Genomic DNA, 131,177 nt, shown 5'->3' with positions numbered 1-131,177 from the left:
GTTCTAATACTTCTTTTTTTTTTTTCTCTTTCCTTAGAACAGATGATTCTAGGCCCTATCCTTTCCTATTCTGTGTATTCTGTTTTTTCAATTACCATATTCAATTATTTAAGTCTCTTAACTATTTTGTTTTCATTTTCCATTTTATTAACTCAGACAAAATATCTAGAGATATCACCTAAAACCTACTTTTTAGATGACAAGTTTCCCTTTTCAATCTTTAACAAAAACGTAACAGTGACAATTTTACCTTTTTGTAACTTGTTGACATGATGATTTACTGGGTATTTCTTCCTACCTTTCCCTTCTCATTATTCTTGTTTTGTTTTTTTTGTTCCAGAAATTGTTTAATTCCTCCCATTCTTTCCACTTTTTAATTTTTATCATCATTTTTATTTATTACATTAACAACATTTTTTTATAATTTAAAAATTATAATATTTTATAATTTAAAAATTATGCTATTAATTTTAGTTAAACCCTTTAATTGACCTTTTTCACAATTTGACAGCTATAGTGGTCATAGTTAATATTCTCATTCTATGTACTTGCTCTGATCGTTGCAGTGAATATATCTGCTATGGAATAACACGCTATTTCATATTATTAAATGTTTTCCTAGATTGTGTATCTTAAGAATGATCACCCGAAGTAAACCAATTTAGATTCTCTTTCCTGTCCCTACTGACAATTGCGTAATGTAAAACAGTAAGACCAGTCATGTGTTCTTACCTAAAGACTTGAAGTTAAGTTCCTGAGAGTAAAGTTTATATTTTGGTAAATATCTAAGCAGTAAAAACCTGGAACTCTTGACATTTTCTCTTCCTCTAAAACATATAGGAAAAAAAAGGTAAAAAGAGAGAATTATTATGCATTGAAATAAATGAAATGATAAGACAAAGAATCAGAAAAATAAAACCATAATGCTAGGTTCGTTGTATTGTTTCCTTATTTATTTATTAACCACATATTGATTGAAATTCTACTCTGTTCCAGACAACTTTGAAAACTCAGATAATTACTTGCCCTTCACTTCATGGATTTCTTATTCTAATTACAGGAAACAGACAAAAAATTGTCAAATAAGTCAGATCCAGTGGCACATGCCTGAAATCCCAGAAGCTTGGGAGGCTGAGGCAGGAGGAAAGCCAGGTAGCCCCAGTCTCAAAAGTAAAAAAAAAAAAAAAAAAAAAAAACATAAAAAAGGGATGGGAATGCCGCCAATGATTAAGCATCCTTGGTTGAATCACCAATACTAAAAAAAAAAAGTCAAATATTGAAAGAAAATAAATGTAGCTAGAGTGTAATAAGTGTAAGTGTAATGAGAAAATTAAACAGAGCACAAAGATTATTTAGGTAAGCTAGGAGCATGTAAATGTAGCTACTTAGCATTCACAGGTCCTGGGTTTGAACTCCAACACTTACAAAAAAATTAAAAAGTTGATATAACTTGGGAGAACAATTTCACAAGAGAGATTAACAGATAGTCTTCCAAGGTCACTTTGAAATTGAAAACTAAAAACATAAACAATCAGAAGTAATCAGCTGTTCTGTGAAAGCAAAGGAAGAACAATTTTTAAGAATCCAGGCAACTTGGAATATGTACAATGGAGTAGAAAATAACTTAGAGAACTCAGATAATACATTTTTATATATTAAGATTTTAAGTCTATTTTACACTATTGAGAAATTTTATGATAGGTGAAAAATGTGATAAGATTTAAGTTTTAAGAATATTATTCAGACTGTTATGAAGATAATGAATTGTAGTGATTTGAAAACACAAACGATGGAGCCGAATTGAAATTCAAAGACACAAAGTAGAGCGATGCTATTTTCAAGATGCTGACTGAGCCAAGAAGGAGAAGCAGGAGACAGAGGTTAGTACATTAACATGGTACTCTCAAAATAAATCTTACAAGGAATTATGTAGGAGATATATAAGGGAAAGACAGAGGTATGTCAGGTATGCCTTGAATATAAAAGAACAGAGTAATCAAAGTGATGCTTCCCATATTGTATGTAGTACTTGTTCATAAAATATTAACAATCATTTAAACATGTTAATATTTATGTCTAGAGCACACTGGAACAGTTAATTTCACAAGCGTTTGAGAAACTTCAGTCTAAATCATGACAGTATATATATATATATATTTTTTTTTTCTATCTTAAAATTTTTATTGAAATAGTAAACAGAAATCTTAACAAGTTTCTTGTTTAATCTTCCTCATTTTCCACTGAAGACCAACCTTCTCACAAGTGCCACTGCTCAAATGGAAGTCTTTTTGTTTTCTTTTTGTCTAATGAAACAAAGTCATTTTTTAATACGGTTGTACTAAAATTTTAGAAGATTTATTTTTCTGTAAGATATAAGATTTATGTAAATATGTTCGATTATTGCATTGTTACTGTGCTATGATTCTATGTTTAATTTCTTGTGTGTTATCAGATTTAACTGTTAATTTTTTTCTGACAAAATTTGTTGTCTGTAGTTATGCCTCAAGGAGGGGCATGATTTTGACTTTGAGTAATTATGCATCTACTTTCTTTATGAGACATGATGCCAGTTTTAATTTGGAAATATGTATAAATGTATCCTACTTGACATCCTGTATTTCTGAAAACAGTTACAAATATAAAAACTAAATATTAGGGTTAGTACTGTATATTTTTTAAAATTTTATGGAATTCACGGTATCTTCCAAAATCAAAGTGAAGTGGCTTATTTTGAGCCATGGTTTGAATGTCTTTATGATCCTTATGGAAAAATAAAATGAATATTTTTTACTCACCTCTTATGAGAATCTGCTTCAAGTTTGAGTTTCTGGACTACAGCAATGAGAATCCATGTGTTCTATGTACCCTGGACCATACCTCTGAGGCACAGGTGGCGCTGGGATCCACATATTTCCTATTACATCTTCAGGGAATATGCCACCTAGGATTGGTTCCTTAACAGGGCTCTCCTCCAGGAATTCTCTATATACTTATTCCGGATTCTTTGTAGCAGTCTGAACCATAGGCTGTCAATTCCATAATATCTAGGGGATACAGTGATTAAAGTGTGTTTGTCAAATCTCATCTGCAGATAGAGATTCATTATTGCAAAAATAGAATATATAGGAGCAGGAACTGCTCCTAATCAATCAAATTACAACAATCTATATCTGTAGGAGGCTTTTTATTATGCCACCATCTCTGTTGGGCTTTTATCCCTTATACTTCAACAATATAATTGACAACATACTTATTTCCTGGAAATTTATCAGTGTATGTTAAAAGAAGGACTTCCATTTCCCAAAGTGTTCTTCATTTAATAAAATTATTTCTTTAATCTTTCCTTTACATTTGCATTTCAGGTGATAAAATAGAGTAGACAAATCCTAGAGAAGAGTCAACCACAGTATTTTAAAGCAAAGTTGTCTGTTTGAAAATGATTATAAATTTCCTAATGTAGAAATGGAGTTTTTAAAATAATGCATATTTTAAATATGTGTATTTCATGCATGTACTGTCTAATGGAAATATTTAGAAACTGGTGCCCAGTGGAGAAATTTTCTTCTTTGGGGGTTAACCCCCCTTTGAGCATATATACGTACACATACACAGAGACACACACACTCACATGCACATACTACACAGGATTGTCCTGTAGACTTTACTTAGAAGTGGTGAACTCGGTAGACTGTTAGCACCCCTACTAGAGAAACCTCTAGTGAAACCAGGCACTTGATCTTTTTGTAAATGCATGCCCACTGCACAATAATGCATACTTTATAAGAACATAAGGAACAAGCACATCCACAGTAAAGGCTTGAGGTGCTTACAAGATGGTGCTAGTTGGGAATGGGTACAAAAATAAAGATAGAATAGATCCTGCCTGCCTCACACCACCGTGGCCCTTTGTCCTGGAGTTCCAGGGAGGAGCCACTCTGTGCCTGCATGAAAAGCCACGTGCTTGGGTTCCTTATTCACCAAAGCATGGCTCCAAAACCCAACCTCAAGGAACATAGAGGCCTGAGGCTATCATGACCACGAAACTGATAGAGCACAGCTTCTATCAAAGGACAACAATAAGGACCTGGTACGATAACACCAAGGTCCCTGTGTGCCTGGTTTCACTAGAGGTTTCTCTAGTAGGGGTGCTAACAGTCTACCGAGTTCACTGCTGACATAACAGTGAGTCTTGCATGGGGTTGCCTATCTCTTGTTTCTCCTACTAACAGCCAACTTCTTATGATTACCCTCTCACTAGACATATAGTCTAACACCTCCATATTATCACATCTTACCTCATAAACATCTCAGCCAACCCCACAGACACCCCTTCCAATATCAGAAACTGTAAATCATTATGCAAACCTATTGACTATATGGTAGAAGATAACCAAACTCATCATTTCTGATTATAGGGACAAAACAGTAAATGTAAAAATAGAAGCACACTGATATATGGCTGCACGTTGGGTACATTGAGTGCTGTAATATTGATCTCTTCCTTAAAAATGAGGTATTGATAACATGTAGGGACACCATAAGACAACAGAGCAGAATCTATAATACTTCAGATCTACATTGCAAAACAGGAAGACACACAGACGTCATGGAAAATCGAGGGAGGAAAGTGCCTCAACAATCCAAGATATTATAATAATAGAATCCATATGTAGTGCAGTAGGTGAAATGTCAGAGGAGGAGTTCAGAATATACCTAACTAAAATGATTTGGGAATTAAAGAACGACCTAAGTGAGCAGATACAGGCAAAAATCGATCACTCCAACAAAGAGATAAGGGAACAAATACAGATGACCATCAATCATACCAATAAAGAGATAAGGGAGCAAATACAGGTTGCAAGAGATTACTTCAAGAAAGAGACAGAGATACTGAAAAGGAAAAAAAAACACAACAGAAATCCTCAAAATGAAAGAAACAATAAGTCAATTAAAAAAACTCAATAGATAGCATCACCAACACACTAGAGATCACTTAAAAGACAGGACCTCACACAATGAAGACAAAATATACAATCTTGAAAATTAAGTTGACCTCACCATGAAGATGGTAAGAAACCATGAACAGTCCAAGAATTATGGGATACCACCAAAAGAACAAACTTAAGATTTATTGGGATAGAGGAAGTTTCAGAGATTCAAACCAAAGAAATGTACAGTCTCTTCAATGAAATAATATCAGAGAATTTCCCAAGCATGAAGAATGAATTGGAAAATCAAATAAAAGAGGCATATAGGACACCAAATGTACACAATTACAGCAGATGTACACCAAGACACATTATAAAGAAAATTCCTAGCATACAGAATATGGGGAGAATTTTGAAAACCACAAAAAAAGAAAAATCAGATTACCTACAAGGGAAGACCAATTTCGGATCTCAGAAGATTTTTCAACCCAGACTCGCAAAGTCAGGAAATCCTGAAACAACATATACCAAGCTTCTAAAATATAATGGATGCCAACTGAGAATCTTATATCCAGCAAAATTAAGCTTCAAACTTGGTGATGAAACAAAAGCCTTCCATAATAAACAAAAGCTAAAATAATTTACCCCAAGAAAGCCTGCACTAAAGAACATTCTTAGCAAACTATTCCACAAGGAGGAAATAAAAACACAATAATGAAAATCTGCAAATGGAAAAACTACAATAAAGGAAAAGCCAACCAAAGGAGAAACCAAGTCAAGCTAAATATCTGCAATAGACAAAAATGACAGGTAATACAAATCATGTCTCAATAATAACCCTAAATGTTAATAACCTGAACTCTCCAATCAAAAGAGATAGGCTGGTAGATTGGATTAAAAAAAAAAAGGACCCAACAATATGCTGCCTTCAAGAGAACCATCTCTTAGTAAAAGATGTCCACAAACTGAAGGTGAAAGGTTGAGATAAAATATGCCATTCACAAAGTCTACACAAATAAGAAGGGATTTCTATCCTCATATCAAATAAAGAAGACTTCAAGCCAAAGTAAATCAAAAGGGATTAGGATGAACATTTCATAGTGCTTAAGGAAATCATACATCAAAAAGACATAACAGTTATAAATATATATATATATATATATATATATACATATATATATATATATATCCCCCAAAATGAATAATTCTGGAATTCTGGGTGACTTTAACACACCTCTTTCACTACTGGTCCTCCAAACAAAAGCTAAATAAAGAATCTATAAAACTCAATAATTCAATCAATAACTTAGACTTAGCTGACATATATAGAGTATATTATCTATCAACGAACAAATACACTTTCTTCTCAGCAGCACATGGATCCTTCTTTACAATAGACCATATATTATGCCAAAAAGCAAATCTTAATAAATATTAAAAGTAGAGATACTACTCTGCATTCTATCAGACCACAATTCAATGAAATTAGAATTCAATGATGAAATAAAAAATAAAACTACTCCAACACCTGGAGACTAACTAATATGCTATTGAGTGAACAATGGTTTGCAAAAGATATCTCAAGGAGGACATTAAGAAATTCTCAGAGGTAAATAAGAACACCAGTACTACATATTAAAATCTCTGGGACACTATGAAGGCAGTTCTAAGAGGAAAGTTCATTGCATGGAGTTCATTTCTTAAAAGAAGAAAAAGTCAACAAATAAATGACCTACCATTACATCAAAGCCCTAGGAAAAGAAGAACAAATCAACCCCCAAAGCAATAGGAGACAGGAAATAATTAAAATCAGAGCTGATATCAATAAAATTGAAACAAAAGAAACAATTTTTTAAAAAAATAACAAAACAAAAAATTGGTTCTTTGAATAAATAAATAAAATTGATAAATCATTAGCCATGCAAATGAAGAGAAGGAGAAAACCCAAGTTACTAACATCTGTGATGAAAAAGGAAATATTATGACAAACACTACAGAAATACAGAAGATAATTAAAAATTATTTTGAAAATTTTTACTCCAAAAAATAGAAAATATCAAAGGCATCAACAATTTTCTTGAGATATATGATATACCCAAACTAAATCAGGATGATATACACAATTTAAACAGATCCGTTTCAAGCAAGGAGATAGAGGAAGACATCAGAAGCCTAACAACCAAGAAAAGCCCAGGACCTTATGGATATACAACTGAGTTTCACAAGACCTTTAAAGGAGTAATAACACCAATACTTCTCAAACTATTTCATGAAATTGAAAAAGAGGGAACACTTCAAAACACATTCTATAAGACCAATATCACCCTGATTCCAAAACCAGACAAAGACATATCAAAGAAAGAAAACTTCAGACCAATATCTCTAATGAATTTAGATGCAAAAATTCTCAATAACATTCTGGCAAATCAAATACAAAAACATACAAAAGATTGTGCACTATGATCAAGTAGGGTTCATCTCAGTGATGCAAGGTTGGTTGAATATACAAAAATCAATAAATATAATTCATCATATCAATACACTCAAAGATAAAAATCACAAGATCATCTCAATAGATGCTGAGAAAGCATTTGATAAAATGCAGCATTGCTTCATGTTCAAAATGCTAGAAAAACTAGATATTACAGGAACATAACTTAACATTGAAAAGGCTATCTATGCTATGCCCCAGGCCAACATCATTCTAAATGGAGAAAAACTGAATGCATTCCCTCTAAAAACTGGAACAAGACAGGATGCCCTCTTTCACCACTTCTATTCAACATAATTCTTGAGTCTCTAGCGAGGGCAATCATACACACACACACACACACACACACACACACAAAGAAAAAAAAAAAGGATACAAACGAGAAAAGAAGAATTCAAATTGCACAATTTGCAGTTGGTATGACTCTGTACCTTTAAGACCCAATACATTCCACCAGTAAGCTCCTAGAACTAATAAATAAATTTAGCAAAGTATCTGGATATAAAATCAACACTGAAAATCAAAAACATTTCTGTACATCAGTGACAAATCTACCTAAAATATAACTAGGAAAACCATCCCATTTACAATAGCCTTAAAAAGAAAACAACAACAGCAAAACCCTTGGGAATAAATTTAACAAAAGAGGTGAAAGACTACAACACATTAAAGAAACAAATTAAAGAATATCTTATAAGATAGAAAGATCTGCCTTGTTCTTGGATAGGCAGAATTAATCAGTGAAGTGAATAGGGAGCCTATAGAATGGGGGAAATCTTTACCACAAACACATTAGATAGAACACTAATCTCTAGGATATATAAAGCACTCAAAAACCTTAACACCAAAAAATAAAATAAAATAAGATAAAATAAAATAAAATAACTCAATCAATAAATGGGAAAAGGAACTGAGCAGACACTTCTCAGAAGAAGATATACAATCAAGAAACATATGAAAAAGTGTTCCACATCTCTAACAATTATAGAAATGCAAATCAAAACTACTCCAAGATTTAATTTCACTGGAGTCAGAATGGCAGCTATCAAGAATATAAACAATAATTAGTGTTGGTGAGGATGTGGGGAAAAAGGCACACTCATACATTGCTGGTGGGACTGAAAATAGGTGCAGCCAATCTGGAAAGCAGTATGGCAATTCCATGGAAAAATTGGAATAGAACCACGATTTGACCCAGCTATCCCACTCCTTGGCTTATACCCAAAGGACTTACAAACAGCATACTAGAGGGACACAGCCATATCAATGTTTATAGCAGCACAGTTCACAATAGCTAAATTGAGGAAACCACCCAGATACCCTTCAGTAGATGAGTGGATATAGGGAAACTTTTGTATATATATATACACACAATGGAAGATTACTCAGCATTAAAAGAGAATAAAATCATGGCATTTCAGGTAAATGGATAAAATTGGAGAATAGAAATCTAACTGAAGCAAGCTAATCCCAAACAAAGGCCAAATGTTTTCTTTGATATGAAAATTCTTACTCATAATGGCAATGGGGCAGGTGGAGCATGGGAGGAATGTAGGGACTTTACATAGGGCAAAGGGGAAGGAGGGGAAGGGAGGAGGCAAGGGGGGTATGAATGATGCTGGAATGGGTTGGACATCATTACCCTAAGTCCATGGATGAAAACATGGATGGTGTGAAAATACTTTGTGTACAATCAGTGACTTGAAAAATTGTGCTCTATATGTGTAATATGAAATGAATTGCATTCTGCCATCATGCATAACAAATTAGAATAAATAAATTATTAAAGAAAATGAAATAAAGATACAAGGTTTATTGATATTTGAGAGTTGATGTAATAAAATACCATGCAACTACAAACAATGTAAATTTATTTTCTTACAGTTAGGAGCCTCAAAGTCTAAGATCTAGATGTCTCTGGGTTTGGTTTCTCATCTGCCACTCCTTGGCCTGCAGATGGCCACCGCCTCAGCTGTGCCCTGGAGTGGCTGTTCCTTGTGTGTGTTTGTGTCTGGTGCATCTCCCTCTCTGCCCTCAGCTCCTTTTATTATAAAGGAACCACATGTATTGGATTAGGGCTCAGGTTAAGGATTTCTCTTTAACTCAATTGCCTCTTGAAAAATTAACTTTCAAATATTGTCCCCTTCTCAGTACTGGTATTTAGGGTTTTCTACTAATTTATGCAAATTTGGGGCAGACTATATTCTTCCCATTATCAAAGGGATTAATAAATAATTTAAAATAGAAGGGGGCTTTGCTAGCACAATGATGATACTCTAAGATGGAATGAAAAACATAAGTCTTTCAAATCTCTCATCTCAGGTGAAAAAAAAAAAAAAAGTAAAGACAGACATCTTCATGAGTAAACCTGCTCATGTAAACCTGTTCTGAAGTGTATTACAGTTATTAAAATAGAGAAAAAAATCTTCATAATATCATTATTCAATACATCCAAACACTGGAAACTAAATATATACTTTGGAAATTTATTTAGTAAAATATAGTCATGCATAGTGAATATTCTTTTAAAAGAATCATGTTTTACTACATGATCTCATTTTTATGTGAAATCTGAAAACAAATTAAACTCATAAAGTGTGGATTGGCAGTATCAAGGTGCAGGGGTGGAGGTATTTTGAATATTTTGAACAAAGAGAAAAAAATCTTCATTTATGGGGGACAATTAAATCTGTAGAGCTAATGTCCAGCATGGTGGATGTACATATAATGTCAAGTACATATAATGTAAACATAATGTCAAGTATTGGGCTGTACTCAGCCCAATACTTGACATTAAGCTAATAGCAGATACTAAATTTTCTTGCCATACTACCTGAAAAAGTTTGCTATATGAAGTGACACATATGCAGAAAAGACTGATCATCATAAACATGGCTTACACTTTACATATATACTATTTTTTATATATTTATCTTTTAGTTTTAGGTGGACTCAATAACTTTATTTTTATGTGTTCTGAGGATCAAACCCAATGGCTCATACCTGCTAGGCGAAGGCTCTTCCACTGAGCCATAAACCGAGCCCAATAATAACTAAAACATCTGAAAAAATAAATAAAAGTGTCATATTCTATTGCTTTCTGTTAACATACTAATTATATGGGTAATATTTGAAAAATGTTATTTTTGTTCTAAATCAGAGTATTTTATCATTTTAGATGTTTCCTGAAGTCATCTTGTCATACATTTAACCATATCTCAAATCAAAATTGCTTATGTTTTTCTTCAGAGATTAGTTGGCTTGTTCTAGAACATTATCTAAAAGGAAAAACCAGAAAAGTTTGTGTGATTAATGCTATTGAAGCTTAGGCAGTTGCTGCCTATATGGGAGTTCATTTTCTTCTGTCACTGAGTAGTATGTTATTTATCCACATGCAATAGTTTAATTTTTATTTGTCGATGAGCAGTTAATTTTTTTCTTTTAAATTACTTTATACACAACATGATATATATATATATATATATATATATATATATATATATACATATTTCTAAACATATTGTCATTCTCTGTGGGTAAAAATCAATGAGTATAATCCCTGGAATAAATCAGTTGCATATTTAACTTTACATAATATTGTCTACCTGTTTGCCAAGGAAAGTATTAATGCATGCCAATCAGCAAAGTAAGATAACTTCAGGAATCAGAGGTAGTAACTGATAATAAGTAATAGCTTAAAACCGGGTCCTTGGATAACAGGGGATTTTTAATTTCACTTCAAAAATGTGTCCGGGAAAGACTTTCTCACTGTTATTGTTATTTCATTTCCCACATCACAAAGGATGTTGGGGACTCTTTGTCATGAGCTTAATGATAATTAATGTTTATAGTTAGATTTAAGTTTTTTCCTATTTTTGTTATATTATCTCTTTTTATTCTTGAATTATAGGTGATAAATATATTTGTAGCTAAATATATATGAATGTTTGTATGTATATACACAAGCATATCTTAATGTCATTGAAATACATGAAATTCTAAAGACATATGTGTGAATATCTATACATAATACATATACATACTATATTTATATGTTTTGTAAACATATTAAGATGGAAATATAATATAAAATAAAATATAAGTCAGTGTGGGACTAAGAAAGATAATTCAATTAACTCACAATCACACCCTACATCAAACAATTCTCCTGTTATTTTTTCTCTAAACCAGAGGAAGAAAGACTTTGTAAAAAGATAGACTGAATATGTTAACTTTAATACAACTCTGAATATATATTAATTATAACATTCTTATGTCTCAGAGTCTAATTTTCTTAAAGCATTACAGTGTTTTTGTTGTAATTATTCTGACTAAATATTTAGTAATAATATTTAAAAACTCATTGTCAAAACACGATTATGAGTAAAGAGAATATAGGCATAAAATCTTACCATATGTTTTCCAGGTTAATTCTTTGATGTTTGCCAAAATTTATTCTTATAGTCCTATACAGGAATGTTTGTGAAGCTTTTTAAATATGTCTTTATGGTCAGTAACTTATGATTCTGATTTGATAATTCTCAAATATAGCCTGGTTGTCCACCACTTATTTAAGGTTATATACAACAGATTTTGGTATATGCTTACAGATCAAGGAGTTTCCAAACATAAAGCAAAATCATTGATGAATTTATTTTTTTTCCTCTAATGATGTGAGGAATGTAGATGAAGATAACCCATTAAAGTCTAGTAACACCACAGTAAAAGATGTTAATTTCACAAAATATTAAAGAATATATTCAGAACAAAGAAAAAGAAAAACCTTTAATGAATGTATCAAGCATATAAATCAAATTTGCATGAAATTATATTGTATGTTGGGGTTTACTTTTAAAATTGTATATAACATTACTTGGAAGCATTAAATGCTACCTATTAGTAGAATTCAGTTATTCATTCCAAATATATTAAGAAAGAGACAGGGAGTTTTATATAGAAATATGAGTTCAATTTTGATAACTTATATAAAAATTACATTATTTATCTGTAATTAAAGTTTGTCAAGGTGCAGTGATCTATTATATCAATTATGCTCAGAAAAACAACAAAAGCCAAGAACAAAAATGATCAGCTTTATTCCTCTTTTCCATGTGCCTTTACTCATTTTAAATTTGTTCAAGTTTTTGGAACATATATCTGCCTGGCCTCTGCAGAACTTTCATTTATTTATTTTTTTCACAATGGTGACCAGCTCACTTGCAGGCAGAGTTATGGAATAGTATCTGTGTTTCTATGTTACCTTCACAACTTAGTAACCTACAGTTTATTTTTTAATTTAATAACCTTTGCATCCTAGATCCTAGACCCTCTTATTTTTCCTAGAAATACCTTTAAATTGTCAGCTCAATTACATAACTAAGATTACTAAGGTCATCCTATCTTTCTCTTTATTTACCTACAAGTTCATTAACTTCATTGTTTTAAGGGACCAGAATGGATTTGTCATGAATCTCCTGAAGGCAGCCTTCACATCCTTGTTCCTCAGGCTGTAGATCATGGGGTTCAGCATGGGGATCACCAGGGTGTAAAACACAGATGCCATTTTATCAGTGTCCAGGGAATGGCTGGTTCGAGGCTGCAAATACATGAACAGCAGAGTCCCATAGAAAACTGTGACTGCCATCATATGTGAAGCACAGGTGGAAAAGGCTTTTTTCCTTCCCTCTGATGAACGCATCCTTAGAATAGACAAAACAATGTTGAAATAAGATACTAGAACTATTGTTATAGAAAAAAACAAAGTTGTTGCTGCAGATACAAAGATTATTGTTTCTGGAATATAAATATCAGAGCAGGACAGTGCTAACAGAGGGACACTGTCACAGTAAAAATGATTGATGACATTGGAAGCACAGTAAGACTCAGAGAATACCAAAGATGAAACAACAGTAGCTGTGGAAGAGCTATACAGGTAGGTGAGTGAAACCAGCAGTTTGCAAGTCCAGCGAGATACCACCACCATGTAGAGCAGGGGATTGCAAATGGCCACATAGCGGTCATAGCCCATCACTGCCAGCATGAACACCTCAGCTATGATAAAAACAAGGAATGCTCCCAGTTGGGTGGCACATTCATAGTATGAAGTGGTTTTCTTACTTACTAAGAAGTTGACCAGCATTTTAGGGGCAATGACAGTAGAGTTTCCTAGGTTGATGACAGCCAGATGTCGGAGGAAAAAGTACATGGGGGTTTGAAGTTGAGAGTCAACAGTGGTGAGGGTGATGATGCCCAGGTTCTCTAACATGGTCAGCCCATAGGTGAGCAGGAAGACAAGAAAGAGAGGAATCTGCAGCTCTGGAAGATCTGAGACGCCTGTGAGAATGAACTCAGTCACCTGGGTGAGATTTCCAGGAGCCATAAGTGCAGTGGAATTCATCTGTTTGTAGAATAATAATAATAATAATAAATAGTTAAAAGGTTAAGAATTTCTTATAAACTTATTATATATAATGACAATTCTTTGGGTGAGATTTTATTAAATTATGTTTTAGTCTTGCTCATTGATTAAAAATTTGTAACCATGTGGCAAGTTAAAGTATGGTAAATTATAAGGTAGTCCAGGATCATGAACATTTTGAGGGTTTACTTCTTTGACCCCTGAAGCAATTAATATTGTCCTTTGCTTGCAAACACTGGAAGCCATAATTCATATCATGCCTTTTTTATTGAGTAGGAGAGAGCCATCAGGAATTATAACAATAAAATAAATCAATGATTCTTTGTAATCTCTTGATATAATACTTCTTTTTTTTCTTTCCCTAGAACATATGATTCTAGGCCCTATCCTTTCCCATTCTGTGTATTCTGTTTTTCAATTACCATATTCAATTATTTAAGTCTGTTAACTATTTTGTTTTCATTTTCCATTTTATTAACTCAGACAAAATATCTAGAGATATGACCCAAAACCTGCTTTTTAGATGACTAGTTTCCTTTTTCAATCTTTAACAAAAACATAACAGTGACAATTTTACCATTTTTGTAGCATGTTGACATGATATTTCTTCCTACATTTTCATCCTCATTATTCTTGTTTTCTTGTTCCAGAAGATGTATAATTCCTCCCATTCTTTCCACTGTTTTAGTTTTATCATCATTTTTTTTATTTATTACATTTACAACATTTTTTTTATAATTTTAAAAAATATATGCTCTTAATTTTAGTTAAACCCTTTAATTGATCTTTTTCACAATTTGACAGCTATGGTGGTCATAGTAAATATTATCATGCTATGTACTTGCTCTGATAGTTACAGTGAATATTATCTGCCATGGAATAACATGCTATTTCATATTATTAAATGTTTTTCTAGATTATTTATCTTAAGAATGATCACCCAAAGTAAACCAATTAGAGTCCCTTTCCAGTCCCTACTGACAAATGAATAATGTAAAATAGTAAGACCAGTCATGTGTTCTTACCTAAAGACTTGAAATTAAGTTCCTGAGAGTAAAGATTATATTTTGATAAATGTCTAAGCAGTAAAAACCTGGAACTCTTGACATTTTCTCTCCCTCTAAAACATATAGAAAAAAAGGTAAAAAGAGAGAATTATTATTCATAGAAATAAATGAAATGATAAGACACAGAGAATCAGAAAAATAAAACCATAATGCTAGGTTCTTTGTATTATTTTCTTATTTATTTATTAACCACATATTGATTGAAATTCTACTCTGTTCCAGACAACTTTGAAAACTCAGATAATTACTTGCCCTTCAACTCATGGATTTGTCATTCCAATTACAGGGAACAGATAAAAAATTGTCAAATAAGGCAGATCCAGTGGCGCATGCCTGAAATCCCAGAAGCTTGGGAGGCTGAGGCAGGAGGATCAGAGGTTTAAAGCCATCCTCAGCAATTTATTATGAGTGTAAAAAAGCCAGGGATCCTGTCTCAAAAGCATAAAAAAAATTTAAAAAGGGATGGGAATGTGGCCAATGATTAAGCACCCTTGGTTGAATCACTAATACTAAAAAAAAAAAAAAAAAAGTCAAATATTGAAAGAAAATAAATGTAGATAGAGTGTAGTAAGTTAGTAAGTGTAATGAGAAAATTAAACAGAGCATGAATATGATTTAGGTAAGCTTGGAGCATGTGAATGTAGCTTATAAATAGAGTATGTATCTAGCATTCACAGGTCCTGGGTTTGAACTTCAGCACTGACAAAAAAATAAAAAAGTTAATATAACTTGGGAGAACAATTTCATAAGAGAGATTAACAGATAGTCTTCCAAGGTCACTTTGAAATTTAAAACTAAAGACATAAACAATCAGAAGTAATCAGCTGTTCTGTAAAAGCAAAGGAAGAACAATTTTGAGGAATCCAGGCAATTTGGAATATGTACAATGGAGTAGAAAATAACTTAGAGAACTCAGATAATACATTTTTATATATTAGGATTTTAGGTCTATTTTACACTATTGAGAAATTTTATGATAGGTGAAAAATGTGATAAGATTTAAGTTTTAAGAATATTACTCAGATTGTTATGAAGATAATGAATTGTAGTGATTTGAAAACACAAATGATAGAGCCAAATTGAAATTCAAAGAAACAAAGCAGAGCGATGCTATTTTCAAGATGCTGACTGAGCCAAGAAGGAGAAGCAAGAGACAGAGGTTAGTAGATTAGAAAAATTAGAAACAGAAACAAGGTACTCTCAATATAAATCTTACAAGGAATTATGTAGGAGATGTATAAGGGAAAGATAGAGGTATGTCAGGTATGTCTTGAATATAAAAGAACGGAGTAATCAAAGTGATGCTTCCCAGATAGTATGTCCTAGTTGTTCATAAAATATTAACCATCATTTAGACATGTTAATATTTATGTCTAGAGTACACTGGAACAGTTAATTTCACAAGCGTTTGAGAAAGTTCAGTCTAAATCATGACAATATATATGTATATATATATATATATATATATATATACATATATATATATATGTATATATATATATATATTTCTATCTTAAAGTTTTTATTGAAATAGTGACCAAAAATCTTAACAAGTTTCTTGTTTAATCTTCCTCATTTTCCACTGAAGACCAACCTTCTCACAAGCGCCACTGCTCAAATGGAAGTCTTTTTGTTTTCTTTTTGTCTAATGAACAAAAGTCATTTTTCATACGATTGTACTAAAATTTTAGAAGATTTTTCTGTAAGATATAAGATTTATGTAAATATGTTTCATTATTGCATTGTTACTGTACAATGCTTCTATGTTTATTTTTTTGTGTGTGTTATCAGATTTAACTGATAACTTTTTCTGACAAAATTTGTTGTCTATAGTTATGCCCTCAAGGAGGGGCATGATTTTGACTTTGAGTAGTTATGCATCTACTTTCTTTATGAGACATGATGCCAGTTTTAATTTGGAAATATGTATAAATGTATCCTACTTGACATCCTGTATTTCTGAAAACAGTTACAAATATAAAAACTAAATATTAGGGTAAGTACTGTATATTTTTTAAAATTTTATGGAATTCACGGTATCTTCCAAAATCAAAGTAAAGTGGCTTATTTTGAGCCATGGTTTGAATGTCTTTATGATCCTTATGGAAAAATAAAATGAATATTTTTTACTCACCTCTTATGAGAATCTGCTTCAAGTTTGAGTTTCTGGACTACAGCAATGAGAATCCATGTGTTCTATGTACCCTGGACCATACCTCTGAGGCACAGGTGGCTCTGGGATTCACATATTTCCTGTTACATCTTCAGGGAATATGCCACCTAGGACTGGTTCCTTAACAGGGCTCCCTCCAGGAATTCTCTATACACTTCTTCTATAGTCTTTGTTTTATTTTTTTTTCTTTTTTAGTGTTGATGGACCTTTATTTTATTCATTTATTTATATGTGGTGCTGAAAATTGAACCCAGTGCCTCACACATGTGAGGTAAGTGCTCTACCACTAAGCCACAACCCCAGTCCATTCTATATTCTTTGTAGCAGTCTGAACCTTAGACTGTCAATTCCATGATATCTAGGGGACCTAGTGTTTAAGGTGTTTGTCAAATCAGCTGATCTCCAGGCACATATTTATTGCAAAAGAAGAAGAAGAAGAAGAAGAAGAAGAAGAAGAGGAGGAGGAGGAGGAGGAGGAGGAGGAGGAGGAGGAGGAGGAGGAGGAGGAGGAGGAGGAGAAAGAAGAAGAAGAAGGAGGAGGAGGAGGAGGAGGAGGAGGAGGAGGAGGAGGAGGAGGAAACAAACAAACATATAAGAGCTAAAACCTAATTGTCACTGAAATTAGAACAGTGTACATCTGTAAAGGTTTGTTTATTATGCCACCTTTGCTGTTGGGATTTTTATTCCTTATACTTCAACAATAGAATAAAATTGCAAATACTTCCTGGAAAATTATAACGTGGACAATGGAAGAAGGATACTCCCTCTAAAATTTAGTACTCATTTACTAAAATTCTTTTGATCTTTCCTTTATACTTGCTGTTCAGGAGATAAAAGAAGAGTAGACAAATACTGGAGAGGATTCAAACAGTATTTGAGCAAAGGAATCTTTTGAAAATGACTAAAATTTTCCAAATGTACAAATGGATTTTTAAAACACTGAATATTTTATATATGTGCAATTCCTGAATATAATATTTACAAAAATATTTAGAAAACGATTGGGGAAATTGCTAAGATTTCTTTGGATATAAATACACACACACATATGCATACACTACACAAGATTGTCCCCTGTAGACTTAAGTTTAAACTTACAAGTGGACATATAGAGCATGATGACCTTTTGGTAAACACTTGCCTATTGCACAAAAATGCATATTTTGTAAGAACATAAGGATCAAGTATATCCACAGTAAATACTCAAGTGTGGTTACCTGATGGTGGTGGTGGGGATTAAGTAAAGAAATAAGGATACATGTTTTATTAATTTTGGAGAGCTGCCATAATAAAATACCACTCAATATTCAGGGATGTTAACCACTGAGCCATATCCCCAAACATTTTTTTTTTTATATTTTATTAGAGACAGGGTCTTGCTAAATAGCTTAGGGGATTGCTAAATTGAGCCTGGTTTTCAGCTCACAATCTTCCTCCCCCAGCCTCCCAGGCTGCTGGGATTAGAGGCATGTACCACCCAGCCCAGTAGGTCTGATTTGTCATCTGCCACTCCTTTGGCCTGCAGACAGCCACCTCATCAGCTGTGTCCTGGTGTGGCTGTTCCTGGTCTGTTTGTGTCAGATGCCTCTCCCCGTCTCTTCCCTCATCTCCTGTTCTCATGAAGGAACCAGTTGGATTGGATTTGGATGCAGCTTAAGGATCTCATTTTAATTCAGTCACCTCTTGAAAGACCCATTTCTAAATACCATTTTCTTCTCAATAATAGGAGTTAGGGTTATAATATATGGATTTGGAGGCAGAAAAAATTCTGCCTATAACCAGAGGAATTTAAAATGAATTAAAATATCAGTGGGCTTTGCTGGCTCAATCATGATACTGTGAGATGAAATGAGAAATGTAACAAACCAAAAAATGTCCAGGAACAAAGAACCTGTGAAGATGGATATCTTCTTCACTGGGCAGAAAACCTGCTTTGAATTACAGGTTATTTTAAATACAGGAATAGAAATTTTCATTAGATCCTAATTTAATGTATTAAACACTGCAAACTGAATATATACTTTGGAAATTTATGTAGTAAAATATAGATACACTTATAGCTTATATACTTTTAAAAGCATCATATTTTACTATATGGTCATAGTTTTATGTGGAGTATAAAAATTTAAACTCATAGAATCAGAGAGTGCAATGGTGGTTTCAAAAACCTAGAGATAGGGATAATTCAGAGATTTTGACTATGGGAAGAAAGTTTCAGTCATGGAGAATGAATAATTTCTGTTGAGCTCATGTCCACCAGGGTGACTGTAGGTAACATTACTGAACTGTATAGCTGAAATTATGCTAACAGTAGACATTAAATGTTCTCACCATACCCAACAAAAATTCCTGAGTTGATGGATATGCAAATTAGATAGACTATCTTAAATACTATATTTTATACTTCACATATGAAATAGTTCAATTTAATAGTTATAACTCAAGGAAAATTAAAGGTCATATTTTGTTGATTTCTGTTAAAACAATAATAATTTACATACATGAATTACATTTGAAAAAATGTTATTTCCATTCATAATTCAGAGTATATATATGCATTGGGGAAAATGTTTTCTTTGTGGGCTAAGATTATTTTCTTTGGATATAAATACACACACATGTGCACGCACTATCACCCTAAAATGTTTCATTATGGCTTTGTGATACATTCCCCAGTTACATATTCCAGCCCAAAATTGCTTATTTTTATCTTCAGTGATCAGTTCGCCTGTTCTAGAACATCACATAAAATGAACAACAAGGAAAGTTTGTTTCTAGTTAATGCTTTTGAACTCATCCTTGCTGCTGCCTGTATGGGGGTTTATTTAATTATGATGTGGAGTAACATGCCATTTACCCATATGCCATAATTTATGTTTTTATTTGTTAATCACCAGTTAAAATATTTTTCTTTTGAATGATTTTGAATAAAACTATCAGTAACATGAGTGTATGTGTATTTTTCTGCATACATTGTGTTTCCTGTAAGTAAAAATCCTTAAGGTGAAATTAGCTGTATATTTAATTCTATTTAAAACTGTCTACATGTTTGCCAAAAAACAGTATAATTGTGCATTCCAATCAGCAATGTGAGATAACTACTGGAACCAGAGACAGCAACTGATACTTAGTATCAGCTTGAAATTGGGTCCCTGGATAATGGGGTATTTTAAATTTCATAAAAAATGTGGCTGGAAAAGTTTGTTATTGTTATTGTAATTTTATTTCCCCAATAATGTAGAGAGGATGCTGAGGATGATTTATCATGAGATTAGTGGTCATTAATATTTATTCTTTGAAGCATATTTAACATTTATTCCTATTGTTGCTAGATTATCTTATTGATCTTGAATTATAGGTGATAAATATACATTGTTAAATGTGTATGTTTGTTTATTTAAGATGTTCATGTATTCATATACACATATGTTATGTATCACTGAATTACATAAAAATTCTTAATAGATGATCAATTGAATATATATATACACACTTTCATTTCATCTCTATTCCTTCCTATCTATGCATTTATCTAACTTTAAAAAATGTTCTGTCTCTTTGAGTACTGTGAAGGTTTACTGTCAGTCTTGAAATTGGTATTGTGACTTTAATGTCTACATAAAATCAACATTTTTCTGAAAAATTCTTCTAGTTCTAGATACACGGCTGTTCTAGAGATCCAAATATGTTTAGTTAATTTTTAAAATGATAGTTATTTCCTCTATTAAAAATACCCAGTATGTTCTCACATGTAAATAATATTTTACAAATATATTATTACATTAGTTTAAGTAGTGCTGGGAAATAATTATTATTTTTATTTTGACTTGAAAATTCAATTAAAAAGAGGTTATCAGTATATAATAGGCTTGATTAAATTCAACATAAGTAATTTGTTCTATTTTACTACATATAATTCTCTGGCCATCCAGCTTGCTTCTTAAATAAAAAAATTACCATTCTAGGACCATTTTAATAACAAAGTAATTAGTAGGGTAGAAAAAATTTTGTTCCTTCACTTGTGAAAATATTAATCCACATGGCAAAAGAGATAACTGGAAAATAATTCAGTGGGACCCGATTTGACAATATTAATCAAGAATAAGTACAAAATTGTTAGATACATATTTCACAATATTCCAACAAGCTAAAGTTTTATATATATATATATATATATATATATATATATATATATATATATAAAACATTGCATATATATTTGTGAACATTTATATTAAGATGGGAATATAATAAAAAACAAAAGGGATTCCATTAACTCACAATCTTAAAATAATAATATAACTTGTACCTATTGTATATTATACATATAAATATATATATAAACATATATATTTTATATATAAACAAATATATAAATAAAAATCACATATATATATATATATATATATATATATATATAAATTTATACAATAAGGAATGGGAAGAAATTTTTATAAAACTAAATATGTCATCCTTAAGGCAACTCTGAATGTGTTCTCATTATAACTTTTATATGTCTTTGATTCTAATTTGTCTTGTAGTATTACATGTGTTTCTTGCAACATAATTATTATGACTAAAGATTTGCTACCTATAATTAAAAACAAACTCTTCAATACCAAAACCTCTAATGACTAAAGTGAATACACACATAGAATGTTAATATTCCAGTTAATTTCTTTGATGTTTTACAAAATTTCTTCTTATGGTCTTATATAGAAATGTTCTCAAAGCTTTTTAAATATGCCTTTATGGCCCATAACTTATAATTCTGATTTGATAATTCTTAAATATACCCTGGTCATCCCACACACATTAAGGTTGTATAATACAGGTTTAGGTGCATGTTTACTGATCAAGATGTAACAGAACGTATAACAAAATTTTATTATTTATGTTCATTTTTTGGTACCAGAGATTAAATTGAGGGGCACTTAAGCACAGAGCCATACCCTCAGTCCATTTTACTTTTATTTTGAGACAGGGTTTTCTCCAAGTTGCTGAGGCTGTCTTTGAACTTGTAATCCTCCTGCCTCACTCTCCAGAGTCACAGGGATCACAGGTCTGAGCCACCACACCCAGCCTCAGAAAAATCTTTAGGAACACATTTATTTCCTCTAGTGACATGGACTGTGTACATGAACATAACTAAATAAATGTCCTGTGACATCAGAGTAGAAGATGTTTATATCATGAATTAAAGAAGATGGAGGCTTAGGGTTAAAAAAAAGGAGAACTGTTACAGAATCTACTAAGCTTATTAATCAAATTAGCATGAAACTGTAGGATGGGATTTACATTTAAAAACACACATAAATAACATTAGTTGGAAGCACAATTTGAATCTTAGCATATAGTACTAAAGGCTGCTTCATTCAAGCAATATTAAAAAATAGACAAGGAGTTTTAATTTAAAAAACATATATCTCTCTGGAACCCTGTAAAAATTTCTTTCATATTGACCCTAATACTCATAAGCAAAACTACTGAGTAACAGGTATGTTTTGTGTAACCTTCACAACTCAATGAACTTCAATTTATTTTTTTCATTTAATGCTCCTTACATCTGGATTTTTTTTTTTTTTTATTTCCAGGGGGTACCTTAAAGTTTGTAACTCAGTCACATAAGTTTTTCTTTTTATAACTTAATGGCAGGTAACCTTAGTCATATATTTACTTGCCTACAACTATCAAAACTACATAGCTTTGAGGGAACAGCAGGGATTTGTCATGAATCTCCTTAAGGCAGCCTTCACGTCCTTGTTCCTCAGGCTGTAGATCATGGGGTTCAGCATGGGGATCACCAGGGTGTAAAACACAGATGCCATTTTATCAGTATCCAGGGAATGGCTGGTTCGAGGCTGCAAATACATGAACAGCAGAGTCCCATAGAAAACTGTGACTGCCATCATATGTGAAGCACAGGTGGAAAAGGCTTTTTTCCTTCCCTCTGATGAACGCATCCTTAGAATAGACAAAACAATGTTGAAATAAGAAATTAGAACTACAGTCATAGAGAAGAACAAGTTTGTAGCTGCAGAGATAAAGACTACAGTTTCTGGAATGTAAGTATCAGAGCAGGACAGGGCTAACAGAGGGACATTGTCACAGTAAAAATGATTGATGACATTGGAAGAACAATAAGACACAGAGAATACACAAGATGAAACCATAATAGCTGTACAAAAGCCATAGAGATAGGTGAGGGACACCAGCAGAAGGCTGATCCTCTGAGATACCACCACCGTGTAAAGCAGGGGGTTGCAAATGGCCACATAGCGGTCATAGGCCATCACTGCCAGCATGAAGATCTCAGCTACAATGAAAACGAGGAATGCTCCCAGTTGGGTGGCACATTCATAGTATGAAGTGGTTTTCTTACTTACTAAGAAGTTGACCAGCATTTTAGGGGCAATGACAGTAGAGTTTCCTAGGTTGATGACAGCCAGATGTCGGAGGAAAAAGTACATGGGGGTTTGAAGTTGAGAGTCAACAGTGGTGAGGGTGATGATGCCCAGGTTCTCCATCACGGTCAGCCCATAGATAACCAGGAAAACCAGGAAAAGAGGAATTTGAAGTTCTGCCACTTCTGAGACTCCTATGAGAACAAACTCAATAACCTGTGTGATATTTTCAGGATCCATGTAGGAGTTGGAAATGTGTCTGTTTGGGGTAGAAAACAAGTGGTTACAACCTTAAATATTATTTCCTGAGTACTATTAAATGTGGGAGCAAGCCTTCCTTCAATCGTGCATTAACATTGTTTAGTTATTACTATTCAAGCTCTAGGTCTAGGAATGAAACCTGCAATGTTATGGAGTGAGGAAAAATATAATGAGGAAAAGATATGGCCTGGCATCCTGTGACATTTTGAGGTTTTATCTCTTCACAATTTTATTGAATTAAGAAGATGTTCTTAGCTTGCAAACTTTGAAGCCTTGATTCTTAACCATGTGCTATGATGTGTGATATAGTCTTAATGAATTGTTTTATTATCAATAATCCAATGTTTCTCTGAAAGTACTTGATTTGAGTCCTTGTGGTTTTCCTCAAGCATAGATGATTCTAGACACTCTTGTGCTCCAGTTTGTGTATTCTGTCCTTTTATATAACTTGAGCTAGATGTATGTTTGACTTGCATATTTTACCATCCCTGCCTCTTAGACAAATGTACATGAAGTTACATCTTTAGGAACAGATTTTAGATTGCAAATTTTAAATTTTAAATATTATATCAGTAGACACTGGATCATTCTTATAACTCCTTGACATTATTCTTTACTAAATACTGCTTCAACCTTTCATTCTTATTACTGTTTTTCATTTTGTTCTACATACTTATGTAGTTCCTCACATTTTCCTTCCACTTTTTATTTTTTATTGATCTATTCTTTTTTTTTTATGTGCTGGAAATTGAACCCATTGCCATGTTCATGTTAGACAAGCATCACTAGGTTACAACCCAATCATCTGTATTTTTATTTTTCATCATAACTTTAATTATTATTTTTATTATTTGGATAATAAGATAAAATATACCAAATCTTAAGTTTAGTAATTTTAATTAACTGGTTTCATATTTTAATATTGTTATTTTTGTTATGACAGTAATAGTAAATATCTTCATTTTGTATAGTTTCTTTAGTAATTATAATATATATTATTATTGCTATGCTACTTTAATATGGTGAAACATTTCCCTATAATCACTTCCTATTTTATTTCATTTTTTTAGTGTGACAAGATTTGAACTCAGGCACTTGACAACCGAGCTACATCCCAGTCCTATTTTGTATTTTATTTAGAGACAGGTTCTCACTGAGTTGTTTAGCGCTTTGTTTTTGCTAAGGCTGGCTTTGAACTCCCCATCTTCCTACCTCAGCCTCTTCAGCCACTGGGATTACAGGTGTATACCACCACACACAGCTGATAATTCAGTGTTTTAATATTGTTAAATGTACAGTCTATTTTGAAAATAATCACTTGCACTTAATTAGTTGTATTAAAAACTTTTGGGGACACAATTGTTAGTGCCTGACCCAAGAAAGTCGTATCTATTTATTCATGTCTATTTGTTTTTGATATCATATTGTTCTTTTTCTTTTCTTTTTTTTTTTTTTTAACCCAGAAGTGTTTTACCACTGAACTACATCACCAGACTGAGATGGAGTCTTGCTTAGTAGCTTGGGCTTAGCTAAATTGCTGAGGCTAGTTTTGAACTTGGATCTCCCTGCCTCAGGCTCCTGAGTCACTGGGATTACAGACCTGCACTAGTGTAACCAGCTTTTATCTATTTCAAAGTTCCTCATCTAAACCTATGGGTTATGTTTCAGAGAGTGAAGATTATTTCATCATACATGTCTGTAAATTCCCAGAACTGTTGTCATTTTCTCTTTCTAAAAATAAAGGAATAGAAAAATTTACTCAGTTATGAAAAAAATTAATACAATTACAATGTACAATGAAGTAATGAAATAAGACCAATAGAAGGCCTGCCATAATTTATTATTTATGTGATATGTTTGCATCTGACAACATACATCATTCCTTTTCTTGGACTCTTTGGCTTATATTTATATTTATTAATTAATCAGATATTTATTGAATTTTATTCTGTGCCAGTAAATGTTCAAGCTTCACATAAATCACCCATTTGTCATCTCATAGACCTGCAATTCCGATTCCACGGAACAGACAAATTCTGCCAGGAAAACATAAACAAGATAATTGCAGTGTGTATTAAATGTAATGAGCGTATTAAGTATAATGAGTTAATTCAACAAGAAGGTGCATTAACATAACCTGGGAGAATTATTTCATATGGGATATCAGGGAAATCTTTTTCTGAGATAACCATAACCTAAAAGACAGATGGAACCAACTATTTAATGAGTCATAGTGAGAACATTCCATGACTCCAGGCAACAGTGAATATGTAGCAAAGGCTACTCTGGAGTGGAAAATAAAACTTAGGGTTTTTCTGTGTGTAAAGTGGAGCATAATGGAAGAGACCATGACTAGGACAAGAGAAGAAGAGAATTAGTAGAATCAGATAATATGGCTCACCATTGCTTTTCTTTAAACCACAGAGAAATTTCAAGATAGGTGAATGATACGATTAGCTTTGAGTTTTAAAAATATAAAATATTAAATAAAAATTTAAAAAATACACTTGCTGTTGTGAGGGTGATGGATTATGGGAACTGGAAAAGACTAGTGGTGGAGCATGAATGAAAATTTTAAAAAAGAAAAAAACTACAAAACTACAGGGTATGAATGGAATTCCTAAAGTGGAGCCAAAAGTGGAGAAGCTTGGCATTGAGAAAAGTTGCTAAATTTGCTGCACCTAGAAACAAGATGTTCCCCTCAACATAATTCGTATGATGAATTATATGAGAGATTCAAAGAACAGACCATTGTGAGGTTGTTTTTAGCAATTGGGCAAGTGTGCAGGGCATTTTTAAATATTATAGAATGCAGTTTTAGAGTGAGTGATCAAAGTGACATTTCCAAGATATTATACCTTGTGTGTTTATGGAGCATCCATTAAACATTTAGCAAACAAATGGCAGAATCTAGAGCATACTGATGCTCAAATGAACCAAGGGCAAACCAGTACATGTGTATTTTCTTCCTGGTTTTATTTCCCATTTGAATGTGTCATAGAGGTTTTGTCTAATCAAATGAGGAATCTAGATTTCCATAGCTAAAGTCCTCCATGTGCTTTGACACAAATGCCTCTCCTCAAGTGGAACTCCATAATTTTTAACATCTAATTTAAGCCCTCTTTCTGATCTGTCGTGAACTAAACTGTTTACAGATTTATTTTACTGCAAGAAATCTGCTTTATCCAAATACTTTGCCTTATGGCATTGATTATGAAGTATGCAGCTCTCTGTATTTGCCTCTATGTGATCAGATTTAATTGAAAATTTCCCAAAGAAAATTATTGATTTAAGTTTATAGTCTCAAGAAGGGACCTAATTTTGCATTTGGAAAGTCACACATTTTCTTTATAATTTTATAATTTCAATGTTATAAGCATAAAATTTTTATTTTAGATAATATAGCAACAATGAAATTATGATATATACATTCTCAATGAGAAAAAAATGAATTATTTTTCTAGTTACACAATTTATTAAATATGAGACATTACAATAGCTCTAATTTGGAAAAAATGGATTGTATTTGACACTCTGTTATTAAAAACCGTTAAGTATTATTAACAAACCGTGAAAGTATTGTATTACTTGATTACATGAAATGCATAGTATTTTCCAAAATCAAAGTGGAGTGGCACATTGTAAGACACAGTTTGGATGTTTTTAAGGCCCTTATGCAAAAATCAGGTAAACTATTTTCTACCCACCTGTAGTGGACAATCTTTTAGGGTTCCAGTGTGAGTCTCTACATGACTGCAGCAGTGAGTTTGTGTAGTTCTATATACCTTGGCCCTAACTGAGGCACAGGTGGCTCTAGGACCTACACATCACTAGTTAAATCCTTGGAGAAGAGGCCACCTAGGATTGGCTCCTAAACAAGGTCGGCCTCTAGGAATTTACCCAGATGCCCCTTGGGTTTTCTCTGTGGCAGTATGAGCCTCTATTATTGAACTGTGTTCGAGTTCATGTCAGCTGAGTCTCAAGGTAAATGAAGTGAGTCTCAGAGCACTTCATTTCCAGGCAGAGATCCATGATGGAAACTTTTGGAAGAACTAGGAATGAACGGTCTAGCATCCCTTATAGAACAAACTATATGTACAAGGAAAATGCCCATCCTGCTCACCCTCTGTTGGCATTTTATCCTCTTTCTACTTCAATAATAGAATCAACATATTTATCATTTAAAAAGGATATGGCCTCCAAAACAATCCTCATGTAATAAAATCATTCTTTTACTCTTTATGTTTCATTTCAGTTGAGAAGAGTAGACAACTGCTAGAGAAAAATCAAAGTACCTAAAAGCAAAAGCCCTGTGTCATATTGGAAGATGACTGTAAATTTCTTGATGCATACCTACATTTGTAAACACCAGATATTTTATATATGCATATTTGTACATATATTATCTAATACAAATACTTTGGGTAAATTATCTGCATGGGAAATTAAGCTCACTTATACAAAAATGTTGTCCTTTACAAGCTTTAATTTAATCCTGGAAGTGACAATATGTGGCACGATGACATGTATATAAAATATAAATATATACACACTGCACAGTAATGTATGTCTGTAAGAACAGAAGAAAAAGCAGTCACATTAAATAGCCTGATGTGGTTATTTGATAGTGCTGACTGTGATTACATAAGAAAATAAAAATGAAAGATGTATTAATTTTTGTGGAATGCCAATACAAAATGCCAGACAAGGGTAGCTTAGATAGAAAAAATTCTCATGGTTTTGGAGCCTGGAAGTCTAGGATCAAGGTGTCCACCTTCTTTGGTTTACACATGACCATCATATTACTGTGTCCTCACCTGGTTTTCCCTGGTCTATGTGTGTATTGGGTGTTTCTCCCTCTCTCTATCCTAATCTTCTCTTTTTATAAAGACTAGTTTAAATGGGTTAGGAACCAGTTAAATGAGCATATTTTGGCTTGGTTACCTCTTCAAAGCAATCACATTTTGAGGTGCTAGGAATTAAGATTTAAACATATAAATTTGGGGTTGTACACAATTTGACATATTTTTATGTCCTGAAATACTCAAAATATTAAGCTGAAAAATAAAAGAAACTTGGCTGACTCTATCATGATAATATCCATGAACTGAGAAACATAATTATTCTAAACCTTTCAACATACTTATTCTAAACATTAGGTTCTAAACAGTTGAAAAAAATAATCTTTGTTTGACCACGCTGCTTCTGGAAATTGATTTTATAAATAAAATACAAGCTATAAAAACAATTATTCACATTATCATTATTTAATAGAGTGAAATACCAGAAACTACATACACAGTTGAAACTTGTGAAATCAATTATAGGTATATTAGTATGCTATTATATATTCTTTTAAAATTTTGTTTATATAGATTACATAAAAATGGTAGGAAAGTTTCTGAGAGGACAATGGAAAATAATATTAAAAGAGTGATATTTTACTACCCAATCAAATTTTAGGTGGAATCTAAAAAGATAAACTCATAGAATCAGGGAGTGGAATGGTGGACAGAAGGTGCTGGTTGGGGAATATGTAGATATGTTGGTCAAATGATTCAAAGCTTCAATTATGAAGGATAAGTAAGTTTGAGGAGCTAATGTCCACCATGGTGATTATAGTTAACAATACTTAAATAATTCTTATACACTATATAGTGTTTTTACCACATACACATATAAAAGGTAACTAGGATTGGTGATGGAAATGTAAATTAGTTTAATCAAAGCAAACATTTCACATAATATAGGTACATCAGAACATCATATACTCCTTATATATAGCCAAATTTTATTTAGGAGATGTAAATAAAATATCCTAGAAAAATAAATAATAGGGTCACATCACTTTTGTCTTCATTGGAAACAATAGCAGATTATTTAAAACAATGCCCTGTGTATATGGATAACATCTGAAACATGTTATTTCTGCTCCTAAGTATGAGGGTGTTTCTATCACCTTAAGAAGTTTCCCAGTGTCTCTTTATAGGAAATCCCACTATTCCATATCTCAGGCCACAATTGCTATAATTTTTACATGATAGATTAGTCTGCCTGTTCTAGGACATAACATTTAAAAAAATGTTTTGTGTAGCTGATGCCATTGGAATTCAACCACATTACTACATGTATATATGTAGTTCATTTCATACAATTGCTGGGAAGTATTCTGTTTTAAAAATGACATTACAATTTGCCAGACATAGTAGTATAAACCTGTAATCCTGGTTACTCAGGAGTCTGAGGTAGAAGGATCACAAATTCGAGACAGCCTCAGAAACTTAGTAAGACCCTAGTTTAAGACTAAAAAAAAAAAAAAAAAAAGGGGACTGGAGATATAGCTCAATAGTAAAGCACCTCTGGATTTAATCTTGATACCAAAAATAAAATAAAATAAATTGACCTATCATCTATGTGTCCATCTACACACAACAATATATCGTTTTGGTGTGGGGGGATGAGTAACAGGAATTGAACTCAGGGGCACTAAACCACTGAGCCACATCTACAGTCTTCAATATACCCTTTTATTTGTGGATAAACAATGGGATAGTTTCACTTTTGTCTATTTGAATAAGAACTATCAGTAACATATACATACATACATTTTTCTGGATATAGTTTCATTCCTTGTAAACAAAAATCCAGGAAACGAATTTCTAAAACCTATGGTAGTTAGTTATTTAGCTGTATTTGAAATTGTCACCTATTTCCCCAAATAAAGTACTATTTTACAGGCCTTTCAGGAGTATATGATAATATTAGAAATGAAAAACTGTAACTGATAGTTGCAATTCTCTTTATGCTTGGTAATGTATTGGTAAATGGTTTCTTGTTACTATTATAATTTTATTTATCTGGTGACTAAGGGTGTTGAGCCTCTTTATCATATACTTATTGATCAATACTATTTATCCATAACTGTATTTCACATATTCTCTACTATTTTATTTAGATGACCTTTTGTTCCTGACTTAGAGATCTGTATTTATATCTAGGTCTATTTCTATGTGTTCACATATATGAAATCATTGAATTAATTTAGCTTCTTATAATCAGCTTTCACTCCTAGACAAGTGTTATCAGGGGGACTTGAATATACATATGTGCCTGTGTTTTCTTGGAATATCTACCACTTTCCATCAATTAATTTATCAATTTTTACAAATGTTGCATCCTCTTGTATACTGTGCCTGGCAGACTGTCTTCAAATGTGTATTATTAGCTTTCCAACTTTTTTTTTTTAATTTTCACAATTGCTTTGGCTATTCTGGATCTTTGCTCTGCCACATAGAAGTCAAAAGCCATATATGAGGGATCTTGATTATATGTGGTGGGAATAGGACAAAAAGGCCTGAATCCTCAGAGAATAGTCAGCTTTGGCAGTGGTTACTACATTTAGTAGTAAAATTTGATGCCTAATTTAAAGTAAACTTGCTAGAAATGCACCTTAGTTTCAACCCCATGGTATTACATTAAGAGATAAACATTTGGATGCTTGGATAAAATGGTACAAAATTCTATTTTCTTTGTTTAGCCGTCTCTCTTCGGTATTTTAAAGCCAGAAGGCTTCCTGCCTCCTGCACAAAGTCTGAAGTCTCTATCAGGATGTGTATGTGTTGCTTCCTGAATAAAGAAGGTATGAGAAAAGAATCAAAGATGTGCATTACAGAAATCATACAGGAAATCAGTCTTGAGGGTTTTTCCAAAAACAAAGAAAGAAAGCATTCTGTTAGCAGAATCCACCTTATTAACTCTATAAGCTCCATGAGAGACAAAAGACATTAAGGAATGAAAATACTATTAGCCTTTTAGTGTACTACTTTCAGTCTGCGAATTAAGTTATATTTTAAACCTATTAATGTAAGTCCCCTAGATGATTAGATAATTCTCTTTGAGAATTATTTTGCGGCTTTCAATCCTAGACTAGTGTTATCAGGGGGACTTGAAAAACTAGTTTGCTAGAGCTTGAGAAGCTGCCCTAAAGGATCTAGAGTTATTGAATAATTTTTTCTTGACTCCTAAAAAAAATCTTCAAAGATCTCCAATCTATCCTGAGATATAATGTATTAATTTGGTGGAAAACTTCATTTTGAATTGGCATGCTGTATTTTATATTCAGCCTCGATTCTGAAAAAAGAAATCCGTGCTATGTTATAATGACCTATTTAATTATTTTCTTGCCTCCTGACTAGCTGACACATTACTTATTCTGAAAATGCATGTATCTTTAACACCCAGTAACTGACATAAAATATCTATTACCAATTATTTCACCTTATTTTCACTAGTTAAGACAGTTTTACTTCTGCAGGCTTAAATTCAGCTGAAAATTTTGGTTCTGCTGCCATGAGGTAGAGACCACATTAGTGCACATTGGAACTTTAATAAAGTATGCTTTAAACAGGCAAGGTGTAGAACTAGTTTTAATGCAAATATTAAAATCTAGTTCTTTGTACATAAAGTTATTGTAAATGTGTATGATTTTCCTTATTTACAAATAATATAGATTGCAATGTGATCTTGAGCATCATTTGGTACTTATTATCTGACTGCAATATTTATTCTATTGATGTGCAGAAGAGTGCAATTTAGTATAAGAAAGAATGTTTTATCCAGAAAAAGATAAAAATTTAAATTGGTAAGTATTTATACTTTTTGATCTGATACAGCATTAAAAAAAGTCTGTTGCACACAATTTGCAAGTAAAAATTAAGATGTTAAGTGGGGATTTTGAATCGAATTAAAGTTCTCTTTAAAGCATCTTTCACGTCTTTGTTCCTCAGACTGTAGATCAGTGGATTCAGCATGGGGATCACCAGGGTGTAAAACACGGAGGCCATTTTATCAATATTAAAAGCATGGCTGGATTTGGGTTGCAGGTAAATGAACAATAATGTCCCATAGAACACAACCACCACTGTCAGATGGGAACTGCAGGTAGAGAAGGCTTTGTATCTCCCCTCGTTTGAGTTCATTCTGAGAATGGCCACTAGAATAAACGTGTAGGATATGAGAACAATCAGGAGGGAGGAGAGCAAGTTACAGCCTGAGAAGATCAAAATGATCAGTTCCAGTTCATGTGTGTCAGAACAGAGCATGGAAAGCAGAGGCAAACAATCACAGTAAAAATATCTGATGACGTTAGAGCCACAGAAGGACAAGGTGAATAACTTAACGGTGAGAAGCAGGGACACAAATGTGCTGTAGAGGTAGGGAGTAAGCACCAGCCCCCAACGCACTTTCTCTTTCATGATGACCACATAGAGAAGAGGTTTGCAGATGGCTACACAGCGATCATAGGCCATTGCTGAGAGGATAAACAGTTCAGTGATGATGAAAATCTCAAAGACTGCCAGCTGGGTGGCACACCCAATGTAGGAAATGGAATTTTTATGCACCATGAAGTTCACTAACATCTTTGGGCCAATGACAGTGGAATAACCAAGATCAGTGATTGACAGATGTCTAAGGAAAAAGTACATGGGGGTGTGCAACTTGGAATCCAAATGGGTCAGGATGACCATGCCCAGATTTCCTACTACTGTGACCAAGTATATGACCAGAAAGATTCCAAATAGTGGTGCTTGCAGGACAGGGTTGTCAGTGATCCCCAAGAGAATAAATTCCATAACCTGCATCACTGTGGTATGATTGCTTTTCTCCATATGGTTCATCCGGGTGACCTGTGTAAGCCAAAGAAGTCAATATAAGTTATATTTGAAATTCTGTCTTCTGTGAGAACTTACAGCATGCTGTATAATATGGTGGGAAGGTAATTCTCTTCATATCTAATACCCAGTAGGGAGTTCTGCTGCCTTGAGATGGAGACCACATTAGTTCACATTGGAACTTTGGTAACATAAGTTTTAAACAGGCAAGATACATAGAACTAGTTTTAATGCAGATATTAAAATCTAGGTCTTTGGACACAAAGTTATTGTATATATGTTGAAATTGTTATTTTACTCTTTTTAATTTTTTGTCATATAATTTTTAAAGCAAAAATCTGTACATAAACCATGGCCTTTACCTTAGAGTCAATCCTTACATTGTTCATAGAAATAAGAAGAAAAGGAATCTACATACCATTGCTAATCAACAAGACAGTAATTAGGAAACCTCTGATCATTAAGTATATGTTCCAATACATCTCAGCTTCTTTACCAACATAAAATCTAATGCCATGAGTTGTTTACTTTAGATTTTTGTTAATACCTTGTGTCTGCTACTTCTGTCCTTTTTGACAGGTGAAAAACTACTCTTAATGGTGTCCCAATGATGCATCCCTCTGATGAAAGAACAGGACCTGACCACACTCTGATTATTCATAAGCCTGAAATAGAGAATCATGGAAAGGAGTCCAACAAAGAGCAGAAAGCTGAAGAAAGCAGAATATCAAGAACCAAAAGAACACATTCTGTGCCCACAGTTTTCTAAGCACTGTTGTATACATATTGTCTCACATGATATCCACAAACTCTAGGAAGTAGATAGTAATTACCTGCTCTTTCAAAGGCAAGGAAATTAAGGCTTGGGGTGTCAAAACAAGTTGCAAAATTAACTCAGATGGTAATTGGTTAAGTCAGGGTTTGAATAAAATCTCTCTGCCTTATGAATATATTCTTACAAATGCTATTACATGCCACCTTACATTAAAGGTGCTCTAATTATTCAGGAAATAAAAAATGGGGCAGAAGAAACACCAAGTAATGAATACAATGGAGATCTTTGTTAAAATAGACAACAAAAGCAGTGAGTTAATGTGAAATGATTGTGGCACCAATAATTAATACAGAGTATTAGGGATTAGATAACATCTTCATCCCACTTATTCATGTTTTTATGCCAAAAAAGTATATTCCAAAAGGAAAAAAATATATACTTTTGTTGAATGTAGGGTCTTCTGGGATCTTTGGTGATAGTCCAGTTTGAGCTGGGTGCCCTTAGTATGTCAAAGTCCAGTGTTTCTACTTACCTTCCTGGAAATCTGCTTTGGCTTCTGACTGTTTTAATCCTAACATAATGGATTTATATTATCTTTTTTCACTCTTGAGACTCATTGTGCTGAAGATTTCAACTAATTCAAATACAAACTAATTGAACATAATTAACTTACCTAAGGGAAAGTGCCTTGCATATCTGTTAATTATTCTCAGTATATTCCATTAGGAAGAGTTAAAACTATTTCATATTTCAGAGTAACAGAATAAACAAATTGTACAATAGCTATAAACTCTGGAAATTGCAAATGTACCTTTGTCACCATTTCATATTTCAGAGTAACAGAATAAACAAATTGTACAATAGCTATAAACTCTGGAAATTGCAAATGTACCTTTGTCACCATCTCAATTATGTAATATCATGTAATTATTGACATACTTCTCTTCCACAATGCATTAAGTACATGGGAGAACAATATTTTTATAATAAATTCATTTATCAGAAATAAAATTTTTATATAAACAATTATAAATTAATATAAAACAATGCCAATAGCATAATTTTCTACAAATATATTAGTGGTAAATCATTTATTCATGTTTATGCTTTAATTTCTGGCTGTTTTTAAAAATATTAAAGATTGTAAATATTTTTCAAAAAATTGAGTTTGTACACTTTTACACTTTGATTTCCTTCTTTCTTTTTTCTCTTTCTTTTTTTTCTGGTACAAGAGATTGAACTTCGGCACTCAACAACTGAACCACATCTCCAGTCCTATATTGTATTTTATTTAGAGACAGGGTCTCACTGAATTGCTAAGCCTCTCACTGTTGCTAAGGCTGGCTTTGAACTCATAATCTTCCTGTCTCAGCCTCTATAGGTACTGGGATTATAGGCTTGCTGATTTATTTTCATTTCTGTTTACTGTCTTGTAGTTATTTCAGCCTGTTTTATCTATGGAAGTATATTTTTCTTTAAAACAATTTTGGAAAATATTCTGGCAAACATGTCTTCATTTTTTTTTAATTCTTCTGTTCAGTATAGTGTTATCTTTTAACTTGAATCCATAAGTGCATACATGCTTGTTAACTTTCATTGTTTTACATATAATAAAGATTATTTTCAAGTTTTTTATTCAGTATTTTGTTTTCTCTCTGGCTTCAGTTTAAGTAGTCTATGATGTGTTTTATTTAAGTTCAGGTATTTTTGCCTTCCTTCCTTCCCTTTTAGTCCTGGAAATTAAGCCCAGGGGTGCTTTAACACTGAGCTACACATCCAGTCTTTTTATTGTATTTTTTAATTTTTATTTTCATTCAGGGCTTCCCTGAGTCTCTGAGGCTGGCCTTGAACTTTGCTTCAGTCCCCTGAGTTACTGGGATTACAGGTTTGTACCACCATTCCCACCAAGTCATCTTTTCTTTTTCAGTGTATAATCTATAAGTTTTTTTAGTAAATATCTGTTCTCATTCAGCATTTCATCTCTACAAATTCACTTTGTTTATTAGTTTTTGTTTACAATGTTAATGTTTTTGTTTATTCATTCAGTGTATTGAACTTGTTTATATATTTTTTAAAATTGTTTTCTTAATAATTCTACCTGAATGTGTTTTATTTAACTCCTGAATAATGTCACATATACCTGATTCCTCATCTTTCTCATTTGTGATTGGATGTTTGATATTGTGAATTTTAACAGCGCTTGTTTTGTTGATGTTTTCCTGAAAAGACGTTAAACTTTTCAATGAAAACAAATTGGCTTGATTTGAGACTTGTTTCCAGCTCTTGATAGGACCACTGAGACCTGCCCTGGATGCCCAGGTGTTCAACAAGGACTTTATTCTCTGGTTGTTTGGAATTCAGGTGCCTTCCTGTTCTGTGATTTCTGAGAATTGTTCAGTTTATAATCTTATCTTATTCTCTTAAGAACTTGTAGATATTCAAAGTAAACACCTATATTAGAGCTCATTTACAACTGAACGGGATCTTCTAACAGAGAAAAGGAATAATGTCACACACACATACAAAAAGACACAAAAGGCCAGTTTCCAGAAGGGTATCCTCCATTATCTGTAATTTCTCTAAATATCAGTATATTGAATTTTACAATTCAAAGGCAGGGATTGATAAAAGGGTTTAAATAGTGGTACAAAATAAATGCTCTCTTTTCATTTTGGTGTCCTTCCAGAAAATACAATGAAAAGAAGATTGAGAACTTAACATTATAAAGAAAAACAGAAAGATACAAGCATATCCTTTCCTGATATCAAGTTTAATAATTGTTATCATGGGGAGAATTGTGAGCAGCTTTCATGGGTAACAGTGTGGAGCAGAAGTGTCTGTAGGTCAGGCAGACAAGAGAAAAGCTCACGGATGATGAGCATAATGATGAGAGCCGTCTGGGTGTCACAATAGTAGAAGAAAATATACCATTGAATTGGGGTAAATAAATAGTGCCCTTGACCTAGCAGGGGATATTTCAAATGGGATTCTAATTAAATCATCCTGTGGTACAGTTGAGTGTTGCAAAACAAAAATTTTTAATATAGGCAATTGCTTCTTTTTAGATTAAATAAAAAATAACAATCTATAAAACCCAATGGTCAGTTATCAAGTTAGGTCAACAAGTGGATTAAAAGTACAAACTTGAGCACACCTGGGTACTCTAAGAATATATCTTAAATGATATGTTCATGAGTGACAAGAAAACTAGATGATTGAAAAAAAAAAATAAGAGCCAGTCAGAATTCACGGACTGCTGAGTTCTAGTAAAGAGACTCATATGAGGCAGTAGAGGCACAGTGACCAATGAGTGGGATACCAATACCTGTAAGAGTTATTATTTCTGTCTGTTAATCAAACATCAAATCCTAATATACTATATAAATGATCAGTATTGAAGACAATTGCAAAATACAACAAGGGACACTATGACAGCTGAAACAGAATGAAAGAGACTATTTACACACAAACAAGACATGTAAGAGACAGGCACTGCAAGTTTTATTCCAAAGGTGATTAAAACACATTTCCTTCTGTAACTCTCTCAGCATTCCCACTTCCTGCACTTCCTATATTTGAACTATATCTTCGTAGCTTATCTTCTGTTCTATAAAATTGACTAATTATGAGTATGCTTAATTTGTCCTTCTCAAAGAAAGAATATATCTTCAATGGTTCTTCATTAATCTATGTGTAGGAATGAAAAGAAACTGACATGTATAATACAATGTATAAACGCATATTAAACCCAAGTTTTGCTTTTTATTTCTTCTCAGTGTATACAGAGCCAAGATGCATGCCCATAACCCTATTCATAGGAATCATCTTGTATGAAGCCTTAAAGAAAAAATATTGCACAGTTTATTCCAGGTCCTCTGTAGAGCATATTTTACATCTTTGTTTCTCAAGCTGTAGATCAAAGGATTCAACATGGGGATAACCAGAGTGTAAAATATGGAAGCCACTTTATCAGTGTCAAAGGAGTGAGTGGACTTGGGCTGGACATACATAAATATCAAAGTCCCATAGAACACTATGACCACTGTCAGGTGGGATCCACAGGTGGAGAAAGCCTTGCGCCTGCCCTCAGCAGACTTCATCCTGAGAATGGCTATGAGAATGAGCAGGTAGGACACAAGGACAATCAGAAGAGAGGAAATCAAATCAAAAGCTGCTAAGATTAAAATTATCAATTCAATTTCATGGGTGTTTGAGCAAAGCAAAGATAGCAAAGGGAGGCTGTCACAGTAGAAATGACTGATGACATTGTAGCCACAGAAAGGTAAAATAAAAATCTTTATGGTGACTAGAAGAGATACAAATGTGCAGTAGAGATATGGGATTGCCACCAGTATATAACATATCCTCTGTGACATAATGACAGTGTAGAGGAGAGGGTTACAGATGGCCACATAGCGATCATAAGACATTGCAGACAGAATAAAAAGTTCACTGACAATAAACAGAAGAAAGAAAGCTAGCTGTGTGGCACAAAAGTAATAGGAGATCGTATTTTGATCCACAAGAAATTTTACTAGCATTTTAGGGCCCACAGCTGTAGAATAACCAAGATCTGTAATAGCCAGGTGCCTCAGGAAAAAGTACATGGGTGTTTGCAGGCTGTGGTCCACCTTGGTGAGGATGATCATGCCCAAGTTGCCCAACACTGAGACCAGGTAGATGATGAGGAACAACCCAAATAATGGAGCCTGCAGCTCAGGGCGCGATGTAATGCCCATCAGAATGAACTCATGCACCACTGAGAGGTTGCGTTTCTCCATCCAGATTCACCAGAAAATCTTTTCTGCAATAGAGACATTATCACGGTTAAAAGCTATCATGTTATATGGCTGGGAGATTCTTTTTTAGTACAAAGTTACTACAAACAAAGTATATCCAGACGTTACAACTTATATAATATTTGGAAAGCAACCTATTTCTCACAAAAAAATATTGATATGTAGACTTAGAGGTAGAAACAGGTAAAAGTAAACTGCTCACTTACCAAATAGTATTTTCCACTGTCTAAATATATTTTGTTTGTCACCACCTGCAGATGAGCTGCTCTTACCAACTAGCAATTATAGGTCATTTAAGTCATTAAACATCATACTATATCCAATGTGCCTTCTTAATTAAATCCAGCACAGATTATCAATAGTACTAGGGTCAAGATATCCTGAGAAGATACACAAGTTATTAGAGGGCAGATAAATTGTTAGATATACGGATATAAAACTATGGATATGTACAGCCAAAATTTGTAAGTTAAAACTCTGAGTATCCAAAACATGGATAATTACTGTAATCCTCCTTAGAGTTTTCCATATAATTGTAACCACCTTGTCATTTTTATAAATTGCATCGAATTATAAATTGCAAATTTATAACATAAATAAAATTAGATTATCCCAGGAGTATCAACATTCTTTTCTAACTACAAATTCAAAAATTTGTAAGACTACAGACTTCAAAAAAAGTCCTTCCAAAACTGTTTTCTCTAGAGGTTGTTAACTCTAAACAACTTCAACACAGTGGACAGATATTGAATACTTGTTTGAATAGAAACACTGGAACGTATCATAGTAGTAATTGCACACAAGTGGAAAAATATCAGGAAATGTACTTATGAAGATATAATCTACACTGTATCTTTTTTTTTTTTTTTTGGAGGGGGCCTGGTGGTTACTGGGGATTGGACTCAGGGACACTTGAGCCACATCTCCAGCCCTATTTTGTATTATATTTAGAGACAGGTTCTCACTGAGTTGCTTTGCCCCTCACATTTGCTGAGGCTGACTTTCAACTTGTAATCCTCCTGCCTCAGCCTCTGAGGTACTTAGATTATCTATAGTGTATCTTAATGTATAGTATATTATAAGGGTCTCTTTAGAATATGTTACGTAGAATTATTCTCGTATCAAAACCTAACATGTCCTTGTCAAGTTTTGTTGAGAGGGATGAGTGAAGACTAAATGCTTTACAGAATTGTCTCAAAGTGTCAGGTACACAGTGTTGCTTTGTTTCATTTTATAAAATTGTGACAGTGTCTTAACCCACATATACATGTGAAGTATGTATAAATGCTTCTGGATGCACCGGAGAGGAGTGGGTCATCTGGGATGTAATTTATACAACTTCCCACAGTATTCTCCCCACCCTCTCACCTGTTTCATGATGAAATTGAGCAAACAAGGTGATTTTTTATTGCTTATTTTACATTTTCATAACTATTCTTATAACATTTAATATAAATTATTTTGACATACATTTACTTGAAATATTGATCTTTCTCAAATGAACATTTCATTGTAATTTAGAAATAAAAACATGTATGCAAAATTTGAAAGTATTTTATCAGGCAAAGTCCTAGGGCAATAGAAGGAAGTCTCCATTGATTTTATATTAAGGAACTTCATGAAAATTCCTTAATTATATTGATTAAAGATTTAAATAAAAATTTGTATACCACTATGTAGTACAATACTAATGGAACAAAATAAAATACTCCATAGTTTAGACACAAATAAGATGTGATTTGATGTCCTTTTATATATTTAATATATAAAAGCTTCTTTAAATTATATTCTACTACATAATGGAGATAAACATGTATATAATTAAATAGATATATATTGAAATACCCTACAAATTGAATATATATGTATATAGCTTATAATTTATAATATACATATATAATTCATAATTTATAATTCATATATATATATATATATATATATATGTATAATGAGTTGGAATGCATGTTAATGAAAGAGAGTTAATGATTTCACAATTATTAACTGCATCTTTAAAAAGAGAAAGATGATCCTATTTACAAAGAAAATTGTATGAAAGATCTTTGAGCTACAACCAAAATAAAATATATAATTTTTACATTATTTATAAAGGTGATTACCAGAATTTACATGTAAATCATTTAAAATATTGCTCAAAAATTCTGCTCTCTTGTTTTCCCACACTTCCCCAATGGGTACATTTTTCTTACATCATAAATATGGAACTACATATCAATAGGTGGTGCTACTAGAAGATATCTTCAGTTAAATACAATAGGAAGAAATACAAATCTTGCGTTTTGGCCATTTGCTTTGGTTTTCTTTGCAGTTACTAACACCAAAAATCACACTTGTAGTTATCTGTTTTCTCGTTAGTTCAGAAAATACAAATGAGCTTCCACTCAGCAGCTTTGGGTTTTCTGGCTCGAACCAGATTGTGTTTTCATTCTTTAATGTTGAGGTTGAGTAAGCAACTTTAGTTTTTGAAAACTATGTCCTCTTTTTAAAACAATCATACTCTCCTCTTCACACATTTCAACAGACTGCCAAGCACAATCTGGACATTCTATTTTACCATAAATCTGTCTTCTCCATATTCTCTTAAGTTTCAAATAATGATTTCACCTTCTACTGTGAGATAGAAACTTCTGTTTTTTTACATCAGCAAATGAAAAAATGTGTCTATATTTTTATAGAAATAATTATTGAGTATTTCAGTTACTTTATTATGGCTTTTAAAATATTTTTATCTTCCTGTGCCTTATTTGCTCTTAGTTTTGACCTCAATTGGAGATAAAATTATTTATACAAAACAAGTATTTTGCACATAATGTCATGATGTTTAGTATGAAGATGCATACCTATGAAAGTATGTAAAATAGCTGGGCATGATGGCACACACCTGTAATCCCAGTGGTTGGGAAGCTGAGACTGGAGTACCAAAATTTTGAGGGTAGCCTCAGCATCTCAGCGAGGCCCTACGCAACGTAGTACAACTCTTCAAAATAGAAAACAAAAAGGGATGGAAAATTAGCTCAGTGGTAAAGCACCCCTGTGTTAAATCTCCAATTTAAAAAAAAATGCAAAATATTTTAAAAATAAATGAAGTGAAATAGAGAGGATTCCTATTTCTCTTTGGATATGAGAGGTTAAAAGCACAGCACTAAGTCAGAATAGCATCATTTTTTCCATGGAACTTTGCAAATTTCACTGATATATTGTGACTACCTGTATCATAGACCTACACATGAAACTTTCTTTCTTTCTTTCTTTTTTTTTTACCTGTAATGAATTCTCTGTCTTGACTGCCCCATGTGTTTCTTACATGGAATAGTGAGGACAATTTATAGATTTTTTTTTTTTCAAATTTTGAGAGTCCCCTTAGGAGATGCAAAATGTTTTGTTAATTATCCCTTAAGTATTGAAGAGCATAACAAAATGCTTAGAGGCTGTGGCGTAGTCAAGTGTGGTTTGTATTCACTAGTAAATTAGTATTCCAGAGAGACAGTCAGTAGCCTCTGCTTAGAAAGGGATGCACTCAGTGGAAACTGGCTCAAACAACTGTGTCCTTTTAAAACTTCATCACCAGGTAGTCATATAGGAAATCATATTTCCTAATAATATAAATATTGCAATATTTCCACGATTAATTACTTGAGTTGTCATACTGACTTTTTAATGAATATATGTGGATTTGTATAATTATGAAAGATCTTAATTAACTGAGGGATTATAAAAAATTCTTATGTTTTTGACAAAGAAAAATAGAAACATGAGGAACCTACATGCAACAGTGGAATGAAGACTGGAGAATCCATGTGTCTATAAAAACTACAAAAACATGGAGAAGTATACTTTAAAAATCAATTTTTATAAAACTCAGTGTTCAATGAAAGCTTAGCAATAATCCATCACATATAAAATAAAAAATAAAATAAAATAAACGGCTGAACCTTGTTAAAAATTTAAATATGGGGTGGTAACATAAACTACTCTCATTCACCATCTTCAATATATATAATATATAATTATACAAAGTGTCAAAAAACAGAAATCTGGTACAGTAGCTGTGAAAATCAGAAAATGTGCAACCATTAGGGTGTGCAGATCAGCTCTGGAGCTCCTTAAGAAGTCTTCTCCCATTTCTAAATAATTTGTTGACTTCCTGGGGAAGTCTTTACATGGGTCATTGCCTTCCTTGGAGTTGATTCTATGAAAATATCTTTATCCTTGGGCATTTGTTGGCAAAAAAGAATAATTGGCAATTAATTGGATTAAGAAATGTTGGGGCACACAAGGCCTTGACAAAAACTTAAGAGGAAAAATTGTGAATGTGATTTTTTTTTCCATTCTGTAGGGACTCTTTTTACATTCTGGATTGTTTACTTTGCTTTGAGAAAGATTTTTAGTTTTATACCATCGTACTTATTGGTTCTTGATCTTAATTCTTCCACTTAAGGAATCTTGTTGAAGAAGTGGGTTCCTAAAGTTGTTATGATAGAGATTTGGGCCTACATTTTCTTCTAGTGGATACAGGGTCTCTGGTCCAATGCCTAGGTCTTTGATCCATTTTGAGTTGAGTTTTGTCTGGGTTGAGAAATAGGGATTAAAATGTACTTAACAAGCATCTATAGAATATTATATTCATTAACAATTAAACTCACTTTCTTCTCAGCAGCACATGGAGTATTCTCTAAAATAGACCATATTTTAAGATACAAAGGAGCTTCTTAGCATACAAAAAAAATTCTCAATAGTTTGTTATCTTTTATATCTTTGTAAAATGGAATTAGAAGTCAATTAAGGTCTAAACATAAACTATTTTAACACAGAGATTGAACATTGTTTTTTAAGTGAGGAAAGAATCATAGAAGAAATCATGGAGAGGACTGGAGGTATGGAATACTTGCCTCTAATTTATGAAGCCCTGGGTTCTGCCCTCATTACCACCATCAGAAAGCAATAAATCAGAGAAAAACAAAGAAAAAAAAATCTTAGAAAAAATGAAAGCGAAATTTCAGGAAGAGTATGAAGGCATTTCTAAAAAAAAATCATTTCTAGCATTTAACTACATAAGCAATGAGACCAAGTAATTAACCTAATGCTGCATTTTAAGACCCCCATAAAGCAAGAACAAACAAATTTCAGAACTGATAGAACTCATGGAATAATTAGTGTCAAAAGCTAAATTAAGGAAATTGAGAACAAAATAATGCAAAAAAATCATTGCAACAAAAGATTGGTTCTTTGAAAAGATAAATAAGACAGATAAATTCTTAACCAAACTAAGCAAAAGAAAAAGAGAAAGGACCCAATAAACAAAATTATTGAATATAAAGGAGATAATAGAGACATGAATTAAATTAATAAGAGAACTATGAACTATTATGAGAACTTATATTCTAATAAATCAGAAAATCTAGAAGGTATTAACAAATTTCTAGATAAATATGACCTATATATGACCTACCCAAATTGAATCAATAAAATACAGAAAACTTAAGCAGACTGAGAGCAAGTAATGAGATTGAAGTATCAAATAAAAATCTTCCAACAACAACAACAGCAAATATTACACCTGGCACAGTGGTTAATGCACCTGTAATTCCAGTGGCTCTGGAGGCTGAGACAGGAGGATCATGAGTTCAAAGTCCGCCTCAGCAAAAGTCAGGTTCTAAGTAACACAGGGAGACCCTGTTTCTGAAGAAAATAGAAAATAGGACTGGGGATGTGACTCAGTGGTCCAGTGCCCGTGAGTTCAATCCCTGGTACCCAAAACAACAATAACAACAAAAATCACAGGAACAGATGGATTCTCGGTTAAATTCTGATGCCAATTCTCTTTAGTTATTCCATGAAATGTAAAAGGAGGGTGGGTATATGTACACACAATGAAGTTTTTTGCTTTTAAATCTTTATTTATTTATATGTGGTGCTGAGAATTGAACCCAGTGCCTCGCATGGGAGAGACAAGTGCTCTACCACTGAGCCACAGCCCCAGCCCCACACAATGAAGTTTTACTCAGCCATAATGAAGAATGAAACTATGTTAATTTCTCATAAATATAAGAAATTGAAGAATACCTTATTAAGTAAAATAAGCCAGATTGACAAAGACAAGGGTATAATCTTTTTTTTGTGTGTGTTATTTGCAGTAGCTAGAGAGATTAGAGATTTTGAAAAAGTGAATCTAATAAAAATAGAAGGGAGAACAATAGAGTAGGAAGAGTATCAAGGGGTAGTGAGGAGGGAATGGAAAGGGAAGAATTGAGGAATGAAATTGAACAAATTGTGCTATGAGCATATATGAGTATATCACAATGCATTACAATTTTATATATTGCACAATTTAAAACTAAATTAATAGAAGAAAGACCATTAGGTAGAGGATGAGGGTCAGGGGAAGGTAGGAGGGGTGGAATTGAAATGGAATATATTATGTTATATGCATTTATGAATATGTTGAAATAAACCCCACAATTAAGTAAAATATAATGCCCTAATAAAAAATAAAGAAAAAAAGTAAAAGATTACATAAAACTGAAGAAATTTCATATGTAGTCATACTATAACATGTAGTCATACTATTCCACAGTTCAGTAGAAAACCTAACTAAAAAATAGTTTGGCAGGAGCCGACATAAAGAAATACTTACTGGATAGAATTCTTAAAATATTCCAAGAAACTAAAATTGCACATCTTTGTGCCAACATTATATAAAAATAAAAATACAACCCCAAATAAAAATAAGAATAATAAGGAAACTTTGAGGATAAACCAACTATAAGGTTTCTGTGTCTCCTAGTCTAACCATATTTTGTAGGATTGTATTTCTTTTCATTACAGCATAACTACCATACCTGAAGATAGTGATTCTACATTGTAAGAATCACAACCTGTTTATAGGTACAGATGATATACATACTGGATGTTCACTTAATTGTCCATATGTATCTTCCAGTTGAGTTTTTTAATCGGCTTAAGATATACCCTAGTGTCCCTACACAAACTTGTATAATGAAACTTAGAGCAATAAAAAAGTAAAACTTTTACCTTGCATGAAAGAGTATTCAGTGATCCATCTCTGTGTGTTTTATTCACAAATTGTGTAGATTATATGACTCGGAATCATATAATTCAATTATATTCAGGTTGACTGTCTTAAATTCACAGGTGGAATACACTTGTTCATTTAAATAACATTAAGAAAGAGATAGGGAGTTTTATTTTATTTTATTAGTTTAGTTGTAGATGAACACAATCACTTTATTTTTATTTATTTATCTTTATGTGGTGCTGAGGATCAAATCCAGGGCCTCAAGGCAAACAATCTACCTCTGAGCTACAACCCCAGCCTGGGAGTTTTATTTTAAATAAAACTGTTGGTTCAACTTTGGTAACTTAGTTGTAAAAATGGTTTTAATTCTGAATAATTACAGATCTTCAAGAATGAGTGATACACACTATTTAACCATGTTGTCTGTAATAGGAACAACAAAAGAAAGGCCAAAGAAGAAGAATGATTAATTTATTTCTCTTATCAATGTTTTGATTTTCTGTTCAAATACATGTAATATTTTTTTCTGACTCTGAGAAATATTTCTTCCAAACTTACTGCCTGTTCATTTCCGGGCAAAATTATTGAGTAACAACTTTGTTTCTGTTATTACCTAAACCTTCTGTTTGTTTACACAAAGAGTCCCTAAATTACATTGACCTAAATGAATAGCAGGGATTTGTCATGAATCTCCTTAAGGCAGCCTTCACTTCCTTGTTCCTCAGGCTGTAGATCATGGGGTTCAGCATGGGGATCACCAGGGTGTAAAACACAGATGCCATTTTATCAGTATCTAATGAGTAATTAGTTTGAGGCTGCAAATACATGAACAGCAGGGTCCCATAGAAAACTGTGACTGCCATCATATGTGAAGCACAGGTGGAAAAGGCTTTTTTCCTTCCCTCTGAAGAACGCATCCTTAGAATAGACCAAACAATGTTGAAATAAGATACTAGAACTACTGTCATAGAAAAAACAATATTTGAAGCTGCAGATATAAAGACTACTGTTTCTGGAATGTAAGTATCAGAGCAAGACAATGTTAACAGAGGCATAGTATCACAATAAAAATGATTGATGACATTGGAAGAGCAATAATACACAGAAAACACACAAGGTGTCACCACAATAGCTGTACAAAAGCCATAGAAGTAGGTGAGGGACACCAGCAGAAGGCAGAACCGCAGAGATACCACCACCATGTAGAGCAGGGGATTGCAAATGGCCACATAGCGGTCATAGGCCATCACCGCCAGCATGAACACCTCAGCTACGATGAAAACCAGGAATCCTCCCAGTTGGGTGGCACATTCAAAGTATAAAGAGGTTTTCTCACTTCGTAAAAAATTTACCAGCATTTTAGGAGCAATGATGGTCAAGTTGCTAAAATTTATAATAGCCAGATGTCGGAGGAAAAAGTACATGGGGGTTTGAAGTATAGAATCAACACTGGTGAGGGTGATGAAGCCCAGGTTCCCCATGACTGTCAGCCCATAGATGAGCAGGAAGACCAGGAAGAGAGGAATCTGCAGCTCTGGAAGATCTGAGACTCCTATGAGAATGAACTCAGTCAACTGGGTGAGATTTCCAGGAGCCATGAAGGTATTAGAAATACATCTGTATGGGGAAGAACAAAACTAGCTATGAATTTAATGAATCATTTTACAGAACTGCCATTAGAGAGCAAGGACAAATCCTTGGGTGAATAGCAGAGTCTAATAGAAAAATTTCTTGAATCATGTACTATCCTAGCTCAGTTATTAAACTAAAAGTTTGTCAAATAAGTATACTTCCCATTTGCTTGGGGGAGAGAAAAGACATGTATGATACATTAAATGATGGTCCAACATTATGCAAGAGTTTGAAGATTGACTCCTTTGCAATCTTGAATTCTGAATATGTTCCTACCTTACAAAACTTTCAATTAACATGGTATATATTTTTCAATAAAAGGCTTGAGTAAGTGTTATGTTCTCAAGTAAACCAAGGTTTCTTTGTGATGTTTCATCTGCGATGTCTTTCCTTTTATCAAGATTATTTTGGGTACTGACCCCCTTATTTTATTTATGCTATCTTTTTCTTACAGGTATAGTATCTATATGAACTTTAAAATTTTACCACCTATGTCTCCTAGCTGTTTTTTTCTTTTGTTCCATTTTGTTAACTCAGATAAAAATACATGGAAGTGCATTATCAGATCTATTTTCAATTTTCTGAGACTCTTAGTGGCTTTTAATAAATAAAATAGTGTAGTTTTCATCCTTTTTTTCTGGTAAATCGTTGACATGGTTTACTAGATAATTCTAATTTTTAATTCCATCATTTTCTTTCCTTTTTCTTCTTGTCTGTATGTATTCTTCAAATTCTTTCCATGCATTTATTTACTTATTTATTTATTTATTTATTTTTAAAGAGAGTGGGAGAGAATTTTAGTATTTATTTATTTTTTTTAGTTTTCGGCGGACACAACATCTTTGTATGTGGTGCTGAGGATCGAACCCGGGCCACACGCATGCCAGGCAAGCGAGCTATGGCTTGAGCCACATCCCCAGCCCAACATTTATTTTAGTCATCATTTTTATTTATAAAAATTAATAATATTATTTATAAAATCCAAAAAATACATGGGGTCTTTAGTTGATTTTTTATTTATATTTTTCATGTTGTTGATATTTTTATTATCATAATAAAGGTCCTTATTTTATAAAGGGGTAATTACATCCGATGGATTTACCCTAGAATCACTTTCTATTTTAATATTACTAAATATTTTCCTAGAATTGTTTATTTTAATGATGGTCACCTACTCCTAATAAAAATAATGGAAATCTCTTTAGAGTCACAATTGATAATTTTAGTGGTGGCACTTATAGCAATAAGTCCTATAGTGGTCCCTTATCCAAAAACTTGAACTTAAGTATATAGCATCATAAATATCACAGCAGTAAAAACCCAGAGCTATTGACATTTTCCCTCCTTCTAAAAAGAATATAATAAGTTGAACAAGAGAAAAATATTCTTAAATAAAAAAATAATGAAATGTCAATGTAAGAAAAATCAGAGAAGTAAGACCAAGATAATTCCTAACACTATTGATTAGCTAATGTCAGTTTTTTTTCTGATGCCAACTATCCTTCATTCCCTTGGTTTATTTGAACTATCTTTCTATATATGAACAATATACTTATTTAATTTAGTCTTTGCCAGACAATGTTCAAACTTCAGGACATATGTCCCTCCCCTCATGAACCTCCTTTTTCAAAAACATGAACAATTACTTGAAATTTGGATTTTTCCAAATTTCAAGTAATATATTGCAATATTGTAATAGTAATAGAAATTAGATTTTGAATGCCCTCATTAAAAAAAAAATGATAGGCATGTTAGATGACCAGAGTGAATGAGTTTAATTATTGCACTCATTTCACAACATGTGTGTCTCAAATATCATGTTGCTTGCCCTAAATATATACAGTTATATTTGCCAATAATTTTAGTATACTTTATATACAGTAAAATGCTTAGTGTTTATGCAAAACTTTTGAAAAATGAGGTTTGTGTTATCTTTGCTCTCAGTGAAGAATATATCCATGACCATAAAGTATTCTCCACTTGCTGTTTAAGTGACAGTATAATATACCCCAGGCCAAAAGTGCTAAGATTTACATAACGAGAGATTTGTTATATAACCAGAGATTTATTGTAGAACTTCCTATAAATGGAATAATGTAATATGTTTATGTCTGGTTGATGTTATTAAAATTCATCAATTTTAATGTGTGGTATTGGTGTTTCATTGAAATGTATTGCTGAATAGTATTTATTCTGTTATATAAATGAACTGAAATTTTTCTTTTTATCTGCTGGCACAGTTGAATATTTCCATTTTATATGAATTAATCTATCAATAACTATACTTATTTTGATAAACATGTTTTTGTTCATTTGGGGTAAGTATCTAGGAGATAATTATTGGAACCTCTGGTAGTAATGTATTGAAGTATATTTCAAAATCTAAATTGTTTTCTAAAGTTGAGTACCACTGAACGTACCAATTGTCAATAGTAATTTCAGAAACTGAAATGAGAGTGCATAATTGATATAATCTTGTTTCTTTCTAAATGGTAATGAAGTATTTTAATTGTGCCTCAAGTGGTTGGGGAGTAACAGATAATTGTTATTCTAGTTTCATTTTCCTAATAACTAAAATGTTTGGACTTTTAATGTATTTTTATACTAATGATATTAATGTCAATGTCCATCCTGTGAGGTATATTTTCAGATATCTTCCCCATTTTGCTATTGACTTACAAGGAATGTCTACATATATCCTTGATCATATTTAATTACTTGGACTTCCTTTTTAATTAAATCAGGTTTATTTTTAACTGACCCATAAAAACGTAAAAGCACGAATATTTATGGGGTGCCAAGTAATGCTTCAATGCGTGTAATCACTATTTAATGTTAAATCAGGTTAAACATATCTATTTTCTCAAACATTTATCATTACTTTTGGTGAAGAATTATTTGTACCTCTTGGTGGATAATCATTTGAACATGCATATAAAACTTAATTTTTGACCAGTATTCTGTTTATTCAATCTTTCATCTATCTGTAGAAAATAATGCATTTTCTTGACTACATGAGGACCTTGCTTGTGTACCTGAGGCTACTTCTAGGCCAGTTCTCTATGGCAACAGTCACTTTTGGCTGCAGCCATTGATTATTTTGAGATTCAAATTTTAGTCCTATTAAAATTGAGTCTTGTTAAAAGCTATTCCCTGGTCTGAAATCTGTTTTATTCCATTAAGGAACAAGCTCTGGGATGCTATGTATAAAGAAGTAAAGAAGATAATCCCCTTTTAGCCATCTTTCTCTATCTGTCTGAAATTTCTGTTTCAAGCAGATATTGTGAAGTAGTTGAGAAAATTATTTCAAGAAAGAATTTGTCTTATTGTCTGAGTATGTCTTCCTGAGTCAGGGGATGAGAATTGAAGACATTCATTACAGAGGCCTATGTGGAATATCAGCCTCAAGGAATTTTAGAAATATTGGAGATTACATTATGTAGTCCATTCATTATGGTCATTCATTACTGTCACTTCTGCATTAATACAAATATATAACAATTTCCTACCTAAAAGCCCTTTGATAATCCAATCCATTAATATATATGGAACACAAATACAAAAAGCTAAAGTTTTTAACTCTGGGAAGAAATTTGAGACTATACAAATTGTAAAAGCTATGTTGGTTGACAGTGTTATTTCTCAATTACTAATGATTATAATTATTAAGAGAATATTTGTTTTGTGGCTCTTTGGGGGAGTTCTAGTGATCTGTGAGACCTGGAATATTATAAACATTCTGTGAAAAAGAATGCTTTATCATGGCTTTACCACGAGGCCATGGCTGCTGTTACATACCTAGTATTACAATCTTGCACTTTTATCATTATACTGTAGAAATGATATGTCAGTATACTTTCTTGAAAAAATATTTTAAAAAATGCTGCTTGTAAACAAGTCTAAATGAAGAGCACTTTTACAAGATCAAATGGTCAAGTGTGTGCAGTGTAATATAAAATAAAATTTACCCTTGATAATAAGAATAACATCAATCATAACATGGTATATGTGTTTGATAAGATTATATAATGGAATTTTGTATTACTGCTGTTTAGTTCAATTTATCTTTTAAATAATGCAAACTATAGTACAGGGAAAAGAGAAATAAATAAAATGAGAGCATTTTTATGTAGGTTGGCAGCATGGGTCAGAGATAATGACAACTTGAGTCATTTTTTGATTCAATTCCATGCAAATTTCACTTTGAATATTACAGTAGATTGAAACAAGCATGATTTGGAAAATGCATATACTTTAATTTTAAAAAATGCCTACTCAAACAACAAAGGGAATATTGAGATGTAAAAAAGCCATTTATTTGTTGAATGAGAACATACAATGTGAATGATACTGTTTGTTAGCACAGAGTCTGTGAACCTGTATAAACAATCTTATAAAATTAGACAAAATAGGCATGGAAGCAAATAAAATTAACCCTTTCGTGTATCAATTTATTTTAATGTGCATTGTCAGAGCCACAGATTTTTCAAAATAAGGATGCCATTCCAGTAGATGATGAGAAAATCTAACCTGAGGTTGCTAATTTTAAATCAGCTTTTTTTTAATCATGCAGGAGACTATCATAAGGCAAATTTTGGTATAGTGTGAAGATCTCTGTAGAGGGTAAATAATTATGTGCAGTTTTGAATGAGCACCTAATCAAGAATCTTCCAAAATGGCCACTGTATCATTGATATATAAAATATTAACTTAATTTTAATGACAACCTGTTCTGAGATAGCTCCCTACGTGCAGGGCACCCTGAATAGCTAGGAATGAGGGATGGAACTGAAGGAATGCTAAGTAAAGAATATAGACATAGGTCATTGTTAAGTAGAGGATTAAATCAGTGAGTTAATGTGAAGTCAAGGTGGTGCTAGTAGTGGACAACAGTGTTGGGATTCCATAGCATGTTTGTCCTGTGCATTAATGGTTCTGATGGTAGAAAAGTGTAGTCCAAAGACAAATACTTTTGCAGAGTAGAGGGTCATTGAGGATCTTTTAAGCTGTGTCAGTAAAAATGTCAAAGACCACTTACCTTCCTGAGGGTCTGCTTTGGCTTTCCAGTTTTAATCCTGACAAGCTGCTCCAGAATGGATTTAAATGATGTTTTTCACCCATGAGACTCATTTTTTTAAATGTTAATCTAATTCAAACATAAACTAATTATACCTCATTATCTGAGGCAGAGTGTCTTGCACTTGTGTTAATTATTCTCAGAATATTCCATTAGGAAGAAGAAAAAACATGTCATGCCTCATTCTAATTGAATAAAAGTTTGTGTTCTCACTAAATCCTGTAAATCATAAGCATGCCTTTGTCAGAATTTCATTGTCACAATGTCATGTGTATATTAGGTACATAACACACACAAGAGCATAATTCACAAGTGAATAAAACAATGACTTTCTAGAAAAGATGGGGTAGTATTTCGTCATGCAACACCCACAGACAAATAATATTTTTGCTGAATACAGAATATTGCCAGATATATAAATATAGGCTGGCATAAGGCAACGCATTATGACTTGTATTATTTCTTCCAAAAAATTAGTAGTAAATAATTTCTTAATATGTTCATATGAATCTTATATCTTGATTGTTTTTAAACATTGCTCTTCATCACTTGTTTTCAGAAATTTGATTGTGATGCACATTGGTGTCATTTGTTTCTGTTTAGCCTTCTTGGAACTATTTTAGCCATTTACATCTCTGGTATTATTATTTAAAGATACTTTGGTAAGGAAATCCCAACCAACATTTCTTCCCATGTTTTTTTTCCTTGCCCTATCTATACTCTTTTTTCACTTGAACCTACAATTATACATCATTAGGTAACTTATGCCTGTTCTAAAAAAAGACCACTGAGATTATTTTCATGGTTCAGTTCAGAATTTTGTTTTCTTTCTGTCTTCATTTTAGGTAGCTTAATGACTCATTTAAGTTGATATCTTTTGCTTTTTCAGGATATAATCACTTGTTTATAATATTGTGATTTTTGGTTTTTGAAGTTCAGTTTTGGAAGCTTTAGTCTTTTCCTCATGATACTAATGCTTTTGTTAAGATATAAAGCACCTTGAATTACACAGTGATTGTCTGAATGAACTTGCTGCTGCTTCTATCATCACTGTCATTTCAAGTTCTATTTTAATTGTCTCCTGGGTAGAGTCACATCTTGTATCATCCTTATAAATCTGGTATTTCTTATTAGATGCTGAATATTTTAAATTTTATGCTAATTTTGTTTTTTTTGTTTACTTAAAGGTGTTTTCTATATAGTATCATGAATTTTTGAAGTGATAAAAACAAATATATTCATATCTGTTAAATGTAGTGTCAATTGGCATTACCTTTATCAAAGTTTGTACAAACAGCATTGCATGTTAAATATTAAATACAAAATTTGCATTTATTCTTAAAGACCCTGTGAAAAGCATTTTTTACCTCTTTGTTCCTAATGCTGTATATTAAAGGGTTAAGCATTGGAATCACTAAAGTGTAAAATACAGAGGCCAATTTATCAGTTTCAAAGGAATGGGTGGATTTGGGCTGCACATACATAAAAAGTAGAGACCCATAGAACACCACCACCACTGTCAGATGAGAACCACAAGTGGAGAAAGCTTTTTTCCTGCCTTCTGCAGAATGCATTTGACAAATAGCTAGCAGAATCAGTAGGTAGGATACTAAAATCACCATGAGGGATGAGAACAAATTAAATGCTGAAAATAATATGATCAATAATTCTATATCCCGTGCATTTGAGCAGAGCATAAGTAACAAAGGCACATCATCACAGTAGAAATGACTGATGACATTAGAGCCACAGAAGGTCAGTATGAAAATCTTATTAGTGATCATCAGAGCCTGAAAGATGCTGTAGAGGTATGGAATGCCCACCAGCACATGACAAAGTCTTTGAGACATGATGACATTGTAGAGAAGAGGGTTACAGATGGCCACATAGCGGTCATAGGCCATGGTGGACAAGATGAAAAGTTCACTGATAATGAAAGTAATAAAGAAAGCCATCTGGGTGGCACATGCATAGAAGGAAATGGTATTTTGATCAACAAAAAAATTCACCATCATCTTGGGATAAATGACAGTGGAATTGCCAAGGTCAATGAAAGCCAGATGTCTGATAAAAAAATACATAGGTGTATGCAGATGGGAGTCCAGCTTGGTCAGAATGATCATGCCTAGGTTGCCCACCACTGTGAGTGTGTAGATGAGGAGGAAGACCCCAAAGAGGGGAAGCTGCAGTTCAGGCCGCCTGGAGACTCCCGTCAGAATAAATTCGGTCAGCAGTGTTGCATTCTGTTGGCCCATTTAGTTCAGATCTCTTTTCCTGGAAGAAACAAAGATATTGTTATCCACATTATTTAGAATCATCCAAACAAATTACAACATTTGTAGACAGAACAGAAAAAAATATGTATATATAGTGTATATTAATTATTCTGAAAGTTAAGTGAAAGATGAAACTTTGCAAAGTAGGGATTCTTGTGATCCCTGTTTTGGCATAAAGTCTTAATTGAGTCAGCAACATTTGAAATATAATTATTGGTTATAAAACCATGTAGGCATTAATATAGAAACATTAGTCTTCATATCCTCTATACAATGGAGTCAAATTTTTATTAATATACTTCCATTTTTATCAGACAATATTTGTGGCATTTTGGTACTTTTAAAGATAGAGGTTAAGAAACATGAAACAAATGAAATTTAAATATTGGGCACCTCATTTGTACTTGAAGGCGTTCTATAGTCTTTTCTCAGTGAACTCACAGAGATGTATTTTTGTCTGACTTGCAAAGGCAAGATATGTCAGCCCCAATCAATCAAACTCACTCTCTCTTTCCATTCTGACTTCCACTCTATCACACTTTAACAAATAATATGTTAACAAATAACATGTTGCAGTTGGACCACAGACAGTTATGGGGTCCAACTAACAGGGAATTGAAAATTGAATAAGGATAATACTGTACATTGTAATTTGTGGGCATATATAAATGATTAAAAATTTATGACATTAAGCAATGATCTTATCTGATGTACAAATGGTTATTAAAGCATTCCTTTGTGAATATCCTTATAATATAATTAATAAAGTTAATTTTTTCATATTTATATGGTTGTTGAGAAATGGTATATTCATACTAAAACTCTAAGATTCTTTTTCCTTTCAAAATAAATATTCAAATGTTTCTCAAGTATTGTGTAATTTTACTTTCTTTTTGAAGAACATAAATCCTTAATTGAGTAGTATAGGTTTCAAGACACACAATATACAGATATATTCCTTAGCTTAGCTCAATATACATGGGTTTTGATTATTTAGTTTTATATGATTTATTTCATTTTGCATAATATTATAAGATAAGAGGTTCTATTAGGAATTTAAGATATATACATATATCAGCATTTATTATACTGTATAGTAGTAACAGCTAAATCATTTATAGAATTTTAAATGTAATATTTAGAGAGCATAACTCTCTACTTTTAGATATTTTAGTAATAACAAAATAAATATGAACAGTCAGTAAAAGAATATAGAAGTGCTCTAATTAAAGATGATAAGCATATTCTAGACTAATATCTTAAAATTCTCTTCCTATCACATTCAGAGTCTCCTCAATGAATATGTAGAACTCTGTAACTATGATTTTTGATTTGAGAAGAAATTGGATATCAGCATACACAGGTAAAATGCAAAAGAGAACGAGTACTTAGAAGAGTACAAGTTTTAGCCTGCAAAACTGTCAGGTAGAAACTTCTGGAAACTACCCAATGGCCCAGGACTGTAGTCTGGAGAAGCTGCCATCCAGAACCACCTGGTGGCATTTTAGTAGCTCTAGAACCGGCTCATGTTGGTGCTGGGCTGGAGGGTGACCCTGGGGATTGTGGAGTCATTTCCATCCGTTCTTCCTGAATGAACTTTCTGCTCTTTCTGCATTGAGTATCCTCTAGTTTCAGGACCTTTCCTCACTCATAAGTACGAACAATAAGCTTGTTGCCTTTTGAAAATGTTATTTGGAGTTTACAGGGTAACAGAGACTACTATTTTAGGTGTTTATGATGCAATAGAATATACACTGGATTGAACAAAGAAATTCAGAATTCCAATAACAAAGTTAGGAATTTGAAGCTTCAAATAATCTTTTTTTTTTTTTGCTGCTTTAAAAAATATATATATATCCATATTCAGTGCCAATTATTACATTACTCTCAAAATATCTGGATTCCTTTGCTTTACCCAGGCTTCTTCCTGCAAGAACATCTAAAATCTCCTCTGAATATCATGATATATGTTTATTATCTCTATATCAGGCTAACCATTAGAATGCAAAATGTAGGCAGAGGACTGACTGATTTTCCAATCTTTATTCATGTTCATAGTAAGAATTATTAGGGATTCAGGAGTTTCTCCATAACTTCATAACTCTTACAAATCATTCTATTACTTTTCATCTACACAAATGTTTGGAATTTTCAGTATGGGAAGAAAAAAATAGCAGGCTCTGAAGTAAGAAAACTTGTGCAAACAATAATTCAAATAGATGACTATATCCTCTGCACATTCACACTCAGGATAACATTAAATAAAACTTAATTGCATTTGATAAAATATTCCTATAGAAAAGTTCATCTTAAAATGTTCTTTTGTAAAATATGTGTTTTTATGTATTTACATTAAAATGATTTTTTATTTATTGAATATTGTATAGCAGATACAGTAAATGTTATTTTTCATTTATCTAAAATCAAATGAAATTGGACATTCAACATTTTATCTGGGAATTCTAATCTTATAAAGATTCCAATTGATGAGATCAGTGTTGGATTTTTTTTTTTAATTTCCTGTCTTACTTTTCACTTGTAATATCTGAATACCACATTGAAATCTCACAAATAAAATAGTTCTAGGACATTTCTTTGAGTCCTTAGAATTTGGTTACCTGAAAACAAATGATTCATCCAAGGGATAGCAGTAAACAAAAAAGATTGATTGTTTTTGAAGTGAATTGAAATGAATCAGCTCTCATTGATCATACAGTCAGAATCTGGGAGTAATAGAAAATTACCAAACCAGGTGATTATGCAAGTCCATAACAATTCTTACTCACCTTCAATGAAATATAGGATTTCCTTCTCCTAAATAACTGTTATTTTTCTTGGCATACAAAGAATTTATGGTTTTCTCCTTTAGTTGTGATGTTCCCTGAGGAAATAGCATGCAATGTGTTCAGTTCATTATACCCAAGGTATCTGAGTGACTCAATAAAAAAAAAAAAAAAAAAAAAAAAAAAAAAAAAAAAAGCACTGAAGTCACCCCTACTTGTTCCCCAGTGATAAAGTGTAGGAGAAAAATCACAGAAAGGAGAAAAACAACATAATAATATGAATGATTCCCTGGAGAGTTTACTGACTTGAAGACACTCATTTACCTACATTCCCAGAGTATAATATGCAATAATGGAAAGTACTTTGAAATCAGCTTCATCCCTGAAAAATAGAACAATTCCAAAGCCATCGTGAAATTACCACTATCACACAGGGTTTTTTTCCTTCAATTTATTTTAAATATTAAAATATATAGTAGAAGCAGAGTTAAAAATGTGCTATTTAGCTCTTTCCTGTGAGCTAGAGATTACTATTACCTTACAGGGAAGACACCAAAAGGAGATAAACCAAAATTTTTTTTTAAGTTACATATATTAAGACTGAAAGTTTGAAAATAAATCTTAATTTATTTCTATGTGCTTGATAGAAGTACAATTCCTTTTATTTTCTCAAAACTGTAACAATTATTGTTATGTGATGGGTTTTATTATGATGTATACCCAACAGTGGTATTTTCTGAGCTGCAATTCCACCACTGTTGGAAAAAGTACAATCATGTTAAGAGTGAAATCTAATACAGAACAATATCACATATCTCACACCATTTATGCATGGTTTCTTCTCATTGACATGCATATGTGTAAGAATTTGTACACAGTAAAACCTGGAACTTTTTAAAACAAAATTGTGATTTAAATTCTATTATTAGATATATTAATACTGGAATGACAATAATAGATCATTTTAAATGCCAAATCGTTTTCTTTTGTGCTTTTTAACATCCACCACAGGCCTTCCATCATAGGAAAATTTCCATGTACCTTACCCTCATGTATCCTCCCATCCTCATGCAACTGTTGTTCTGAATTTTATTCCCAGATTATTTTCCCTGCAGAAATCATATGCAGATACAATTTGACACTTTGGTATATAAGGAATTTTATAATCATGGAGTATTTCAGTTAATCAAAATTATTTCTTATTCCAATAATAATAATATTCAAAATTCATACTGAAAATCCTTAATACTTCCTTAGGCTCATGTTTTCAAAAACTCTTTAAATGATAAGCTGTGTAGGTGAATTGACAAAGTATATTTTATAGAGGTTGACATGTTCCTGAGTTTTTTGGTGTTCCTTCCAATACTCAATGTACTGTACATCTCTACAGAGGGTGAAGTTTTTCTCATTTTGGTCTATGTGAATGGCATACACCAGAATAACATGGTGCCCAACATTCACAATTCCATATGTGTTTTTTGTCTTTCCCCATGAGAGCATTTAGGAGTGCTTTATTCATGCATTCAATGGACCATTTCACAAATGCTGACGCAAGGAAGATGGCTTAATTGAACAACAAAAAATGTAGGATTGGGGGTTCTGATAGCTTTTGTTTTCATTAGTTCAGTAGCTTGACAATATCAGAGTCAGTATGTTTTGTTGGACATTCATTGTCTTATGCTTGAATTAATATTCCTAACTGATGAAGCTAACATGAAATGGTATGAGTCAGAGAAGCAGAAGTTTATGGGAATAAATGTTTCTTTGAGGGACTTTGCTTCTTCTGAGATGCACTGTACCTTGTCATCATTCTTACAGACTTCTAAGGACAAATCATTAGCAATTTGCCATTTTCATAAAAATTCTGCGTTTTTTCACCTTTTTATCAAAGATTGATGAACTTCTTGGAACACTAATAATGGAACCATTCCCTTTATTTCTTTTTAGGATGCTCTTAATTCATGTTAATGCGTGCTTCCTAGCCACCATAATTTATTTCAAATCTGCTTAATCTATGACCCACATTCCTCTACTTTGTGACCAATTTCTATTTGATCAAAGATCAAACGGGGTGACTGTCACAGTAGAAATGACTGATGACCTTGTAGCCACAGAGGATAAAGTGAAAGTGTTTATGGGGACCAGGAGAAACATTAAAGTGTAGGAGAGCTAAGGGATTGTTAACAGCAACTGAGAAACGTTAGTGCCAAAGTGACTGTGTAGAGAAGAGGGTTAAAAATTGTCTCATGGGTATCCTTTAGATTAAAATATTCACTAATAATGAACAAAAGAAAGCTTGCTGAGAAACAAAAAATAATATATATTTTTTGATTCATAAAAAATTACTAACATTTTGGTTCACACAATTATAGAATAACAAGCATCAATGAAAAATAGGTGTCTGAGAAAACATGTAAGTGTATGCTGTTAGCTCAAAATCCATCTTGGTGAGGATGATTATGTCTGAGCTGTCCAGCACTGAACAGATGTCTACAATTCAGCACAGTGCATGATGAACGTTAGAATGAATATTTTCACCGTTGTTAGATGGTCCACATTACATGCAGGTTTACCCAAAAAACTATCTGGATAGAGACAACAGCATAGGCAATAGACTTCATGTACTATTATCTTGGAGATTGTTTTAACATGAACATATATAATAAATAAATTACATGTAGTTTCCAGTGTATGATATTTGAAAATAATACCGTCTCTCACTAAAGATGCATCAATACAATAAAAGAAGGAGGCATAAATATAACAATGAATTTTACCTAGGGTGTATTTTATACCAATAATGTAACTTTTGTCCTGTTGGTATATAATATTTAGAAGATAGCTATGTTTATAAACAACCTATTTTTCCCAACATCTGAATATAATATCCAAACCAAATTGTCAACCGTACTAAGATGAGTAATCTTGAAAAGAAAGATGATGGATAAGCAGATATATATATATATATATATATATATATATATATATATATATTATATATGTTATATATATAAATATATATTATATATATTGCTGCAGCCTATATATAGGCAAAGAAAGCATATTACACTAATAACAGGCTAAGGAAGATGCTACATTAAACAATAACTGATTTAAAGAAAAATACAGTTTACTTATGAAATATATATTTTAAAAAGTATTTAGAAAAATGCAAAGTTCTGTGGAACAAAAAGCCAATCAACCATGAAGCATTAAATCACAAGAGACAAATGATAGAAAGTTAAAATTTATTGAGATCTTATATGCGAGAAGCAGATTGGTACATATAAGGGAAATAATATATATTATAACTAGACTTTGCTTTGGGGATAAATGAAATCCAATTATTTCATGAGAAGCATTGTTATATGATGGGTGCCTTTTTTGTGCTTTATTATAAAAATATTCCACAGTGAGCATCAAAAACACAACTTGCAGTGATTTTTGAGTACCCTCTGGAAGGCATTATTCACCTCTTTGTTCCTTAGACTATAGATCAAGGGGTTAAGCATTGGGATAACTAATGTGTAAAATACAGAGGCCAGTTTATCAGTTTCATAGGAGTGGCTGGATTTGGGCTGCACATACATAAAAAGTAGAGACCCATAGAATACGACCACCACTGTGAGATGAGAACCACATGTGGAGAAAGCCTTTTTCCTGCCTTCTGCAGAATGCATTCGACATATGGCTAGCAAAATCAGAAGGTAAGATACTAGGACTATCAGGAGGGAGGAGATCAAATTAAATGCTGAAAATAGTATCGTCAACAATTCTGTTTCCTGCGCATCTGAGCAGATCATAGGTAACAATGGAACAACATCACAGTAAAAATGACTGATGACCTTAGAGCCACAGAAGGTCGATGTGAAATACTTTATAGGGAACAAGAGAGCCTGAAAGGTGCTATAGAGGTATGTGATGCCCACCAGCACATGACAGAGTCTCTGAGACATGATGACATTGTAGAGTAGAGGGTTGCAGATGGCCACGTAACGATCATAGGCCATGACAGACAAAATGGAAAGTTCACTGATGATGAACAAAATAAAATAAGCCATCTGGGTGGCACATGCATAGAAGGAAATGATATTTTGATCCACAAAAAAATTCATCATCATCTTGGGACAGATGACAGTGGAATTGCCAAGGTCAATGAAAGCCAGATGTCTGATAAAAAAATACATAGGTGTGTGCAGGCGGGAGTCCAGCTTGGTCAGAATGATCATGCCTAAGTTGCCCATCACCGTGATTGTGTAGATGAGGAGGAAGACCCCAAAGAGGGGAAGCTGCAGCTCAGGCCGCCTGGAGACTCCTGTCAGAATAAATTCAGTCAGCACTGTAAGGTTCTGTTGGCCCATTTAGTCCAGGTTTCTTCTTCCCTCCTGGAAACAGGACAGTTTATTCACTTCTTTTAGTGAGTGTAATCTAAAATAATCTTAATATTTATATAAAGAATGGGGATATTTATTCATACTATGGGAAAGAAGAATTATTTCTGTGTGTGACTTCCAAATGAGCACAAATAATAGAAACTTCTGCCTCCCCAGAGAAACATTTCCTTTGGAACACATAAATTTTATGACCTAAATTAAACACCCCAAACAGTCAATGATATTTGGAGCCTAGCATTTGAAAACAGAGTCAGATCAGTACTGATGAAGAAAGATTTAATTTTTTTTCTTCTAGAAAATAACCCCAAAATGTTTTTTTTTTAGTAAACACTCATTTTTTATCTCAGAGTTTTCATGAAATTTTTATATTGCTAAAGAGAGAGGGAGAGCCAAGATGAGCGTCATGGTCCTTAAATTTTGGGACTCCATATCTGTACTTCCAAGTTCTGGGGAAGGCCTAGTAATGCACTTACAAAATGTTATTTCTGTGTGAATGTTGTAAATGTAAGGGAATTAGCCATGACCATTCATTTCACTTTCTCTTTAAATTCCAACAGCTTCTCTATGGCTCTTCCATTAATACAGGAAAGACTGAGTTAATTAAAATGTATTTGAGACTCACTCGGTATAGTTATGTGGTTCCAAGTCAATAATACTTTTTATTGAATAATCTTTCCCATTATGACATAATAATAGCTCTAATGAATACACCTCCTACTCAGTATCTGAAAACTGTCTGCAGTTTCATTAACAGAATTGTTATAAATGATTATATATTCCATGATACTTTTGAATTCTAGTTTACTGAAAATTGGTATTTTAAAATTATTTTTATATTCTATATTTACATTCATTTCTCAACTTGCAGGTATGTTTTTATTTCATTTTTGAAAAGTAAAGCTCCAAATTTGCATAAACTTAAATAAACACATGATCTGTACCTACTCCTGTGAAAATATATGGCTTATATTATTGATGGACTTCAAGAATTTAATTCAATATATGACTTTCATTAATATATCACCATAGAAATACAAAAATAGATGATTTATATTATTCAACAACTTTGAATTTTCCTTTCCACCTGGTTTGCTTCCTTGAATATAATTTGGAGACCACTGATAGCACACACACACACACACACACACACACACACACACACACGAAGTATTTACTTGAACATTTATTCAGTATATTTATTACTGTCAAATTTCCTGAAATTTCATGAAGCATTATTTACAGAGAACTTTGCTGGGCATTTCAAATATTTCAGTGATAATTATTTCACCATCAATTTTATATATTTACATGAAGAGTCAGTAAAATATGCTCTGCTTAAAGGTAATGCCTGATTTATTGGTTTTGACTGATTGTCTTGGATTCCCTTCCTACCACCTTCACTTTTTCTGCAGAAAAAACTTGGAATTCTCTAAGCATGAGTTTTAATTGGACAAGTGACTGGAGTTAAAAACAAATCAGTACAATAAAATGCAGGAGAGAGTTATTATGCAATCATATGGCAACTTTACCTTTTTCAGCTATGAGGCAGTAACTTCTGGGAGCTCACCATGATGCTCAAACCCACAGCTTGGAGCAGATACAGTGAAGAACCAATATGTATCTGTTGCAGCAGTTTTAGGAACTGGTCACTATAGGTGCCCCTTTGGCTTTCTGATTCAAGAACTTAGGGCTAAAAGTGGGTGATGCTACATATCACTGAACTGTGTCTAATCTTTCTTCCAGGATGAAGTAGTCTGTTGTTGTCTCCATTAAGGTCCACTCTTGTTTCAGGTCCACTCTTTGTCCACAAATATGAATTATACACAATTTTATTCTGAATATGAAATTGTGTGAGACTTGTTGTCCTAGGATTTTAAGATAGAAGATGGGATGCAGTGGATGGAGAATGGATTCAGAATTCCTGTTATCAATTCTACTATCTTGAAATCTTCAGTGTATTGCTAAAAACTACCATAGTTCTAAAATTTAGAATAGTTCATGGATTTAGCACCCTAAAACACCATAGTACTCCAGGGAAACGCAATTAGCAAATATAATAATGATTTTTGTGGTATATTTGAAGCAATTGTCTGTCAATTGCCCTATGAGTGTCTGTATCTATGAGATATTATCCATGTGAGCAAGGTCAAAGACAATTCTTTTCCACTCACCTTTACTGAATAATCAATTTGTTTTGTTCTCATATTATGCATCCCTTTTTCCTAGGTGGGAGAATTTTATGGTTTTCCTCCCTCTCTAGGATGCTCCCTGTGGAAGTAGCATCTAATTCATGCAGATCATTATGCCCAAATCTTTGGAGAGACTTAAAAATCTGCCTTGATAATGTCTTATAATTATCCAGGGATCCCTACATTTTCTCTATTGAGAAAAGGTATGGGACAACTCATGCAAAGGAACAAAACCAAAATAAATGATCTGTACAATTCTTTAGAGGCCTATATAATCTAATGGCACAGAATTTCACACAATGAGTTAATATTTAAGGTAGCAGTTTACAAGCTCAGAAAATACTATGTAGTTGGATAGTGATTGTCGTAGCACACTTCTTTAAAACAACTGCAATGGAACTGCAATATCCAACCTCAGTTGGATAATATTCAATGTCTCCTTAACAAGGTACAAACTACTGTTAATGGACACCATCTCTAACTATTTGTATCAATGTCCTTTTCTTTTATGATTTCTGTATTAAGAAAAAATTACATATATAGAAACAGGGAACTGAAGTGTACAGATTAATGAATCTTTTAAAAATATTTTCATTTGTGCCTATAAACTAATGCTTATATCAAGATAGAGAATATTTTCAATACCAAAGGAAATTCTATCATGTGTTGAACCTTGTTAGGCCTCATCCATCATTAGAAAATGTTTCTCATGCTTTAAGCCCCAAACAACATTTTCTCAGTTCCAGGTCACTGAACCCTCCCTCCAGACTTTTTTTCTGGTCTTGAATTTTATAAATGTGGAATAGCAGTCTTGTTCTGGTTTCTTTCACTCAGCATATCACTTTTGAAATCCATTCATATTGTGTGCACTCTGATGCATGCAGATCCTACTATTGCTTTCCCAGTTCTTCTATTGGTGCTTATATAAATTTGGGGTCTTTATGAAAAGTCTACTTTAAATGTTTCTATGCAAGTATGTTTGTTGACACAAGAGTACAGTTTTCTTGGCTGTAGATCCACGAGTTGAATTACTGGATCCTAAGATCTTTATAAGAAATTGTTAGAGTCTGTAAACAAGTCTGGATGGCGCCTGGCAAAATGCCAGAGGGAATGGTTTGTGAAGTAACAAAAGCAAGTGAGCCATTAAGTGTGGAGATTCCTTATTGGTTGACTGCTATATCTAGTTTATGCTAATTAAGATAGGCTGAGTGGAATGTATAAATATTGCTCTGGTCCTACAATAAATGGCTCCTACTCCTGCTGTATCAACGTACACAAGTTATTCATCACCCCCTGGTTATTTTGCCCAGCCAGTCTGGCTGTGGCAAGAAATGTAAGATTTTCACATTTATTCTAACACTTTTTGTTACCAACAGCTAAGCATCAAGGGGTTATTTTCCTCATTACCATCAATAATACGTGTTGAAAGATGTTTTACTTTTAATTTTCAGTTTTAAAACTAGAAATAAGAATTGGCACAAAATGCTATCTCATTGTAATTTTAGTTTTTACTTATGTGATAACTATTGATAAACACCTTTCCATGTTACCGTGTTGGTTATTCACTTATCTGCACCTATAAAATTTCTAAACTTTAGTCCATTTTTAAATACGGTTGTAATTCTTTTATTGCAATGTTTATATATGTTTTAGATTAAATTAATTATCTAGATTTTCTTCTAGATATCATTTTCTGTTCATATTTATTTCTCTTTTTCAGCATCCTTCAATGCTACATAGCATAGCTATTGTATCACTAGTATCAGAGAAAATAGCCTCACATCCATGACTTCCTCATACAGAAGATAAATTTTGATGCTTAGGATTGGGGAGGTAGGAGAAGCCAGAAATTTAATGAAGCCATATGCCAAGGTCCAGGTTCACAGAACCTTCCCAAGAATAGAAGGATTCTGAAGACATAAGAACCAGGCTCTGTTCTCACATAATGCCTTGATTTAATTGTCTTGTACTTTTGTGTATCATGAAATTATGTATTCTATCTTGGATATTGTATTTTTTTTGAAAAGTTTGAATGTTGGTGTATTACCCTAAGAAGAATTTTGGTTTGTTTGTTTTTGTTTAATAAGTTTAAGAGATAATTAGTATAATTTGACTCAAAATGTGAACTCTGAGCTACAGGTTGCAATATAAATATCCATTCATATTTAACCTCCTCTGTACTGGTGCGTCCACTCTCATCTGCACATTTCACAGTTAACAAATTAGAGTTTGAACACAGAACGTGTATTTTCATCATTCTGATTATCTTTTCTGGGATGTATTCAAATTTTCCTTGGGCTGTGATTGTTACAAATTTTGCTTCATGTTCATTAGTTCTGAAAGACTGGAGTTTATGTGAGATTGCTGTCAAGTTGTCAAGACTGGGCATTTCCTCAAACTACAAGAGGTAAAACTGAGAAAATTACTCATTCATTTAGTGTGAAATGCATTTCACAACCTGCCTCTAGTAAGTTCAGACTATTTTTCTATGGTATTGTTTAAAACTGGTGGGGTAGTTTGTCTTATCATCACTTTTTTGATACTTACCAGAAGGATCAGAAAGTCATATTTTTCTTTTCATTTTTAACATTTTTGTTCAAATGATTTAAAAAAATATATTTGGTATATTTTCACTGCTGTAAATGTATTATCCCATGTTATTCTGACTTACCACTTTTATTGAAAAGTCTTAATACATTCTTATTTTTTATTTCATCTTCTGAAATAATTTATTTCACATATACCTTACAAATTTTGTAATTTTTAACCCATTTTTCTTTCTCTCTGTACTTGACATGTGCTGGTTTCTATTGTCTTGTGTTCAAACTTACTATTTTCCCTGAGCACTGTCAAATTTGCTCTTAAAAAAATAAACAATGGAAATTATTTTTTTGTCAACAGTACATTTAGTCCTAATAATCCATGTTTACCTTATAATTTCTATGTCTCTTTCTAATATCCCTGTTTACATTGAAATCCTTGGAAGTAAGTGTTTTAAAGTTATTTTCTACTAAATCTACCATTTCTAACATGATGGTTTTACTTCTGGTAATTGATTTTTCTTACAATTATGGATAATATTTTCCACCATTAGTTGAAATAAGTACTTATTTGGATGCTGGACATCACAAACATTTTAATATGAAGTGTCAGAATCATTTTGCTCTGGTGTTTAGCAGACAGTTGATTTACTTAAACTCATGTTAATCCAATCCGTTTGAAGTTTAGTGTTGCTATCTGCAAGAGTGGAGCTTAATTAACTCTTTCCTCTGAGGCCTTTTCTTCTCCCTTCTGGTGTCCTTATTGAATGGACTTAGAACACAGTGAGTGTCTTCCTAGGGTTTGGTAGTTCCCATCATACAGATTCTTGGTAGGTTTTCTTTCCTTACAGTTGATGTTACTTTGACCTTATGGAGTCTCATATTAATCAGTGCAGTTTAAGGGCCATATAAAGTGTAAAATAGATTCTATGTTGATTTCTTAATCACTTTCCTTGCCAAGATCTCTTCACTGAAATAGTCAGGTCCCTATTTTCTGGGCACTTCAGAACACTTCAACATGATTTTTTGTTTTTATCTCAGCATGACCATTGTGTTCTTCTGTGCCACCACCATCCCATACCAGGATCAAGTAATTGTGCCCCTTCCCCACCATGGCCTAGCACTGTTCTGACAATCATCAAACATCTTAAAATGTATGTGACATATATATTCTCCCAATTTTCCATTGTTTTGGGCAGCAGATATTGTTATTCCTTCCCTCCCATGTTTTACAATATAAATTTTAATGCACATCTTTTAAAATTTTAGTTCACATTTCTAGATATTCTAATACAAGTGTTTTGGGGAGTGTATTGTTCACTTCCTTTCAAGACTGAAGAAACCAAAATAAGAGTAACTGAGGTATTTTCAGGGTTCTAGAATGAGAGAGTCTTGCTGATCAATCCCTCCATGATGGGAACTGAGGCTGCCTCGCTAAGTGGAAGTCATCATTTCATGACAGAAACTTGCCCACACAAACAATGGCTAGTTCCTCAGAGTCAGCAGAATCCCACAGAGCCAGACTTGATGTGACTATCAGTCAGGTCATTTTTTGATGAAGACTGCATGACTATGCCTAATTTTTGCCCCTGTTTTCTGTCCATGCCCTATATTAACTGGAATCTCTTATCGCTATCTTGACGACAGGGCTTAGAACACAGGGACCCTGTTTCTTCCCCATAATGTCACACTGAATAATATCAGTATCACCACTATTTGTCCCTGATTGGACTCTTCAGGTGGCAGGTGGCCCAATCTGGTCTGCTGGGATTTCCAGAGTCAAGCCTCTGGCTAAGAACTCTGATAATATCTACTCCTGCTCATTTTGTTTTCCATTTGTACAGATATCTTTCTTTCTCTACTTACAATCTTGTATGTTCTTGAAAGTGAAGCTCTTGGTATTTTAATAAGGTCTTTTTTGTTGTTTTTGCTAAGATTTTATTTTGGAATATCAGTGTAGTTTAAATTTGCATTTCTCTAGTTGCTAAAGATATTGAACATTTTTTCATTGATGTTTTTCAACCATTCATATTTATTCTTCTGTGAAGTATATATTCAGTACCTTTTCCCACTCAATGATTGGATTATTCATTTTTTTTAGTTCTTTATATAACCTGAAGATTAATGCTTTATCTGAAGCACAGGTGGTAAATATTTTCTCCCATTCTGTAAGCTCTCTGTTCACGGTGCTTAATTGTTTCCTCCACTGCAAAGAAGTTTGTTACCATCCCATTTACTGATTCTTCATTTTAATTGTACTTTAGGAGTCTTATTGAGGAAGTTGGTTCCTAAATCAACATGCTGGAAAGTTGGGCCTACTTTTTCTTCTAGTAAGTGCAGAGACTCTGGACTAATGGCCTAGATCCTTTATCCACCTAGAGATGAGTTTTATGCACCTGTCTTACTCCTCAGCTTATACTCCAAGAACTTAAAATCAGCATACTAAAGTGATGCAGCAACATCAATATTTATAGCAGCTCAACTCATAATAGCCAAGCTATGGAAACAATATGTGTTCTTCAATTGATAAATGTGTAAAGAAAATGTAGCATATATACACAATGAAATATCACTCAGCCATAAAAAGAATGAAATAATGTCACTTTCCAGGAAATGGATGGAACTAGAGAATAAATACCATAATAAGTGAAATAAGCCAGTCCCAAAAAAACTCAAGGCTGAATATTCTGTCTGATATATGGATACTAATCCAAAACAAGGGAGGGTATGCAGGAGAATAATAGAAATCCATTGGATTAGTCAAAGGGGAACTAAGGGAAGGGAATGGGAAAAGGAGTAGGAAGGAGAATAGAATTAATCGGGCATAACTTTTCTAGCCTTGTATTGAAAACATGACAAGGGTAACTCTGCATTATGTACAACCACAAGAATGGGATCCTAAATAGAATATGTTACATTCTCTATATATATAATTTGTCAAAATACATTCTACAGTCATATGTAACTAAAAATAACAAAAATCGTAATAAAAAAAGACTTTACTTTGAATTTTCCCAAAAGAACTATTGAGAAATAAAAAAGTTAAAGAAAAATATAACATTCATTAATTTACAAGTTTTTTGAAACAGGATCATTTTCTAAAAATCATGTACAGAAATTTTGTTTGAAGAAAATATACATCAAAAAGTGAAGAATCCAAATAAAAGCTGAAGTTTATCACTGAAAAAGTATGTGTGTTTAAGTACTATGTAATTTATATGTACATATAGTAAATGTTAAAAATCTGCTCTGGGAGGTCAGAAGGAAAATGTCAACAACAACAAAAATAATTTTTCAGAGGCTCATTACCACAATTACTTTAAAACTACATAAAAGTTAAGCCTACTTGCATATTTAGAATTTATAGTAGTACTTAATTGTTATAACCAAAATACCTGTTATCAACCACTTAAAGGTATACAGGTTTATTTTGTCTTATGGCTTCAGTGGTTTTAGTTCATCATCAGTGGCTGTATTACTCTGGGGAGAGACAGAACCAGGGACAAGTTACCATCCATAAGAGCATGCCAATGACCACATTTCTCCATCTAGCTCCCACCTCCCACTAGTCTATTCATCTATCAGAGAATTAATCTACACTGATGAGCTCAGAACCCTCATGATCCAATTGCTTCCAAAAGCTTCTCCAATGAACATTGCTGAATGGGGGACAAAGTCTTTGACACTAAGCATTTGAGGGACATTTCATATCCAGACACATCATACCAGGTACATAATACCTTTCAAATTGCCTACAGATACAATATGGTTCAATATGAAAAAGAGAAAAAAAGGAATGCATTATCTGATTTGGTTTAAAGACATGCTTAGTAGACTCAATATTATCTAAACACACACACACACACAAAAAATTGTGGATGTCACCTCAACCATTATTTTAAGACTATCAATGTTAGAAACACAGAGTAGAGGTCTATAGTCAGAATAAGTTCCTAATGAACAAAATATATTTTAACATTTAGGCAACTTCCTAAGCAGTGTATTTTGAGGGTTATTCAAAACAAATAAATTAATCCAGTGAGCTACCCTATCATTATTTACTGGACAGTTAAGATGGCTTACATTTAAAAAGTAATTATGGGTGGATGTTTAATATTGAGTTGTATTAATTGTTTTCTGGTTATTTTGAAAAACTTTGTTTATTTCTCTCTTGCTCTTTTCCTTTTTATTTGTTGATATTTTATAGTGATGTTTTGATTCCTGTCTCTTTATCCCTTGTGAGTCTATTAGAAGTTTTTGATTTGCATTTACCATGAGATTTAAATAAAATGTGCTGTTATGCTAGTCTATTTAGCAACAGCAACCTAACTTCTCTCACGTATAAAAACTCTGCAGTTCTACTCATTTTTCACCCACATGCATGATTTATGGTTTTGATGTCACAGTTGTTGTTATTATAGAGTTCTCTTTACTGATGCTTTCAGAATTTTTCATCTTCTATTCCTTTTTAAAAATAAATTCTCTTCAGTTATATATATATAACACCAGGATCACAGAGCAGGAAACACAACCCACTCCAATTTGGTCCCAAGCATGACTCACCTCCACATATATCCCCCTCGTTCCACTCATCACACTTCAATCCATTTACAGTTTACTTTTTAAAATTTAGTGTCCTATGGATATGCTTGATGCCAAGACGCCTGTGCCACATCCATGCATGCACATAGGAGAGTTCAGTCAAGCTTCATTCCATTCCTCTTCCCTTTTCCTGTCACTGTTTTTCTCTTCAAGCCCCTTCATCTACTCTACTAATATTTCCTTCATTTTGATGAAATTTCCTCTCATTTTTTAAGAGTCTTTCACTTTAAAAAAGCTTTTCTGGTTCTAATTGTTTCGTTATAATGTATCCTTTTGAACTAATTTTTGAGCTCCCTGAACCTGTACTTTAGACCAAAGAGGTCTAACGGTTATATAGAGAATTTTGCATCCAAGAAAAAGAAGAATACATATTCTTCCCTAGAACCATCTCCACATTACATGACATCATAGGACACAAAATATTTTTAAAAGTTTAAATTAAATCAATAAAATTCAGAGTTGAATTACAAAATAAAAAATAAACAAAATTGACATGTCCTTAGGTAGACTAACATAAAAGAAGATACAAATAAATAAAATCAGAAGTGGAGATATGTCAACTATATAAAATGATCACTTCATTATGTCTGAGTATATCAAAATCTTGTTGTTGCAGATCTTAAATGAATAAAATAAAGAAACATTTAAAAATAATGTTTTCTTTTTCATGGTTTATTTTTGACATGATTCCATAATGAATATTAAACAAAATGCTTACACTGATTCTTAAAGATCCTGTGGAAAGCATTTTTTACCTCTTTGTTCCTTAAGCTGTAGATTAAGGGGTTAAGCATGGGAATCACCAAAGTGTAAAACACAGAGGCTATTTTATCAGTCTCAAAAGAGTGAGAGGATTTAGGTTGCAAGTACATAAAAAAGAGAGACCCATAGAACACCACCACCACTGTTAGATGAGAACCACATGTGGAGAAAGCTTTTTTCCTGCCTTCTGCAGAATGTATTCGGCATATGGCTAACAGAATCAGAAGGTAGGACACTAGGACAACTAGGAGGGATGAGATCAAGTTAAATGCTGAAAATAGTATGATTAACAATTCTATTTCCTGTGCATTTGAGCAGAGCATAGGTAACAAAGGAACATCATCACAGTAGAAATGACTGATGACCTTAGAGCCACAGAAGTTCAATGTGAAAATCTTAATAGTGAAAAAGAGAGCCTGAAAGGTGCTATAGAGGTACGGAATGCCCACCAGCATATGACAGAGTCTCTGAGACATGGTAACATTGTAGAGCAGAGGGTTGCAGATGGCCACATAGCGGTCGTAAGCCATAGCGGACAAGATGAAAAACTCGCTGATAATGAACACAAGGAAGAAAGCCAACTGTGTAGCACATGCATTATGAGAAATGGTATTTCGATCCACAACAAAATTTACCAGCATCTTGGGACAAATGACAGTGGAATTGCCAAGGTCAATGAAAGCCAGATGTCTGATAAAAAAATACATAGGTGTGTGCAGGCGGGAGTCCAGCTTGGTCAGAATGATCATGCCTAGGTTGCCCACCACTGTGAGTGTGTAGATGAGGAGGAAGACCCCAAAGAGGGGAAGCTGCAGCTCAGGCCGCCTGGAGACTCCTGTCAGAATAAATTCAGTCAGCAGTGTAAGGTTCTGTTGGCCCATTTAGTCCAGTTTTCCCTTCTGGGAAGAAAGACAGAGTTTTATCCACTTTTCTTTTATTTTTTTAATCTCTTCTAAAATAACAATAATATTTATAGGCTGTGTGAGGAATTTAATCATATCCTGGGAAATAAAAATAGATTATGTATCTGACACTTAAATAAGAATATAAACAGTAGAATCTCCTAACTACTATGAGAACACATCCATTTGTACTATATAAAAAAATCAGCAGATTCACAATGTTTGGAACACATGCATTGAAACGAAACCACAGAGGTACTGATGACAATAGATTCAATTTTATTTCATCCACAAAATGGCTTCACAGTTTTTCTTTAGTTAACATTCATTTTTGTGTGAGGGTTTTTTGGAATTTTTATATTTTTAAGAGAAGTTAACAACATAAACAGAATGGTAGAAGTATTAGAGATCAGCATCTGCAATTCAAAGGTTGTGCAGAAGACTCAGGGATACACTTCTAAATCTTATCTCTTTGTAAATGTGAATGTAAGGGATTTAGCCATGACCAGTTCATCCCACTTCCTCTAAATTCCAATGTCTTCTTTTTGACTCTTCCATTAATATGGCAGAGCATTCGTGGGGTTCAGCTAAGGGACATGAGTTAATTACATTGTATTTGAGGGTTGGTGAGTTTAGTTATATCATTCAAAGTCAATAACATTTATCATTGAATAATCCTTTCATTATGATGAAATAATGGGTTCAAAGGACATGCCTACTATCCTGTATCTGAAAAGAGCCTGTAGTTTAATTAGTAATTTTTTTTATATATTTCATGATAATTTGACCATCAGTTTATTTATAATCAATATTTTAGAATTCTTTTTCTCCTCTGCAGGTAATCATATTCATTTTTAACTTGCACCTGTGATTTTATTTCATTGTTGAAAAGGAAAACCCCAATTAGCATAAGCTTATTAAAAAAAAACATGATCTGGAGCCATTTATGCAAAGATATGTGAAATATATTATTCAAGGATTTCAAGTATTTAATTCAATATATTTTTGTTTCCTTTAACATTGTAGAAATGCAGTAAGATATAATTTAGATTATTCAAGGACTTTGAGTTTTCAGCTGCATATACTTTATTTCCTTTAATGCCATACTGTGAGGAATTCTCACAGAATTCATAAAGCACATATACCACTTGAACATTTATTTCAGCAATTATTACTGAATGTCAAATTTCCTGAAATTTTATAATTTAGATTTTATAAAGTGTACAACTGTGGTTTTCAAATATTTCAAAGATAAATACCTTATCATTTATTTAATGAATTCATATGAAAATTTAGAAAAACAGAACTGCTCTGATTAAAAACCATGCAGCTGATTTAGCCTAATTCTCTTGGATTGCCAACCTGCTGATGTTAATTTTTCCTCAGTGAAATCCTGAAATGCTGAAATGCTGGAAGCATACTTTTAAATTTTAATTAATTAATTAATTAATTGATTGATTTTTTTTTTTTTTTTTTGGTACTGGGATTTGAGCCCAGAGTTGCTTAACCTGAGCCCACTGAGTCACATTCCCAGACCTTATTATTTCATTGATTTATATATTTTATTTTGATACGAGGTCTTGCTAGTTTGCTTAGAGTCTTGCTAAACTTCTGAGCCTGGGAGTATAGGTCTGCCATCATAATTTTTAACTGGAGGAATGACTGGAGTTAAAAAAAATCAGTCATAAAATGAAGGAAAGACTTGTTATATTATAAAATGCCAGATTTACCTTTTTTCAGCTATAGTCTAGAGCCAACTTAGAGCTGTTGTTATCAGTTCTAGGAATTCTCACTTAGGATGCCCAGTTAGTTTTCTGATTCAAGTACTAAGGACAGGGGAGGAGGGTGATACTGGAGATCCCTGAACTCAGTCCATTCCTTCTTCCAGGATGAAGTTGTCTGTTGTCTCCACCGAGGCCCATTCTTGTTTCTGATCCATTCTTTGTTCACTAATATTACTTATACCCCTACACAACTTTATTCTGAATAAGAAATTGTGCAAGACTTGTCATTGGGTTTTAAGACAGAAGATAGGATGCAGTAGATGGAGAGAATATTCAGAATTCCTGTTACCAATTCTACCACCTTAAAATCTTCAGTGTATTGCTAAGAATTATTCTCTTGCAAATTGAGTGTACATGTCAGTTGTTATCTCTCACTCTGCTAATGTCTTGAATCTTACTCTGTCTATTCTTTTGTGTCAAAAATAAGTGGTATTTTAACTTTTGGGCATAGTAAAATCAGAATTCTGTGTAGTTTGGTGGTTCCTGCACAACTCTTAAAAATTATTATAATATTTTCCATGAGTAATGATTTTTTTCCAAGTTATCTAAAGTAAGCAACCCATTAGGAAAATATAAAAAAACTAAACATCTATAATTTTATACATACAAGTTTCCTGTAGAAAACTTAAACTATTCTCTTTCAAATATTACATTAGCTCTATTTATCCTAAATAATATTTTCCCTTATCAAAGATTATATAAAATATGTTATAATTTGTTCAATATTTGCATGGAACTAAATGTAATTGAGCATCCCATACTTTACCTGAAAATCATTTTGAGAAATATAATTAATCAATAGATTAATATTTCTAATTGATAATCAGTTTTTCAAATATTTTTGACATCCTTTTGCTTCCAATTTCCAAATACTAATACAAAAAAATAGGCCTAGGACACCTTTTTGATACATAGGACTTAATGATTTAAAACACTGCAGTAATCCAAGGAACCCCATTTTACAAAGGTGATAATGCTTTTTGTGGTTTATTTGAGCAATCATTTGTCATTTTCCATAAAAGTGTCTATGGTCTATGAGAAATTACCAATACCCATGTAATCAAGATCAAAGACACTTCTTATCCACTTACCTCACTGAAGAATTGAAAATTATTTCAGTTTATACATTCTTTTTCTCTGGGTAGGAAGAATTTATAGTTTTCCTTCCAGAGATGATCCCAGAGGATTTAGCATCTAATTGTGCAGAACATGATGCCCAAATCTTCTGAGAGGTTTAAAGATCTGCTTTAATATGTCTAATAATTATCTAAGAATTCTTACATCTTTCCCAGTGGGAAAAAGTATCGGAAAACTCAAAGAAAGTAACAAATTAGTAAAAGTATCTGTATAATTCCATGGAGTCCTACATGTTATAATGGTACTCCATTACTCATGATGAGTCAACAGTTAAATTAGCAGCTGACCAGCTCAGGAAATAGTATAGTTGGATAGCCATTGCCATACCACACTGCATTAAATCAATTACAATGCATTGATTTGTATTATATTCATATATAATATCCTATATATTCAAACCCTGTTGGATAATGTTCAGTATAACTTTTTGTTGTTGTTGTTCAATATAACCTTAACAAGAGTAAAATCTACTGTTAGTGGACACTTTCTATCAATGTTACTTTTCTTTATGATCTCCCTATTAAGAAAAATTTATATATATGTAGAAACAATCATAAATGAGTACTTTTCCATGTGCTTGTTGATTTTTCTATACTTTCTAAATTTCTGTCCTTTAGCCAATTTTGAATAAGAGTATTTTTTTTATCTTTTGGATGTTTACAAGTTTTCTAGATCAATCTAAGTCTTTGGATTTTATTCTGGAAATCATTTTGGTGTTCATACTAAGTTATCTTTTACAGTATGGTTCTGTGCTACATAGCAGAGCTATTGTAATACTTGTGTTAAGAGAAAACAGCCTCCCATCTATGATTTCCTAGTACAAAAGATGAATTTTGATGCATGGGATGGAGTAGGAGAGTCAAAAATTTAATGAAGCCATATGCTAAGGTCCAGATTCACAGAAAACTCCCAAGAATAGAAGTATTCTGGAGAAATAAGAACCAGGCTCTGTTCTGAAACAATGCCTTGACTTAATTGTTCAGTAGTTTTGTGTAATAAGAAATTATGGATTCTATCTTGAATATTGTGAGTGTTTTGTGGAGAAATCTTAATTTTGATATACTACTCTAAGAGCCTTTTATTTTGTTATTTTCTGTTTATTTGTTCATTTTTAAAGTTTAATATAAAATTAGCATAATTTGACTCAAATTGTAAACTCTGATCTATAGGTGGCAATATAAATATCCCCTCATATTTAGCTTTCTCTGGGCTCCTGGATTTACCCAACCTTACACATTTCACAGTCAACCAATTAGAATTTGCACATAGAATTTCTATTTCCTTTTGTCTTACTGTATATTTTCTGGCTTCCTCCAAATTGTCCTTGGGGTAATACAAACTCTGCATCTCATTCATTTCTTCAGAATGGCTAGATTTTATATGAGATTTATCTGAAGTCGTCTAGACTGGCCAATAGTAAAACTGAAAAACTAACTTGTTCCATTAATGTTGAATGCATTTCAGAATCTGCCTGATATTTATTTTTCTCTAGTAATTCCAAATTCTTTTTCTCAGATATTATTCCTTAACTGTGGGTGTTTGTCTTAATATTAATTATTTGATAATTACTAGAATGATTGGGAAGTCATATGTTTGTTTTCATTTTTAAACTTTTTATTTGAATGATAAAAATTTTTAAGTTAGTTTATTTCTATTTTAAATACATTGTTTCATATTCTGGATCACAAGATTTTATTGCAAAGTTTGAGTTAAATCTTATTTTTATTTTTCTGAACTGGTGTATTTTACATATATCAATACAATTTTGAAATTTTTAAAACTTTTTTTCTCTTTGTACTTAAGGTATGGATGGTTTCTATTGTCTTGTGCTCAAATTCACTATTTTTCTCTACAATGTCAAATCCACCCTTAAAAAATGAACAATGAAATTTTTTGTCAATATTACCCACCACTCTAATAATTAAGATTGTTTCTTTCTTATAATTTTTGTCTCTTTCGAATCCCTTTGGTTAGACTGAAGTCCTTGCAAATGTATATAGTTGTTTTAAAATCCTTTACTCTAAATTCAGAATCTAATATGATGGTTTTATTTCTGGTAATTGGTTTTTCGCATAGTTCTTGCTAACATTTTCCAACTTTTTCAACATACAAATACATACTTATTTGATGCTAGATATCACAAACATTTTGCTGTTCAGACTCAGAATTTTTTTGTTCTTGTTGTTTGGAAAAGAAGTCATTTATTTGCAATCAGAGTAACACTTTTGAGATTTAGTATTGAGATTTAAAACAGTGGGCCTTAGTTAACTGTTTCCTCTGAGGTCATTTCTTCTCCCTTTTGTTGTTCTCACTGAATGCACTTAGTACACTATGAGTCTCCAGAATTTAGTATTTCCCATCATACAGGTTCTTGGTATTTTTTCTTTCCCTACAGTTGAAGTTACTTTGAACTTGTGGAGCCTCATATTAATAAGTGAAGTTTAAGGGTAATATGAAGTCTTAAAATGTTGATTTCTAATGGCTTTCCTTGCCTAGGTCTCTCCACTGAAGCAATTGGCGGCATATATTCTGGGAACTTCAGCACACATATACCTGATTTTGTGTTTTCATGTTAACATGACTTTTGTGTTCTTCTGTGCCACCACCATCTCATACCAGGATTAAGCAACTGTGTTCCTTCTCTAACATGGCATAGCACTGTGCTGACAATCATCAAATGTCTCAAAATGTATATTACATGTATTTTCTCTAATTTTTCAGTTTTTTTTTTTTTTGCAGCAGAGTTGTGAAATATGTGATCCCAGTCACAACATTGATCCTAGCCATCAGAAATGCATCAGAAATGCAAATTGATTTCCACTATCAGTCTGATTTTTAGTCTTCTCCCCGTCATCATCTTTTCCTGTTATCAATTTTAATACATATTTCTTCTTTATTCAGTTAACATTTCTAGATATTTTAGTACAAGTGATTTGAGGAGTATGTTAATGAGAATTGTTTCTACAAATGAAAGTTCAATTTTTTATACCCCCTTTCTTTCTAATGTGCAACATGGTATCTACTATATGCTATCCACTTGTAACTATTAGTTTGATGGACAGAATTCTTGCAAACTCAGAATGTTAAGCTAAAACAAGCAGACTGAATCTTAGTTGGGTGATTGGTAACCCATAAACCATAAGTTTACTCATGTAATCATGCATATGTGTGTTTAAGTCTATGTATTGCTTAAAAATCCTTGTTAATAGTAGTTTCTGATTTCCTTTCTCACATTCATAAAGCAGCTTATAGTTAACCTTGTTACAGTCAATCATTGTCACTTATGTGATGCTTACATCTGATGCAATTATTTTCAATAACTGTTTCTGTGATATTTACTGAATTCAAGAATTCTCACCTTTTGTTCTATTTTTGTTTAAAATCTGTAATCGTTTTAGTTAATTATACACTGTAGAGATACATATGATTCATGGGGAATTCCAAAGTCCCTTGAGAAATAGAATGGTTCTTGAGGTCTCCTTTGCTACTTCATATGATGCTCAATCTGTGATAGGGCCCATTAAAGGTTAATAATACATATATAGAGAGGGCTAGTGACAGAGACACAGAAAAAGAGAAAGAGAAAGGGAGGGAGACATGTAATTCCTTCTCTTAAAGAAAGAGAATGACTTAAGGTATCTTGAGGTATCTTACTTGTTGTTTCTTGTGATTTTTATTAATGGCTAAAATTTATTCTTAATTATATTATCTGGAAATATCTTCCATTAGATACTTTAACAATATTTAATAACTTTGCAGGACATATCATTATTAAATGACATTATTTTTTAGCAAAGAATAAGAAACCAAAATGTGGAAATTCAAAATAGTTAATTTAGGTAAGTTTATTTTGTAAAAGTATTTTTTTTCTATTTGAATTACCTTATAGTTTATAGGCTGGTCAGAAGCTTCCTTATATTTTATCTGATAGAATCATAGGATTATTAAGAATATTTGAAGTAATTAAATTTGATTGTGCATCACATCTTTCAATTCTATTTCCTAGGTAACCTTCAACTTGGTGAGGATAAAGTGTGCCTGGAATAAGTAATACCATTAAATTTTGAAATTTCAATTGGAAACTTCATGTCCTTAATTATTCTTTGGAATGAAAACTGTTTACATAAACTTTCTTTGAGAAAATGTAAATTAATTAGTACTCTAAAGGATGAAACAGAAGGTTAGAAGAGCTATCTAATTTTCAAGGTTTTCTACAGTGGCCACTGGTCACATATGCCTACTGATAACTTGGACAGGAGTTATCAATAATGGGAAATTAATTTTTGCTTAACTTTAGTTAATTTCAGTTTCTATTTAATGTTCACAGGTAGTTTACTGGTTATTGTACTGGACAGTTTAGATGTGGTTGACAGATATGATCAATTTGAATATCAAAGTTTAACATTCGTTGAAGGGACTTGTATTTTGGTAAATAAACTAGAAACACAGGAGAGATCATAAAAACACAGGATGAAAATTTAAGGTAAAAAATTTAAACCATCAATTGGCATTTCCATTTAATAAAAATTCAAATAAAATTAATTATATATCTAAAATTGGGGAAATTAATTGGTTAAATAAAAGGCTTCATATGTGATTTATACATATCCATTTGACAAGCTACTGCCCCAAACCATCTACTATATAGTTTTTATCTACTATATACCATATCTATCTATAATCTAAGCACTTACTACATACCTAAAGAAACACTTTGCTTATTTCCCATTTGCTTTCATAAAATCCTGTGATGTAGATATGATTATACCAGAAGTGAGAGAAGCTTAATGAATTCCCAGAGTAACAAAGTTAATAATGATACTAACATATTTTAATTCCAGAATGAGTTAATGCCGACCAATTATCCTTTATGGCAATTGAAGTTCATTTGGTAAAATTCATTAATAAAACCTACAGAAGTAATAAAATTTTAGTATTCTTTTTACGTCTTCATTTCTAAAAACATATCTTCTCTTAACTATAAAATATTCTAGATTGTGAAAGACAGAGGTAAAGAGGCAGAAAAAGGAAGAAAGCTCTATTCTATTGTAGGCTTATTGATTCCCATACAATATAAGACATTTGAATTAAAAGTGTTGAATAACTGAACTTGAATAGATACTGAATTGAGAAAAGCCTGATGGTCATAAATATTTCTTATTAGAGCAATGACATGAAAAAGAGATTCAGACAAATAGCTGTTTCCAGGTATATACATTTAAATGTTTTATTTTTATATATGTGTGCACAGATTGTGTGCTTATAAAAGTAGTAAAATATCTAATATTATAGTATACCCTTTTATATAATGAAAACTAAATGCCAATAATAACATATAAATTATGAATTCCAAATATCATATGACATAAAAAGTCTTCCAAAACTGCTGTCATTGAAACAACACAGGGAATTTTGTGTTCAGGATTAGGTAGTTCCTCTGAATGTCTCTGCACGATGATCGAAGGAGAACATAGAAAGGGCATGAGATTTATGGTCTTTAAGAATTCCCGTCATTATCTTTGGAGCCAGTCTCTGGCCCTGTGACCTCTATTAATTCTCTTGTTAAATCATGGTTCATTTGTGTATTAACCATATAGACATTAGTACAGTTTATTTTACATCTTATTGTAATTAACTCTTTTTATATTCAAAACAAAGATTAAAAAGGGAATTTTCAATTCAATTTGTAACCACCATTTATTCATCATCAGTGTCCTTCCTGGGTATCATATCCCTATAGTGACAGATATGTGAGGGAGAGATTGAAATTTTTGAGAACCTATATGCTTTTCATATATTCTTGTGGAATTAAATCATAGCTATCACTAAAACAAAACAGAGATCATAGAGTCAGGTTCTCCATATTGTAAATGAGATTTATATTAAAAAAATAAAATGTATTCATCTAAGGACACAAGTCTATGTATAATTCTGCTTCATTTTAAAAACACCAGGTTCTTCCAGATATGTTCTAATCCCTTACCTCTTACATCTCAGATTTCAAGAAAAGGAATGGCTGAGGAGAATTTTACAGCTGTTACTGAGTTTATTCTTTGGGGATTGACAGACCGTGCTGAACTGAAAGTTGTGCTCTTTGTGTTGTTCCTGGTGATTTATGCAGTTACGTTGGTGGGGAATCTGGGCATGGTCATCTTAATCCAAATCACCCCAAAGCTCCAGACACCTATGTACTTTTTCCTCAGCTGCCTTTCATTTGTGGATGCCTGCTATTCTTCAGCCATTGCACCAAAACTGCTGATCAACTTCTTGGTCATGAAGGAAACCATCTCCTTCTCAGCCTGCATGACACAACATTTATTTTTTGGGGTGCTCATTACCACAGAAGGCTTCCTGCTGTCCGTGATGGCTTATGACCGTTACGTAGCCATTGTCAATCCTTTGCTTTACACTGCAGCCATGTCTAAGAGAAAGTGTGTGGCGCTGGTCATCGGGTCATGTACAGGAGGAATAATCAATTCATTGACACACACAGTAAGCTTGGCAAGATTGTCCTTTTGTGGTCCCAATGTGGTGAATCACTTCTTCTGTGATGTTCCGCCATTGTTAAAGCTGTCATGTTCTGACACCTCCATGAATGAGTTTTTGCTCCTAACCTTCTCTGGAGTCATTGCCATGGGTACTTTCTTCATTGTGATCATCTCCTACATACTCATTGCCATTTCGATTCTGAGAATCCGCTCAGCGTCAGGTAGACAGAAAGCCTTCTCCACCTGTGCCTCTCACCTCACTGCTGTGACCATATTTTATGGGACCTTAAGTTTTAGTTACATCCAGCCAAGCTCACAGTATTCTGTAGAACAGGAGAAGGTGGTATCTGTGTTCTACACACTAGTCATTCCCATGTTAAACCCATTGATTTACAGTCTCAGGAACAAGGAGGTAAAATATGCAGTGAAAAGGGCCACAGAAAGGCGACACTGCTCATGTTAATTTCAAACCAATGTCAACTTCACAACAGTCTACCAGCCAATTTCCTGACTAAGGTTCATATGAATGTTATGAACAGTTGAACTTTGGATTCCATAAATCATTGTGCTCTGAATATCACTTGCTCACAAGAGGAGAAAAAGGCTACAAAGTAGACATGACCTAGTGCATGATTTTGTTTTAAATAAGTTAACTTGAAATCCAGCTATTTTGAGAAATTAAGCCACTGATAGTTAGCAAGTCAATAACATATAGTCTTTTAACAATTAGAAAACTGTATAAATTCATTAATGTATGTGTGCTTTTACAGATCTAATTCCATGATATTTTAATGTTTATTTTCTGAATTGTTTATCTGATATTTTGTGTTTAAACCTTGTTTTGAATTCTAAAAACTGGCATATTTCCATGTGAAATAAGTAGGAGGATATGAAATTGAGAATTTCTGGGCTGGGGATGTGGCTCAAGTGGTAGCGCGCTCGCCTGGCATGCGTTCGGCCCGGGTTCGATCCTCAGCACCACATGCAAACAAAGATGTGTCCGCCGAAAACTAAAAAATAAATATTAAAATTCTCTCTCTCTCTCTCTCTCTCTCTCTCTCACTCTCTCTTTACAAAAAAAAAGAATTTCTATTTTGTAGTTATTTAAGCATTTTTCTTCAATTTTGGACACTCACAATCTAGGAAGCAGAGGTGAGTTATATATGACACTACCACAATTCTCATTTCCATGTGCTCCTCCTACAGTATTCACTTTAAAATATAGATTTATGTATGGAATGACATAATTTTGGAGTAGGTAAAATTCTCTTCTCACCCTTCTCAAACATCTGTATAAGAATCTCCTTCACATTTTTTCTAGATGAACTTTTTTAAAATCAAATCATTTAATAGATTTAATTACTCTCATTAGTATTTGATTGCAAATTCCAGTTCTTTAATAATGGATTACTGATTGCAAAATTCTCATTGATTCTCATTGAATTAGAACCATATATTTGTTACTAAAAATGCTAAAAATAATATTGCATGGACTTTTTCATATTAAAATAAATTATGTTTTCCATTGTTGTCTATGTTTTGGAGACTCTATTAGCTTCTAATATCATAGGAGGAAATCTCAGGTATTTAAAACTATTGAAAAAAAATTTTTAAAGAATTAAACAAGTTTACATTTTCTTTCTCATATTGGACAGCACAGACAAAAGCATTGACAACCATATGCAGGAAGGATGAAAAGACTTCAATAGCAAAGGCAATTTTTATCTTTCCCATCAAGAACAATACAAAAATCTATTGCAAATTGTATATTGTGCATGGAAGTAGGCTGAAACAAAGTAATTTTGCTTTTCATTTGTTTGGGATATAGTCTAGTCTTAAAAATTCTTCCACACAGAATAGTTATCTTCATGGAAAATTGTAACAAGGATGAGGAGGTAAGAATACAGGAGTATCACAAGAAATGAAAACAGATTAAACCCAACTGAAATTAAAATGATTAATTCAATTTCATGTGCATTTGAGCACAGCAAAATTAACAAGGGGATACTTTCACAGAAATGACTTATAATCTTATTGCCACAAAAGAGTAAATTAAAATTTTTCTGGTGATTAGAAGAGAAACAAATATGCTGTAGAGATAAGGAACTGCTATCAGCGCATGACAGTTTTTGTGACATGATGACACTGTAGAACAGTGGGTTGCTGATGTCCACATAGCAGTCATAGGCCATTGCAGACAGAATAAAAAGTTCATAAATGATGAACGCAAGAAAGCAAGCTAGCTGTGTGGCACATAAAAATAAGATATTATATTCTTATATACAACAAAAATTACTAATATTTTGGGGACCACAATTGTAGAATAACCAAGGTCAGTGAAAGCCAGGTGTCTTGAGAAAAAGGTACATGGGTATTTGCAGGCTGTGATCCACCTTGGTGAGGATGGTCATGCCCAAGTTGCCCAGCATTGAGACCAGGTAAATGATGAGGAACAGTCCAAACAGTGGAGACTGCAGCTCAGGGAGTGATGTGATGCCCATCAGAATGAATTCATGCACCACTGAGAGATTGCGTTTCTCCATCGAGGATTATTACAAAACCTATTTGGATACAGACATCAGCACAGCCAAGACACGGGGGATTTCTTGGTGTGTAAGCTTGTGTAAATGAGAAATATCCAAACTCCTCAATTTATATTTAAAATTAAGCACATTTTTACAAATAAAAAATGTCTTAGTAGTACTATACACATGGACAGATTGGTGGTTCTATTTTCTCTGACTTTGTTTTCAATGTATATGGATATATTCTAGGTATATGGATATATTCTAGGTATATTCCTTGTCATACCTCTATGATGGGCTACAACTGGTATCCAATGGTTAGAGGGTATTTAAATGGGTAAACATTTTACTATATCAAATATTCAGCCTAAATATTGTAAGGACTAATGTTGAGATACCCAAGTAAGATAGATAGGTAGATTGATACATAGTTATATATATAAATATTTATATATAAATATTTTATATCAATATATTTTAAAATATATAAATATTTTATATAAATATATTTTAAAAGTTGACACAAAATATATAAATATATTTTAAAAGTTGACACAAAATATATAAATATATTTTAAAAGTTGACACAAAATATATAAATATATTTTAAAATTTGACACAAAATTAAATTTTTAGTTTATTATATTGAATATCATTGAATTACTCTTCTTTCAGTGTAATGATTCCTTTTACTCAGTGTTTAATATATCAAGTACACATATAAAGTAAGTATTGGAAAAAATCAATCTTTGTGGGGATTTAGTTATTGACTGTAAATTTGACTGTTTCTTTAAATAATTTAAAGGGTAATTAGTAATTTTTTTGGATTGATGTTTTTTAAACATTTTTCTTGATGTTGATGGACCTTTTTTTTTAATTTATTTATATGCAGTGCTGAGAATCAAACCCAGTGCCTCACGCATGCTAGGCAAGTGCTGAGCCACAACCCCAGCATCTGATAATGGTTTTTAAAATTAGTGCATTATGGATATACATAAACTTAAGCTATTCATTGTTTTACATTTGTCAATTATATAATTTCTTCCTTAGTGGCATTTATGCATTATCTATGATAACATGAGATATTTAATTTGATGATATAAAATGGTATCAACCATGTATTGCAAAAATGCATAGAAACCTCTCCTATAAGACAGGCCTAGGAAAGCCTTTAGGTCTGTAAATTTTACACTTTAATATGCTTGACAGATATTAGATAGGTGTCTGAATAAGAAAATATATCACAGTTTGGATTACTTTACATTGAAAAACAAATCAGAATACATATAATTGTGTATATAACGTCAATGCTATATTTTATTTAGAGTATATACAAGTAATATTGGGACAAGTAATATAAGTTACCTAAAACTTATCATTCAAACAGGGACATATATATGCTGCACACACATAAATATGTATATACACATACAAACACATGTACATACATGTGTATATACATACATATGCTTATATGTATGTATATATGCATACATATACACACATATAAACACATAAGATTTTTGAGAGCAAGGAATAGAAATTAAATTAAATTTCCCTTTAGGATAAATAATCCCAAAGAGAAAAAAGAAGGTACCAAAATAAATAGAAATTATACTTATTATAATTAAAATTGCGGTAGCAGAAATCTCATGGTGAAATATAAGCAAAAATAATGCACAACTTTATCACATTAAATATAGAACTCATTATATGTAACTTGAACAAAATCAATTAAAATATTGCCTATAAGATTAAGACCTCTTGCTATCCTGCCCATACTTAATGCATATATGTTTCCTATGTTAGAAATCTGAGGGACTGGGGACATGGCCCAATGGCAGAGAACCTGCCTAGCATGCCTGTGGCCCTGGGTTTAATCCCCAGCATCATCACCACACACACACACACACACACACACACACACACACACACACACACCAAAAAGAGAAAGAAATCTGGAATGTGTGATAGATTATATTGTTAGAAGATATCTGCAGTATATACAAGAAATTAACACATAAATCTTATTTTTCTTTCATTGGTTTGGTTTGGTTTTGCAGGCATAAAAGGTTAAATACAATAGTAAATTGCACCTGATAAGAACTATAGTCTTTCTATAAAGTAATGAAAGATTAAAGTTTTTCTTATTGTTCTAGAGTACTATGGAATGAAAAAACTACTTTTTCATATATTATTGTCTTTCTTGATTACTGATCACTGCTGCTTTTAGAATTATACTCTAAAATATTCCATTTGATTTTTGTCACATTTCTCTGCAAATTTCAGAACCTTGAGTATTGTCCTATCAACACATAATTAGATACTTAAAGAATTCCTCTTAATAGTGTGTTTCACAACTGGATGAGGGACAGAAGCTCCCTCTAAACTATACAAGATATGAAGACAAACTCTGACAGAATCAGACCTCCACATCTATTTACATAAACATTAAATACTAATCTATTATAAAAGTCTCACAAAGAAAATCCTAGAGATATCAATAACTATTGGGAAGGATATACAAATGAGAGACTGAATCCCTTCTGGTTTATAAACCTGACCTTAAAGAATAAAGTAAAATAAAACAACTTAGCTATGTTTCATTTGGTCTCAGTTTTGGCCTCTGTGAGAGATAAAATTATTCAAATAAAACTTAGAATTTTTAAGTAGTACCATAATGATTTTTCAAGGATGCCTATGAAAATTTAGCTCACACCTCATGATAACATGAAAATATTAATTTAACAGAAAAGGAAATGACTTATTTCTGCTAAGGCACAATTGAATGGTAAAAGCACAGAGTATATAGTAAGAGTTAATCATATTTTACTCTGCTTTTCACATCAAATTATTTATCTACAATTGTTACTGAAAACTTGTGAATATCTTAAAAACATAGCATCACTTGAAACTTTTTACCTGTAATGAAATATCCATCTTGGCTCTGTATATATGTGTACATATATACAGAATCATATGTTTCTTACATAGCTTAGTGAGAAAAATTTATAGATTTTTTTTAACCTTGTGAGATTGGGACACCCTGAAGAAATGATAAGCAATTTGCTGATTTTCCCTACGTGAGCTTAAAGAGAATTCCTAGAACTCATTCACTAATTGTCATAGACAAATTTATTCACAGGTGTATCAGTGAGGATGTCTTGGAGAAACATAACCCATGGGGGGGGGGGGAGAGAGAGAGAGAGAGAGAGAGAGAGAGAGAGAGAGAGAGAGAGAGAGAGAGAGAGAAGAGAGAGGAGAGAGGTCTTAATGAGGGAATGGCTCACACAATTATGGAGATTGAGAAATCCCATGAGTCATTGTGTGCAAGTTAGAGGCACTGAAAAGCTTGTGTCTTGTTCCAGTCACTTTTTCTTGGAAAGTGAAATGGCCAGACATTTTAGTAGAGGTCAACTCATGGGTGGTAGCCACTAATTTTGCTGGATGATAAAAGACATGGAAATAATTTGATTTGTAAATTGTAGACAAAAGTAATATGGGCAAGAAATACAGGGATAACTCTCCAAAATGGTAAAAATAGGAAGATATTAGTGTCCCCTGTGCATAACAACAAAAGGTTGTGTAAGCAGAAGAGGATTTTTGTAATCAAGTCTTTGGCATCACCTTCTCAATGGATGTCAGTCAGCCTCTTTATAACAATTTATACCCACCTTCTATTACCCATCCTGCATTCCCTTTGTCTTCCTCAATTGCCTCAACTTGTGGTGAGTCTCTACCTCACACAAGCCTTCACTTATGGAGGGTTTGTAACACTAGTAGTTTTCCACAAGAAGTTGTTGGAATTTTCTTTTGACTTTTAATATGTGTCTGTATAAACACAGGCATTGTAATATGAAGAAAATCATTTGGGTATTTCTTCAATTTCACATTTTTTTTTACCTCTTTTATGTATTAAGAGCCTATTTTCTCTTTAGAAGTCAGGAAATATCACCACAACATCATTACAATTTTTTCCCTTTGCCTGTGCATTCAAAGTTATGAGCATCCCAAAGTGGTCAAATGACAGTCTTAGGATCCAATTCATTGGAATGTTTGCCATATCCTCTAGTAGAAGAATTCTTTCCTCTCCATCACTAAAGCATAACATCACAGGAATATGAATCACAAGTGATAATAATGAGTGTTACCATCTCTTGAATCCTAGACTTCTGTTTTCTAGCTAATCAAAACAAGGAACGTAAGTTGAGGCTGATTCAGAGCATATTTATTTTCCTGTAGATCATTGTCTCAGCCCTTTAAAGTATTTCCATATACCTAGTACTATGCTTGAGTCCTTATGATATTGAGTTTTAAATCACTACTGTGTTCATGAACCCTGTTTCCTGTGGAAAGAAACTGAGTGACATCCATAGAGAAGGTCATGCCAAAGACATGACTGTAAAAATCCTCCTCTTCTTAGTTCATGTTTTGTTGTGTATTCACAGGGGACACCAATATCTTCCTATTTTTACCATTTTGGAGAGTTATGTTATATCCTTGTATTTCTTGCCCACATTACTTTTTCTACAATTTACAAGTCAAACTATTTCCATGTCTTTTATCATCCAGGAAAATCACTGGCTACCACCCATGAGTTGACATCTACTAAAATATCTGTCCATTTCTCCTTCCAAGAAAAAGAGCACTACCCAAAGTTCTTCATGCTGAGATGGTTCTACTTCACAGCTTCTTTTAGGGTTGTTCCAGCAAGGTGATGAAGTACTGTAGTTGCCCACCTTCAGGTGGGTAGAGGAATTGCTAAACCTAAGTCATCTCTTCTACTAATCTTTCATAGAGGCCTCCCTGCACGGCCAAAGGTGCAGCTGAGGAATCAAGTTGATGCACCAGAAGTGGAACCAATAGTGTTTGGGACACCACATTTTTTCTCTTTATTTTAACTGATACTCAAACCATGAAAAGTTGTACATTTTAATGGGTTGCTATATAATATGTACATTGCATAATGTTTAAATCAGATTGAACTTAACTCCTCAAACATCTATCAGTTGTATGTGGTAAAATCTTTCAAAATGATTTATTCAAACTTTTTGAAATATACAGTACAAAATTAAAAATGTGAGCACAAATAAATTTTTACTTAAAAAAGGAAAATAATAGTATTGATCTTGGTACAAAAGTAAACAGTGCATTCAAAATTTTCTGAGTGAGCTATAAGAAAGCAAAAATTTCACTTTGAGTTGACTTTTGTTCAGGAATTTATTTACATATGGACATTCATTTTCCCCAGCACCATTGTTTAAGAATGTTATCTTTTCTCCAAAGTATAGTTTTGACAACTTTGTGGAGTATCAGATGACGGTATCTGTATCTTCAGTATTTTGATGGGGATTGCATTGAATCTGTGTAGTGTTGGTGGTAGTAAGCCAGTTGGGACAACATTGTTTCTGCCTATCCAAGAACATGAGAGGTCTTTACTTCTTCTAAGGTCTACCTCAATGTCTTTCTTGAGTGTTCTATAGCTTTCATTTTATAAGTCATCCATTCCTTTAATGGATTTATTCTAAAAGTTTTTTTTTTTATTTCCCCCCTTTGAGATTATTGTGAATGGCATATTTTTTTCTGACTCCTTTCTCAGCATTTTCATTATTGCAGCACAAGAGAACATTTGATGTATTTATGTTGATCTTGTATCATTTTACTTTTCTGAATTTGTTTACCAAATCTAGAAATCTTCTGGTGCACCAAAAGATCTTCTTTACAGAGGATTGTATCATCAATGAACAGAGAACTTTGATTTTTAATTTTTGGCTTTCCGTTTACTTTCACATAGCCTTTATAATGTTGAAGTAAGGTCCTTGTATCCCTACATTCTCCAGCATTTTTAATATGATGGATTTTATCAAATTATTTTGATGGAATCCTAATCCTGTGATGATAGTATTGAGAAATATGAAGATTTCATGACAAAACTGATCAGAAGAGAGATAGAAAATTACATTATACTACTTAAGAGAACCATCCAAGTATATAATGCCTGCAAATGTGTATGGCCCAAATATTGTTGTACCTACATATATACAACAATCCCTACTCAATATAAAAAGCCAAATAGATACTGAAATAGTAATTAATACTGAATTCATTTTGACATATTCATACTTGCATAGACTATAATTTACTAGATTTAAATTCCACATATAAAAGTGGAATATATACATACATATACATATATATGTATAAATATATCACAATAAATTTCACTCATATTATACAGTGCAAATCATTGTGATATGTTCATACATGCACCTTTTTAACATTTGTGAAACTATCAATTATAATTACTTTAAATAACTTTAATCCTCTTCTTAGGAAAGTAAATTACTAGTGTGCTTAGCTGCTTGAAGTTGTCCACCAGCATATGGTTTCTGTCTTTTTTCATATTCCTTTAGCTCTCTGGGCTTCATTTTTATATTTTCATTTTATATCTACAGGTTTGCTTATGTTTTTTTACAGTGTTTAATATGCTGTGAATACATCAATATATACTATTTTTTCTTGTGCATTTGACATTTATTCCTAGCAGTTCAATTTCTACTGTCAATATCCAATTCAATTAATACTGTTAATAGTGTCTCTACTTAATGATTTGGGAAGTAAAAAATTTCATAAAGATTCATTTTTGTTTATTTATTTTTAATGGTGCTGAGATTTGAATCCAGTACCTAACATGTGTGAGGCAATCACTCTGCCGCTGACCCAGAACCCCAGCAAGTAAATGGATGAAGTTACAGAAGGTAATACTAAGTGAAGTTGGCCAATCCCCCAAAACAAATGCCGAATGTTTTCTCTGATATAAGGAGGCTGATTCATAAGGAGGCTGATTCATAAGGAGGCTGATTCATAGTAGGATAGGGAGCGGGAGCATGGGAGGAAGAGATGAACTCTAGAGAGGGGAGAGGGGTTGGAGGGGAAGCGAGGGAGCATGGGGTTAGAAATGATGGTGGAATGCGATGGACATTATTATCCAAAGTACATGAATTGGTGTGCATATACATTGTATACAACCAGAGATATGAAAAATTGTGCTCCGGTGTGCAATAAGAATTGTAATGCATTCTGCTGTCATGTATAAATTAAAAAAATAATTTTTAAAATTTGATGATGTTTGACAGTAGTAATGTGTTTCAGTTCTTGGTCATTTGTGTGTTTGTGTTTATGTGTGTGTGTGTGTGTGTGTGTGTGTGTGTGTGTGTGTGTTCTATTTTGAGCAACAACCCAAACTGCTTTGGTCAATTCTAATTGATTATTCTGCTCAGCATGCTTTATATTTTCCAGATTCTTCATATGCTTGAAATAATTAAATATGTCTCATACATTGGTTATTACACCAAATAATATAAGCATTATTTAGCTTTGTTATGGGATATAATACTTTGGAAACAAATTAATTATAAATATTTTTTATCATTTCTTAGATGAGTCTAGAAGAGTGATTATTCAGGACAAATTTTTCTGCTCACCAGGAGGAAATCTTTTTGAGTGCTATTGCCATTCACATGTGTTTTGTCAGTAACTTATGGAGTAATTGAGAATAATTATCCCAAAATTGGGATGCCCTTTCATGTCCTTGCCCTCTCTCTTATGCTTGATTTTTTTTTTTCCTTTCCAAACTCTAGCTGGCTGGTTCTCATCAGGCTCTCAGCTTTGTATCTTCCCCTCAATATTTTTCTAGGCATCCCTCATACATTCTTAAGCCAAGAAGGTGGGGAAATCACAGGAATCACTTCATTTGTTTTTCATCGTTTAGAGAACCTGCCTTTTATTACCCTGTGTCAATTTTTAAAATATATGTATCATATATGTTGTACATGTGTTTCATTTTTATTGTTTTTCTTTTTTAATGGGAGATTAACCCAGTCTCCATTTCTCCATATTGATTGGAAGCAGAAAAAAATATTCAACATATATTAAGAAGTGCTGTGAAAATATACTTTTTAATCTTTAAAAAAAAATATTCTTTGATAATACTCTCATATCCACATCAATGGGAACCAATGTTATTCTTTTTTTTTTAAGAGAGAGTGGGAGAGAGAGAGAGAGAGATAGAGAGAGAGAGAGAGAGAGAGAATTTTCCAACATTCATCCCTTGTTTGTATGTGGTACTGAGGATCGAACCCGGGCCGCACGCACACCAGGCGAGCGCGCCACTGCTTGAGCCACATCTCCAGCCCCTGTTATTCTTTTTTTAATGTCAAGATTTTCATCCCTTTTCACTCCAGTTCCAACCCTGGCCTAAGACTGTGTCCACTTCTGAAACTGTTATAATTAAATCCCAATAGATTTTCTTTTTTCAATACTCAGGATTCTATGCTCTGTTATTTAAGAGAAGTCAGAGTTATCCATTAATTAACGGTAGATAGCACCACTCTTTAGCTAAGACTTCTACAATGTTTCTTTTATTCATTAGAATAAAAGACAAATTTGCAATAGCTTAGGTGGTATCCCTTAGTCAGTTCTACATCATATATCAGTCATTTTTTTTTTCCATTTCATAATGATATTTTAAATTCTGGATACTTCTTGCTGATGTTCCAGAATGAAGCCATCATTTCAGTGTTTATGAATTTTTGCCTTAATAGTACTCTCACTCTGGAATAGACTTCCTTTTGCTAACTATACAACCCACTCACTCAACTCTTCACTTGCAAGTCAACTGCTCAAAGGGATCTCTAACTTAATTAAATATTTAAGTGCCATCCTAGCTGCTTCTCAATTCTATTTTCATTTTGTTCAGTACCATCTAAAAACTGTATCTGTCACTTCCTGTTAAATTTTCTCTAAGCTTCATCAAGAGAGTAAGCAATGTATGCTTACTGAACACATGAATCTTTGTGTATAATATCCATCAGGTGATTTTTGTGTTTGATAAGCACTACAGATAAAATGGTGGAGGTTTGTTGTAGATCAACTTACAAATATTGAACAAAGAAAGCCTTTGGCTTTAAAATAATAGTTACCCAGAGAGAGGAGAATTTAGTCTACCTTTAGAATTTATGGGAAAGACAAGTTATATTTGAAATTAAATACAAACTAATATCTGAAGTATAAGCCAGGATTAACTATTTACTAGGGAAAACTTTTGGTTTGAAAATTATTTCTAAAAAAAAATTTTAATTGTATTTGGACACAATATCTTTATTTCATTTATTTTTATATGGTGTTGAGGATTGAACTCAGTGCTAGGCAACGCTCTACCCCTGAACCACAACCCCAGACCCTGGTTTGAAAATTATCAATGCTTTCTTTATTCTGTGCCAACTGCACTTTGATTCTTGCCCATCCTATAGATGCATCAGTACAAGGTTATTGGAATGAAAGATACAGTCTGTACTGGCTATTACATAGTCATACATATTACATAATTTATTGTTCCCATATAATAGAGTAGTAAGTTTTAAAGAAAATATATACAGACATTTTCCAGGTTCTCTGTAGAGCATTTTTTACTTCTTTGTTCCTGAAACTGTAAATCATAGGATTTAGCATGGGTATCACCAGAATGTAAAATATAGAAGCCACTTTACCAGTGTCAGAGGAATGGCTGGACTTAGGCTGCATATGCATAAGAACAGAGTCCCACTGAACACCTCTATCACTGTCAGGTGAGACCGACATGTGGAGAAGGCCTTGTACTTGCCTTCTGCAGAGTTCTTCCTGAGGATGGTGACAAGGATCAGAATGCAGGAGACAAGGACTATCAGCAGAGATGAAACCAAATTGAAAGATGAGAATATTAGAATGATAAGCCTAACTCCATGTGTGTCTGAGCACAGCAAAGATATCAAAGGCAGACTGTTACAGTAAAAATGCCTGATGACATTATGTCCACAAAATGGAGAAACAAAATTTTTTTATCACTGTCAGCAAAGATAAAAAGACACTGTAGAGTTAAGGTTTTGCTACCAGCACATGACACAATGCTTGTGACATGATGATTGTAGAGCAAGGGGTCACAGATGGCCACATAGTGGTCATAGACTATTGCTGACAAAATGAAAACTTCACTACTGATGAACACACTGAAGAAGGTGAGTTGGGCAGCACAGCAAGAGTAGGAGATTGTAGATTGCTTTTCAACAACATTTAAAACATTTTGGGTCCCGCAGCTATTGAATAACCCTCTATGAAAGACAAGTGTCTGAGGAAAAAGCACATGGGTGTGTGCAAGTGTGCATCTATATTGGTGAGAATAATCAAGCCCAAGTTACCAACCACTGAGATCATGTACACAATGAGGAAAAGCACAAATAATGGAGCCTGCAGTTCAGGGAGGTCTGTGATTTCCATTAGGATGAATTCTTTCAGCATGGTTAGATTGTGTTTGTCCATCTATCCACTCAGGAAACCTATACTGAAAGTAAATATAAAACTAATCATTGATTTTTATTATATTTTCTGATGAATACATGTACTTTATGTATTTCCATATGATAGTTGTGTTATATGTTTGTGTATATGTTATGCACGGGTATTCTACACATGTGTATGTATACAAACACACACATACACACACACAAATATACACTCACAAACCATAAGATCATTCCATGTTGCCTACTTAAGGATTTTTATGAAATCTTGCATGTTGAAAAAAACGACAAAGCAAATGTTAACTGAGAACATTGCCATACAGAGAAAACAATTGTTCACCACTCTCTAAAATACCAGAATGTTGTTCATTGTTAGTATGATATAAAATAAGGTAAAAAATAACTGACAAAGTATCATGGAATTCACTAAATAATTTTATTATGAGGGGGGACATTTTGTTTAGAAAATGATATTCATGCTGTGCCCACCTACTATCTCACCTATTATTTATTTGGATTTTTTTATTGATACATATTTGAACATATTCTTGGAGTTCAATAAGATATTTTGAGACACATATAAAAAGTGTAGTGATGAATTCATAATAATTAGCATTTTCATCTCTTCAGATATTTATCCCTTCTCGTGTGTGGGAACCTTCAGACTCTTGTAGTTATTTTGAAATACCCAATAAGTTGTTGTTTACTATAGTTACCCTACTGTGCTACAGAACACCAGAATCAGCTCCCCTTTCTGACTGTATTATAGTATTCATTTTGTAATCTCTCACTGGGCTCCCTTACCTCTATCCTTCCTAGTTTCTAGTGACCACTGTTCTCTACTTATTTGAGATCCACAAAGCAAAAGTTATATTTGTCTTTCTTTGTCCATTGGAACTTAATTTCATGTATGATGTGAGTGTGTGTTTGTGTGTGTGTGTGTGTGTGTGTGTGTGTGTGTGTGACCGATTTGTTAGAAAAACACCACCATATCTTTAAGGAGACCTATCCCAAGCGTGTTATCTGAGGATTAATTTAGCATAACTAATAATGGAGAACCCAATTGTATAAAGTGTGAATTTCACTGCATCTTGTGAAGTAATTTTAGCAAATGTATTTATCCTGAATATCATCAGCACTTTAGATATGACTTCCAGTTTATGGGCAACACAAGGTATATAGAAACATGAAAAATGTAATTGGAATCAATTTAAGAAAATATTCAGAAGATAAATAAAACCCATGTTTCTAATATGCTTCCAGACCATTAAAAACAAAACAAAACCAAACAAACAGAAAACAATTGGAAACAGCTTTCCTCATCATCTGAAGCCTTCCCCACCCTGATATTGAACAATGACTAACAGATCCATCATAAGACAGAGAGCTACTAATGCATATCCCTTATTAATGTCATTGAAAAAGTCCTCAGTTGGATAAGAGAAAATCAAACCCAATAACACAATGTTTTGGCACTGAACTGTAAACTTTGAAATGGTTAAAATGTTGAAATCAATGTTAGACACATTTTAATAAACTTTATAATACACTTTTAAATAGAGATGAATGGTAACATTTACTTTCATGCTATCAAATTAGATAGCATTTGCTATGATCAGTTAATCATATATTCATATCTATTTTCTGTGTATTTTGGATTTCAGCATTTAAAAATCATTGAGTAATACTTATTATGATTATGTTACTATTCAAATAAGTCTTTGAATAATTTAAATAATATTTTTATTTTGCCTCATTAATTTGTTTATCTCATCTAATAAAATGAGACTAATGCCATTGTGAAATTGCAAGTCTGGCATCCTTTAAGTGATTTCTCTAGGAAAACAAAAACAAAAGCATGTATGTATACACACACATATTTTAATAGTCAATTTTTATTGGTTCTTTTTAATTATACATGACCGTAGAATCCATTTTGACACAATTATAGAAGCAAGGAATATATCATGTTCTAATTCAGTAAGAAATTTATGAAAGTAAACAGCCAGCTATTGTTATGTCACATCAATTAAGGCTTATAAAACAATGGCTTTCTGATGTCCATTTCCATTCATTGTAGTCACATTCTTGGTCTATAGAGGAACTCTGAATGAATGTTTAAGTGACAGTGCCTTTAGACACATACTTTTGTGGCTATGAAAAGCAGCATACAGAATTAGGAAATGTAGAGAGTTAAAGAGGTCCACTCACTCCCGAGCCTTGTTGGCCTCCTGCACACTACCAAATATGGGAGTCAACACAAAAATAATTGACAATAAGTGTAATGCAAAATGAGAGATGAAAATGTGCATTTATAAACATTCATGTGGTCACCAAAAAGAACTAGGAAAATGTTTTTATAAGAAGCTTCTAAGTTAATAATAGAAAAGACACTTTGGTATTAAGCAAAATATATTTTCCTGCTTTGAATTTTGAAAGGACTGATCCATTAGACAGGCATTTCTTCATCAGGATCAATTTTATGTTATTTCAAAAATAAGAAGTTACGGTGTGATGGAGGTTCTATGCAGAAACAGGTCCTTTAGTGTTTTGCTTTGACTTTACCAACTACTAAAAATGACACCCTTTTAGTGGTGTTGGTAATTCTGTGAAATGTATTACGTATTTGAAACAGAAATTCAAGTATTACAAAAATATTGGTATGCTATTTTAATTAAGAGGCAACTGGAAAAAATATTATGGAAATAACTATGATTAATTGCAAATGATAGTATCATATTTTGACATCTTGTTTGAGGATCTGAGTGAAAAAAAATAAAAATCTTAGGAATTTGAGGTTGGAATTTCTTAAATACAATCAGGAGTTCATATTTTGGTTTCTGGTTTTACTATTTACAGAATATCAAATAGCTACTTGACTTTAAAACCTAACATTTACCAAAGATCATAATGCAGATGGTTGAAATATTGGAGTAGCCCAGAAACTGTGGTTATCAAAGCAGACTGCTAAAGTTGTGGCTACATCAATAAAGTCACTGGGGCTCAGGAGGAGTCACAGAAACACATTATCTATTCACCTCCAAGGAGGAATGTTTCCAGATTTCCCGTGTGTTCCCAACAGAGCTCAGTAATTTATGAAGTATCCTCACTCCTTTGAGACTCTCCCTGGGGAAAGACTATGCAATTTGTTGATGATTCCTGAACCTTGTAAAGCTTCAAACAAAACCATTGGGATATCTGAAAATTACAAAGTGCATCCTGGGGATCCCATGTCATTGAAGTTATGTTAGATATCTCTCCACAACTCCTCTAGGCTAAGTCTCTATGCAAACCAGAGCTCTGAATTGAAAATATTGTTCCTGTAGTATATAATGATAATCTTTTCTTAAGTACTATGTTTCTGTAGTTTGATGGATGAGGACACAATGGATAAATGTTTAAATACAGAAAATAGCAATGTCATGCTTTTCATGATGAATAATATCTCACTCTCTATATATACCTCCCAAAAAATCACAGGAGGAAATAACATATATGCTTAGCTGTTTTTATTTGTTTTCTATTGTTCTAAATTTATTATCAAAGAGAATGTGCGGGTAAACAAATACAAATTGCATAAATAAATTTTTATACGCTTAACACATCTAAATATAAAAAATCCAGATAAGATAGAAACAAAAATAAAAATAAAACATTTTCAGATCCAGAAGAGTCCTGCATTTTCCTTCCCACTATGAACTACTACCCTACCCTCATACAGAAAAATGCTTTTTAACACTATTATTTCCAGTTATTTAAACTTAATGTTTTAAAAAATTGTTTTTGTATTATACAGTGTGATAATTTGATGCATGTTTATAATGAATAATGTCAAAAAGGGCTGTCAATATTGATGTTTCCTTATACCTTAAAAATGTTCTTTTAGCATGTGGTGCTAGTGCATATCTTTGGGTATAATGTGATATTTCAATGCACATATATAGTGTGTATTAATCAAATTATGGTAATTAACATTTTCATCTTACTGTACTTAGTGTTTGGAGCCTTAAAGCTTTTTCTTCTAGTTATTCCTAAAATCTGATGGATTATTTTGAATTATTACTACCTCACTATGAAATACCACACTAGAATGCATTCCCCCTATCTAATTGCTTTGGAACCCATTATACCATTTTCCTCTCCCAACCTCCTTGACCCATAATAGCATCTAGTAACCACTATCCAAAACTCATATTGATCTACCACATGTGAGAGAGAAAATAGGATATTTATCTATTTTGATACATTTCACTTTGCATAATCCCTTTCCATTTTTTTTTGTATTTTGCAGCAAATTTTGAGACACAATTGTTTTTCATGATGAATAATTATTCAATTTCTATACATACCACGTTTTCCTATTCATTTTTCCACTGACAGTTAACAAGGTTAATTCCAGGTTTAGCCAATGTAAATATTCACCAATAAAATGAGTGTGGAGGTATGATTTTGTTTGGTGATTTTATTTCCTTTCTCTATATAACTGGGAGTGAAATAGTTGAATCACCCGATAGATAGATCTACTTTTACTTCTTTTGAGAAACCCCCTTATTGTTCTCCCAAATGGCTTTACTAACTTACAATACCACCAACTGAGACTAATAGTTCACTTTTCTCCACAACTTCACCCGCATTTATTATATTTTTTTTTATATTTTGTCATTTTGATGATACACATTCTATCTGGGGTGTGGAAGAATTCTAGAACTAGTAAATATGAAAAGTGTTACGTAGGCTTTAATAGATATAATTTACTGAATTCAGTACATTTTCTTCCATTCCATTCTAGTACAATTTACTACAAACGAGTGCTGTATTTTATGATGAACCTATTCTTTTTTACTTAGAGAAATGTCGACTACACAAATAGGTTTTCAAGAATGAAATAGACCTTGCATTTTTTTTATGTGTGATGTTCTATTAGCTGTATCTCATTTTCTAAGAGTGAAGCATGAGTTCCATCAACTCCAGTGTCTAATGAGTGGAATAGCATGTCTTCTATACTTGTTCTTTGGTCTTTCTGATTTCTTTCACTTCACATTATTTGTAAGAGAATCTTATTTCTCCTCCTTCTCTTATTTCTCCTGCACTCCTCTCCCTCCTGCTGCTTCTTCATCTCCTTTGCTGCTTTCTTCTTGCCTTGTTGTGTAAGATTTATTTTATGACGGTGTCATGATGTATTTTCACATTGTTCTTTTGATGAGCATCTGTATTGTGTTAACTTTGAGCCTATAAAGATTCCATCTGCCAACAATATTCTCTCACTTGTCTTGCAGGGTCACAATTTCCCAGTAATGTTTTAGCTGCATCTTAGAGAATGTGGAGAGCAGAATTTAGTGTTTTATTCCTTATTATTTTAATAATGTACAAACCCTAGAGTCATGTAAAAAAGTTCTCAATATCAAGACTTTGAAAAGTTGGTTAAAAGGGACATTTCAAGAAGATTTTTCTTTTTTTGAGAGGAGAATTCAGTTCACAGAAAATTTAAGAAGACAATGTAGGTGTTTTCTTTTTATTCCATGCATGTGCCTGTCCGGTTTGTTGAAATAATTCTCTCTGCTGCATTACAGTTCCTTTATTCCTTTTTACAAAGAGCTATTCACTCTATTTTGGGGGTAGTTTTCTGGACTCTACTATTTTGCTCTCTTCTCTTATTCTCTTGGTCTTCTATTTGTCTTTCTTTGCATTTTATCCCATCTGTTTCTAATATATTCCAGTCTTTGTTATCTTATTGATCTCTTTATTCTTTCTCCACTAGTACACTTTGTCAATTGTCATGACAGCTGCTAACAAAGAATGCTTTATTTATTCTATCCAGCAGCAAAAAGACAAAAAAAAAAAAAAAAGACATGAAAAATTCCCAGAGTTTTGAATTTCAGCCACTCTGGTGAATGTGTTTTCATATGACAGTAGTTATGCTATACAATGATTGATGATCTTTGAATATAGTTATATATTTAATTTTTCTTGATATTGTGTTTTGTTAAGTATTTCTGCAGGTGATTTTTCTCCTTTCTCTATATATTAACTAGACAGCTAATGCTGGATTTAGGATTAAGCATTTGAAGCCTGCAGTAGCAAATGCCTTAATCCCAGTGGCTTGGGAAGGTGAAGCAGGAGAATTGCCAATTCAAAATTAGCCTCTGCAAAAGTGAGGTGCTATTTTTATTAGTTATCTTTTGTTTGAAATTTTCTATTTCAAAATTACTGACATCAGCATTATTTGGTTGAATGTGTTGGAAATGCATTGACTCTGCATTGCCTCTTCATTCTTTTTTGGTATACTTTTATAAATTGAACACATTATTTTTTGGTCATTTTTGTGTTTTTATAGGTTGCTATTTACATTTTATGTTATTAGTCTTGTACCATATTTAAGGTATCTCTCCTTATCCAAAGATATGAAGCTATGACTTGCATGTTCTTCTAGAGAATGTGTAATTCTAGAATTGTTATTTAAATTCATATAATTTCTCAATTAAATTTGAGTTCTTGTATGTGTAGCCTTTAAAATAACAAGTATTTTCCATGTATACATGATATACAGAATGATATTTTGATGAAGAAATATACATATATGTATATATGAATTAATTTTTTGATGGATATATTCACTATTAAACATGCACTAACTCAATATTTACTGACTACCATATATTGAGTATTATATAAGGTATACATATAAATGACGAAGTTTCATACACAGGAAGTCTAAGTAAATTATTTCAATGTACTAAACAGTCTAATCCTTTCTAAACCAACTTCCAGAGGTTCTATATCTGACCTTTGTTTAATATTCTATCTGTCCACATGTGTACCAACATCACAATTTCTAAAAAATAATGCAGTTTTATGTCAAGAATTGACATCTATTATTGGAACTCCCCCAGGTTCTCTCTTTTTCAAGATATTGCCCTAGTTTTTCTTTGTACTTTACATTTCAAAATCAGTTTGGCATCTATTTGAGTATTTTAAAACACTGGTAAATTTTTTATTGTTCCTACATTAAACTTATAGAAAATTTTAAGGAGAACTGACTTATTCACAATATTTATTAATTCCAACCATATACATGTTATATTGCTACCCTTAAATATTTTTCAAAAATCTGTAGTGATTTTATATTATATCATGAAGGTCATGTGACTTGTTCATTAGATTTTTCTTAAATACTTTAATTTTCATTGCTAGTGTAGCACATATTTTAAATTGATACTCAAATATTATGTCCTAATAGTTAGCCATGTAATTGATATTTTATATGATGACCTTATAGTAACAATTTTTCAAGTGTCACTCATTTTAAAATTTAAAGTTTTATGTTTTGGGGGATTTCCATGTACAAGATTATGTCTTTTAAAAGTGAGAAATCACAATTTTATTTTTTCTTTCTTAATTAAAACACTATATATATGCATGTTTTTACATATATACACATTCATATGTGTATGTTCAATAAAGATAGATACTATAGTTTAATTGAAATCTGAGACAACACTTACAACAGGGTAGATAGAGTGTCTTAAAAGTTGTTATTGATGATGCATTATTTTTTGTAGTGTATACCTGCAAAGCACAATAGCATAGCTGCTTTGTCTACATCAGTATGTCAGGAGAAATCTGTGTGGAAAGAGTGTGAAATAAAATTCAAACATGTATACTGATCTGGAGGACAAATCAAACTGAATATCAAAAGGTCCATCAACATTAACTCATCTATATGTTGAGATCAAGGAAAATATTTCCTATACCTTTTCTATGTAGAGCTTTCAAAGACTTATTGCATATAGTAAATAGTTACCAACAAACTTATTTATTATACACACATTCTATATTGGACTTGAAATGAGACGTTTGCACAGATTTTCCCATATCCTCCACATGGCACCTTTAACCTCTGTATTTCTCAAACTGTAGATAATGGGATTCAGCATGGGTATCACCAGGGTGTAAAATAAAGAGGTCATCTTGTCAGTATCAAAGGAGTGACTGGACTTGGGCTGCCCATACATGAAGAATAGAGTCCCGTATAATACAACTACCACTGTCAGGTGAGACCCACAGGTGGAGAAGGCTTTACTCCTGCCCTCTGCAGAGTTCATCCTGAGGATGGCCAGGAGGATCAGAATGTAAGAGACAAGGATGATCAGAAGAGATGAAACAAATGTAAATGCTGAAAAGATCAATATTATTAACTCAATCTCTCGCGTACTTGAGCAAATCAAAGTTAACAAGGGAAGACTGTCACAATAGAAATGACTGATAACATTATTGCCACAGAAGGAGGAGATAAATATTTTTATGGTGGTTACCAGAGAAAGAGAGGCACTGTATAGAGACGGTATTACCACCAGCACCCAGCAAACTCTTTTTGACATGATGACTGCGTAGAGCAGAGGGTTGCAGATGGCCACGTAGCGGTCATAAGCCATTGCTGCGAGAATATAAAGCTCATTAAGGACAAAAAAGATAATGAATGCTAACTGTGTAGCACACCAATTGTAGGGAATTATGTTTTGATTAGCTACAAAATTTACCAACATTTTGGGTCCCACAGCTGTTGAGTTACCAAGATCAATGAAAGCCAGGTGTTTGAGAAAAAAATACATAGGTGTTTGTAGCCTGGAGTCCACCTCAGTGAGGATGATAATGCCCAAATTGCCCAGCAGTGAGACCATGTAGATGATGAGGAACAGCCCAAAGAAAGGAGCTTGCAATTTAGGGTGGTTTGTGATGCCCATTAAGATGAATTCATTGAACACTGTTAGGTTCTCTTGGTCCATCCAGTCCATTAATTTACCTGATTGTGGGAAGTACCATCAAAAATCCTTGGGTTTCAGGAGGTATATCACCTGTTAAAATTTTAATGTTCCAAAAATTACATGTAAGATAGACTTAAGGAATTTTTTTTTTTTTAAAACTGGGGATTGAACTCTCAGGGACTCAAACACAGAGCTATATTCCCCAGCCCTATTTTGTTTTGTATTTAGACAGGGTCTCACTGACTTGTTAAGCACTTCCTGTTGCTGGGGCTGGCTTTGAAGTCAGGATCCTCCTGACTCAGCCTCCCAAGCTGCTGGGATTACAAGCGTGTGCCACAGTATGTGGCCTGAAGGATTTTATTTTATTATTATTATTATTTTTTTGGTTGGGCTGTTGTTTCTTTGTTGTGTTTGGTATCCCTGGATGTTCTGTTGCTGAACTGCATAATCAGCCCTTTTTAGTTTTAAATTTAAAAAAAAAAAAAATAGACAGGAATTTGCTAATTTTCCAAGCATGGTCTTAAATTTACAATCCTCCTGTTTCAGCCTCCCTGTGTAGGTAAGGGTTAAGCATGAGTCCCCAAGCCCAGCAGGCCTATATTTTTTGACATGAAGCAATTTAAAATGACTCTTCTCCATCCCTGAAGCTAAAACCTAACTTGAAAACCATTATGGCATTATGTTATCTTATTTCCATTACTTTGAAAACTGGTTTGCTTGTAATTCATAATTTACTGGTGTATCTGATAACACTATAAACTGACAGTTGTTTTATCTTTTTCACTGATGAGATTTTACTCCCTATTCTTAATTGGTCACGTTTTACATAGAGGCCTCTGTTTCATTACCATATAGTTCCCATTTCAAATGTAGATGTTAGTATTCAACCATTATTAACATGTTAATAAAATCATTATAGGAATAAATAAGAATTTTAAAAATCTACATTAAATTTGGGTTAATCACAATTTTGGCTAAAACATTTAATATTAGGAAATCTAAATATAATCTATCAAGTTTTCAGATTAGATCAGAAAGAAAAAAAATAAATATTCCAATATACAAATAAATAATGCCATTAATTATGGCTCAAAAAAATACAGATTTAGAATTGGAAGACAATTTCATTGTCGATAGAATATATCAGAAAAGTTAAACTGCACTGAGTCTTAAAAAGAGAAAATTAAAACTTTTGAAAAAAGTTATAGATGTCCCATATAAATTTGTAGAAGTGCTATATGCCTGGATTACACAACAGTGTCACAAAATGTCAATTCTTTTTGTTAACTAAGAATTGTTTGTTCGTGTATATGATGTACATTATGATAATTTGATATGCCTATATCCAATTTTAATGGTCAAATCAGTGTAAAGAATACTTCTATCTCATCAAATGTGAATCATTGTCATATGCCAGAATATGAATCATCTCATAATCTTGTGATCATTTTCAAAAATATCCTAGTTTACTGTTACCAGTATTTAACGTGCTGTGCTATCCAAAATCATGACACATCCCTCCTCTCTGACCATGTTTTGGAGCCCTTTCTTACTTCTTCCTGCCCCTCCCATATAGTTCTCAAACTCTAGTGATCACTGCTTCACTCTTCTTCTATGAGTTGCACTGTTTAGTTTCCATCAATGAATAAAATGTTTTATTTGTCTTTCTGTGTCTGATATATTTTGCCTCATATACATGTTGCTACAACTGACTTTGCCCAAAGTAATCTATTTATATGATGACTTTCCAAACTCTTAATAGTGTATTTTTGTAGGATATGACAATGACTCTACTACTTATATAGAAAATGAAAATGATAAAAAATACACAAGACATGCATCAAAGTTCCCTATTTTACCAGATTTTTAAGGAGTGTTAAGACAACATGGCAATGGAACAAAAGAGGGTACTCAGAAAACAAAACATGTTTTTAATGAATTGTACTGTATGATATGACACAAGAAACTCAGGAAGGGGACTTAGGAAAGAAGAATCATGAATATTTCTAAAAATGTATTTGGCTCAGCAGTCTTTGAGTGAGTAAGAATCAGCAGAAATATGTACATATATTAATTATTTAAAATCATAAGTGAAAAGGACAAAGACCCACATTCTTTCATGCAACACTGGAGCCGGCAAGCTAATGAGAGCTGTTTATACTCCCATTCCTTATTTTAAAAGGTGCACTGCACTGTCTAAATTGATAAATACTAACTGTGTTATGCAAAGGGCATTTGTGAATCATATGAAATAAGCATCAATCTTCCTCAATTTCATCTCTGAAATAAGTGCTGTTAAAAATTTCAAGTTTTTGTAACTTCAGAAAAAAAAAAAAAGTGCACTTATTTATCTGTGAACTTTGGGCTTTAAAGTCCAACCCCAGATCTAGATAATGTGACTTTTAGTAATGATCCCTGCAGGTTTTTGTACTGGTTCAGTGAGTGTTTTTTATTATTATTGTTTTTTTAATATTGCGGGGGAAATACACAGCATAAAATTTACCATTTTAACCATTTTTAAGTGTTATTAGCTTAAAAGTATTAAAGATCTTTCTATAGTGTTGGTAATTATTTTTACTTGCCTAACATCTATATTTTTTTCCTTAAATGTTCAAAAATAGGTTTTTAATATCCTTAAAAACTTTTGAAACCTGCATTATTCAATGTTATTATATTCCCTTATCTAAGATTCTAAAAAAAAACTGAACAATTGGCTGAGTTATATGACCTTTTTTTGTACCTGTGTCATGTAACTTGTACCTGTGGAGAGGTATGTGCAACCTCTTACTCTCTTCTTCCCATCCTCCAAAATACTTTTCCATATTCACTTGTGGTATATATCATCCATGAAGTTAAAAACAAATATGATCAATACTTTTGGGTAATTTCATAAAAGGACATTGTATTTCAAAACACTGAACTGGGAATTGTTTAAGAAGTGTGTTATATAATAGCAAGTATATGTACTAGCTGTGACATGGTTCATGGAAGAGAACTATTAAAGCCCTGTAATGTCTTGCATGACATTGGTCATATAATTTTAAAAACAATTATTAGATTTTGGGCACTTACTAACATTGGTAACCTTAATCCCTTAGTGAAAACAGATCGGGAAGAAAACTCTTCATGCATTTAGGTAATAGCATACAAGAGAAGAGGATAAAACATGCTTAGAACTAAGTCTCTAAAGCGTGAAAATTTCATCCAAACTGAAATCTAAGCCCAAATATTTGATTTAAAATTCTTACATGGGTGACCTTCTCTAAACATTCATTGGTATTAAACTCAATTTTACCCCCATTAAAACATTTATTGGAGATAGTTCTATATTTTATGCCTCATCATTCATATAGGAGCAACTGCAAATTTAATACAGAAGCAGAGGTATCCTGTTATTGTGTTGTATACTAGCCTAAGTCAGAGCGTTGACTATTTTAACTTGCTTTTACCATCTCTTTCAATTGCAAATCCCACCGTTACTATGCTTCCTCATCTGTCATCACTTTGTGCCACTTCTCCCATGGTCTGCAGACATGGTGGACTTGTTCTGACACCTTGACAGCTTTGCACATTGAGTATTCTCCTTCTTTCCTGAGGACAAAGCGTCTAGAGAGCTTTCAAGGCAGTCTGAACATCCCTGGGACTTCACAAAGGACAAGGACCAATATTCAACCAATAAGGGTCTTCTAGGAATCAATGAGTAGGTGTCCAAGCTCCTGTGTCCTTCCTTGGCACTACTCCATGGAAAGTTCAGCAGAACCTCTCAAATCATCTTATATGAGTGAACCTCAGTTATTTACGACTGTGCAACATTCTTTGCTAAACGTGTCATTAGCTTTAACCCTATTTTGTCTCATATTCTCCATTCTACCATTTATGCTTTCTGGAATCACCTATCAAATAAACATCATATACTTACATCTTTTCTTCAGAAGCTGCTCTTGGGGGAATTCATACTGTGTCCAATCCAGTCTTACATGGTGTTAATGAAAGCAGACCACATTTAACTATGGCACATATGCAACTCTACTGGTGCATGATAGAAAGAGAAAACAATAGTATTAATTTACTGCATGACTGGAAGTTCTATCAGAAAGCTATTCTTATTTGAGGCACTTACACTCCACATCAACACCCTATATTCTTTCTCAATATGTTCATTGATTAGAAGAGTATTGCATAGACATACTAACAAAGAGAAGCAGGGTTCCTTACCACCTTCAAAAACCACAACAATAGTATTTAAAACCACCTCATTCTTCCAGAAAACATAACCTTGGTAAATAGATTAGTGATTATGACAAAATATACTAAGTCTGGCATTGCTGAGTATAATTTCAACTGTAGTTTAAATTGAAGACCAATCCCTAGAACTAATCTGGTAATCATGATGACCCGTTCCAAATACACACCTAAAATGAGAAATGGGTTCTTGTTCTCCTGTGTGATTACTAACTTAACTGCAGTCAGAAAAACTGATAAGTATCTTTTTTTTTAAAGGTTGTTCTTTGGGACTTGAACAAAATTTTGTGGTTATTCCCAAAGCATGTGGGAATGGCATCAATGCCACTTGGGTATTGGTTAATGATCCAGAGTACCACTGATTTCCCTACTGGAGAATTCCTTTACCATTATTCAGCTGCTTTTCTTTGTTATTAATTTCATCTCCACCACTCATATATCTGTTTTAAGTGTAGTATTTATTGGATGCATGACTTGTTCATCCATAATGTCACCATTTGACACTTTCCAGAATGGCTTACATCAGTTATTTGTCTGTGGATTGGTAACTTTTGACCATCTCCTATAGCAATTCTAAAAAACTCAGAACATGTTCATATTATGTGTGTAACTCAACTTTTTAAAATTTACTAAATAAGAGATAAAGAGACCTTAATTCCATATCACTCCTCACTTCTCATCCCCACTTTAAGTCTCCTTTTCCACATATTTACCTCCTCTTCAAGTGTTGTTATGTGTCCCTAAGAACTAGAATATTCTTATAAAGTAAAAATAATGTACATTTAATGTGCACATATATGTGTTTTTTATTTATTTTTGATTCCTCAGGTTTTACTAAATTATGTTTTAGAAATATATTCATTTTAATATACCTGACATCAGAATTTGATGAATTCTATTGAGTCTAATTACTATAATCTGTCTACTCCTATTTTATATACACATTTTTTTATAGTAAAGGAGTTTAATTTGTCAATAATTCCTGATATCTCCACATGTTATCAAAATTACCAACGTTGTATATGTCTTCACACTGGTCCATGAATGGACATCTGTGTGGTATACCTCCTTGAGTGGGTACTTCATTCAGGAAAAACAAATTTAATTAATTTGGATAAGGATGGATTTATTTTAAGATTATATTAATATACATCCTACCATCAATGTAGGAGAATTTGGTACTCCCAAATTCCAAATTATTAATATATATATTGCTGACACATGATGGTCAGTGATTAGAATATAAAATCAGATCAGATAAAACTTGATAAAACTAATATTACTTTAATTTATTTGATATATTATTTTATTAAATAATCTGAATACTGGACTAGATTTAATATACAATAAGCAAAGTTCAGGTTCACAAAAAAATCCAGATATTATAACAGAGGCAAGTAAAATAACTTTTTATTGATTTATTTATGAATAAAATTTTCATATTTAAGTGTCTATAAAGTGATAAGAAGGAAGACTTTCTTAAAGTTTTTATTATACCCTGTTTGAGATCATAGCAATCCTTACAACAGTAGCAACAATAAAAAAAAAATCTATCTTTTGAACACAAACACTTTCAATAAGCTTAATTCTAGCATACTTTGGAGCCCTTGTAGAATGGAGAAAAATGAGAGACAGAGCCTTAACTCCTGCCAAAACTTTAAGTGTTTTATTTCTGAAGTTGATCTTTGCTTTTTTTTTTTTTTTTTTTTAAGGATCATTGTACAAAATTCTCTTACATTGTTTCCTGAATCTTTCTGAATATCATTTAACATAATATAACATTACTCCTGAAATATGGTCAAACACAAAGGCTGAGAGATTTCTTGAATTCCATTTTGTGGGATAAGTGGCAGAATGTTTTCACGTTCCACATTGTCAACATTTGAATAAATCAATCTCTCTTATTACATTTCAAAAATACATTTAACTTCTCATCCCAGTAAAGAAGGATAATATAAAATTTTTCATATAATTTCTTATTGGAAGTTTACCATTATCCAGCTACAAAACATTGAATAATATAAATACCAGCCAAGTTTGTTATTTCTATATAAATCTGAAGGAGACAATTGCTACAGATAAGTTTTGTTTGGAGAACAGCAACTTGGTAAAGTGTTCTCTTAATCTTTACATTCTAAAAGCCTTGCATACTTGAAGAACATAAACACATCTAAAATACAAAGAATCCAGTAATGTTTAGCATCACAATTACACAGATGTTTTTATATTAGCTGTTTAACTTTTAAAGTTTAGAATTCATAGTATATATTAAGAAAAATCACGTCTGCATGGGTTAGCAATAGTAGAAAAAAATCAAAGGATAGTCTTACTTCTCTTATGCATTTAGAAAACAATGTTAATGATCAGAAATGGACCTAGTCAAAGCAAACAAATGTAAACCAAGTCTTCAAATGGCAGTGTAACCCTTCTATGTCTGATGCAATGTATAAAAGAGAGCACTTATTGGTTACTTTGCTAGTAAATCTACATGAACTTTCATTTTACTAACTTTAAATGACAGACAAGATGGAAAACTTTGATAATGCTGATAAAATAGTTGTGGAAATGACACAAAAAATTGGCATACATTCAATGAAGGAGGTGGGATGAGTGATCACAAAACCTTTTTTCCCTTTTCTTAATGGGTACATTGCTAGATTATTTTACATTCTCCTCATTGTTAGTGTTGGCACAATGACTGAATTTCTGCCTGTATCAGGTGCCTCCCAACATAATATAGGCAGTAGGCAGGGTTTTTTTTGCAGGGAGAGGGGCTTAGGGGATTGAACTCAGGGGCACTCAATCACTGAGCCAGCGCTTTTTGTATTTTATTTAGAGACAGGGTTTCACTGAGTTCCTTAGTGCCTCACTGTTACTGAGGCTGGTTTTGAACTCCAGATCCTTTTATCTCAGCTCCCAAGCTGTTGGGAATACAGGTATACACTATGGTGCCCAGCATGCACAAAGCAATTCTTTTCATCACTCCGTCTTATGCCCAGTAGCTGTCCTCAATGACTTTCTGTTATAGAGCTTGTACTTTACTTTTCTACTGTTAAAAAAAATCTCTAGGGAAAAAAAAGTTAAACAGTCCTGGGGTCTTGGTGAACACCTGTAATCCCAGCAAAACTCTGGAGGCTGAAGCAAGAGGATGGCAAGTTCAAAGCCAGTCTCCACAAGTAAGCAAGACCCTAGGCAACTTAGTGAGACGAAGGAAGAAGAAGAAAAAGGGGAGGAAGAGGAGCAGGAGGAGAAGGAGGATGTGGCAGTGAGGAAGAGGAGAAATTAAAGTGTTAGCACCAATGCTGGACTGTAATGTGTCATGAAAGTTAATATGTGGAGAAATAACTTGTGAAATGACCTTGATATTGATAATGCAATATCATTGTGCAATACAAGTGTGGAAGAATTGAGATGTAGAGAGAAAAGAAAGAGAACAGAGAAGAGAAAATATTAAAGGAGTCTGAATAATTATTTAAGCTGGAAGAAGGTATAAAATGGGTAGTGGGGATTTTGTTCAGTCACACCAAGAATACGGAGGTCAGATGCTAAGATAAAAAATCTTATTTTGCCTCTTTTAATTTGTAGCTATGATTTTTTCCATACTGTATTCCTATTCTTAATGATCCTGTTGAAAGGGGTTTCTTGTCTATGAAGGTGATTTGTGTAATAGTCCTTTGGAAAGTACAGATTATAGGTATGACTTTAAAACCTGTTTACTTATTTTGGTTAACACTATAATGTACAGAAATCAGGTACCATGTGGTGTTTCCATAATGTGATGTTTTGACTAAAGTACACATTATCATGATCAACTAAGGGTAAATTGCATATCCATCACCTTAAACTTTCACCCCTCCCTTTTTTTTGATAGTGACATTCAAATCTCTCTCTTCTATTTTGAGATATTTAATATATGACATTAAATAGTGTAATATTATATTAATTATTTTACCCTTCTGTAAAAATAAATTTTTGAGAATAAGAATAGTATTCATAAAGTGGGAGTGGGGAAAGGAAGATGACTATAGTTATGCCCACAACCTATATATGAATACTTTTTGAATGTAAAAGAAATTAAAACTGTAATAGCACCACAATCACACTGATGCACTTGTATGAATCAAGTTTAGCTCTTATAGAAAAAAAAATGACTTAGCAATATAGTGTAATACTCTAAAATAACAGTTGTTCTTTAACCCGAATTTACACACCCCAATTCCTCTAAGACTAGTTTCTGTAAATAATAAAACTTAAGAGACACGAGAGAAATTATCTTGGTGGATTATATCAGATTAATATTTTAAGAAACCCTTGTTATTTTAACCCATGGAGTATTAAACTTTGGTTTATGTCAGTACATTAATATTTGATTTGTGTCTGGGGACAAAGTCAGTTTTCCTTTCTTCTCAGCTCTTTATTTAGGCAGCCTAAATTAGCCTCTTGAATTGTAACAGATCTTATGAAAAGAGATGTTTCATGTGTCTCTGTAAGCATGCTCCATGCCAGTTCTTCAGCCTCATACATTAGGATTTTTTTAAAAAATGCATTATAATTCATATTGCATATATAGAGCAAAATTTTTTCATATCTCTGGTTGTATATAAAATATATTCACATCATTTGTGTCTTCATATATGTACTTAGGGTAGTTATATCCATCTTATTCCACCATCTTTTTTACCTATATACACAATGGAATATTACTCAGCAATAAAATCATGGCATTTGCAGGTAAATGGATGAGGTATGGGAATATAATCCTAAATGAAGTTAGCCAATCCCCAAAAAACAAATGGTGAATGTTTTCTCTGATATTAGGAACTTTCTTTTTAAAAGAGGAAAAAGGCTTAAATAACTTTAGTTGATTGTGTTAATTATACATAACCAATTTATGTACATGCAAACTTTAAAATTTATCCTCTACAAATTGTTTGCAACTTATTTACACATTTTATAACATTTTACAAGACAAAAGGCATTTTTATTTAGAGACATTTCCTTTTACTTTCTATTTTAAAATATATTCCCATACTTAAAACTTATATCTCTTTGCTAGTTAATGACCTCTATAAAAATTTATATATTGAACAACCATTATGAAAATTTTGAACACAGACAAATTACTTTGATAAGATGAATTACTTTTATTTTAATAGTTATTTAATTGAAACCCAACTAAAACCTCTAGCACTCTTTGTATATAAATCACACCTGACAGAATCTTAACTCCCAGTAATTCTGTTTTTAGTGAAGACAGAGGAAAAAAAAAACAAAGTCAATCTTTCACACATTTATCAATTTATGAAAATGTGTATCATGTTTAAATATATCTTAGCTAAGTGTCCTTGATTTTAAATGTAGTAGCTGACATTTTACCATTTTAACTTTGGAAATTAATCAGATGTTTCCTTTAACAAACACATATGTTTAATCTCATTTATGTTAAGTCTGATTTACTCTGTTTTAACTGTAAAAGCCAAGATATCAAACAAATGTAATTAACACTATTAACCATGTTCTTCCAGTTGAAGAAAATTCTTAGAACAATGAATATTACATTTAAAAAATTTTACAGAGACCAACATTTTATTAATTTTCTGACCACCTAGAAAATCTTGTGAGTTAGTAATTTTAAATAAAGACATTTTATTTTCATCTGTTTACCTAATTTAAACTGAACTTCTTTTTTGTGTCCCACTAATTAAAAATTATTTGGGTCCATTTTTTAAGTTTTAAACTATGATCACTCATTTATCTACATTGCAGTTTTTGGTACCATGTACATACATACACAAACACATTTGTAGACACAACAATACAATACACAGATGTGCATACACACACACACACACAAAAAAAAAAAAAAAAAAAAAAAAACAGATAAGAAACAAAGATTTTATAGCTTTTAGTAAGTGGAGTTCCACAGCTAGGAGGCAATGATACAGATGTTATTTAAAGCCTCTATTAGTTTTGCTTGTTAGAAATTAAAGTAGAGCCTATCAGACTTTTATATGATGACTTAAATGTAGAGCAGGACTACAGTTGAAATGCCAGGTATAAAATCTTACAGCCATGACAGACACTGAAAATAAATGTTTCAGATGGCCACTTGTCTGATGACTGTCAGATTTATCCCCAACACTGGCATATCTTACTCGCTTGGGATCTTTCTGCCTTTCTTCCCAGTGCTATAACATTCAGGAAGAGCCTGTTAGTAAAACGGAGCAAAAGAAAATAGCTAGCCAGGCCAGAAGCAGCTCAGATTTAAATGTGGTCTTTTGTCCTATTGACTTAACCAATTTTCTGTAAATCTTGTAGGCTTTGTAGGACTTTGCAATTTACATTTTAAATGCAAGCCTAGGAGATATAGAGATCTAACAGAAATTAAAAAGCAAAGAGGGCTTTAACTATTCTTTTTCTTCTTTAAAAGTATTTACTTTAATACCAGCAGCTTGGGAGGCTAGGACAGGAGGATCACAAGTTCAAAGCCAGCCAGCCTCAGCAAAAACAAGGCACTAAACAACTCAGTGAGTCCTTATCTCTAAATAAAATGAAAAAGAAGGCTGGAGATGTGGTTCAGTGGTTGAGTGTTGATAGCCTTTGAGTTCAATCCCTAGTACCAAAAATAAATCAATAAATAAAATAATAAAATTATTTTCTTCAGATGTGATACTGCAGTTTATGGGTTTTTTTGTTTGTTTGTTTGTTTGTTTGTTTGTTTCTGGAGAACCTGTTGTAACAGTGACAACATTGCTGACCTGGGTACTTGTAATTCCAATTTTTCCCGTTTGCCCTCCAATTCCTGTTTACTCTCAAGAGGCAAGGGCTCTGGTGGGGAGGATGAGGTGCTTTCAGCAGAGAACTTCTTGTTAACTGTTTACAGTTTTAACAGTGTTCTTAAGTCCAGAAATCATGTCAGAAGCCAACTGTTTTGTGTCTTCATGAGGTGGATGGAGACAATTTCCTACTAATGACCACAAAGTGAAAGTAGCCCCAGGGATTTTGTCCGGACCTCAGATGCATACTTAGTATACAGCTATTTACTAAGTCTCTCTCTCAGATCTCCACATTTACTGTTCCTTCTTCAGGGAACCAGAGACAAGTTTTGGTGACAAATTCTAAAAACTGCAACAACTGCACCCTTTTTGATTTAAACATGGTCTTAAGCAAAACAACATAGAAACATCCCTTTCTTTGGATCCAAGCTTTCCCATGTTTTACACCAAGCTATAAACTTGCTCCTCACCTTTTTTACCTGATGCACATCCTCAGGAGCATCCCACCCATCTGACAACTTGAAAAAGTTCCCCTGTGTCCATTCCCTGTAGGGGTAACAACTTCTACAACTTGAATGGCCATTTATTCAGGTAACCTGATGAGGGGCAATGAGGGGATGAAGAAAAGATAAACAGAACCATAAAGAGAGAAAAAGCTGGGGTCCGGTGGCTCACAAACCCTGGCAGGCAATAGTGAACAAAAGCCAGCTCAGCATGTTTATTATAAAGTTTTATCATTGAAATGACTTATTGTGGGAAAGTTTCTACAAAGCGCTTGGAGTGAAGGACAAATTTCTGTGCAGCCCAATTATAATTATCAGCCTGCACCTATAATTTTCTCAAGCCGACATCTGAACTTAAGGTCAAGAACTTATAATTCCATGGAAGGCAGGGAACCTCATTTTAAGCTGGGCATCACCATATCAACTGGGCAGTCTTATTGGTACCATGGCACTGAAAGTTCCCAGAAGCAGCATCATTTCTGTAGCCAAACAGCTCAAGGATCATGATTCAGTCATCACTCCTAACAAGCAACCTCTGTGAAATCAAAATTTTTAGATTTCTCTTATGAGTGATAGCATGCAGTGTTTAATTTTGGTACCTTACTTCTTTCATTTAACATAATGTCCCAGGACTGACTACACTGCCACCAGTCATAAGATGCCAAGCTTTGTTATGGCTGAATAGAATTTACTCATTGTAACTACATTTTCTCTATCACTTCAATTGCTCATAGGCATTTCAGTAGATTCCATATCCTGATTATTGTGATTGCTGCTCCAGTAAACAGCGGGGTACAGGTGTCTTTTCAATATGTGGGTTTCTCTTCCCCTGTGTATATAACAGGTAGTAGGATTTCTGGATTCCATGAGAGTTTCTTTTTAATTTTGTGAGGAATCTCCACACTGTCCTCCACAAAGGCTCAATTAATTTGCATTATCATCAGCAGTATATGGGAACGGTCTTTCTCCACAGGTCCACCAGCAGTTGATAATTACGTTTGTCCTTTTGATAATAACCATTATCACTAAGATGAGGTTATTTCTCATTGTGATTTTTATTTTTATTTTTCTAATAATTAATGACATTGAACACCTTTCTATATATCTATTAGCCATTTGTGTGTCTTCTGCTGAGAATTACCTATGCAGATCTTTGGCCAACTTTTTTTCATTGGGTTATTCATGTTTCTGCTCTTTATTGGTTGAATTTCTTATATATCCAGAACATTAACCCTTGAAGAGAAATACCTTGAAAACATTTCTCCTATCCTATATGTTGTTTTATTGCTCTGTTTATTGCTTCCTTTGTTCTACAGAGCTTTTTAGTTTGATGTAGTCCCATTTGTCAGATTTAGTTTTATTATCTGTGCATTTCAAAACACCTTTACCTATTACATTGTCCAGAAATACCTCCCTATGCATTATTTCAGGACTGGTATGGCTTACCACATTGTAGACTACATGAGGGAAAGCATAAAGATTTCTAGGGAAATAGCATCAGTTTTTCAAATCAAACTTAAAAGGCAAGAAAAATCTTCACTGGAGACATTAAAATTCCTCAACTTTTTTGAACTGCAAAAAAAAAGGTAAATTAAAATCACATTTTGGGGGTTTTTAATGTAGTGGAAAATACAGTAAACCTAGAAAGTCTTGGACTTAAAGCAAAGTATTGAGATATATATTCATAGTCCTTCAAAACAAAATGGATTCCTTAAAAAATAACGTGGTCCTCTAGTCAATATTTGGGTTTAAATTTGTAAAAAGGAATTCACTACTTTTCTGAATTTGTAGACACTTGATGGCTTGTGTTATAATTAAGTTCCTGAGGGACTTTGATGTTTGTTTTCCCCACCTGTGATTGATACACTTGTGATGCTTTCTTGTACAGGGCATTCCTTTATTATGCTGTTGGGTGAGAGCGATTGATTTACTGCAGATATAGTGTGAAGGACCTCTATGGATTCCTTGTCGAGTACTCCCTAACTTTCCTGAGTATGCACAGACAGTGCTTCACTTCATGACTATATCTTACATCTCCTATCTCCTCTAGACCCCTCAAAACAATGTTTACTGTTAGTACTCACACAGGATATGCTATGGAACCTCCTGGACACCAGGCACAACCTAAAAGATCAGGGGTAATAATGGTATAATCTCCCCTTGATCGATAGGAGATCAGAGGTGACCAACTAGTTTGGTATCTTGCTTCATTAAATATTTGTGATTGTATATCTGCTTGGGTTGATGGAGTTGGATTCATCACAACTTAATGAGAGTATGAAAAATATGTGAGCATGTGCCTAAGATTTTGCATTCATGCAAAACCTTTGAATTAAATTATTTTTTGTTTATGGGTTATTTAAGCAAGACTCCTTGTAATGATTTTGGGCAAAAATAAATAAATAAATAAATAAATAAATAAATAAATAAACAAACAAACAATATAGAAAGTGTACATAGTATGTAACACTTGTGAGGTACAATATTGAACATTAATTGATGAGATTACTACCAAATTTTAGGCTGTCCAGTTTCATAAAATATGCCAAATGAGACATTGTGTAGAGAATAATACTCCCATCAAAAAATTCCATGTCCTGATTCCCACAACCTATGAACATGTTACCTTGAATAGAAAAAGAAATTTGATGATGTGATTGCACTAAAGATTGGAAGATTGGCAGAGTCTCATGGATCACCTTTTGGCTCAATCATAATCACAAGAGAAAGACCATGAGCATCAGAGGACACATGGCCATAGAAAAAGCAATTGTATTGCTGGCTGGAAGTGGAGCACAGACCAAGGGGAAACCTCAAGAAGATGAAACACCTTGTAAACAACCCCCTTGAGCTTTCTGAAGGAGCAGACTTCTGTCTCCCAAAAACACAAAAATAAATAAAAGTGTTTACAGCTAAAAAGATCTAGCTAATTCTAATGGTGTCACTTGAGACTAGAAATAGCTATTAGTGTGTGAATATTTTTTTTTCATTTATTCTGCAACTTTAAGATTAGATTCAGATAATAATTCATTGATCAGAGTCCCAGAGTTCCTAGATTTGGTTTATTTCTGATTTTCATAAAAATATAATGAACGCGATTTCTTTCCAGTTAATGCATTTACCTCATGTTTCTAGATCTTTTTCCTTCACTTATTATATATTGATAGCATTTTACATGTACAAAGATTTGCCACCTGGCAACTATTAATTTTTTTTTTTTTTTTTTTGGTTCAGGAAGGCTCTTGGGAATATGTGACACTTGCAGAAATATACAACAATGTCTTTTATGAGGGAGGGCATAGTTTTATTTCACTCCATATTACATTAAATGAAAATACTAAAAGAAATAATATTAAATGTTATGGCCTCATAAAAAGATAATTAATATAATAACTTTTGCATGAGGTAGAAAAATTAGTCATACATTTTTTGGATGAATGACAGAGTTTTGTTTTTTTGTACACATACCAAGTAAGAGGGGTAAAAGAAGAAAATGCTTATGTTGACTTATTTTAGTCTATTTTTTTACATGTTCTTTTCCATGTGTACTAAATACTTTTTGGTTAGTCGATACCTTTTGCTAAAAATGTAGTTTTTCTGTGATATACATTTATTATTAAAAACAAGATAAAATGGTTCCTAAAAAATTGAAAACTTGATGAAGAAAATTCTGTGAAAATAAAATATTATCTTTAGTAGTTGTGTAAAGGTTTCTCTGGCAAGGAGGGTAATCTCAGATTTGTCTCTTTTCCAAGAAATTATTGTCACCGACCTCTATCCCCTACAGTCAGCCTATTTCTTACTTATTTAGAAATTATAAGACCTCTTTTGTATTTCACATTTAATTTAAAATTTCCTTCATTTATAATTAATATCTATTACATGCATAATTTTTTTCCTGTTTGGGTTATTAAAGATGGGATGAGGACAATTTAAAATTTTTCTTACTGAGATAAATGGAGTTTCTAATCATTTACTGCAAGTTGTTTAAAGAGCAGTGTTTTTTTGGAGGAAACAAAAATAAGTAAGTTAGTCATAGTTCTAAATTTACATTGGTTTGAACTATTTGCATGGACCATGTAGGAATCCCTTCAAAACATCTTTTACATCTTTGTTCCTTAGACTATAAATTACAGGGTTTAACATTGGTATCACTAGCGTGTAGAAAACTGAAGCCATCTTGTCAGTGTTCAATGAGTGGTTGGTCCTTGGTTGCAAATACATGAAAAGGAGCGTCCCATAGAACACAGTGACGGCCACCATGTGGGAAGCACAGGTGGAAAAGGCTTTTTGTCGACCCTCAGAAGAACGTATTCTCAAAATGGCAAGGACAATGTTGAAGTAGGATATCAGAACTATGATCATGGAGAAAAACAGATTTGTCCCTGAAAAGATGAACACCACTGTTTCTGGAATGTAGGTATCAGAGCAGGACAGTGCTAACAAAGGGACATTGTCACAGTAAAAATGGTTGATTATGTTGGATGAGCAGTAAGACACAGAGAACACACATGGTGTCACCACAATAGCTGTACAAAAGCCATAGAAGTAGGTGAGGGACACCAGCAGAAGGCAGATCCGCTGAGATACCACCACCATGTAGAGCAGGGGGTTGCAAATGGCCACATAGCGGTCATAGGCCATCACCGCCAGCATGAAAATCTCTGCTACAATGAAAACCAGAAATCCTCCCAGTTGGGTGGCACATTCATAGTATGAGGTGGTTTTCTTACTTACTAAAAAGTTGACCAGCATTTTAGGGGCAATGACAGTAGAGTTGCCAAGATTGATGACAGCCAAATGTCGGAGAAAGAAGTACATAGGGGTCTGAAGCCGAGAATCAGCACTGGTGAGGGTGATGATGCCCAGATTCCCTGTCACAGTGAGCCCGTAGATGACCAAGAAGAGCAGGAAGAGGGGAATCTGCAGCTCTGGGCGGTCTGAGACTCCCGTCAGAATGAATTCAGTCACTTGGGTGAGATTTCCAGAAGCCATTTATTTTGTTGTGTTTGTCTTTAATGGGAAAAATGGAAAGATACAGAATTCACCTTCTCTGTTACATGCTAGATTTTTAAGTGTATCATTTAAAATCTTTATTTTGATTGGCAAACCTTTAAATGATTCAATACTTAATTGCTTTTCATCTAGTCTTTTCCAAATCTCAGAAACACAAACCCACCAGACACAATTGAGTCTCTTAGATCTGTATGGATAAATAATTTATTTGTTCATTATTTACACATGTGCACACACACATGCACACACACAAATACATGAAAAGGAGTGTCCCACAGAACATAGTGATGGCCACCGTGTGGGAAGCACAGGTGGAACAGACTTTTTGTCAACCCTCAGAGGAACATATTCTCAAAATGTCAAGGACAATGTTCAAACACACACACACACACACACACACACACACACATACACACACATCACACACATATATTAGTTTATATTAAGGGACTATTTATGTAATTTCTCTTTTTCTTTTCTTGTTTTCAGAGATTGATCCCAGGGGTACTTAAACACCAAGCTAAATCCCCAGACCTTTATAATATGGAGATATATATATATATATATATATATATATATATATATATATATATTCAATATTCAATTTGGAGTCAGGATCTGTCTAAGTTGCTCAGGGCTTTACTATGTTGCACAGGCAGGCTTTGAAATTTCGATTCTCCTGCTTCAGTCTCTTGAGTCACTGAGATTATTATAATGCAAATATTAGTGATATAAGCATCAAACTTGATGAATATATGTGTGTATATGTATATCCACACCTACATGTTTTTCCTGAGTGCCCTTTAAGAAGTCAGTGAACCAGAATGTCTGTCAGTTACCTTTCTTTGGCTTCCACAGTTGTCCTATTCAAGCTATTGTCATCAATCAACCTAGAGAATTTCAACATTTCCTTTTCTCCTTATTAATTGCTGCAACATCATTATTTTACAACTGTCTTCAAAAAGACTTGAACCTTAATACTTTACTTTTTTAAACAAATTCTTTTATTCTATTACTTTTACTTAGTGGTTGTAGATGGACACAATACCTTTATTTTATTTATTTATTTTTATGTGGCTCTGAGGATCAAACCCAGTGCCCCTCATGTGAAAGGCCAGTTCTTTACCATTGAGCCACAACCCCAGCCATACTTCTACTATAAATATATCAAGCACTTTTCAATATATAGAAGGACTAGGTGTTCCACATAAATTGTTTAAAGTCTATCTTAATTTTTTTAATTATTACAGTTTTATTTGCTAAAGTCTGATTCCTTTGATTTGCTTATATATAATAATGAGGGGGTAGGGCTAACATTTATAAAGCACACCACCTGTGGCCAGAATTATGCTAAGAATTTTGAAGTCATTACCTCATTTTTATGCAGGAGTGCTCAAGAACATGTATACAATTGTTTTCCTATCTGATGATAAAATTGAAACTCAATGAGGTAAGATCACTCAGCAAATCTTTATACAATATTAGATGAAGATATTGTTTAATCTTTATGGTTTTATAACTTTTTAGTATGTTTAATGTGGTTTTGTTTATGTATTTGTTTAGTTAGCTGAGTTTTTTAAATTTTATTTTTTTGTTGTAGTTGGACACATTATCTTCATTTTGTTTATTTATTTTTATGTGGTGCTGAGGATCAAACCCAGTACCTCACGTGTGTGAGCAAGCGCTCTACCACTGAGCTACAACCCCAGTCCTAATTAGCTGGTTTTTATACAATTACTAGCATAACTAATTACCAAGTAGTTGTGCTCTTATAATTTGCAAATTAAACAAGGCAAGGGATATTTATTGGCATGTATACGAAATCAATGGTAACTACAGTCATTATTATTAGCATGCTTTAAATAATTTTAATGTGGTTCTTTGTTTTAACAATAGTAATGCATTATCTCTCACTGAGGGCTTTCACAGTTTAAATAACTAGATCAAGTGAATTATAATTTTGCATATTTAAAAAAATTTGGGTGGATTTCAAAACAGCTAGAAGAAGAAAACCTCTAGAGGATTCCCAAACACAAAGAAATATTAAATGTTAGGAAAATACAGGTGGGTTTGATTCCATGAAAATCAAAGAGAGGTTCTTAGAGGAAATGGACAAATGTCTGAGAGAGGAGAAGGGAGGAGGGAAGTGCTGGGGAGTGATATTGGTTAAATAATACTGTTGTATTATGTGTATGTATGAATATGTAATAATGAATCCCATCAATATGTACACCTGTAATGCACCAAAACACGTGAAATTATTTTTAAAAATGTTAAGTGTTTGAGGAGATTGAAACAATAATTATCATTCAATTATTACTTATTGTATATGTGCTTATAATTTTGACATTGTACCCCATAAATATATGTAAACATTGTATGTCAGTTAAATTGAAAATGAAGATCAGGACTCAGAATCATATCTAGGTATAAATTTAACATTAATAAAACATGCTGTCCTGCAAACATATTCTCTCTTAAATCTGCAGCGTGTTTGTTTTTATGTAGACACTTCATTCAACACATCATGAATCTGAGAAGCTGTAATTTCAATTACACCAGTTCTCCCATATCTCCTACTGCTGTGCCTCAAAACTGAGTGTTCTTGAAGAATACAGAGTGGACTTAAGGCAGAAAGCACTGTGACAGCAGGACATGGACCAATCTACCTCCTGTATCACTACTCATAAGTGACTATGCATTGTTTGCCCTCACATGGGATACATTCTGTAAATGCATCCTTAACTTAGCAATCAAAAATATCATAAACACCTATTTCTTACTGTTCTATAAATCTATGCAGTTATCTTTGTGAACAGACAGTGTCTGCACATTTAATGTCCTTACCTATTGCTAACTCTTTCCTCTAGTGACATATGACTGATGACAAATCCAGGGTTGCTTTTCAGTAGCAGTGAGTACACTCTACTCAAATAGTTCTTTTTGGAAAGCACCAAATTTGTCCTGTTTTTTTCTTTTCTTTTTTTTTTTTTCCCTCACAGTCTTATTGACTTAGCATTTGTGCTTGAGCTAATTTAATTTTCTACATTTTTTTTTCAAATTAGTCATTAGTAGAATTATTTTATAGGTCTAGTAATACAATAAAATTTGTAGTAACTAAAAGTTTAAAAATATATATAATAACTAATGTTAATCATTTTAGTGCCCCGTTTCATTTCCAACTGTGACAAAATTTGAATAACAAATTATACTATAAATTAATTATTAATTAACTTCTGAGATAATTTATAAATTATATTCCATTGCTTTTTACCATGGAATGAATTGTATTTATTTTTTAATTTTTATTATTGGTTGTTCAAAACATTACAATGCTCTTGACATATCATATTTCATACATTTGATTCAAGTGGGTTATGAACTCCCATTTTTACCCCGTATACAGATTGCAGAATCACATTGGTTACACATCCACATTTTTACATACTGCCATACTAGTGTCTGTTGTATTCTGATATGAATTTTATTTATTAATTTTTTGCGCTGAGGATGCAACTCACGGCCTCAGGCAGGCTATATAAGTGCTCTACCACTGAGCCATATCCCAAGCCCATGGATTTCATAAACTTGTTTAGACATGTATTATGTTTGGGATAAATGTTGAATGACCACATGTCTCCCAGTGCCCGCTCTGGACACAGAGACTGATTACTGAAACCCAGAAATATTTTCATCGTAGTTTCCTATCACGAACAATGCAGAAACCCCAAAGAGGGAAGTTTATTTGTTTGTTTGCACACTCAAGCAATTTCATCTACCAATAGAAAGGTTAGAAATAATTGTTCAAGTTCTATCACCACAGCTACTACCACTGAGCAATGTGTTGGAAGATAGTTGAGTCACCTGGAAAGAAAAATACACCACTTCAGTCTTGAGTCTTTGAATGTAGACATTTCAAAGTAGTTGAACTAATTGTTAAGTAAAATATTTGATGGAACCTACCTGTGTGGAGAGATCTGCAGAAGCCCCCCACCAAGGTTGATTTGGAGCAGGCTGAAGATTTTATAAGTGTCTGGTGTCCCTGAAGACTTTCATCCTGAACTATGTTTGTTCCTGGGTCTCAAGTCTCTGAACATAAGAAACAGGTTTGTCAAATAAAGGCTTGATTCCAGAGGGGCGGGGGGGGGGGGGGGGACCGGGACACAAACAGAATGCTAATTAATCAGGCAGAAGTGAGAGGTAAAGATCATGGCTTCCCCTTGGCAACTTAAGTGAGTAACACAAGGCACAGTAATTACATGGGTTTTTGTCTCCTTTTCTTGAACTGTACCCTTTTAGCCTGGGTTAGCTGGGAGGTCCTGTGGATGGTCCTGGGATGAAGGAAATTCAACAGTTAGAAAGCACAGGACTGTGGTACTAATGATCATATGTGAATATAAGAATTAGAACTGAATATAATCCACCATTTTGATTTCAAGAGCAACTCTCCTGTGAAGACAAATCTTAAAAGCCAGATATACAACATAAATTTAAATGTTAATTATTTTAAATAGATCCAATGCCACTTGTATTAATTTTTGTATTAATTTTTTAAAGATACCCTTCATATAACTGGTCTTATTTCTAGTTTTTAATGAAATAATTATGATGGAAAAATATTTTCTCATCCAAATCAGAAATCTCCCCTCAAAGCATGATAAAAACTGTAATTTAAATCCTTTACAACAATCTTATGTTACTTATTGTGTGAATTTTTTTTATTCTATAAGCAAAATAAGTGAAAAAGGCATGTCAGTTCACCTATCTATTATCAGTCTCTAAAATAATACCAAGAAAAGAGATGTTCAAAATATTTTTGTTGACTAACTGATGTAATACATAATGAAGGAGTAAAGACATGAATAAAATATCTATTCTAAAATTGTGCTCAAATATGTGTATTTTATTCCACATAGTATAATCAAATTGTAACTTTGTGTTGTTTTTAGCTTTGATTAACAGTATTCATTTTCATGTCATTGTCTAGACTATTTACTATGGTCTGTCTCCATCTTGGTATTTCTTTTAAATAATATATATCTTATTTAATATATATATATATATATATATATATTTATAAATAATACATATTTTATATATAAATGTATGCTTATAATATTATGTATTTATAAGTATATATATATATATATATATATATATATATATATTATATCATACATATAATTTATAGAGGCCATAGAGACCAGCAATCCCACTTCTGAGATTTAATCCAAAAGAATCAAACTCAGAATCTCAGAGAATCATGCACACTCATATGCACTGCCTCACTGTTCATAACATTCAAGATATAGATAAAACCTAAATTCCACAGATGCACGATTGGATGCAGAAAATGTGGCATATTCAGAAATGGAATATTACTTAACCTTAAAAGATTAAGATATCTTGCAATATTTAACAATGTGGAGGAACCATGAGGACATGAGGTTAATGTAATAAGCTAGTCACAGAAGGACAAAATCACACCATTCAACTTTTATGAATATCTGAAATAGTCAATCTCACAGAGTTAGCAACTAAAACAGTGCTGTCTAGGGACTGGGGAAAGGAGATACATATCAAAAAGTAGAAAGTTGTTTTGTTGGAGGGGACTACTGGGGATTAAACTCAGAGGCAGTTAGCCACTGAGTCACATCCTCAACCCCATTTTTGTATTTTATTTAGAGACAGGGTCTCACTGAGTTGCTTAGTGCCTCACTTTTGCTGAGGCTGGCTTGGAAACTCAGTATCCTCCTGCTTCAGTCTTTTAAGCTGTTGGGATTAAAGGCCTACGCTACCCTGCCCAGCTATATACAAAGTTTTACTTGTGGAAGATTAATAAGTTATGCAGATCTAGTGTACAGCCTTTTGAATAAAATTATTAGTCTATTGTAAACTTCAAAGTTTAAGAGGATATATTGTGTAAAAATTTTGTCACTACAATAAAATAAAAATTTTAGAAAAGTAATGAAATAAGTATGAATGTTTAAACTTTGATCCAAAGTGAAAGATACTGTGTAAAATAAGCACAAGTTTAGTATAATTTCATTTTTATGAAATACTTAAAGGATATAAATCCACACTGATGGAACAAATTTTATAGTATCCAGGGTATGGAAGGGAGGAAAATACCAGGAAACATTAGTTAGTGGATATCTAGGAGTGGTGATAATCTTGTAAAACTGTAACAAAGTGTTGATTGAACAAACTATGGATATAATAATTGCTACTAAATTGTTTTCTTTAGGATAGTTAAAAATATATTATGTGAATATTATCTCAATTATTTTTGGAAAAATTAAGTTAGAAAAGTTGAGTAATTTCAGATTACTGAACAATTTACTTGCTTTTAAAATGATGTTCATGATTGAACTTAGTGCCTCACTTTTGCTGAGGCTGGCTTGGAAACTCAGACTTGCATACATGTCTAAAGTAAATTTTGTTATTCTCTGTAATAAATTAGATTTTCAATTAATTTATGATGACTTTTGGTTTGTGGAATTATTGAATTTCATATAGAAACATTAGCTGCATTTTTAACTCAAATTTTTAAATGATTTAATAAACTTAAGAGGATTCTACTAACCTTGAATGCTCTAGGAAATGTTAATATTATAGTGAAATGTTTTCCTAAATTAAACATACTTGTTTTACATAATAAATTTTACATAGAAATAAAATTGAGTACATATTCACATCAGTGCTTGATTTGTTTTAATCATTAAAATAAACTTTTATGAAGTTGAAACTTAACACACTATTTCCTCTTCCTTTTAATACTAGTCCTGATCTTTACAAATTATTAGCATTACCAGAGGTAAGCTCCATCTACTATGTGTCATTCATGTGAAAGTTGTCATCGACTAACTCTATATTTACATACTCATTAAAAATACATAGTATGGCCAGACATAGTGGTGCACACCAATAATCCCAGCAACTCTGAGAGTAAGGCAGGAGGATCACACATTCTAGAGCAGTCTCAGCAAAAATCTTAATGAAAATCTCAGGAACTTAGTGGGACTCCATATCTCAAAATAAAAAATAGGAAGTGCCCCTCTGTTCAATTCCCAACAAACAAACAAACAAAAAAAAAAAAAGTCAAATTAAAAAAAGTTAATTTTTAAGTTAATTTTCTTTTAAATTTGTAATGTCTAATACTAAAAATTTATTCCTTAGTTTAGATATGTAGTTTTAAACTTATCCATGTTATTCTGTTTGGATATTCATTTTTCCTGATTTTTCTGAATCTAGAAACATATTAAGCATCTGAAAATTGTATTCCAAAATGTCTAACAATATTATACTCCAGTAGGAGAATGGAAATGCTTCCCTTAATCCATCTCCTCATCATTCCTTGGCATTTCTATACTGTTTATAAAAGTTTTTTATTTATATCTTGGGATCCATATAAATGAAAAATACAACACACTGCTTTTTATTACACTGAATTCAAGTACAGATTGCTTTTATAGAGACATTCTGAGTATCCCAACATTTTTTTGTATATTTATTATTCTAAACTATATTGAGCTTCCTGAATCAATATTGTACAAACTATTGAACATTGTTGACACAAATTACCTTTGTAGGGGTTTTACTAGATTCTAATTCCTGGTTTTAAAAACTATATTTTATGGAAAAATATGTGTCTTATATATCTTATAAATCTATTTAACAATGAAAAGCAATAACTTTCAGAATGAATAAAATATTTTATCAAAATTTACACCTCAACACATTTTGTTCTGCTTTTGATTTATCATTTGAGGGTTTATGAAAAGTCACACTAACGTTTGAATATTTGACTCAGTAGTAGAGTGCTTGCCTAACATACATGAGGACCTACCTGGGTTTCACCCCCAGTAGTCAAAAAAAAAAAGTCACACAAAGTCACATACAGGTTTATAATAAAAGTGAAATATTGTTTTAAACTAATTTGCAGTGTTTATTTAACACAGATATTAGAGATATTTATCTTTCTCTTATACATTTTTTATTCACTGAAGTCATTTGGGAAACATGAAGTAATTTAAAATGCAGTAAACATAAATTTGAGGAAACAGAAAATAGTTTAAAAATACAATTGAAACATTTTCTTAATCTTTTGGTCAGCAAAAATTAACATTTTACTTTGTCTCTGTCAAACATACACTGTTTAAGAAATTACATTTTCATATGAATCTATACATATAAAGATAGTCAAAAGTCATAAAATGTGATTATGACAAAATCAATCATATAATTCTTTAGTAATAATTAGTCCCATTTGACAATACACATAAACTTTTATTATTGTAATGAACAATTTTTGTTCATATCTGACTAAAAGATAATTTTAGTACAGGATTGGCTACCAAGGAAACAGATCAGTCCCAACATAGCCTGAATAAAGTGCTATGAAAAGAAATCAATGAAAATAACAAAAAGAGTGACAGATTTTAGAGAGGTTTATAATGAACTATGTCCTGAAAATGACAAGTACTACTGTCAATACAGGGCATAATAGACTCTCATTAGAAATAACTGGGGTCGGGGGACTAGGAAAAAATAGAAGTATTTGGATTAGTCAGAGGGTAGTGAAGGGAGGAGAGGGGATATGGGGTAGAAAGGATAGTAGAACAAATTTAATATGATTACCCTATGTACATATATGACTACACGACCTGTGTCGTTCTACATCATGTGCTACCAGAAGAGTGAGAATTTATACTCCATTTATGTATGATGTGTCAAAATGCATTCTACTGTCATGTGTACCTAATTAGAATATATTTTTAAAACTTTTTTTTAAAAAAGAAAGAATGGTGCAAATTGTAGGATTATCTGTTTGATTCTTTCCAGGCAGAAAATCAGATCAACTCAAGGAATGGATCATAACTGACATATGGACGAAATGTGAGGAACATCAACCTCAAGATAGAGCAACAGACCTGCTTCATCATTAGACTAAGCACATGATGAAAGAAGAAATACAAATAAAGTGTGATTTTTCAGCAAGAATTAATCTTTTTTTTAGAAAAGTGAAGAAGAGTAATGATGCATAAAATTATATGCAATAACAAATCAATATTTACTCAATAAGGAAAATAAAATGGCAACATTCTGGAAACTTATTTTTCAGAACTCAAGAAATCTCTCTTAAAATGTGTATTCACTCACATATACAGGTGCACTGAAATTGACAAAATTAGACGCTGCACTGAAGTCATGAGCTATAAAAATTTTTATGGTGATTACAAATGACACAAATGTGAGCTGTTGATATCCAAATAGTAGCCTTAAAAAGGCTGTATTGGATTTAGATGAAAGTAAAGAAACTGATGAGAAAAGAGGAAGACCCTAAGATGCCCCTGTGAATTACAGACATTTGACCACATTCATATGGTTGATTCCACCAAATAATCATGTTAGACTGAGCCACCCAATTCTGCAATCAACCCTGTTTTTAACATAATCCAGAGAAATGCATAAAGCAGGAAACACAGTGAATGTGCTTACACAACAAATAAAGAAATGCTAAATACAAATGGAGACACTGCAAAATTTTACTGTAATAGTTGAGAAGTGTGCCAAAACCATGAACTCCCCATCAGGGCCTACTCTTCTTCCTCACTCCCATTCTGCATGCATCTCTGTAAATGCCCTTTTCATTGTCAAACTCTTAAGACCTTACTACGGTACTATAAGATTTGTTTAAACATCATATTCAAAGTTCAGCTTTTCTTCCGAAAGACAAAACCTTTTTTTAATATTTTATTTCACTAAATTTTACAGCATTCTGATGTTTAACTATTACTAAGATAGTCAATCTTTTGATACATGTTGAGCTCCTTTGGACTCGCTAATGATTCTAGAGGAAATAAAACATGTTAACATGCAAATCTTATTTGTATGGTACATGAATTTTAATAAAAATATTATGTAATTTTTTCCATGTTCTCTGTAGGGCATACTTTACATCTTTATTTCTCAAACTGTAGATCAAAGGATTCAGCATTGGGATGACCAAAGTGTAAAATATGGAAGCCACTTTATCAGTGTCTAAGGAATGACTGGACTTGGGCTGCACATACATAAATATCAAAGTCCCATAGAACACTATGACTACTGTCAGGTGGGATCCACAGGTGGAGAAAGCCTTGCGCCTGCCCTCAGCAGACTTCATCCTGAGAACAGCTAGGAGGATGAGCAGGTAGGACACAAGGACAATCAGAAGAGAGGAAATCAAATTAAAAGCTGCTAAAATCAGATTCATCACTTCAATTTCATGTGTATTGGAACAGAGCAAAGATAACAAGGGGATACTGTCACAGTAGAAATGACTGATGACATTGTAGCCACAGAATGGTAAAGTAAAGATTTTTATGGTGATTAGAAGTGACACAAATGTGCAGTAGATATATGGGATT

The 131,177-nt window shown here is 32.8% G+C and overlaps 12 protein-coding genes and 2 pseudogenes across 12 annotated transcripts in view; 1 reads left to right on the top strand and 13 right to left on the bottom strand.

The window, feature by feature from the left end:
- Positions 1–7,627: 7,627 nt before the first annotated feature.
- LOC143390478 (olfactory receptor 8J1-like) lies at positions 7,628–13,798 on the bottom strand. The gene is made up of 2 exons (XM_076842862.2): positions 12,900–13,798; positions 7,628–7,712 (listed from the first exon to the last, which is right to left on the bottom strand). Exons 1-2 carry the CDS (start codon positions 13,796–13,798, stop codon positions 7,628–7,630), a joined length of 984 nt encoding a protein of 327 aa, XP_076698977.2.
- An 8,975-nt stretch (positions 13,799–22,773) lies between these two features.
- Positions 22,774–23,721, bottom strand: LOC143391778 (olfactory receptor 8J3-like). Its single transcript, XM_076844530.2, has one exon. It carries the CDS (start codon positions 23,719–23,721, stop codon positions 22,774–22,776), a length of 948 nt encoding a protein of 315 aa, XP_076700645.2.
- An 8,741-nt stretch (positions 23,722–32,462) lies between these two features.
- Or8k1 (olfactory receptor family 8 subfamily K member 1) lies at positions 32,463–33,419 on the bottom strand. Its single transcript, XM_076844529.2, has one exon. The coding sequence runs from the start codon at positions 33,417–33,419 to the stop codon at positions 32,463–32,465; it is 957 nt and encodes a 318-aa protein (XP_076700644.1).
- A 4,590-nt stretch (positions 33,420–38,009) lies between these two features.
- Positions 38,010–38,969, bottom strand: LOC143390477 (olfactory receptor 8K3). Its single transcript, XM_076842861.2, has one exon. The coding sequence runs from the start codon at positions 38,967–38,969 to the stop codon at positions 38,010–38,012; it is 960 nt and encodes a 319-aa protein (XP_076698976.2).
- Positions 38,970–46,691: 7,722 nt separating this feature from the next.
- Positions 46,692–47,639, bottom strand: LOC143391776 (olfactory receptor 8J3-like). Its single transcript, XM_076844528.2, has one exon. The coding sequence runs from the start codon at positions 47,637–47,639 to the stop codon at positions 46,692–46,694; it is 948 nt and encodes a 315-aa protein (XP_076700643.2).
- Positions 47,640–54,063: 6,424 nt separating this feature from the next.
- On the bottom strand, positions 54,064–55,005 carry LOC143391775 (olfactory receptor 8K5-like). Its single transcript, XM_076844527.2, has one exon. It carries the CDS (start codon positions 55,003–55,005, stop codon positions 54,064–54,066), a length of 942 nt encoding a protein of 313 aa, XP_076700642.2.
- Positions 55,006–61,228: 6,223 nt separating this feature from the next.
- Positions 61,229–62,170, bottom strand: LOC143390476 (olfactory receptor 8K5-like). Its single transcript, XM_076842860.2, has one exon. It carries the CDS (start codon positions 62,168–62,170, stop codon positions 61,229–61,231), a length of 942 nt encoding a protein of 313 aa, XP_076698975.1.
- A 10,065-nt stretch (positions 62,171–72,235) lies between these two features.
- LOC143391774 (olfactory receptor 8K5) lies at positions 72,236–73,177 on the bottom strand. The gene has a single exon (XM_076844526.1). The coding sequence runs from the start codon at positions 73,175–73,177 to the stop codon at positions 72,236–72,238; it is 942 nt and encodes a 313-aa protein (XP_076700641.1).
- Positions 73,178–82,131: 8,954 nt separating this feature from the next.
- On the top strand, positions 82,132–83,070 carry Or5j2 (olfactory receptor family 5 subfamily J member 2). Its single transcript, XM_076844525.1, has one exon. The coding sequence runs from the start codon at positions 82,132–82,134 to the stop codon at positions 83,068–83,070; it is 939 nt and encodes a 312-aa protein (XP_076700640.1).
- A 1,372-nt stretch (positions 83,071–84,442) lies between these two features.
- Positions 84,443–85,150, bottom strand: LOC143390475 (olfactory receptor 8K3-like; annotated as a pseudogene).
- Positions 85,151–94,519: 9,369 nt separating this feature from the next.
- On the bottom strand, positions 94,520–95,485 carry LOC143390474 (olfactory receptor 8K3-like; annotated as a pseudogene).
- Positions 95,486–103,295: 7,810 nt separating this feature from the next.
- Positions 103,296–104,249, bottom strand: LOC143390473 (olfactory receptor 8K3-like). The gene has a single exon (XM_076842858.1). It carries the CDS (start codon positions 104,247–104,249, stop codon positions 103,296–103,298), a length of 954 nt encoding a protein of 317 aa, XP_076698973.1.
- A 15,562-nt stretch (positions 104,250–119,811) lies between these two features.
- LOC143390472 (olfactory receptor 8J3-like) lies at positions 119,812–120,744 on the bottom strand. Its single transcript, XM_076842857.1, has one exon. It carries the CDS (start codon positions 120,742–120,744, stop codon positions 119,812–119,814), a length of 933 nt encoding a protein of 310 aa, XP_076698972.1.
- A 9,907-nt stretch (positions 120,745–130,651) lies between these two features.
- LOC143390471 (olfactory receptor 8K3-like) overlaps positions 130,652–131,177 on the bottom strand; it is a 963-nt gene continuing 437 nt past the window's right edge. Inside the window, exon 1 of the mRNA XM_076842856.2 lies at positions 130,652–131,177. This exon is cut by the window's right edge and continues 437 nt beyond it. Within this exon, the coding sequence (XP_076698971.1) occupies positions 130,652–131,177 (526 nt within the window).

The sequence above is a fragment of the Callospermophilus lateralis genome, chromosome 2, assembly GCF_048772815.1.
Source record: "Callospermophilus lateralis isolate mCalLat2 chromosome 2, mCalLat2.hap1, whole genome shotgun sequence".
Lineage (NCBI taxonomy): Eukaryota > Metazoa > Chordata > Mammalia > Rodentia > Sciuridae > Callospermophilus > Callospermophilus lateralis.
Note: the sequence above shows the minus strand (reverse complement) of the source record. Positions and strands in the feature narration are given on the sequence as shown.

Coding starts and splice junctions, on each gene's coding strand:
- LOC143391778 (XM_076844530.2), bottom strand. CDS start 23,721: ATGGATCCTGAAAATATCACACAGGTTATTGAGTTTGTTCTCATAGGA.
- LOC143390478 (XM_076842862.2), bottom strand. CDS start 13,798: ATGGCTCCTGGAAATCTCACCCAGGTGACTGAGTTCATTCTCACAGGC. Junction 7,713..12,899: donor AACAAGGATGTGAAGGCTGC/CTTCAGGAGATT, acceptor CTCAAGAATTAT/GTTGAATAGAAGTGGTGAAA.
- LOC143391774 (XM_076844526.1), bottom strand. CDS start 73,177: ATGGGCCAACAGAACCTTACACTGCTGACTGAATTTATTCTGACAGGA.
- Or8k1 (XM_076844529.2), bottom strand. CDS start 33,419: ATGAACCATATGGAGAAAAGCAATCATACCACAGTGATGCAGGTTATG.
- LOC143391776 (XM_076844528.2), bottom strand. CDS start 47,639: ATGGCTCCTGGAAATCTCACCCAGTTGACTGAGTTCATTCTCATAGGA.
- LOC143390472 (XM_076842857.1), bottom strand. CDS start 120,744: ATGGCTTCTGGAAATCTCACCCAAGTGACTGAATTCATTCTGACGGGA.
- LOC143390476 (XM_076842860.2), bottom strand. CDS start 62,170: ATGGGCCAACAGAACCTTACAGTGCTGACTGAATTTATTCTGACAGGA.
- LOC143390477 (XM_076842861.2), bottom strand. CDS start 38,969: ATGGAGAAACGCAACCTCTCAGTGGTGCATGAGTTCATTCTGATGGGC.
- Or5j2 (XM_076844525.1), top strand. CDS start 82,132: ATGGCTGAGGAGAATTTTACAGCTGTTACTGAGTTTATTCTTTGGGGA.
- LOC143391775 (XM_076844527.2), bottom strand. CDS start 55,005: ATGGGCCAACAGAATGCAACACTGCTGACCGAATTTATTCTGACGGGA.
- LOC143390473 (XM_076842858.1), bottom strand. CDS start 104,249: ATGGACCAAGAGAACCTAACAGTGTTCAATGAATTCATCTTAATGGGC.